Source organism: Salvelinus sp. IW2-2015, linkage group LG20 (assembly GCF_002910315.2).
Source record: "Salvelinus sp. IW2-2015 linkage group LG20, ASM291031v2, whole genome shotgun sequence".
Classification (NCBI taxonomy): domain Eukaryota; kingdom Metazoa; phylum Chordata; class Actinopteri; order Salmoniformes; family Salmonidae; genus Salvelinus; species Salvelinus sp. IW2-2015.
In genome coordinates this window covers 36,905,350-37,047,059 of record NC_036860.1, presented here as the reverse complement: position 1 = coordinate 37,047,059, position 141,710 = coordinate 36,905,350, and the positions used below count along the sequence as shown (strand labels likewise).

At 42.2% G+C, this 141,710-nt stretch overlaps 4 protein-coding genes and 1 long non-coding RNA gene across 10 annotated transcripts in view; 2 read left to right on the top strand and 3 right to left on the bottom strand.

Annotated features, from left to right (window-relative positions):
- The first annotated feature begins 4,848 nt into the window (after positions 1–4,848).
- vps26c (VPS26 endosomal protein sorting factor C) lies at positions 4,849–16,311 on the top strand. Its single transcript, XM_024013191.2, has 8 exons — positions 4,849–5,011; positions 8,599–8,742; positions 8,931–9,080; positions 10,186–10,266; positions 10,560–10,634; positions 13,620–13,770; positions 15,450–15,602; positions 15,692–16,311. The coding sequence occupies exons 1-8, from the start codon at positions 4,955–4,957 to the stop codon at positions 15,772–15,774; spliced, it is 894 nt and encodes a 297-aa protein (XP_023868959.1). The 5' UTR covers positions 4,849–4,954; the 3' UTR covers positions 15,775–16,311.
- A 5,083-nt stretch (positions 16,312–21,394) lies between these two features.
- On the bottom strand, positions 21,395–52,670 carry ttc3 (tetratricopeptide repeat domain 3). Of its 3 annotated transcripts, none has more exons than XM_024013576.2 (46): positions 52,584–52,670; positions 51,932–52,004; positions 51,751–51,793; positions 51,378–51,534; positions 51,198–51,279; positions 51,059–51,112; positions 49,814–49,946; positions 49,004–49,089; positions 46,855–46,949; positions 46,394–46,456; positions 46,231–46,285; positions 45,505–45,691; positions 41,385–41,430; positions 41,185–41,287; positions 38,994–39,030; positions 38,146–38,200; positions 36,480–36,570; positions 35,986–36,138; positions 31,606–31,686; positions 31,368–31,477; positions 31,150–31,276; positions 30,916–31,038; positions 30,720–30,821; positions 30,537–30,629; positions 30,387–30,451; positions 30,070–30,206; positions 28,767–29,087; positions 28,306–28,581; positions 28,133–28,179; positions 27,967–28,026; positions 27,209–27,285; positions 26,955–27,119; positions 26,108–26,750; positions 25,947–26,018; positions 25,703–25,852; positions 25,311–25,450; positions 25,063–25,131; positions 24,813–24,909; positions 24,586–24,689; positions 24,388–24,472; positions 24,127–24,228; positions 23,129–23,400; positions 22,918–23,044; positions 22,506–22,646; positions 22,208–22,300; positions 21,395–22,017 (listed from the first exon to the last, which is right to left on the bottom strand). In XM_024013576.2, the coding sequence occupies exons 2-46, from the start codon at positions 51,992–51,994 to the stop codon at positions 21,889–21,891; spliced, it is 5,511 nt and encodes a 1,836-aa protein (XP_023869344.1). In that variant the 5' UTR covers positions 51,995–52,004; positions 52,584–52,670; the 3' UTR covers positions 21,395–21,888. The 3 variants fall into 3 exon arrangements, with proteins under 3 accessions (XP_023869344.1, XP_023869345.1, XP_023869346.1); XM_024013577.2 differs by lacking the exon at positions 52,584–52,670 and adding an exon at positions 52,416–52,505; XM_024013578.2 differs by lacking the exon at positions 52,584–52,670 and adding an exon at positions 52,145–52,165.
- Positions 52,671–69,657: 16,987 nt separating this feature from the next.
- On the bottom strand, positions 69,658–71,140 carry LOC111980166 (uncharacterized). The gene is made up of 4 exons (XR_011481727.1): positions 71,015–71,140; positions 70,881–70,941; positions 70,599–70,672; positions 69,658–70,383 (listed from the first exon to the last, which is right to left on the bottom strand). It is a non-coding gene; the product is annotated as an uncharacterized lncRNA (long non-coding RNA).
- A 9,138-nt stretch (positions 71,141–80,278) lies between these two features.
- On the top strand, positions 80,279–120,156 carry hlcs (holocarboxylase synthetase (biotin-(proprionyl-CoA-carboxylase (ATP-hydrolysing)) ligase)). Of its 4 annotated transcripts, none has more exons than XM_024011543.2 (11): positions 80,280–80,682; positions 81,139–81,285; positions 84,839–85,001; positions 85,342–86,396; positions 86,614–86,796; positions 94,987–95,270; positions 112,369–112,436; positions 112,624–112,784; positions 117,875–117,989; positions 118,159–118,372; positions 118,595–120,156. In XM_024011543.2, the coding sequence occupies exons 1-11, from the start codon at positions 80,401–80,403 to the stop codon at positions 118,764–118,766; spliced, it is 2,844 nt and encodes a 947-aa protein (XP_023867311.1). In that variant the 5' UTR covers positions 80,280–80,400; the 3' UTR covers positions 118,767–120,156. The 4 variants fall into 4 exon arrangements, 3 of the variants coding, with proteins under 3 accessions (XP_023867311.1, XP_023867313.1, XP_023867312.1); XM_024011545.3 differs by having other exon boundaries at positions 80,280–80,820; XR_011481726.1 differs by lacking the exon at positions 117,875–117,989 and having other exon boundaries at positions 80,279–80,682.
- Positions 120,157–122,999: 2,843 nt separating this feature from the next.
- Positions 123,000–141,710, bottom strand: part of sim2 (SIM bHLH transcription factor 2) — a 23,770-nt gene continuing 5,059 nt past the window's right edge. Inside the window, 23 exon segments of the mRNA XM_070449735.1 lie at positions 123,000–123,036; positions 123,038–123,173; positions 123,176–123,352; positions 123,355–123,509; positions 123,511–123,718; positions 123,721–123,765; positions 123,768–123,828; positions 124,455–124,535; positions 124,538–124,598; positions 124,600–124,707; positions 124,709–124,876; positions 125,126–125,299; positions 125,490–125,533; positions 125,535–125,584; positions 125,587–125,637; positions 125,985–126,094; positions 126,771–126,970; positions 127,483–127,502; positions 129,392–129,430; positions 129,433–129,462; positions 130,336–130,444; positions 136,320–136,409; positions 137,186–137,268. Coding sequence (XP_070305836.1) covers positions 123,000–123,036; positions 123,038–123,173; positions 123,176–123,352; positions 123,355–123,509; positions 123,511–123,718; positions 123,721–123,765; positions 123,768–123,828; positions 124,455–124,535; positions 124,538–124,598; positions 124,600–124,707; positions 124,709–124,876; positions 125,126–125,299; positions 125,490–125,533; positions 125,535–125,584; positions 125,587–125,637; positions 125,985–126,094; positions 126,771–126,970; positions 127,483–127,502; positions 129,392–129,430; positions 129,433–129,462; positions 130,336–130,444; positions 136,320–136,409; positions 137,186–137,268 — 2,237 coding nt within the window.

The window sequence follows — 141,710 nt, the reverse complement described above, 5'->3', positions numbered from 1 at the left end:
CCTAAAATCTCACCAGAAGGAACAGGTTGATGGTTTCAGCCATGGTATTCTCATTTTCCTTATGTTGTTTACCTAACAAGCATCAGGTGACTATTTTTCAGGAATACTCAGGTACTTCAATTTATTAGTTTGTTCTTGTATGACCAGAAGACCTATTTTGTTTACAAACTTACGAAGAAGATTGAAAGCTGTATTTATTTTTTATGTATACAGTAACTAAGATACTGTTTTAAAGGGCATACAGGTCTGCTCTGACTTTACACGGTTATTGTTCCATTTAGTTATTAATACTTATTTCCAAAAAAAGATCTTAGGAACGTGTATATGTAAAACATTTTTTATTGAATTATTTTATGATCAGTTTTCATATGCACTTAAAATAGTAGGTACCCTTTTATTTAAATTATTATTTTGTATTTTATGTCTCAGAATAGTTCCTGATTACACTAAAGAGGGTTTTTAGTCTCTCTTACTACAAGAACCCTTGGTTTGGTCTTGAACATAATTTTCAGTTGAGTTGAATTTCAAAGCCGGATAACGTCTAGCTCAAAGTTGATGGAATAAGCTATTTTCACTTTAAATTGACTTAAATGGTGCAGATCTCGGTTCCTTATCGTTTACGTTCACTGCTCCTACGTCTTTGACTCATCCTACTACAGTATATAATCTTTGTTGTTTTGTCTTTGTCTTTAGTTTCTCTTAATGCTAGGGGGTTACGAAACAATGTGAAGCGCAAGGCCTTATTTTTATTTGCTAAACAATTTCGAACAGATTTTTGCTTTCTTCAAGAGTCTCACTCAATTTCGGCTGATGCCAACTTCTGGAGGTCACAGTGGGGCAACGATATTTGGCTTTCCCATGGATCTGAACGCTCCGCTGGTGTCACTACAATGAAAAATACCTTTGGTGGTAATATTCTACACTCGGAATGTGACCCCTTTGGTCACTTTGTCTTGTGATCAGTTACAATGACATTACGCTCATTACTGTAAACTTCTACGGGTACAACACCAAACATGAGAATGATGAATTGCTTGAATCTATAGAGAAACATATACTTCATTGGTTATCTAAATTTCCCAATTCGTTATTATTGATAAGAGGGGATTCGTTATTATTGATAAGAGGGGACTAACAATACTATAGATAATTCAACTGATAGATGGCCCCCAGGTAGACCAACCAATCAGAATTTGGGTTTAATACTTTTTATGGAAAAGTTTGATCTTACTGATATATGGAGAGAGAGGTTTCCGGCCGACAGATCATTCACTTAGAGTAACAAAACAGGTTCCAGACAATCCAGAATAGATTTTTGGCTTATATCCAAATGTATTGATAGTGAGTGTGTTACTACAAATATCTGTACTACTCCCCTCACAGACCATAGGGCCATTTACATTGATATCAAAATATTTACCCCTGATAGTAACCTTGGCAGAGCTTCCTATTGGAAGCTATATAGCTCATTATTAAATAATGATATAGTTAAATTTGAGGTTAAAGATCTGCTCTCACACTTTTGGGAAAGGGCTTGTGAAGAAAAATCTTATTGCAAGAACTGGGAGCGCTTTAAATTTGAGGTGTCCAAATACCTTAGAAAATATGGTAGTAATCTTGCTAAGACCAGAAGAGCTGAGGAGGAAAAGGTGATCGTTAAGATAACTTCATTTTCTCAGAGGTCCCCAGCCGGCCTCTCGGGGGAGGAGAAGATGGAACTAATTGAGTTACAAAATAAATTGGATAATATATATAGGTTAAAAGCAGAAGGAGCCTTTATTAGATCTACGAAAAAATGGATTGAGGAGGGAGAACAGAATTCATCCTATTTCTTTAGACTTGAGAAATTTCACTCTAAAAATAACACTATCCATAAATTAAACATTGATGGTGTTATTACAGATGACCAAAAATGTATCGCTAAATACTGTAGCAATTTTTACAGAAAATTGTATAGCTCTATGTACTGTCAGGAATCCACAGATATGTTTTTTAACTCACTGAATAATGTTCACTCTATCAGTGATATAGAATCTAAACAGTGTGATGAACCCATCAAAGTTGAAGAGATTATAGAGTCTATCAAACATCTAAAGAACAATAAATCACCAGGTGTTAATGGAATTACATCAGAATTTTACAAATTATTTTCTGAACAAATAGCTCCCTTCCTATTTGAAGTATTTTTAGAGAGTATTAAAAACAATGTTCTCCTTCCTACAATGAGTCAGGGGTTAATAACACTGATACCTAAGCCTAAAAAAGAACATTGATAACTGCCGTCCAATTTGTCTTCTTAATAATGACTATAAGATATTAGCCTTACTACTTGCAAAAATAATTAAAGAAGTCCTGGATGCAATCATTGATGAAACACAGTCTGGCTTCATGAGGAACAGACATATTTCTAACAATGTCAGACTAGTATTAGACATACTTGACTACTCAGACCTAATAACTGAGGATAGCTTCATATTATTTTTAGATTTTTATAAAGCATTTGACATAGTAGAGCATCAGTTTCTCTTCCACTCCCTTGAGAGACTTGGCTTTGGGGATTTTTTCTGTAAGGCTATCAAGACCCTCTATGCAAATGGTAACAGCTCTATCAAATTAAAATATGGCACCTCACCTAGATTTGAGTTAAAGAGAGGAATTAGGCAAGGTTGTCCTATCTCCCCGTACCTGTTTTTATTAATCACCCAACTTCTTGCAAATTCTTTAAAAAATAGTCCTGTACAAGGTATTTCCATAGCTGGTAAAGAAATTATTATAAGCCAGCTGGCTGAAGATACTACACTTTTTCTGAAAGACGCTAACCAAATTCCCATATCGATCAATGTGATACAATTCTTTTCCAAAGCGTCTGGTCTATACCTTAACATTAATAAATGTGAACTCATAGCTGTCAAAGATTGTGTGACACCTTCATATTATGGTATTCCAGTAAAAGAAGAACTTACATATTTAGGCATAACCATTACAAAGGATCAGAAGTCTAGAGGCTTACTAAATTTCAACCCTCTTATTTAAAATACCCAGAAGAAGCTAAATCAATGGCTACAGAGGGACTTATCATTAAAAGGTAGAGTCCTAATAACCAAGGCCGAAGGTATCTCTAGACTAACATATGGCGCTCTATCTTTATATCTTGACAGTAAAATAAGCAAGGAGATAGACCAGATGCTTTTCAACTTTCTTTGGAGAAACCGTACCCATTACATTAGGGAAACTGTTGTAATGAACACTTATGAGAATGGTGGACAGAATTTTCTGGACTTTACTACTTTAAATAATATTTTTAAGATCAATTGGATAAAACAATTCCTAAGAAGACCCACTTCTATCTGGAATTTTATTCCTCATCATGTCTTCTTTACTTTTGGTGGCCTTAACTTCATGTTGCTTTGCAATTATAATATTGACAAAATTCCAGTGAAACTTTCTGCTTTTCATCGGCAGGTTTTCTTGTCATGGTCCTTAATTTATAAACATAATTTTTCTCCACACAGATATTATATATGGAATAATCGGGATATATTGTATAAAAATACTTCTTTGTTTTTAGAATATTGGTTCCGAAATAATATCCTATTGGTGAGCCAACTGGTAAATGCAGAGGGTCTTTTACTCAGTTATAASGAATTCTTATCWCTTTACAAGGTCCCTGTAACACCTAAAGATTTTGCAATTGTTTTAGACGCCATTCCCYCAGGTGTTGCTCTGTTATTCAGGAACGTGTCAAGACCTGACCCTCAGAGCCTACCTTCTATTGACCCTGTTGACTCATCAGTAGGAAAGATTTGTTTTTCTTTTGGTCCATTCAACAACAGAGCGATACGAACCTTGTTTCAGCAGGATGTTGTATCTATACCTTATGTCATGCCTTATTGGAATGGATTTATTGATAATATCAGTTGGGAAAAAGTTTGGATGTTGCCACACACATACCTACTTGTTAACAAAATTAAGGAAGTTTCCTTTAAAATTATTCATAAATATTATCCTGCCAACCACTATATGAAGACGTTTAAGGAAAACATAAACTCAAATTGCTCCTTTTGTAATGACCACCCAGAAACAGTGTTGCATCTTTTTTGGCATTGTATACATGTAAGAAAACTGTGGCAAGACATCAGTAGATTTATAATTGAACACATTTATGAAGATTTTACACTATTGTGGAGAGATTTACTGCTTGGATTCTTTACATACGATAAAAAATAAGCTGAAACATTTTTATGTAATTAATTTCATTATTCTTTTGGCCAAATTTCATTACACAAATGTAAATTTACTAACAAAAAAACACATTTTCTTACCCTACAAAAAGAAATTGAACTGTATTTTAAGACAGTTAAATACTCTACTAACAAAAAAGCTGTTAGAATTGTAAGTGTATGTATGTCCCTTAAGGTCCTTGTGTAATTGTAATGTGATATTGTACCCCCTAGCTCGATTGTCCATTATATATAATCTATATATACTTGTGTTCCCTTATGTACTTTCTGTATTGATTTGTTGTTAATAAAAATAAATAAAAAAGATTCAGCGCGAGGGCTGATAGGGTAAAAATAACGCGATTGGACTGCTGGCTCTGACTCTTGACTCGTTGACGTACTAGTCGGAAGGAGGAAACTCGGAGGAAACTCGGACATTTCCGACATGCTAACTGGTTATAGTTATACACGTGACGCACACGTGACGTGTTCAACGAATCAGCAAGTCAGACATTTCCGAGTTTCCTAGTTCCGGACTAGCTTATGAACTCGCCAAATTCTCTTAATTTGGGGGCGGACATAGCGGGTTGGCGTATTGGTCACATGACATATCTACAATTTATCACATGACGTGTATGAGGAAATATCGCAGCTGAAGAGGAGAAAGGTGGATTGTCTTTGTTTTACTGTGGATGTGCTACACATTTTGATCGATATCCGCCAAATCGTCGAAAATGAGTGCTAGTTTGGACATCAGACTGAAAAGAGCAAATAAAGTATATCATGAGGGGGTAAGGGTCAATTTGCCTGAAATTTACATAGTAAGATGTACAGTATAACTATCGATGCTACCAAACTGTAAGAAGCGATGACATTGTGTCACGCTTGTTTGGGTATAAAGCAGTTCACGTACTCAGCAGAAGTCATTCCAAATGGTATAGCTTGAACAAGTGCATCAGTGACAGGTGATACAGTGAAGTGTCAAATAAGTACTTAACCACCCGTATTTTAACCTCTTCTACCCTCGACATGTTCTGTTACTAGCTCGTGTTGACCATTGTTTTACTCCAATTTTATCATTAACTTCACAATACAGTGGCTAGATTAACCCTGAGTTAAATTGCTGTGTTTCGTAGCTCTGGAAACTTGGCAAGTCGTGTGCATGCCAATTGTTTTGCTTACTACAGAGCAACCTTTTATGTGTTTGTGGTGAATCGATGATAATGATTATTTTGACTGATCAGCAGTTATCAATTTCTTCAATGTGTAAGGATTCTACTGCCCTCTAGTGGATGTCCTGCGTTGTCGAACATTCGTTTTTTATTTTTTATTTAACCTTTATTTAACCAGGTAGGCCAGTTGAGAACAAGTTCTCATTTACAACTGCGACCTGGCCAAGATAAAGCAAAGCTGTGTCACACAAACAATAACAGAGTTACACATGGAATAAACGAATGTACAGTCAATAACACAATAGAAAAGTCTATATAGAGTGTGTACAAATGAAGTAAGATTAGGTAGGTAAGGCAATAAATAGGCCGTAGTGGCGAAATAATTACAATTTAGCAAATAAACACTGGAGTGATAGATGTGTAGAAGATGAATGTGCAAGTAGAGATACTGGGGTGCAAAGTAGCAAAAAACAATATGGGGATGAGGTAGTTGGATGGGCTACTTACAGATGGGCTATGTACAGGTGCAATGATCTGTAAGCTGCTCTGACAGCTGGTGCTTAAAGTTAGTGAGGGAAATATGAGTCTCCAGCTTCAGTGATTTTTGCAATTCGTTCCAGTCATTGGCAGCAGAGAACTGGAAGGAAAGGCGACCAAAGGAGAAATTGGGGGGTGACCAGTGAAATATACCTGCTGGGGTGGGTGCTGCTATGGTACCAATGAGCTGAGATAAGGCGGGGCTTTACCTAGCAAAGACTTATCGATGACCTGGAGCCAGTGGGTTTGGCGACGAACATGAAGCGAGGGCCAGCCAACGACAGCATACAGGTCGCAGTGGTGGGTAGTATATGGGGCTTTGGTGACGAAACAGATGGCACTGTGATAGACTGCATCCAATTTGCTGAGTAGAGTGTTGGGGGCTATTTTGTAAATGACATTGTCAAAGTCAAGGATCGGTAGRRTAGTCAGTTTTACGAGGGTATGTTTGGCAGCATGAGTGAAGGAKGCTTTGTTGYGAAATAGGAAGCCGATTCTAGATTTAATTTTGGATTGGAGATGTTTAATATGAGTCTGGAAGGAGAGTTTAGTCTTTATATTTTTATTTATTTCACCTTTATTTAACCAGGTAGGCTAGTTGAGAACAAGTTCTCATTTACAACTGCGACCTGGCCAAGATAAAGCACAGCAGATTGACACACAACAACACAGTTACACATGGAATAAACAAACATACAGTCAATAATACAGTAGAAAAAAAGTCTATATACAGTGTGTGCAAATGAGGTAAGATAAGGGAGGTAAGGCAATAAATAGGCCATGGTGGCGAAGTCATTACAAAATAGCAATTAAACACTGGAATGGTAGATGTGCAGAAGATGACTGCAAGTAGAGATACTGGGGTGCAAAGGAGCAAGATAAATAAATACAGTATGGGGATGAGGTAGTTGGATGGGCTGTTTACCAATGGGCTATGTACAGGTGCAGTGATCTGTGAGCTGCTCTGACAGCTGGTGCTTAAAGCGAGTAAGGAACCAGTCTAACCAGACACCTAGGTATTTGTAGCTGTCCACATATTCTAAGTCAGAACCGTCCAGAGTAGTGATGCTAGGCGGACGGGCAGGTGCGGGCAGCGATCGGTTGAAGAGCATGCATTTAGTTTTACTTGCATTTAAGAGCAGTTGGAGGCCACAGAAGGAGAGTTGTATGGCATTGAAGCTCGTCTGGAGGTTAGTTAACACAGTGTCCAAAGAAGGGCCAGAAGTATACAGAATGGTGTTGTCTGCGTAGAGGTGGATCAGAGAATCACCGGCCGGAGCGACTTCATTGATGTATACAGAGAATAGAGTCGGCCCGAGAATTGAACCCTGTGGCACCCCAATAGAGACTGCCAGAGGTCCGGACAACAGGCCCTCCGATTTGACCTCCGAAAGCCTTGGCCAGGTTGATGAGTACGGTTGCACAGTATTGTCTTTTATCGATGGTGGTTATGATATCGTTTAGGACCTTGAGCGTAGCTGAGGTGCACCCATGACCAGCTCGGAAACCAGATTGCATAGCGGAGAAGGTATGGTGGGATTCGAAATGGTCGGTGATCTGTTTGTTAACTTGGCTTTCGAAGACTTTAGAAAGGCAGGGTAGAATAGATATAGGTCTGTAGCAGTTTGGGTCTAGAGTGTCTCCCCCTTTGAAGAGGGGGATGATCGTGGCAGCTTTCCAATCATTGGGAATCTCAGACGATACGAAAGAGAGGTTGAACAGGCTAGTAATAGGGGTTGCAACAATTGTGCCTGGATCATTTTAGAAAGAGAGGGTCCAGATTGTCTAGCCCAGCTGATTTGTAGAAGTCCAGATTTTGCAGCTCTTTCAGAACATCAGCTCTGGATTTGGGTGAAGGAGAAATGGGGGTGTCTTGGGCAAGTTGCTGTAGGGGGTGCAGAGCTGTTGACCGGGGTAGGGGTAGCCAGGTGCAAAGCATGGCCAGCTGTAGAAAAATGCTTATTGAAATTCTCAATAATCGTAGATTTATCGGTGGTGACAGTGGTTCCTAGCCTCGGTGCAGTGGGCAGCTGGGAGTTTGTGCTATTATTCTCCATGGACTTTAGTTTCCCAGAACTTTTTGGAGTTTGTGCTAAAGGATGCAAATTTCTGTTTGAAAAAGCTAGCCTTTGCTTTCCTAACTGCCTGTGTATATTGGTTCCTAACTTCCCTGAAAAGTTGCATATCGCAGATGATGACATACAAGTAACTGCCAAAATAAAGGAAACACTTGAGTAAAAGAGGGAAAGAACGTATATTGAAAGCAGGTGCTTCCATACAGTTGTGGTACCTAAGTTAATTACGCAATTAACATCCCATCATCGTGTGTGTGTCAGTCATCAGATCTCAACCCAATTGAACACTTATGGGAGATTCTGGAGCGGAGCCAGAGACAGCGTTTTCCACCACCATCAACAAAACACCAATTGATGGAATGTCTTGTGGAAGAATGGTATCGCATCCCTCCAATAGAGTTCCAGACACTTGTAGAATATATGCCAACTGGCACTGAAGACACTTTGCTGGTGTTTCCTTTATTTTGTCAGTTATGTGTATCTTTTCACTAAACCCTCTGGTCATAGTACAGCTTTATGAACACCCTAAACACCAAGAGTGTGATACTTTTTGCATTTCATATTTGTAATATCATTTATGGTTTATTATGTCAGGAGGTCCTTGCCGGTGTTGTGGCGATAGTTAGTAAAGAGGCGGTCCAGCACCAGGGCATCACTCTCACCATGGAGGGAATTGTCAACCTACAGCTTAGCTCTAAGAGTGTGGGAGTCTTTGAGGCCTTCTACAACTCTGTTAAGGTGAGTGTCCAACGGTATTTCCAAGCCCAAGGATCACCACACATTGAACTGCCTCTTTCACATGATTAGATTATGTTGTTGTTGTCATGGACTGTTTAGTGCCAACATGGAGCATAGATACCTGACCTAAGTCTGTATATCAATGATTCTGATGTCACAGATTGATCTCTCCCCTCTTTCTGTAACAGCCCATTCAACTTATCACGAGCAACATTGAAGTGGTAAAGCAAGGCAAGGTGCCTGGAGGCAAGACAGAGATTCCCTTTGAGTTCCCCCTGCACACAAAGGGCAACAAAGTGCTGTATGAGACCTACCATGGCGTTTTCGTCAACATTCAGGTAATGACCACAGAGCTGGGGCATGCCCTGCACTTTGCAAATGGCTGTCTTCTGTGTTTTCAGACTGACCTAGATTCTTCTCCTTGTCAGACAAGGACCAGCCAGAGAACCATACTATACCTCCCAAAGCAGATATTTCAGTGTCCAAAATTGATTGTGTATGCATTTTGTCTGCCATCTTTGGGTCAGACCTGCTTCAGCTGATGCAGTGCCCATGCTATTTCTAATGACAATTTAAAAGATCCCTTTTATTGTCATGTCATCTGGAGAAATACAAAAACAACTGTGATTGTAAACCTCTCTGACGCTAATGAGGTGTAATTATAGAGACAGAGAGAGAGGCACAGATTGACATTTCCTGTGTTCCAGTCGTTTGTTGTCTCAAGGAAACTGCAACAACAAAAAAATACAAGGAAGACTAAATGTTTGCTTAAAAAAAACATGTTTTCATCACTGCAGATGTATAGGCCTAAGCAATGAAATAATGTTATTAAAGAGATGCTGAAAGGTCATTTTCCAGCAATCTTACATTTTGCTGGAGTAAAAATAACAAGGCATTCTGTAGTTGCCGAGGCATTTTTACTCTCAAACTGGAGAGTAAAAATGTCCCCTGAATCAGTCAAGCTTCAGAAAGGATCTAGATGTGTTCTGTAGTCTGCAAAATCAATGAGGTGTAGACCAACATTTCAATAGTGTAACGCTTGAGCATTAAACCTTTGGAAAAAAATTCTCTAATAGGCTTTGTTTTTGTCCAATAAGAATGTTTACGCTTGAAAAGCTATGTCTTCTGAAACAGTACGATCTAGTAGATTAGGTATTTTTATTGCTTTCCAGAATAAGCGAGGCATTCAAAAGACAGAGGGGAGGCTCTGTACTGCATCTAATATTAGACCTAAAATTCAGATAGTACTGATGAGGAACCTCATGGGGGGGTGACTTATCAGTCTCAATTCTACCACTGGAAAAGGAATCCAGCTTTATTTTAAGGCAGGCTTTTAGCAAACATATGCCTGTTTCTCCTGACAATATCATGTGAGAAAAAGTATTTGTATCCACAAAAGCCTTGTTACTAATATTAATAATTGTATGGTGTTTATTTTCTCAGTACACCCTCCGTTGTGACATGAAGCGCTCCTTGTTGGCCAAAGACCTGAGCAAGACCTGTGAATTCATGGTGCACTGTCTGGTGAGATCAACCATCATCCTGACTCAGACCAATATCTCATCTCTTCTGAGAATCCCATACAAAAACACCACCATAACATGATCTGACGTTGCTTGATTTTAAGTTTCATGTAGCTACAGTAAGAAACAGGCCTGTAGTTTCTCATAATTTTCTTCAATATAGATGAAGTGAAGTGATGTTGTAATCTACAGTTACACAATGACATCATACATGATTACTAGGGGACTGTTCCTTCTCTGGGGCCACGCAGACCAATTACTCATGGTTAGACTGTCCCCTTTCTCTTCTCTCAGCCACAGAAAGCCAAGCTGCAACCCACCCCGGTAGACTTCACCATCACGCCAGAGACCCTGCAGAATGTCCGCGAGGTACAGCAGGCCTGTCGGGAATATGACCAAACACCTACAAAATGTTAAATTACTTTTGGTCATGTAGTGTAGATTAAATGTATGTGGACACCTACTTGTCGACCATCTCATTCCAAAATCATGGGCATTAATATGGTGTTGGTCCCCCTTTGCTGCTATAACAGCCTCCACTCTTCTGGGAAGGCTTTCCACTCGATGTTGGAACATTGCTGCGGGGACTTGCTTCCATTCAGCCACAAGAGCATTGGTGAGGCCGGCACTGATGTTGGCCGATTAGGCCTGGCTCACAATTCCAATTAATCCCAAAGGTGTTCGATGGGGTTGAGTTCAGGTATCTGTGCAGGCCAGTCAAGTTCTTCCACACCGATCTCGACAAACCATTTCGGTATGAACCTTGCTTTGTGCATGGGGGCATTGTCATGCTGAAACAGGAAAGGGCCTTCCCCAAACTGTTGCCAGAAAGTTGGAAGCACATAATCCTCTAGAATGTCATTGTTTGCTGTTGCGTTAAGATTTCCCTTCACTGGAATTAAGGGGCCTAGCCTGAACCATGAAAAACAGGCCCAAACCATTATTCCTCCTCCACCAAACTTTACAGTTTGCATTATGCATTCGGGCAGGTAGCGTTCTCGTGGCATCCGCCGAACCCAGATTCGTCTGTCGGACTGCCAGATGGGAATGCGTGATTCATCACTCCAGAGAATGGGCTTCTACTGCCAATGGAAGAGAGCTTTACATCACTCCAGCTGACACTTGGCATTGTGCATGGTGATCTTAGGCTTGTGTGCGGCTGCTCGGCCATGGAAACCCATTTCATGAAGCTGCCTACAAACAGTTATTGTGCTGACGTTGCTTCCAGAGGCAGTTTGGAACACGTTAGTGAGTGTTGCAACCAAGGACATATTATTTTTACGTGCTACACGCTTCAGTACTCAGCAGTCCTGTTCTGTGAGCTTGTGGCCTACCACTTCGTGGCTGAGCCGTTGTTGCTGCTAGACGTTTCCACTTCACAATAACAACACTTACAGTTGACCAGGGCAGCTCTAGCAGGGCAGAAATTTGACGAACTGACTTGTTGGAAAGGTGGCATCCTATGAAGGTGCCATGTTGAAAGTCACTGAGCTCTTCAGTAAGGCCATTCTACTGCCAATGTTTGTCTATGGAGATTGCATGGGCTGGTTGTGCTCGATTTTATACACCTGTCAGCAACGGGATGGCTGAAATAGCGCAATCCACTAATTTGAAGGGGTGTCCACATACTTTTGTGTATATATACAGTTGAAGTCGGACGTTTACATACACCTTAGCCAAATACATTTAAACTCAATTCCTGACCTTAAGGCCTAGTACAAATGCCCTGTCTTAGGTCAGTTGGAATCACCACTTTATTTTAAGAATGTGAAATGTCAGAATAATAGAGAAAATTATTTATTTCCGCTTTTATTTCTTTCATCACATTCCCAGTGGGTCAGAAGTGGGTCATACACTCAATTAGTATTTGGTAGCATTGCCTTTAAATTGTTAATTTGGGTCAAACATTTCGGGTAGCCTTCCACAAGCTTCCCACAATAAGTTGGGTGAATTTTGGCCCATTCCTCCTGACAGAGCTGGTGTAACTGAGTCAGGTTTGTAGGCCTTCTTGCTCGCACACAATTTTCAGTTCTGCCCACAAATTGTCTATAGGACTGAGGTCAGGGCTTTGTGATGGCCACTCCAATACATTGACTTTGTTGTCCTTAAGCCATTTTGCCACAACTTTGGAAGTATGCTTGGGGTCATTGTCCATTTGGAAGACCCATTTGCGACCAAGCTTTAACTTCTTGACTGATGTCGTGAGATGTTTCTTCAATATATCCACATAATTGTCCTGCCTCATGATGCCATCTTTTTGTGAAGGCACCAGTCCCTCCTGCAGCAAAGCACCCCCACAACATGATGCTGCCACCCCCGTGCTTCACGGTTGGGATGATGTTCTTCGGCTTGCAAGCATCCCCCTTTTTCCTCCAAACAAACAGTTCTATTTTTGTTCATCAGACCAGAGAACATTTCTCCAGAAAGTACAATCTTTGTCCCCATGTGCAGTTGCAAACCGTAGTCTGGCTTTTTTATGGCGGTTTTGGAGCTTTCAGGTTATGTCGATACAGGACTTGTTTTACTGTGGATATAGATACTTTTGTACCTGTTTCCTCCAGCATCTCACAAGGTCCTTTGCTGTTGTTCTGGGATTGATTTGCACTTTTCGCACCAAAGTACGTTCATCTCTAGGAGACAGAACACGTCTCCTTCCTGAGCGGTATGACGGCTGCGTGGTCCCATGGTGTTTATACTTGCGTACTATTGTTTGTACAGATGAACGTGGTACCTTCAGGCATTTGGAAATTGCTCCCAAGGATGAACCAGACTTGTGGTCTACAATTTTTGGCTGATTTCTTTTGATTTTCCCATGATGTCAAGGAAAGAGGCACTGAGTTTGAAGGTAGGCCTTGAAATACATCCACAGGTACACCTCCAATTGACTCAAATGATGTCAATTAGCCCATCAGAAGCTTCTCAAGCCATGACATGATTTTCCGGAATTTTCCAAGCTGTTTAAAGGCACAGTCAACTTAGTGTATGTAAACTTCTAACCCACTGGAATTGTGATACAGTGAAATAATCTGTCTGTAAACAATTGTTGGAAGAATTACGTGTCATGCACAAAGTAGATGTCCTGACCGACTTGCCAAAACTATAGTTTGTTAACAAGAAATTTGTGGAGTGGTTGGAAAAATAGTTTTAATGACTCCAACCTAAGTGTATGTAAACTTACGACTTCAACTGTATAGCATACCTTTTGGCATTCTAGATGTTGGTTTCCTGGGACTTAATCGGTCTACTCCGTCATTGATCAAAATTATTTAAGGGAAACCAGCAGACACCGTAGCAGGAATGTTCAGACCGTTAACAACATCCCATCTTTGTATTACTCACCATCGTCTCCCTCAGAGGAGTTTGCTGCCCAAGTTCCTGATCCGGGGCCACCTGGATGCCACCAACTGTGTGATCACTAAGCCCCTGACTGGAGAACTGGTGGTGGAGAGCTCTGATGTGGCCATCAAGAGCATAGAGCTGCAGCTGGTCCGCGTAGAGACCTGCGGTGAGTCTGACGCTACTTATTGTAGCCCATCTACACTGAACAAAAATATAAACGCAACATGCAGCAATTAAATATTTTACTGAGTTGCAGTTCATTATAAGGATATCATACAATTGAAATAAATTCATTAGGCCCTAATCTATGGATTTCACATGACTGGGAATACAGATATACATCTATTGGTCACATACCTTTAAAAAAATAAGTAGGGGTGTGGATCAGAAAACAAGTCAGTATCTGGTGTGACCACCATTTGCCTCATGCAGCGCGACAGCTCCTTCGCATAGAGATGATCAGGCTGTTGATTGTGACCTGTGGAATGTTGTCCCACTACTCTTCGATGGCTGTGCGAAGTCGCTGGATAATGGCGGGAACTGGAACATGCACGTCGATCCAGAGCATCCCAAACGTGCTCAATGGGTGACATGTCTGGTGAGTGTGCAGGCCATGAAAGAAAAGGGACATTTTCTGCTTCCAGGAATTGTGTACAGATCCTTGCAACATGGCCCGTGCATTATCATGCTGAAACATGAGGTGGGTGTGGATGAGTGGCACGACAATGAGCCTAAGGATCTCGTCATGGTATCTCTGTGCATTCAAATTGCCGTTGATAAAATACAATTGTGTTCGTTGTCCATAGCTTATGCCTGCCCATACCATAACCCCCCCCCCCCCCCCCCCCCCCCCGGCCCTCTGTTCACAATGTTGACATCACAAACTGCTCGCCCACACCACGCCATACACTCTGTCTGCCATTTTCCCGGTACAGCTGAAACCGGGATTCATCCGTGAAAAGCACACTTCTCCAGCGTGCCAGGGGCCAATGAAGGTGAGCATTTGCAATTTGCAGTCAGATCAAGACCATGGTAAGGGTGACAAGCACGCAGATGTGCTTCCCTGAAACGTTTTCTGACAGTTTGTGCAGAAATTATTTGGTTGTGCAAACCCACAGTTTCATCAGCTTTCCGGGTGGCTGGTTTCAGACGATCCTGCAGGTGAAGAAGCTGGATATGGAGGTCCTTGACTGGTGTGATTACACATGGTCTTTGGTTGTAAGGCCAGTTGGATGTATTGCCAAATAATCTAAAATGACGTTAGAGATGTCTCATGTTAGAGAAATTAACATTCAATGCTCTGGCAACAGCTCTGCTGGACATTCCTGCAGTCAGCATGCCAATTGCACACTCCCTCAACTTGAGATATCTGTGGCATTGTGTTATGTGAGACAACTGAACATTTTAGTGGCCTTTTATTGTCCCCAGCACAAGGTGCACCTGTGTAATGATCATGCTGTTTAATCAGCTTCTTGATATGCCACCCCTGTCAGGTGGATGGATTTTCTTTGCAAATGAGAATTGCTCACTAACAGGGTTATGTACACAATTTGAGATAAGCTTTTTGTGCGTATGGAACATTTCTGGGATTTTTTAACATTTCAGCTCATGAAACATGGAACCTACACTTTACATTTTTATATTTTTGTTCAGTATATTTAGAGGGCAGGCCCTGGTAGAATACTGTAACAATGCTTCCTTCGAGGGTATCGTTCATCTGAACTGTACGTGATTGAATGAAAGTAAGATTCCCATTACTTTGCTTTCACCAATCCAGATTAGTGTCTAAACAGGGCCCTACCCACTCCTATAGAAGTTAATGGCGTGTTTTTCCATCTGCGCCAGGTTGTGCTGAGGGCTATGCCAGAGATGCCACAGAGATCCAGAACATCCAGATAGCAGAGGGAGATGTCTGCCACAGCCTCCCCATCCCCATCTACATGGTCTTCCCCAGGCTCTTTACCTGCCCTACCCTTGAGACCATCAACTTTAAAGTCGGTGAGTTAACCTGTAATAAATACAAGTCAAATAGTGCAAGAGTTTGTGATTTACCGATGACTGACAGATGCGATTCTTTGTTCCTCTAGAGTTTGAGGTGAATGTGGTGATTGTCCTCCATGACGAACATCTGATCACTGAGAACTTTCCTCTGAAGCTGTGCCGAGCGTGAGAGCCCAGAGCTCCACTACAATGGAGGATGGTCAGAGAATAGTGCCGTTGACATGCCTGGGCAAGAACGACCTGAAGTGACCAAGGACTCAAAGTCCAGAGATAGCCAAGCCTACAAGTCCTGGCAGACAGTCATATCTGTTGGCTGGGCTTCCCTGCTCTGAATCAATGACACAGTCTATAAGTACATAATGTTATATGGATGTATGTCTACAGTTCAGGAAAAAAAGCAAAAAAAGCAGAGGAAAAAGCAGAGGATGTTCAAGATTGTGGGCTACCTTTCAATATAATAGTGCAATTGTCAAAATGGATCAAGTAACTTAATTGTGTATCAATTCATGATATCGTTGAAGCCGCATTGTTGCATTTCAGAAGTCTTTTGGAGAGACATTGCCCATCATTAGCAGTAATATGGTCAATTTCTAACTGAATGTTGGCACTGTCAAAATGTAGCCCAAAGAACATTCTAAATGGAGGCATTTCAAACTAACAAGGTATTCAAAATCAACCAAGTTATTAAATGCATTTTAACATTCCAGTTATGTTATCATTGTAAATTGTGTGTATTGGCTTAACCCCAAAGAGCTGGCTCAAGGAGTTAAGCAGCTTCAGTAAATTTGCTTCAGTAAAGATTGACACATTTTTAGACTGAATCCATATTCCCAAACCATAAGATCAGAGATGGCTGGTTAAAAGTAATGATCCGGCTTTCTGATATACTTTACCCCCCCCCCCCCGCCCCAGGACTTGGACCTAATGTCCCAACAGCAGATTAAATTCACTTTCAACGTAAGCCTTAAATAACAGATTTTAGGTAATGCTGGGCTAAGGACCTGATGCATCTGGAGGAAACTCCCATCTTGGTAAATAAAAAGTAGCTACTTACATCACACAATTCACAGAAATGTTTTTGCAGACAACACTCTTGTGGACAGACTACAAACAAATGCATCTGACCAAATTACTTTATTTTAGTCTCTGTTAACCCAGAACTAAGTGATACACATGACCAAAAGTATATTAATTTGTATTTATTATGGATCCCCATTAGCTTCTGTCAAGGCATCAGCTACTGTTCTTGGGGTCTGGCTAAATTAAGGCAGTTATACAATTTTAACGTTACAATACATTCCACAACACACAAATTGGACACCTACTCGAACATCTCATTCCAAAATCATGGGCATTGATATGGAGTTGGTCCCCCTTTGTTGCTATAACAGCCTCCACTCTTCTGGGAAGGCTTTCCACTAGATGTTTGGACTTGCTTCCATTCAGCCACAAGAGCATTCGTGATGTTGGGCGATTAGGCCTGGTTCGCAGTCAGCGTTCCAATTCATCCCAACGGTGTTTGATGGGGTTGAGGTCAGGGCTCTGTGCAGGCCAATCAAGTTCTTCCACACCGATCGACAAACCATTTCTGTATGGACCTCACTTTGTGGACAGGGGCATGGTCATGCAAGGGCCTTCCCCAAAATGTTGGCAGCACAGAATCGTCTAGAATGTCATAGTATACTGTAACATTAAGATTTCCCTTCACTGGAACTCAAGGGCCTAGCCCGAAACATGAAAAACAGCCCCAGACCATTTGTATTTATTATGGATCCCCATTAGCTTCTGCCAAAGCAGTAGCTACTCTTCCTGGGGTCCGGCAAAATTAAGGCAGTTTATATATTTTTTTTAAACATTACAATACATTCACAGATTTCACAACACACTGTGTGTCCTCAGGCCCCTACTACACCACTACCACATATCTACAGTACTAAATCCACGTGTATGTATAGTGCGTATGTTATCGTGTGTGTGTGCCAATGTTTGTGTTGCTTCATAGTCCCCGTTGTTCCATAAGGTGTTTTTTAATCTGTTTTTTAAATCTAATTTTACTGCTTGCATCAGTTACTTGATGTGGAATAGAATTCCATGTAGTCATGGCTCTATGTAGTACTGTGTGCCTCCCATAGTCTGTTCTGGACTGTGAAGAGACCTCTTGTGGCATGTCTTGTGGGGTATGCATGGGTGTCTGAGCTGTGTGCCAGTAGTTTAGACAGACAGATCGGTGCATGCAACATGTCAATACCTCTCATAAATACAAGTAGTGATGAAGTCAATCTCTCCACTTTCAGCCAGGAGAGATTGGGATGCATATTATTAATATTAGCCAGCCGTGCTGCCCTGAGCCAATTGCAATTTTCCTAAGTCCTTTTTTGTGGCACCTGACCACACGACTGAACAGTAGTCAAGGTGCGACAAAACTAGGGCCTGTAGGACCTGCCTTGTTGATAGTGTTGTTAAGAAGGCAGAGCATCGCTTTATTATAGACAGACACCTCCCCATCTTAGCTACTACTGCATCAATATGTTTTGACTATGACAGTTTACAATCTAGTGTTACTCCAAGCAGTTTAGTCATCTCAACTTGCTCAATTTCCACATTATTTATTACAAGATTGAGTTGAGGTTTCAGGCTTAGTGAGTGTTTTGTTCCAAATACAATGCTTTTAGTTTTAGAAATATTTAGGGCTAACTTATTCCTTGCCACCCACTCTGAAACTAACTGCAGCTCTTTGTTGAGTGTTGCAGTCATTTCAGTCGCTGTAGTAGCTGACGTGTATAATGTTGAGTCATCCACATACATAGACAATATGGCTGTACTCAGTCAGTGGCATGTCGTTAGTAAAAATATTTTTAAAAAGCAAGGGGCCTAAACGGGTATGTGATGTGACAAATAGGAGTTGCAAAAAGATGTGACAAATAGGAGTGGCAATATTGTCTGCTATTATCCTCAGTAATTTTCCATCCAGATTGTCAGACCCTGGTGGCTTGTCATTGTTGATAGACAACAATAATTTTTTCACCTCTTCCACACTGACTTTACAGAATTCAAAAGAACAATTCTTGTCTTTCATAATTTGATCCGATGTACTTGGATGTGTAGTGTCAGCGTTTGTTCCTGGCATGTCATCCCTAAGTTTGCTTATCTTGCCAATGAAAATCCTTAAAGTATTTTGCAATATCAGTGGGCTTTGTGATGAATGAGCCATCTGATTCTATGAATGAAGGAGCAGCCGAGTTGGCTTTTTCCCCCAAATTTCATTTAAGGTGCCCCAAAGCTTTTTACGATCATTCTTTATATAATTTATCTTTGTTTCATAGTGTAGTTTCTTTTTATTTAGTCACATGATTTCTTAATTTGCAGTACCTTTGCCAATCAGTTGGGCTAGACTTAATTGCCATACCTTTTTCCTCATCCCTCTCAACTATACAATTTTTCAATTCCTCATCAATCCAAGGGGATTTAACAGTTTTTTGTCATTTTCTTAATGGGTACGTACTTATTAGTAACTGGAATAAGTAGTTTCATAAATGTGTCAAGTACAGCGTCTGGTTGCTCCTTACACACTACAGACCAGTAAATATTCTTTACATCAACATGAATCCCTACAAAACTTCTTGTATGACCTTTTATACACTATATTAGGCCCAGCCTTTGGAACTTTGGTTTTCCTAGATATGGCTATTATATTGTGATCACTACATCCTATGGATTTGGATACTGCTTTAAAGCAAATATCTGCAGTGTTAGTAAAGATGTGATCAATACATTTTAATTCCTGTGCTGTTTGTAACTACCCTGGTAGGTTGACTGACAACCTGATACAGGTTGCAGGCACTGGTTACAGTTTGAAGTTTTTTCCTGAGTGGACAGCTTGATGATAGCCAGTCAATATTTAAATAACCCAGAAAATATACTTCTCTGTTGATATTGCATACATTATCAAGTATTTCACACATATTATCCAGATACTGACTGTTAGCACTTGGTGGTCTATAACAGCTTCCCACCAGAATGGACTTTAGGTGAGGCAGATGAACCTGTAGCCATATTTCTTCAACAGTATTTAACATTAGATCTTCTCTATGCTTTACAGGAATGTGGTTCTGAATAGACCACAACACCTCCTGCGTTGGCATTTCTGTCTTTTCGGTAGATGTTATAACCATGAATTGCTACCACTATCATCAAAGGTATTATCTAAGGGAGTTTCAGAGATTAATATGAATGTCCTGTGTTACAAGTTACTGACTTCATGGACCTCGTTTCTTAGGCTATATATATTAATATGGGCTATTTTTAGCACTTTTCTTGGTTTGATTGTTTTTATTGCTTTACTGGGAAGCTTAGAGGTAGACTTACTCATGATTTACTTGGAGCTAATAGTGCAGTGTGAGCTGCATAAAGTGATCTTCCTACTATTGCACACCGACTCAGTGGTAACAGTGTAACTCTGGTTTATAGGCTCATGATTACTGCTTGCAACAGCTGAAGGATAAACAGATGTATTCGGTGCAATTATGGGTACATAAATTAAATTACTTACATTGTTTGCCAGTGCCCCTAAAATCACGTACTTTGATGCAGCATTATGACGACTCATTGTCAAAATAGGGATTAATTTAGCTGGTCTTGGATCATTATTCCTCCTCCAAACTTTAGTTGGCATTGCATAAGGACTCCTCCTGGCATCTACAAACCCATATTCATCCGTCGGACTACCATCACTCCAGAGAACACGTTTCCACTGCTCCAGTGTCCAATTGCAGCAAGCTTTAAGCCACTCCAGCCGACACTTTGTGCATGGTGATCTTAGGCTTGTGTGCAGCTCCTCGGCCACGGAAACCTATTTCATGAAGCTCCCGACTAACAGTTCTTGTGCTGACATTGCTTCCAGAGGCAGTTTGGAACTCAGTATTGAGTGTTGCAAGTTAAGACATTACTTTTACGCGCTTCAGCGGTCTCATTCTGTGAGCTTGTGCAGCCTACCACTTCGCTTCAACAGTTGTTTCTACTAGACGTTTCCACTTCACAATAACAGCACTTAGTTGACCAGGGCAAAAATTTGCCAACCCGACTTGTTGGAAAGGTGGAATCCTATAATGGTGTCACATTGACTTGAGGCGGCAGGTAGCCTAGAGGTTAGAGCGTTGGGCCAGTAACCGAACGGTTGTTAGATCGAATCCTTAAGGTGACATGGGAAACATCTGTCGTTCTGCCCCTGTACAAGGCACTGCTCCTAGGCTGTCATTGTATATAAGTATTTGTCCTTAATTGACTTGAATAGTTAAATAAAAGGTTGCAATTTTTTTTAATAGTCACTGAGCTCTTTAGTAAGGCCATTCTACTGCCAATGTTTGTCTATGGAGATTGCATGGCGGTGTGCTCAATTTTAATCACCTGTGAGTAACAGGTGTGGCTGAAACAACCAAATCCACTAATTTGAAGGGGTGTCCACATACTTCTGTATATATAGTGTACCTAACATTCCATTAACAGAAGGAATCACATGCTTTTTATCTGGTGGGGTCTCATTGAAAACAAACTTCAAACTGAAAGCAATGAGTTTAATTTAAAACAGGGTTTTCCAACAGATGACAGCAGTTGTCAGGAAAATCCTTCAGCCTATGGCTGACTGCTTTCAACAGCATAAAACTTGAATGAACAAGTCTGATTAACTCTTAATTCAAATATGTCAATCTTAAAATTAACCATACAAAAATGTGGAAATATTTTTTAAATTGCAGGTTGTTTTCTATCCTCCAGTTCCAACTTTTCAAACAAAGTAGCTGGCAATCAAACTTTATTACACCAGGCACAAGAATCTTAAGATTTTCAGAATAAGCTCAACCCATAACCACACTTAAAGTAAACCGGGCCCAACTAAACCACTTCTTACTCAAACATGTGTCTAATGACAACAATGCTGTGATTAATGGTTATGAACATATTTAACACAAACATTGTCTACTACAAAAAAAATTGTTTAAGTAAAAAGATTAAACACTTGAGCATTATAATGGCACATACGATAGATGCAAAATAGAAAAGCTCAACATTCATTGCATGATAGAGTATAAACCAATATAATCATATTAGGGAGATCGCTCGATAACTGGTTCGTCGCACTTGACTGGTCCAATTTCTTTATCGTCACATGCACATTTGACAGAAGCCTTCAATTGAGCAGTTGACCATATACTGGGAATCAATCTGTGTTTGGAATTCAGGCATTAGGCATAAAGGGGGGTGGGGGTTAAGGGTTGGTAGCTAGGGGTGTTTAAGAGAAGGCAGCGGGCGTGTGGCCCCTGCGTATTCTGCCAGGTAGCAGAGGGAAATCCTCAGGCAGGAGAGCATGCTCTCTGCAGGTGGGACAGGTGCTCTGCTCCTTCAGCCATGACTTAATACACTAGAGGGAGAAGGGGAGAGGAAAAGATACGTGGTAGAAAATGAGACTGACCGTCAAACCTATCCGAATGCAAGAACAGGAATTCCCAGTTCCTGTGTACTACTAGCCCTAAATAACAACAGGGCCATAGATAAAAGCACTGGGCAAACTCAGTTGGAGACTACTTAAGGGTGTGATGAAGTGGCCTTACCTCTCTGTGGAAGCTATGTCTGCACTCTAGCACACACAGGTCCTCCTGGGACATGTCCTCATGGCAGATGATACAGGGATCCTCCATGTTCAACTGTACAAGACACACATACATCAGAATCAAAAAGTCCTTGTAGTACACAACAGCAAACCCTACAATTTACGCACTATTTAGGCTTCGACCCGAGTTAGACCTCATCAGCATCTGTACATCCATGTTATTGTCTGAGCAGGAGAGTCGAGCCCTGCTGTGATTACTGTGCGCGACTCAGTCAGTGTGAAGTGCAAGCTGAACTCACCGCCTTTGACTTAGAGTGTCCCTGGGCACCCACACTCTTCCAGACATGGGTGGGGGGTCCAGTGGAGTGGACAGAGGCTGGAGAGTCAGAGCGCGAAGGTGTCCCAGCAGTGTCACCTCTACCGGCACTGCTCAGCTGCTCCTGGACACACACACGTTACAGTTCATATGGAAGCCAACAGTTGTGTGCATATTTTAACCTAGGAGTGAACGTGAATAAGGACATAATACATTTTCAATTGATGCTTCCAGTCAAGATACTTTGATATCCCTTTAGTTCAAAATCTTGCTAAACATCGTGATAAAAAGCATCCCTGATAGAGGGGATACAGAACTAGAGCAAGTATGAAGACATTTGCCAACAGGTGTAGTCTGGTCCTAGTCCTTGGTGCAGGTTACTTTGGGGCGCTTACTCTGGTGGAGTCTTGGTGGTCCAGGATGAGCTGGGCCACTCTGTTGATGACCTCCTGGTAGGACAGGGAGTTCAAGCAGCCTCTGTTGGCCGTGCGCATCTCCCCAATGAACTTGGACAGCACAGGCCTGAAATGACAAATCAGTATTGAATACTAGGGCGCTCGTACACCCATAATACCCATTTGTGTGCACGCGTGTCTGTTACGTTACCTGCTATAGTGAGGGAACATGACGCTGAGGCGATCTACGATTCTATCGTACACATTGGTGGGCTGTGGGGCCGGTGGCCTGGAAGCCTGGTTCGGCTGGGGCGCCCTCGTGATAGGACGTTTAGTGGTCGCACTAGCTGGAACTCCAGCCATACCGGAGGGCAGTGCAACACTCTGATCCATGGCTGGGGCAGGAGGGGCTCTAGGAAACCCCGGGTGACTGTAGAGGGGGGCTCTCATGTGCACTGGATGGCAAAGGAGCTGCTGGAGAGCCTGGGGTGGGAACAGCATCAGAGTGGGAGCCGGTTAGTAAGACCAGTTGACAGGAGATTAATGGAAATGTTCCGAAACACCTTGACAAACTGACATGGGGCAGAGGTAAAGCCTGGGGAGATTGTAGAGCTGTGTGTACATGTATAGAAAGTTAATTCTGTCCTTAACTCAGTCTTTTTCAAGCAACATTGACTAGATTGTGGGCCACCCCACATAAGAGACATCTCTTCCCTGACAGAGCTGCTCTGCCTCTAGCTAGCTACCTGCTCTGACCCCAGGGACCCTCTGATGGGGAAGTGGAGCCCCAGGACCTGCCCGCCGTGTGAAGCCTGCGCTGTATCTCAAGCATGGCGCCACTAGGGGAAAGCTCAGGCCTGGGGGAGGGCTGATGGAGGGGACAGAGGGGAGGACGAGGTAGGGGACGCAGAGGGGTACCAGGGACAGGTCTTCCTCTGGGACAGAGTAGATCTGGGAGAAGCAGGGCACCACACACAGACCTCACTCATCTGACAAACAGCTTCAATATATAGGCTGAGAATAGCCTATGCCGTTTCAAAGCAAGTCGCTAGGCATTTATGGTCACAATAGCGCTCTTACAATTTTATGAAATAAACCCAAGACATAGGATGCTGAGCTAACATGCTGTTTGTCAGAATGGACAACAAAATAAAGACGTCAGAAAAAGTAAACCTTTCCTAAACTTAGTCTGGTTGTGCTGCATCTTACCGGTACAGGTGGGGGCCAGGGGGCGCTGGGGACTGCAACTGGGGGTAGAGTGCACAGCCTGGTCCCCCTCTTTACCTGTTCCATCTGATCCTGGTACTGTGCCTGTGGAGAACAACAAAGCTGTCACCCAAACACAAACGGACCAGCCCTCAAAAGCCTGTGCACCTTATGTCCAATTTCTTATCCAAGGTCTTCTGTAGTCACATTGGAAATGGCATCCCAATAGTTGAATCTGTGTTTGTTAGCATTGTTCTTTTGTACCTCAGTTGAGCGGATTTTCTCCTCTGCTTCTTGAGCACATGCCATCCAAGCATCTGTGGCTGACTGGAGAATTTGGGAAGGTAATCTGAGGATGAAGGAGAGAAGAGATTGAAACTGCTAAACTGGTTCTGGTGACAGCATGCAACCGAATTTACGGGTCCTCAAGTCTGCCCTGTGGTTAGTGTTACCAACAACTACCTGGGTGAGACTTCCTTGAGTTTGGCCAGGATGGCCCTGGCATCAGACAGAGACCTGTAGAGGCAGCGCAGGCCGCGGCTACGCTGGTTCTCCAATATAGACAGCTAGGGAACATGTCAGTTGGGAGAGAACGTTAGAGCTACAAATGGTAGGAGAAACTCACTACCCACGCCTAAGAATCCTGAGGAACATGCAGGTATCTCAACATACACATTCAACCCACATACCTCTGCTCCCTGAGACCTTCTAGTTGCCTTGGCACACAGGTCTCTGCACCGCTTGATCTCATCCTCCAGGCTCATCTTCTCAGCAGCTGACTGGTTACTATGGGAAAGAATCACTGCACATTTAGCACAGCAGCACAATGCTCAGAATAGTTAGTGGCATGTTAACCTAAATGCCACTCATTAGGACGCATGTGAAAACACTGCAGGTGTTGTGATGTTGCTGTGTGTTTAGAAACATGTCATAACATGCCTCAGCTCCAGGAAAGTATTCAACTGGGTCTCATACTCCTTGTTCTTCTTGTGGATGTTCTTAGAAATGCTGTGGAAGATAAAAGCATTTTTTTATTGAATCAAACTTTGTCACTCACACCTATATAGACAACCAAATGTGAATTTATCAATGACTCCAATGTCAATCATGTTGAAGGTCCCTTTGACCTTCACCCATGGTGCCCATTTGGATATACACAGGGCAGGGCTAGACAGCCTCGGCCATACCTCTCCTGTGACTCCGCCAGCTCCTTTATCTCAATCTTTAAGGCCTTCAGTGTTTCCTGATTCTCTTTCTTCTCCTGTTGGTCCTTCTTCACCTCCTCCTCCAGCTTCTGCTGGAACAGGCCCAGCTCTTTATGGATGATCTGGAACACAAAACACTATCAGTCACTGGGCAAAACATCATGGAACTCTTCCGCCCACACTAAAACCGCAGTTTCAACTCCTCTTCCAGACAGAAGTAGGGTGAAGTGGTGCCCATTGACAATGATCTTGGGTCAGTTTTGCATTACCCCACTAATGGTTAAGGTTAGGATTGGGGAAGCTGATCATAGATCTCTACCAAGGGAAACTTCACCCTGAGCCTTCCACACCAGTATGGGAGTACTCCTTTCTACCTGTATTGAATGGTTGATTTCCTCTTGCTCTCCTTCTAGGGCCGATATCTCCGTTTGGCGTCTTTGCTTCACAGCGCCATAATCCTGCTTCATTTGCTGGATCTGCTGCTCAAACTCTGCATTACTCTTCTCTTTCTTGTTCATGTCTCCCTGGAGCATGGAAACAGGAATGATATGAGAAGTCAATATGATGGAGGACAATAATGTATTAAATACAAAGGCTTATTAGGTATTCAAAACTCACATTATTCCCTTCAAAAGGCTCATAAGGCTCCGTGTTAACAGCCACTTCACTCAATGCGTCACAAGTTACTACCTATAGAAAGGAAAAAAACTAGACATTACACTTGGCCTTGTGATCAGTGATCTTAAAAACTTTCAAATGGAGTGAGGACAATCCCCCACCTGTACTTCCACTGCAGTCTTTCCAGGTGCCTTGGCACTGTGAACAGGAGCATAAACATTCTCACACAATCCCTGTTCATCCATGCCGCTAATATAAAGGTCAAAATCCTCAAGGTTATGCGGATCATGGTTATTATATGACTTGTCCTCCGCTCTCAGAGTTCCAATGGCACGTGCTATTTCGTTGGCAGGGGGGGCAGGTGGAGAGCCAAAAACAGGTAAAACATATGGGCTGGGGAGATTGGCGATCACCTGAAGATAGCCAGTGAATTCAACCGGGTTAGGCCGCATATTAATGATGGCAACAGGCTCTTCATCATAATCCCCAGGTCCAGAGTCATGAGAGTTTGGGAGGAATTCCATAGCAGAAGGGTTTAGAGAGAGTCCATTGGGGATATCCCCTATGAAGTCTAGATTGTCCATTCTGTGAGTGTTGGCATCCTGCAGTGACACAGCGTGCTTCATGAGGCCCAGGAGGTTGTCGGTCATGACGAAGCGCAGCGACTCGAGGAGGAAGTGCTCAAGGCCACCTGCCTCATGGATCTTCTGCTGGGCATCAGGAGGGAAGTTGTCTAGCTCACCCACCAGCAAGGGGTCCTGGGCCCCTAAGGGACCGTACTCTTCTAGGATCTGGGCAAAGTAGCTGGGAGGAAAGGCAGACTTACAGGTTAGGGCCAGAGGGCATATACAAGGATCAGCATGACATCTGAATACACAACCAATACTTCAGGTCATTGCTTGGACTTGTTTCAATGACTCATGAGGATGCACAAGTTATAATACACATTTTCTGCAGACTAAGACCCTGTCGTCCAATAACCAAAGGAGAAATAACGGAGGCACTTACTCGTACAAACTCTCCTTAGTTGGGTCAGGGTTGTTGTCCAATATTCTATTGTAGTGGCTACTGCGACTGCCAATGTTGTACTGTCCCTCAAACTCTGCCACCTGATTTCGAAGATGATTGGGAATGCTGAATGGGTCAGTGGAGTCAGTGGAGTCAAGGAACATTCTGCAGAGAAATTATGAGCTGGTGAGAACAAGCTGGGGGTTGTCAATGGGCAGACTTGAAGACAGTATTCTACAGAATAGGTAACTTACAAAGAGTCATGTAAAAAATCCTCGTCGTCCTCCTCTCTTGAGGTACCACCTCTCATTCCCGACAGGACAATAACTGACTAAGTAACAGAAAAAGAAAATTAGATTGGATGTCCAGAAAACACACAATAGCCTACATTTCTCTAGGTTTAAGGCTAGAGTTAAACAAAGCAATTTTCACATCACTTGCAACTGCAATTAAAATTGCATCCAACAGCCAATCAAATTGAAGCTGCTTGTTTGAGAACTCTAAACTCAACCCATGTGATCTGCTGCATTACATCATGGTTTCACAAATTAGTTGTTTATCCAACTGTTTGGTTATTCTAACAGCAAGGATATAAAAGAAACACAGCCTGTACAACCAACTGCTAACTAAGCTAGCAAGCAAAGTTCATTGTGGACAATCTGTTTAGGGAGAGGTTTGGGTTCACTTCAAAATTACATAGACTGCTAAACCATGTACAATAATTTGTATACATCTCCTGTTGTGCCAGTTTCTGTTCTGTCAACCCTGATCACAGTTTTTGCTGCACAGCACTGAAAGCGGTGTTAACTGGGTCAGAATTACAAACCTTCAAATGGTTCATGTGACAAGTTTGTTTTGATTGGCTGTTGCATGCAACTAGTTGCAAACATTTGAAACGTTACAACTAGATGCAGCCACGTTGCAGGGATGTGTTTTTCTAAGCAACTCTGTTGCAAGCAACTAAAATAGCGTGAAAGTTGCATAGTGTAACAGTCTAAGTCCTAATGCTCACCCCCTTTGGCTCCTTCTGCTTTTTTTTCCGGTTTCTGTTCTTAGTCTTAATAGGGGAATTCTGAAATTTAGGGTTTTGATTATTAGTATATTATGCCTTACGTCAAATGCAACACTAAAATCCAGTTGCCTTTAAAAATAAAAGGCATCCAATGATCAATACTTACAATTTCATTTTCAATCCCTGTCTTTTTAATCACTAAACAATGCCCATCTGAAAGAGGTGGAAACAGTTAAGTTAACACATCTGGAAACAGGAACAGCAGCAAAACTTACTGAAATGTTTGCTTCAAGTGGACCTTTCCCCTGGTAAGGAAGGTGTGCGGGTCCAAACGCTTACCCATTATTTCAAAATAATCATCCAGCACAGTGTGGCAGGTGGCGTACTGGTCTCTGTGCTCCTCCAGAGTCCAGATAAACAGCCTCATTTCCTGGGAAGGGGCCTGCTTCAGGTACTCCGTTAGAGTCAGGCCTAGGCGGCTAAAAAACTCAGGCATGGTCCCAAACTTCTCTATGAGCATGTCCTGCAGGGGGGCAAAATTGAGCAAAGGAGCGAGGTCGAGCTGCTCGAGGTGGTCTGCATAGCGGTCAATGAACAGTGCAGCTGAATTCAGACCTGGGGAGACCAGGGGAGGAAAGAGAAAATTAGCCAAGCTGGCACATAAAGCATAGTCAAGCCCAATTGTGTTGCTGCTGAGTACCTGAAGAGTAATCTAGTGGTGAGAGGGTACACAGGTATGCAGCTGGGGAGGTTAGCATTGCCCTTCAATACATACGTTGAAAATGCAAATGTGTGCTGACCTGCGCTGTTCAGTTGGTGGGCCCAGTCGTGCAACTTGGGGCTGGTGTCCAGGCAGCCGCTTAGGCCATGGATAAAGACACGGGCCCACACCCGGTTCTTCTTTTCCAGGAGGAGCTCTACAACATCCCCCAGGGTCTCCACCTGCCTCTCAGTGTACGAAGTGCCCAGCTTGTTCCCCTTCATCTGATCCAGGTCCATCCATGGCTTAAGGTTCTCCATCAGGACAGAGATGTTGTGGCGCTCAGCCCTGAATAGGTCTTTACGCTCACTGATCTGAAGCAGAACACGATCCCCGTAAGCTAGCCAGGTGGAGGATGAAGCTGGAGAAGGGTGGTCAACAGTTAGAAACTGAGGATAATGTGACTAAGAGGAACTGTGGTATGGTCAGAACAACATTTGGAAAGTAAGTGATGTGGATTGCATCATGCATTTATACTGAACAAAAATATAAAACTAAACTACTGACGAGTTAATATAAAGGACAATCAGTCAACTTAAATTCATTAGGCCCTAATCTATAGATTTCACATGACTGGGTAGTGCCGCAGCCATGGGTTGGTCTGGGAGGGCATAGGCCCACCTACTTGGGAGCAAGGCCCAGCCAATCAGAATTATTTTTTGGCATACAAAAAGGGCTTTATTACAAACAGAAATACTCCAGTTATCAGCTGTCCGGGTGGCTGGTCTCAGACGATCCCACAGGGGAAGAAGCCGGATGTGGATGTCTTGAGCTGGCGTGGTTACACGGTCTGTGGTTGTGAGGCCGGTTGGACGTGCTGCCAAATTCTCAAATGGATGTGTGAGGTGGCTTATGGTAGAGAAATTAACAGCAAATTCTCTGGCACAGCTCAGGTGGACATTCCTGCAGTCAGCATGCCAATTGCAAACTCCCTCAACTTGAGACATCTGTGGCATTGTGTTGTGTGACAAACCTCCACATTTTAGAGTGGCCTTTAATTGTCCCCAGCACAAGGTGTACCTGTGTAATGATCATGCTGTTCAATCATCTTCTTGATATGCCACACCTGTCACGTGAATAGATTATCTTGGCAAAATAAATGTTCACCAACAGGGATGTAGACATTTGTGCACAACATTTGAGAGAAATAATATTTTGGGCGTATGGAACATTTCTGGGATCTTTTACTTCAGCTCATGAAACTTTACATGTTGCGTTTATATTTTTGTTCAGTGTAGTCACATCTTTACATCCTTTAAGGGTGAGGTCATTGAAACAGGTTCCTTTAGAGAGGAAATGTTGAATGTACATCCGGTGGAATATAATACATGTAAGGTGTGTACCCTTCTGTTCTATGACAATGGTTTCCCCGTTCTCCAAAGCTATTTCATCATTCTTGGCTTGCGTAGACAGAGAAGCATCTTGCCTATGTTGCTTCCGCCTGAGTTTACGATCCTCTTTGGATTTCAACTTCTTGAGACTGGCAAGCAAAATGAAAAACATTGAAAAGATACAGAAACAATTGTGATTGTGTAATAGTACTGCCTTGGTTAAAGATGTGCATGACATACAAATTGTGTTGTCTGTTCAGTGGGCAGTCTGATAAAATTAGTTGGGTGTGGACATTGAGAAACTTGAGCACACAAATATTTCATCTCACCTTGTACATTTCTGATTTACTCTCAATGTTGCTTTACCCATAGGTTTGTCAATAGATGCTTCAAACTAAAGACAGAATAATACATTCATTAGCATGTTCCCCAAATTTGCAATGACTTAATAACGTGACAATTTTAGAGAAATTCCTTACCTCACATTTGACAAGCCCTGTTGAACCATAGATTTTAATATGACAGATTCTACCCCCACAGTCTGGAGTAAAGCACATTCCCTGCAGGAAATCCTGTGGGTAAAAACAGATATGAGTATAACCGAGGCAAGAGTAACGTAAAATAAAATTGGTGTGCACTTGATCGTTGTAAATAGATGTTACCTTTTCATTCTTATCAGAGAATGCTGTTGCTTTCAACTTCTTCCAACAGTTGATATGGTACTCCACTTTGCAGCTTTGGCAGCAAACCATCCGAATGAAACCCTAAGTGTAAAGACAGCAGTTTGAGTGCTTCGTGAACATGTTAGGTCTTTGACTTTCATGGAGACAATTTAGGTTGAACACATTTGCCTTTAACCTTAAAATCTGGATCTGTGAAGTAGATTTCTATTTTGGAATGTCCGTGGCAATTCTGATGCCGACAAATGGCATCTGGTTTAGGTGGAAATTTGCACATCTCTATGGATTCCTCTAGCAGCACCTGGTTTGGGGTTAAAATAAAACAATCTAAATGACAGCAAGCAATGACATTTCCTGCCTCATTTCAACAGTTGAGTTGACCCAAACCCAAGTGAGATCAATGAAAACATACCTTGAAATAGTCCAGCTTACTTTCCTCAACAATAACTTTAGTAGTGGGCCAGGTCAGTTTACCAGGTGTTATCTTTTTCTTAACCATTTGCATAGAATCAGAAAACTGTTCCAGAGCAAGTGGAAATCTACAGGGGTGGAGGAAAAAACATTTTAGTTTACCCAGTGACGTGCAGCTAATTTCAGCGTATCTATAAGTATTATTCCATTTGTATCTACCGGTTCTCCTTCTGATATGCCTTTCCAATGCCATAAAAAACCAGACACTGAAACTTCCTCTCTTCAAAATGTTTGATCTTTTCAAAGTCTTTTTGAGCTTCAGCAAGTTCCTAAATAGGAAAAAACCCATTAGTACAAAGCCTGATGGAGTGCAAATTTGATTTGCAGACCATATCAAAAACACTTGAAAAGCAGTATCCTCCCTTTGTAGCTAGCTATCACACAGAATGTTTCTTACCTCTGGTTGACCAATCTCTATCAGAGCTGAGGCATGCCCATAAATCAGCAAAACTTGGTCAAGAGCACAGAGTCCAAGTTCCTGGGGATAAAAAAAAAAAAGTTAATCAGCTGCTAGCTAACTTAGACCAACGACTGCTACACGACCAGAATTGTGGACACCTGCTCGAACATCTCATTACAAAATCATGGGAATTAGTATGGAGTTGGTCCCCCCTTTTCTGCTATAACAGCCTTCACTCTTCTGGGAAGGTTTTCCACTAGATGTTGGAACATTTCTGCAGGGAATTGCTTCCATTCAGCCACAAGAGCATTAGTGAGGTGAGGCACTGATGTTGGCCGATTAGGCCTGGCTCGCAATTCTAATTCATCCCAAAGGTGTTTCGATGGCGTTGAGGTCAGGGCTCTGTGCAGGCCAGTCAAGTTCTTCCACACCGATCTTGACAAACCATTTCTGTATGGACTTCACTTTGTGCACGGGGGCATTGTCATGCTGAAACAGGAAGGGGCATTCCCCAAACTGTTGCAAGCACAGAATGTCATTGTATGCTCTAGCGTTAACACTTCCCCTCATTGTAACTGATGATCCTAGACGTCCACTTTAATACCAGCACTTGCAATTGACTGGGGAAAAACATGCTAGCTAGTTAAAATGTGTTGGTTAGCCATCTAAATTGTCAAGACTTGGTTGTAGGGGAAAGAAATATAAAAATCTGCTTCGCACTTTTGAGAACGCTCACCATGACTTCACCTCCACATCTGAACAAGGTCTAGCAAGGACAAGGTCTAGCAATTTTCTCTAAAATAAAGCCCAGCAATGTATTCATTCTGCCAGCTACATTGAAAATGTGTCTTAGAACAGAAGCAAATGGACAAGACACTCTTGCTACATTTGCATCTAATATAGTTTGTAACAAATATACCCCAGTTTCCAGTTATGCTGCACCCTTCCTAATGCACACCCCATACACAGTGCATTCGGAAAGTATTCAGACGCCTTCCCCTTTGTTACATTAGCCTTATTCTAAAAAGGATTAAATAAAAATCTCAATCTACACACATTACTCCATATTGACAATGCGATAAATAAATAACTTAAATATATTACATTTAAGTATTCAGACCCTTTGCAATGAGACTCAATTGAGCGCAGGTGCATCCTGTTTACATTGATCCTCTGAGACGTTTCTACAACTTGGAAGTCCAACCGTGGTTAATTCAACATTTGGAAAGGCACACCTGTATTACATTTTTTTTTTCTTCATGGGTTTCCATGGCTGCGCAGCAAGCCTAAGATCACCATGTGCAATGCCAAGTGTCGGCTGGAGTGATGTTTAGCTCGCCGGCATTGGACACTGGAAACATGTTCCCTGGAATGAGTTACCACACTTCACCATTGGCAGTCCGACGGACTAATCTGGATTTGGCGGATGCCACGATAACGCTACCTGGCTGAATGCATAGTGACAACTGTAAAGTCGTGGAGGAATAATGGTCTAGGGCTGTTTCATGGTTCGGGCTAGTCCCCTTAATTCCAGTGAAGGGAAATAAACGCTACAGCATACGACGCTGCCAACAGTTTGAGGAAGGCCCTTTTCTGTTTCAGCATGGCAATGCCTCCATGCAAAAAGCAAGGTCCATACAGAAATGGTTTGTCTAGATTGTGTGGAAGAACTTGACTGGCTTGCACAGAGCCCTGACCTCAACCCCATCGAACACCTTTGGGATGAATTGGAACACCGACTGCGAGCCAGGCCCACTCGCCCAACATCAGTGTCCGACCTCACTAAATGCTTGTGGCTGAATGATAGCAAGTCCCAGGATCATGGAATGAGCTGTTAAACAAGCAGGTGTCCACATACACCACATGACCAAAAGTATCTTCTGAATGCTGCAATGACAACACATCACCTGGTGTGCACTCATTTCGATTGAACTTTTGCTATGTTGTGTAAGAGTTTGTACTGAACGACACGTTTCAAAAGAAAGTTAACAGACTGAGGTACAGTATGTTTTCTCCGTTCGGTGGGTGTGGCTAGAAGCAGTATTTCTGAACAATGCTGTATTTTTTATTTGAGCAAGGTGCGCCTCCTGCCACCTTTGCCCGGTCACAGGACAACCATAGCCTGGTCAACCCAGGACAGCTTAAATCAAATCCCCTCGAGGAATGCATTTTTTTTTTTTAAAGGGGGGAATCTGCAATTGCTACATCCCTTCCATTTTTTTTACTTCAAATTTATTTCTATGTACCAATTGACTAAGAATACAACTTCTAAATGCCTCATGAGCTTAGTTGTGCTGTCATACCAACAGAACCAGGGAAGGGGACAGCTCATAATAATGGCCAGTACAGAGAGCATGGAATGGAAAATACATGGAAACCATGTATTTTATACCATTCCAGTCCTGCCATTACCACAAGCCCATCCTCCACAATTAAGATGCCACCAACCTCCTGTGTAATATACCCTGAAAACATGTTTAACTAAACTCAGCAAATGAAATGTTTTCACTATCAACTGCGTTTATTTTAAGCAAACGTAATGTGTAAATATTTGTATGAGCATAACAAGATTCAGACAAACTGAACAAGTTCCAAAAGACATGTGTCTAATAGAAATGGAATAATGTGTCCCTGAACAAAGAGGGGGGGGGTCAAAATCTAAAGTCAGTATCTGGTGTGGCCACCAGCTGCATTAAGTACTGCAGTGCATCTCCTCCTCATGGACTGCACCAGATTTGCCAGTTCTTGCTGTGAGANGATTTGCCAGTTCTTGCTGTGAGATGTTACCCCATTCTTCAACCAAGGCACCTGCAAGTTCCCAGACATTTCTGGATTGAGATCCGGGCTCTTCGCTGGCCATGGCAGAACACTGACATTCCTGTATTGCAGGAAATCACACAGAACGAGCAGGATGGCTAGTGGCATTGTCATGCTGGAGGGTCATGTCAGGATGAGCCTGCAGGAAGGGTACCATATGAGGGAGGAGGATGTCTTCCCTGTAACGCACAGCGTTGAGATTGAGTTTGTTATTGCAGACAGTCCGATGATGCTGTTACACACCACCCCAGACCATGACGGACCCTCCACCTCAATCCCGCTCCAGAGTACAGGCCTCGGTGTAACGCTCATTCCATCGATGATAAACGCGCATCCGGCCATCACCCCTTGTGAGCCAAAACCGCAACTCATTAGTGAAGAGCACTTTTTGCCAGTCCTGTCGGATCCGGTCTGGGCAGTGGGTTTGTGCCCATAGGCAACAACGTTGTCAATGTCTGGTGAGGACCTGCCTTTACAACAGGCCTACAAGCCCTCAGTCCAGCCTCTCAGCCTATTGCGGACGGTCTGAGCACTGATGGAGGGATTGTGCGTTCCTGGTGCAACTCAGGCAGCTGTTGCCATCTTGTACCTGTCCCGCAGGTGTGATGTTCGGATGTACCGATCCTGTGCAGGTGTTGTTACACATGGTCTGCCGCTGCGAGGACGATCAGCTGTCTGGCCTGTCTCCCTGTAGCGTTGTCTTAGGTGTCTCAGTACAGACATTGCAATTTATTGCCCTGACCACGTCTGTAGTCCTCATGCCTCCTTGCAGCATGCCTAAGGCACATTCACACAGATGAGCAGGGACACTGGGCATCTCTTTTGGTGTTTTTCAGTCAGTAGAAAGGCCTGTTTACTGTCCTAAGTTTTCATAACTGATTTTAATTGCCTACCGTCTGTAAGCTGTTAGTGTCTCAACGACCGTTCCACAGGTGCATGTTCAATTGTTTATGGTTCATTGAACAAGCATGGGAAACAGTGTTTAACCCCTTTCAATGAAGATCTGTGAAGTTATTTGGATTTTTACGAATTCTTTTTGAAAGACAGGGTCCTGAAAAGGGGACATTTCTTTTTTTGCAAGAGTTGATATGGTCATTATTTGCACCCATAGCTGTATGAATTTGAGAGTGGTTACATTTCTCCAGCCTCATCCCTCAGATCTTTAGCTAAACAGGGGAACCTCTTATGGTTTCAACTGCTGATTGCTGCTTAAAAAAAAAAAAAGGACAGCAGTGCATTTTGAACGCACAACCCCTCCACGTTTTCAACTAAACGCTCAGACCACCAACATTTTTGATTAATTGAACGCAATACGTTTTTTCATACTGAGCACAGCCCTTAAGATAATCTCATTTTGGGAACCTATTAAAACATTCAGTGAACATAAAAAGGGCAGTTTAAAACTACCACTGACAAACATTGAATTTGATAGAAAGTTATTTCACAGGTTAGAAAACTGGATGAAGTGGAGTACAATTTGAGCTGAAGTTGCCCAACTAACACACCTCTGATAGTGTCACTGAGGGCTGATTGTGAGAGGAACACTGTTCTGTGCTGTACCTTTGGTGTGCTGGTCGCCAGGATGCTGAGGGCCTGGGAGAAGGCCTGCTCTGCGTTGCGGCATCGCTGGTCGGCCAGGGCCATGTGGGCGTCCTGCACAGCTGACATCAGTGCATCCCGCACACTAGGGTCTCTGGAGCTGCCGGATACCGCCTGAGTGGGAAGGGGTATCAGTGAGTCACTAATAACACACAAGTTTTAGAAAAACTTTCCGTGTGAGAACTACTTCAGGAGATCATGCATCATCCTAGCTGACATGCTTTTTGTGGTAAAAACGATTATGGGATGAATGTATTAACTATGTTTCAGAGCCAGGGAGGTGGTGGGTTAAACTCGCAGGAGGAAGGCACGGAGGCCACAGTACATTCTGATAATGAGATGCATGCCATTAGTAATGTAAAGTTATGGCAAGAAATACAAGGAAGGAAAAGCATCCAGCGCTGTGAAAACCTGTTTGACTTGTAACATGAGGTCATTGACACATGACGGTCTACCTTTTCCTTTGACTGCTGGTTTCTGTTCTTCCCTTTTGTTTTCTCTGAAGCGCAGGGCTCCGGTTTGCTGCTATTTTTATCAGCCATTTCACTGAAAAGAAAAACGGATCACTTTTAGGTGTTGACAATGCTAACTTCTGAGTAGCCTACTGTAGTCAATTGCACAATACAAAAACTTAACACTGGAGATATTCAGTTGAGGCAGACCAAAAACAGGAAATAACCCAAGTATGCAAGGGTGTGCACAGAGCTGTAGGCAGTTGGTGTGCCACATGATTCGACAAGCACTGTCAAGCATTAATCAAGTTAGCAAGAAAGTACATTCCACACAACTTGCAAACAAAGGTGTGCCGTATGTGCTTTTCCTATACACAATTTTAAAAAGAACAGATTCAGATTCTTGGTAGCGTTCAATAAAGCAGAAAATATCCATTGCTTCCGATAAAGCCTAAATTATTTTTCCACTGTTAGGGTGGACCAAAAATCTTAAATTTGCCATCATACTGTTCATTAGTGTTGTCATGATACCAGAATTTTAGGTTTGGTATCACAATTCCAAGACAGAAAAAAAGCATATTAGCCGTAGTCATAGAATGCACTTGAGCCAGACAGATCCTTTGAGTTCAATATCATTAAGTTTTATTTTTCAACACATGCATTAATGAATCAGATTTGACTTATTTTTTACCAAACCACATAACAGTAATCATTTGAATGGCGAATCTCAACTGATAAACTGGGGAAATTAAGTAGCCAAGGCCTATTCACAATACAGTTGAAAGCATATTAAATAGGTGTGCGCATACATTGAGTTAGAGCTTGTTTTGTCTGATTTCATGGGCCTACAGATGAAAAACAATCTGCATCCCTTCCATTTGGGACTTATATTATACTGATCAACAACATTTACATGGAAGCAATCTTTAATAAAAGTGTGCGCTCTCTTTAAGAACCATGTAATTATTCACACGGTCAGTTCGAGGTTTAAGCAAAGATAAGGTGGGGAGACATAAATCTGAAATAAGCTTTGAAAATCTGAAATAGTATGTGAACGATAATGCAAATTATCAAACAAGATACTGAATTTATGTTAGCTTCAGCTGTAAGGCAGCAAAGAAAGTTAGCCTACAAAGCTAGAAGCTACAGGTATCATCTTGCATTTTAAAGTGTTCTAGCATGTAATGGAAAATCTTTACCGGTAAGAGGCATTAGAAGACAAAAAAGAATATTACCAATTGAACGACATCTATTGCAGGATAAAAATCAATGTTAGCGTTTACATAGCTGGCCATAAATGGTGTATTTTACTTTATAGGTTGGTTATGTAGGCTTCTTCTAACGCATTGCTTTCAACTACAGAATACGATTAAGCTATATCTTTACATTAAAAACATCTCAATCAGTAGATGACATGAAACATTTGACAGATGAACCGAAAGTAACAATCTAGTACTGAAAAATGAATGTTCTAGTATCGAAGTTTAGGTGCAACACCCTACTGTTCATTCGCATCAACTTTACCACACAAGTAATGCCCGTTTGGGGTCAATATACCGCTTTAAAAATCGTTCTTCCCCACTCAACAGCAGACCTGGTCTTTTGGTCTGGCATTGAGGTAAGCCTAATGTATTACAAACCCGGAAGCCAAATCGAACATAAAACTCACACTTTCATCTCTTTAGGAACCTTGGTATTATCCACCGAATGTGTTCTTCCTGCACCTTTCACCAAGGAGAAAAGGGTTAGCTTCTGAACACTCAGACGAAAACATGATGCTCCCAGTGAAAAAACAGCAACTTGGCAAAGAAAGTAGCAGCGCGTGTTCTTAAAGAGACAGCTCAAGGAAGTCAAAACATCAAAAGGTTATGATAAGCAGCTGACTTTTGTTGAGTTAATTTAATCAAAAGCATCTCTTGTGGAACCTAAAAATCTGCATTGTATTTAACACAACTAAAAAAGCCAAACTATATTTGCTTCTATTTATACTGAACAAAAATAAACTCAACAATTTCAAACACTTTGCTGAGTTACAGTTCATATAAGGAAATCAGTCAACTGAAAGAAACTCATTAGGCACCTAATCTATGGATTTCACATGACTGGGCAGGGGAGCAGCCATGGGTAGGCTGAGCCCCACCAACTGGGGAGCCAGGCCTAGCCAATCAATGATTTCCCCCCACAAAATGGCTTTATTACAGACAGAAGTACACCCACCCCCACACTTTGTGCCCAGACACCTGTGTAATGATCATATTTAATCAGCTTCTTGATATACCACACCTTTCAGGTGTATGGATTATCCTGACAAAGGATAAAATGCTCACTGACAGGCATTAAAACAAAATGAGCACAAATTGAGAAATAATAATTTTGTGCATACAGAACATTTCTGGGATCTTTTTCAACTTATGAAACCAGCACATAACGTCGAGTTTATATTTGTTCAGTGCATATCAACCCAAACAGAGGACTTAATTTCTAGCAAAACAGAAATAGTAGCCAAAAACATCCTACCTGGTTGTGTCTGGCTTTCCACCTTGACTTCCAAGCCCTGTGTTCGGCGACATGAAAAACACCAGAAATAAACCATTAGGGATGATGAACACTGATTTTTTTGTTGTTGAAAAATGCAAGATGCAACAATTTCCGTTAGAGTTAGTTCATACATAATCTGCCAATTGAAAGAAGAAAAAATAAATAAAAAAATTAAAATCAGTAGACCCTAATATAATGGATTTCATTTGACTGGGAATACTGGTATGAAATCAGTGTCACAGATAGCTTAAAAAAGGTAAAGGCATGGATCAGGAAACCAGTCAGTATCTGGTAGCCACCATTTGCCTAATGCAGCACGACATCTTTTGCATAGAGTTGATCAGGCTGTAGATTTTGACCTGTGGAATGTTGTCCTAGTCCTCTTCAATAGCTGTGCGAAAATGCTGGATATTGGCGGGAACTGGAAAATGGCAATCCAGAGCATCCCAAACATGCTCAATGGGTGACCGTGCAATCGGAAAGTATTCAGACCTCTTTACAGTCACGTTACAGCCGTATTCTAAAATTTATTAAATTAGAATTTCTCTACACACCCCCCATAACAAGCAAAAATAGGTTTAAAAATCAAATACTGTATTTACATAATTACTCAGACCCTTTGCTATGAGACACGAAATTGAGCTCAGGCGCATCATGTTTCCATTGATCATCCTTGGAGGTGTTTCTAAAACGTGATTAGAGTCCAGCTGTGGAAAATTCAATTGATTGGACATGATTTGGAAAGGCACACAGCTGTCTATATAAGGTCCCACAGTTGACAATGCATGTCAGAGTAAAAACCAAGCCACGAGGTCGAAGGAATTTTCTGTAGAGCGCCGAGACATGATTGTAAAAACCTGATTTTGCTTTGTCATTATGGGGTATTGTGTGTATATTGAGGAAATATGTAACCTAACAAATTGTGGAAAAAGGTAAGGCATCTGAATACTTCCCAAATGCACTGCATGTCTGGTGGGTAAGCAGGCCATGAAAGAACTGAGACATTTTCCACTTCCAGGAATTGTGTCCAGAGCCGTGCGACATGGAGCTGTGCATTATCATACAGAAACAATGGGCCTCAGGATTTCGTCACTGTCTCTCTACATTCAATTTGACATCGATAAAACACAATTGTGTTCATAGCTTATGCCTGCCAATACCATAACCCCACCATGGGGCACTCTTCACAACTTTGACATTAGGATACGGCTCACCCACACGACACCATCTGCCCGGTACAGTTGAAACTGGGATTCATCTGTGAAGAGTACACTTCTCTAGTGTGCCAGTTGCCATCGAAGGTGAGAATTTGCCCACTGAAGTCTTATGACGCGCATTACTGCAGTCAGGTCAAGACCCTGGTGAGGATGACGAGCACGCAGATAAGCTTCCCTGAGACGGTTTCTAACCGTTTCTGGGTTTGCACAACCAAAGAATTTCTACAGTTTCATCAGCTGTCTGGGTGGCTGGTCTCAGGCCATGCTGCAGGTGACGCAGCCGGATGTAGAGGTCCTGGGCTGGCGTGGTTACACGTGGTCGAGGCCATTATGACGAATTTCCTAAAACGAAATTCAATTCTCATGACAGCGCTGGTGGACATTCCTGCAGTCAGCATACCAATTGTACTCTCCCTCAAAAGATTGAGACATCTGCGGCATTGTGTTGTGTGACAAAACTGCACATTTTAGAGTGGCCTTTTGTCCCGAGCACAAGGTACAGCTATGTAATGACCATGCTGTTTAATCAACTTCTTATGGATGGATTATCTTGAAACCCTCACAGGGATTTAAACGTTTGTGAACAAAATTTGAGAGAAATAAGGCGTATGGACATTTCTGGCCTCTTAATTCAACCTATGAAACCAACAGTTACACATGTTCTGTTTATATTTCTTCAGTGTATTTGGTCTGCATAACATGCCTAACAGTATTACTCACAAACTGGTCTTTAGAAACATTAATGTCCATGAGATGAAGTCAATGTTATAGCTTATCCAGCAGCTCATTGATCAGTGCACAACAAAGCAATCACCAGTTGCTGTAGTTGAAACTACTCATGGATTAAGTCCTGTTTGTACTCTACAAGGACTGTTGTGGACAAAATGTGTCATCCTGAATGCAATTCATAGATTAGGGTACTGAAAGTTGAGGCTCAGGTCTGAGTAACTGACCTTGTTCTCAGGAGTAGTGTTTTTAGCGGAAGGCTCAACCTTACTGGTGGGTTTAGCAGTCTGTTGTGACTCTGTAGTGTCTGCTCTGGTGTTACTCTCTGTCCTGTAGATAACAGTAAAACCAGGTTAACAACTTCAAAATGATCAACAAATGCATGATTGCCGTTGGTTCGTAAACACTTGTGTAATACTGTACATACCTTTTACTTGAAACTTTCTTAGCTGCAGTTTTATTTGATCTTCCAGCTAGAAATGAATAGTTTGTAAACATGAAAACAAACATCAAATCAAAGATAATACATACAGACAATGATCTAGCAAAACCAGACTACCTCCAACAAACAATAAACTTAGGACAATTTAGATTACATTTACATTTAACATTTAAGTCATTTAGCTGACGCTCTTATCCAGAGCGACTTACAAATTGGAAAGGTCATACATATTCATCCTGGTCCCCCCGTGGGGAATGAACCCACAACCCTGGCGTTGCAAGCGCCATGCTCTACCAACTGAGCCACACGGGACCAAGATTACGCGACTAAAATTTCACCGGACAATTTGGAGCATTTTGGCGCCATGTTCACAATGTAAAACCAGGATTTGTAGCTATAAATATGCACATTTTCGAACAAAACATAAATGTATAACATGTTGTTATAAGACTGTCATCTGATGAAGTTGTTCAAAGGTTAGTGATGAATTTCTCTATTTGTGGGTTTTGTGAAAGCTATCTTTGCTGTTAAAAAATGACTTTTTTTGAATATGGTGGTGAGCTAACATAAATATATGTTGTGTTTTCGCTGTAAAACATTTTAAAAATCGGATATGTTGGCTGGATTCACAAGATGTTTATCTTTCATTTGCTGTATTGGACTTGTGATTTCATGAAATTATATGATATTCCCTGTGGCGCTAGGCTAGGCTATGCTAGTCAGCGTTTCTGATGAGGAGGATCCCGGATCCGGGGGGGGGGGGGTCGGTAAAGGTTAAAAGGTACGACAGCTGGCTTGGAGATAACCAAAAGGCACCTAAAGACTCAGACCATGAGAAACAAGATTATCTGGTCTGATGAAACCAATTGAACTTAGACCTGAATGCCAAGTTGAGGAAACCTGGCACCATCCCCAATTCATCGATACGTATGCTATGATGCTGGTAAAGTTGCCTCGCGCACCTACAGTGCTGGTCATTTAAAAAAAAGCTAGCTCATGGGTGCAAACATTCTTCCACAAAAACATAGCAAAAAGACATGTTTCAGTAGCTATAGAATGCTATGTTTCAGTAGCTTTAGAAAGCTAACTAAATAGCTAGGTGTCATCTAAAATAACCCTAATTTATAATACAGTTAATTTGATTAACTTCTTATGGCTGCAGTGGCAGTATTGAATAGCTTGGATGAAAGGTGCACAGAGGTGCCCAGAGTAAACGGCCTGCTCCTCAGTCATAGTTGCTAATATTTGCATATTATTATTGGATAGAAAACACTCCGAAGTTTCTAAAACTGTTTGAATTATGTCTGTGAGTATAACAGAACTCATATGGCAGGCAAAAACCCGAGAAGTTCCACTTCCTGTTTGAATTTTTTCTGAGTGTGGCAGATTTTCAACCATTGAAATTACAGCGAGATATGGATGAGTTTTCACTTCCTACGGCTTCCACTAGATGTAAACAGTCTTTGTCTGATGAATCTAATGTTAAGGGGGGCCGAAGGAGACAGGAATTAGTCACCACTGCCACGAGCTGACCATGCTTTGACCATGCGCCTTCACGTGATAGGCAGCTCCGTTCCGTCGCTCAACTGAAGTCAATGTAATTCTCCGGTTGGAACGTTATTCAAGATGTATGTTAACAACATTCTTGAGATTGATTCAATACATCGTTTGACATGTTTCTACTGACTGTTATGGAACTTTTGGACATTTCGTTGCGTTATGGTGGACGCGCTTTGTGACTTTGGAATTGTTTACCAAACGCGCTAACCAAAGTAGCTAATTGGACATAAATAACAGACATTATCGAACAAATCAAGCATTTATTGTGGACCTGGGATTCCTGGGAATGCATTCTGATGAATATCAAAGGTAAGGAAACATTTATCATGTATTTTCTGCTTTCTGTTTAGTCCAACATGGCGGCTAATTTTACTAATGTTCTGAGCGCCGTCTCAGATTATTGCATGGTTTGCTTTTTCCGTATTTTTTTTAAAATCTGACACAGCGGTTGCATTAAGGAGAGGTATATCTATAATTCCATGTGTATAACTTGTATTATCATCTACATTTATGATGAGTATTTCTGTTGAAACGATGTGGCTATACACCATCACTGGATGTTTTTGGAACTAGTGAATGTAACGCGCCAATGTAAACTCAGATTTTTTTATATAAATATGAACTTTATCAAACATGCATGTATTGTGTAACATGAAGTCCTATGAGTGTCATCTGATGAAGAACAAAGGTTAGTGATTAATCTTCTCTATTTCTGCTTTTTCTGACTGCTATCTTTCGCTGGAAAAATGGCTGTGCTTATTGTGGTTTGATGGTGACCTAACATAATCGGTTGTAGTGCTTTCGCTGAAAAGCATATTTGAAATCGGACACTTGGTGGGATTAACAATACCTTTAAAATGGTATAAGACACATGTATGTCTGTGGAATTTTAATTATGAGATTTCTGCTTTTTGAATTTGGCACCCTGCACTTTCTGGCTGCTGTCATATCGATCCCGGTAGCGGGATTGCAGCCATATTAAGTTAATGGTGGTCGGATCCATTTATGTGATGCTAGCCACAATAGTGGACTTTGCGGTTAGCCTTCATTAAAAGTATGGCATAATTCTAGTTGTATTAATTTGCATCACTGTCAATGACATACTTTTATTTTGAAGGCAAACCGCAAATTTGACTATTGTGCCGAATCCTTATTGTGGCCAGTTTAACACATAACCCGGTTCGATCGAGCCTCACTAGCCAAATGAAGCTAGCTGGCTGCTTATAACTTTAGCTTTGGGGAACAAGGTTAAGTAGCTAGCCAGCTACTCAATTTCATGAACTGAAGTTAAATTTCAATAGAAGAACAATACTTACAAGGATTCCTAAATCATTGCTATGAATAATGAAAATGACTGCAGGTTCTACTGATCATTGTTTTCAGGCTGTTGTATTGGTGCAACCTAGGTACCAAGCTAAAGCTAGCTACCCCAGAAGTTGCGGTCGAACAAATGATGCTTTATTACCAACACAGTATTGTAAACATCGTTCATGGCCGGTGTTAGCTGACTTTTGTACAGCTTTGACTGTGCTACTGTATCTTTTTTGACACGCAAAGAACTAACGGCATTCCATAGTATGCATGTCGTGAAGCTATTACTGTGCAACTCTGGTAGGGCAACATCAGAAAAATAGTGCACTTGTTAGTGTTAACCGGTGCTCGACCAGTCGGCGAAAGCCATCAACACCCAGGACAGAACGGTTGATTGTCAAGGGCAATGATTTCTATTATCTTGCCTATAATGGATTTCACCATCGAGTTGTCTCACTGAAATTGTTACTCTTTCAAATGACTGCTTGACCCACACAGCAGAAATTGTGGGCTAGTTTAGATGCTGTGTTGCACATATAGCGCAAAATTTTACATGGCGTCGTTATGTCATGTACCTTCGTTATATAGGTATGCACGTCAGCTTTGACATCGGTTTTGCACATCGGGCATTACACTAGACATCAGCCGATACCGATGTTGGCATTTTTAGGTATTGTCCGATTCTGATATGTTAACCGATATAGCAGAGAATCCCTAGTCTGAATACATATGTTTTTTAATACATTTGCAAACATTCCTAAAAACCTGATTTTTCTTTATCATTATGGGGTATTGTGTTAAGATTGAGGGAAAACAATTTAATCCATTTTAGAATAAGGCTGTAACATAACAAAATCTGGGAAAAAGTCAAGCTGTCAATACTTTCCGAACCCACTGTAAACAAAGATGTTTCTTTTCCATATCTTCCCCCAACTTCATATGGAGGTACCCTCTGGGTAGAGTTACGATTAGCCACCCACACTTCCTGCTATTGCATATGCAAAAAAATCTATGGTGGTGCATCTCATGAAGAATGATTTGCAAATGGGACAAGCTCTTGTTGGGAGGGTTTTTAACCCCATGTAAATCGCTAGGAGTTTACAAGGCGCCAAATTAATCTTGGTAACCACAAGCCAAGTCTTACAATCATCCCCAAATTTATCCTAGTAATTATGTTTTCCTACATGATCAGTTGGTTTAAATACGATGTTCTGTGGGCAAATTTCCCCGTTACCTTTACGTTCCTCTGCCCGGTGGCACTTGCTCTCCTCCATCTCTATGTTCAACTTGGCATGTTGCTGCAGCAGGTCCTTCATGCCCTCTGGGTCAGCCTTGCACAGGGTCTGGCCCCACTCGTTGGCCTCTATCGCCTGCTTTTGTTCCCCCAGTAGGAACAGCGCCTCACAGTACCGGTAGTGACCCTGCCATACACAGACCACAGAGGAAGGGAAGATACCATCATTCACAGCATACAGACATTTTAGGAATGACAGTACTTTGGGCGTTAACATTCCAATCACACAACCTATCCTTTCTGTAGAATGTTGAGCATTTCATGCCTCACACTGAAAAAAAACATGTTGATTTCAGATCAATAGAACTGGCTTGCTGGTCAGCCAGAACAAAGAGCTGACTAAAATGTATTCATTTCACCACCATCAGTGCGTTTGATCTTGAGATATTTTTGATAAATCTTGCTTAAAGGGATAGTTCGGGATTTTGGCATCAAAGCCCTTTATCTACTTCCCCAGGGTCAGATGAACTTGTGGATATCATTTGTCTTTGCGTTTGACGTTCCCAACTAGCTTTAGCAGAATTCCTAACTAGCATTAGCACAATGACTGGAATGGTATCCACAAGTTCATCTGACCCTGGGGAACGACATAAATCCCGAAATACCCCTTTAAGCCGAGGGCAATCGCAATGGAAATTCAGATGTGGCTGTGGTAGAATTGCTTACCTTTGCCCACTCTGGTTGTATTAAAGTGGCTCGTTTTCCATCCCCAACAGCTTTTCTGTAACAACAAATGATGCCTTGATCATTAAACATGTTTAATGGGTCTGTGTAAGTGTCCTACACAAACAGGTTTGTTGATCATATGTTTATAGTTTGAAGGACTTACAAATATTTTTCACAACGGATATAACAAAGTGCTCGGTTCCCATAGATAATGTGGTTTTCAGGGCTGAAAAATAGATAGGATTATGTTATCAAACAAGAATTCCTTGACATACAAAAAAATATATTATTTATGAGTAGTTAAGTACACCATTCTGGTCCATTTTGACAGACCAAATGGGAAAGTGAGTCGTGATAGAGTTGGTCAAAGTAGCATTTACACTTCAGAGACATTTATGGTGCCATAAATGAACATGTTCAGCAGGGTGTTAGTCACTTGAATAAAACGCATGAATAAACAATGTAATCAAAAGGTACCGTGACAATAACACATTGGGAAGCGGTAATGCACAGATAATCAGAGTACATGGGAAACAGCCTGACTTGATGCAATCACAGGCGTATGTTATATTGTCCTCCAACATTCCAAAAGTACGTAAATCCAATGTTAAAACAGCCACTTACTGATATTTGATGGCTTTTGAGTAACACTTGACTGCTGCATCATATTTCTTTTTCTGAAATTGATCATTTCCTCTAGTCTTCATCTCTTCACTTCTCTGAGGAAAGGAAGCGGAAAAAAATTACAAAATCCTAATAGAAAACACATGTCAGAATTAATTAACTTTTTAGGGATGGGGGCAGCATTTTCACTTTGGATGAATAGCGTGCCCAAAGTGAACTGCCTCCTACTCTGTCCCAGATGCTAATATATGCGTAGTATTATTACTATTGGATAGAAAACACTGAAGTTTCTAAAACTGTTTGAATGATGTCTGTGAGTATAACAGAACTCATAAGGCAGGCAAAAACCCAAACAGGAAGTGAGAATTCTGAGGCTGGTCGATTTGCAACTCATCGCCTATGGATCTGTTTGCACTTCCTATGCCTTCCACTAGATGTCAACAGTCTGTAGAACGTTGAATGAAGCTTCTACTGTGATGTTGAGCCGGATGGGGGCTGTTTGAGTCATTGGTCTGGCAGAGAGCCAGGTCCTGGTCACACGCATTCCAAATGATATCGACTTGCGTTCCATTATTTCTACAGACACAAAGGAATTCTCCGGTTGGAACGTTATTGAATATTTAGTTAGAATTAAATAACTAAACTAACTAAATAACTATGTAAAACATGTATCTGTCATCAAAGTTTATGATGAGTTTGTTATTTGATGTGGTTCTCTGCAATTTCTCCGGATATTTTGGAGGCATTTTTGAACATGGCGCCAATATAAACTGAGATTTTTGGATATAAATATGCACATTATCGAACAAAACATAGATGTATTGTGTAACATGATGTCCTATGAGTGTCATCTGATGAAGATCAAAGGTTAGTGAATAATTTTATCTCCATTTCTGCTTTTTGTGACTCATCTTTGGCTGTGAAAATGGCTGTGTGTTTTTTGGACTTGGCGGTGATCTAACATAATCATGTTGTGTTTTCGCTGTAAAGCAAATATATATTTTATTTTATTTTATTTTTTTAATCGTACACGATGGGTAGATTAACAAGATGTTTATCTTTCATTTGCTGTATTGGACTTGTTAATGTGTGAAAGTTACATATTTCAAAAAAATATTTTTGAATTTCCCGCACTGCCTTTACAGCGGAATGTTGTGGAGGTGTTCCGCTAGCGGAACGTGGGTCCTAGAAAGGTTATCTAACCTATCGATCAACTTAGTTAATTTAAAAAAACATCTGCTATACATCTGAAACATTACTATCAGGGGTTGGAACCGGTTTAGGGAATAGAACAGAAAACTGGAAAATAACATTGAAGGAACAGAAAGAAAGTGATAAATAATGGTCCGGAAAATAACCGTTATTTTAGGAGCATGGGAACCGGTTAATAAAGTGATTTTATGTTCTAGGAATCTTTTTAGTCCCACAAAACTTAAGTGCCTATGCAAAGCCCACTGTTCCTCAGAAAACTTTCTCTAGTATCTACCTGTAATATGAAAACCGTTGCATGTTTAGGCTACCTGCCCCTCCCAAAGAATAGACTACTGTCTTGATGTTACAAGCTTGATTCAGAACATAGGTATTTTTAATTAGCTACAGAAGATTAGATTAACTTTGTCAATGCTAGTTAAGAATACTTTAGGCCTAGTTATCACATTGGATTTATTAACTACAAAATGTAAGATGCATTTTAAATTCTGGTGCCGCTCTGCACATACAGATTGTTAGCTAGTTAACGCAAAAGGAAATGCAAAGTTCCACCACAGAAGCCACTCCTCCTAGGTATAATTATGTGGACCTAATTCAGATAATGCATGTCGTAAGACGCCCAGTGCTTCAAGCCTCCTCAACCCTCTTTCTACCCACCTGCAAGATGTGTCAAATTTTACACCATAGGCTACACTTGTCTGTCCATCAAATGTAAACTAGTTGTTTGCCTGCTCTATCCACATTGATAATTAGATAAATAAAAAGGTATTTTACAGGTAAAACGATAAAGAGTACTTTTTGGTTCAGAACTTTGTTTTGCTGATCGGAACGAAATGATTGTAATACATTTATTTTCCACATCGTCACCATTTGTACATAAAATAAGGCCAGGGCATTGAGTCCTTCAAGGATGACAACATTATAAATTACAGGTGCTTACCTCAATAGACCATTGGCCGGGGTCCTGTGCAAGCTCTCGCATCATTTTTTTCCTGTCGACTCCCATGGCCTGTGTATAGTGGGCATCTGATGAGAGAAGGTCATGTTTGTATTGGGACCCATTCACTGCTAACCAAGTTGCCAGAGTAGGATAAACAATGTCATATTTAATTGCACCGTGGTATTCTAGCCTATAGCCCAGTAATATTCAAAGTCGGCATCACACGGGAATTGCAGGGGGTGGTGGTCACCGAATAAAATACAAATTGTATTGGGGGGGACAAAACAGTTAAGACTAGAGATTAAAGCAAACTTCGCCACATGCGCCGAATACAAGTGTAGAGTAAGGTCTACACTTGTTGTGTTCGGCGCATGTGACAAATAAAGTTTACATATGGGGGGGAGACACAAAACAGTTTCGAGATTGTATGGGACAATATGCAAATGTTTCCCGAAATAATCTTTACGGCATTTATTGGTTCTTAATTTTGATTAATTATATGTAATGAATGTAATGTAATAAAAAAAGAGCGATTCACAAATTTTAAGGTTGTGTCATTAGGTTTGGGCGGTCTCCAGAAATGCTGGCTTAAACAAAGCCCCCGCTGATAAAGTTTGGCTATCACCGCCTATCTACCATGTTTCACCTTTCAGCCTCCACAAGCTACCTACCACTAAGCCCTAAACAGTAGGTTAAGAGCTAGTGTGAGAAGGCTGTAAAAACACATCGGTATGAGGCTTACAGACAGTATATCATCAGACCACCATATTAACACCAATGGAGGACACGCTGCCTGAAAGTGGTTCTTACACTCAGTGAAGATGAGCTGCAGGGCAGCAAAGCAGTTCCCTCTGGGGCCCAGCTCCTGAACCCGCAGCTTGATGCGGGGCTCTCCTGTCCGCTCCAGCCAGCGTATCGCGTCGTCCAGGACCTCCGGCACATGCTGGCCACAGAGAGGTACCAGTCAACAAAACACCTCTAGCCTTCACCATCATAACTTATATAGCACTGATTATTGCAGAAAATTCTAAGCAAAAAAATAGAGATGGTACAGATGGGAGATTAAACATCCCCATTTTGGCTTCAGATTAAAGGGTGGGGGTTGAGGCAGTTTGTATTGGAAAGGCAGTGTAGCTTCAGCATAGGGGGGCATCGATGGTACAGCCAGAGAGAAAGTCTGACAAACAGGCCCGGATCACTTCATCAGTGTACCACATCCGCTTCTCCGACAGTCAGTTCCTCCATAGGTACTGGTCCTCAATTGCCAAACATGTAGCACCCACCTGGGTGATGCCACAGCTGCTGAAAAGCACATGAATAGCCACCACATCTTGGCTGTGGTTAAGAACAGTTCCTGAGCCTCTTCTCCCATCTCTGGACAGCATGCAGTACTTACTGTAATTCCTCCCGACAGATGAAACAAAGCCAGGGCTACATTATTTGAATCCAAACAGCCATCTAGCTTGCTAACAATGAGCCAATTTTTAATATATATATATATATATACCCTTTACCCCAATTCTGCAATGAGTCAAGACCAAAAATTTAAATGATAATTATGTACAATATTTACAGAGCTCTCTGCCTAGGCAACTCCAAGGCAACCATAAGACAATACACCAATCGGCAATGGGTGGGAAGTTCATGCGCACCGGGTTGCTAGATATACCATGTGACAAATTAGGTCGAGCTGGTCTTATAATGTAATCAATAATTAAATTTAAGAGCACCGAACAGGACGTTTCGGTGTCCTTTGCTTGGCTATGTACCAGCAGTGCGTAAATAAATTGTTAAGTTGTTAAAACAATGAATATTGGCACCCCACTCTTTGGCTACCTCACAAACAGTAAGTAGAATTTTGCCCAATTTTCTAGGCATGAAGAGAGCATTCTTGTATTCTTATGAATAATTACTGTGCTGAGTGGATAGTCAGATGGTTTCTTTTTTCTAATATGGAACTGTGTTGCTCTATTTGGTAAGATATGAGCAAGAGAAAGCAGTGATGATGCAGCATATTTGCATTTTCAGGGCACCATAGGCATGCATTACACTTACCAAGTTAAATTTATTGCTTATCCAGATCATATGCCTTGTTTGATCTTCTAATAACTGGAAGAGAAAACAAGTAACATGAGCCTTCAGGTTCAACACTGCAATTCCTGTATGGTTCCATTTATTGTAACAAGGAACTTACACATCCTTTTTCCATCGCCCTGAGGATAGCTTCCAATATTTCTATCTTGTGCAGTCTCTTCAGACTCAAGTCATTGCTGACACTAGAGAAAGTGAAAAGAAAAAAAACATGTACATTAACACTAAGGAATGACAAAAGTGAGACAGGGGAGTTAATTAATTTGCAAGTCATTTTTCTTACTTTGAGTCTAGGAAGCCCACTTGCACAGCCCAGCGTGTGGTGTTGTGATTCTCTTGACGCAGCAGAATGTGGTACCAAAAGGCATACAATTTCATTAACTGGGCCGCCTTCTTTTTCAAAATGACAGGGATTTTATTCCATCGATCATATATAACATCTGCAACATTAAACACAGTGTGATACAAGTGAAAATGTATGTTATTTTTTCCATGTAATCTTCAACCTCCACCTTGAATAGATATGTTTGTATTCTCTGATAGTGGAGGATCTGGGTCACACCTGTCCACTCCCAATACCCATTTCCAACCACAATTAGTGAGTCAGTGCTAGCTGGGTATTTGTGTAAGGAACTAGCTAGTGTTCTTCTACTTACCTGGAGGTTGCAGGGCTACAAAGGGACTGTCTTTGTCATAGATCTGAGGAAGAACATGAGGTTAATAATGACGTACTGCCACATTTATTACATTAGTCCATTTTCAAATGGATCTAGTTAACTCACCGGTCCTAACTTAATTCACTATCTAAAATTACAGTCAACCATCCTTGTTACTCACAAGTTTCGCCCCGTGTCTGATGTCGCAGTCCAAAAACTCTGGACCGGAGTCTGAATCTGACATTTTGGGAAGTCTGAAACAACAAGAACCATGATAATTTAGCCCAGTGACAATACACAATAACATAGCTAACTGCGTTGTCAACAAACTAGCAACTTAACTAAATGTTAACTAGCCATTATTACTCAACGAACGTGTACCAAGGTAACGTACCACACGTGAATATACGGCTAATGCGGCCTAACTAGTTAGCTATGTTTGGAGATGGCTAACGACGTTAGTAACGTTACTTAACTAAACCAAAATGATAGCTAACGTTAGTTCCGCGGACAAATAACTTAGCTAACTAAGTTAACGTTTGCTAACTAACGTTACAACTAAGTTGTGTTTCCTAACAATATCCATCTAATAGTCATTGTTTGGTTAGCTAACTGCAGATGGGGGAAGGGAACATCTGTCTGACTGCCAGAAGCCTCGAACTCACCTTGAAAGTTAGCTAACGTTAAGCAATCGTTGGGCTAGCTAGCAACTTGGCGTGGTTTTTAATGGCTTTGCCGTGTAAAAAACAAACATTTAGAAATCTGGACACCGCGAACATGAAATACTGTTACACACGCTACAAAAAAATGAGGGACAGCACACACGGACCTACCTTTGTTGTTCACTCGTCTTTTATGGCAACATGCTCAGTTTACCACAGAGCAGACGTTGCTGATCATACGGCTACATTTCAAAATAAAAGTCCGGTATATGTTTATTTTACTTGAACGTTACAGGACGTTTTTCTGATTTAAAATCACAATAGTTCAAAGTGACTTGAACATACATGTACTGAAAAAACTAACAATATATTATTGAAATCAATTAACAAAGATCGTTTTACTGTCTCATTTTTTAAAGCTAGTACACCAGTTAAAATCCTCTTAAGGAGCAGAAGCTTTTTTTAAATTTTTGCCTAAAATTAAATACCCAAATCTAACTGCCTGTAGCTCAGGACCTGAAGCAAGGATATGCATATTCTTGATATCATTTGAAAGGAAACACATTGACGTTTGTGCAAATGTGAAATTAATGTAGGAGAATATAACACATTAGATCTGGTAAAAGATAATACTAAGAAAAAAACATGCGTTACTTTTTTTGTACCATCATCTTTGAAATGCAAGAGAAAGGCCATAATGTATTATTCCAGCCCAGGCACAATTTAGATGTTGGCCACTAGGTGTCATCAGTGTATGTGCAAAGTTTTAGACTGATCCAATGAACCATTGGATATCTGTTCAAAATGTTGTATCAAGACTGCCCAAATGTGCCTAATTGGTTTATTATTACATTTTCAAGTTCATAATTGTGCACTCTTCTCAAACAATAGCATGGTATTATTTTACTGTAATAGCTACTGTAAATTGGACAGTGCAGTTAGATGAACAAGAATTTAAGTTTTCTGCCCATATCAGATATGTCTATGTCCTGGAATTTTTTTGTTGTTACTTACAACCTCATGCTAATCACATTACCCTACGTTAGCTCAACTGTGCTGCGGGGGACACACCAATCCCATAGAGGTAGAGTTAACAGTAGTTTAAAAAATAACAACACAATACCAACGCTGTTGTTGGAAGTATTAATAGTTTTAAACTACTGTCAACCCTTAACTAGTGTATTGTGTGATTTTAGGCATGCTCTCTCTGTGGCGATGCTGTTTAGCAAAAATATATATATTAAAAAATAAAACATCTTCTGTTTTGTATGTTATTTTGACATGAATACGTGTCACATATCAGTTTGCAAACAAAGTAAACAAATAAATAAAAGTAAAGCTGCATACAAACATGGTCTCTTTTTTGCTTTCTTGAGTAAAGCAGCTCCAAAATGCAAGTATTTCACTCTAGCTCAGTGCTTTCTGTGGTGGTGGGGCAGCCAGTGGAAAATACAGAGCCCAGGGGTTGGTAATGTTCTCTAGTTGTGCCGTGATTGGCTCAGTGTTCTATCACTCATGGGGACACCACGTCACCGCAGAATCTACGGGTAGAACTAAAGAATTCAAGCCCCTTGGGTGCTGCTATAGACTTACATTAGAAGTGCCCATCCAAGAAGGCTCAAGGTCATTGGACACAGATAAAATGACGTCAAATCACATTATATCTACCTTAGCTTTGATTGGACTGATCATGTCATATCATACTTTCAAAATCTTAGCTAGCAAGCTAGACAAGCAGTCATCATCATGCATCAAGTCGGCAATCTACTGGCAAATCCTTTTCAATCCTTGTCATATAAAGATAAATTATAGATAGAACGTATCGGTGCCACCGGCCATTGAACATAAACATTACACAACAAGTTGGAAATCGCAAATTCAACAAAGAGTGCAAAGGAGCCACTGCATCCCGGGTTTGATACCAGGCTGTGTCACAGCCGGTCGTGACGGGGAGACGCATGGTACGGCGCACAATTGGCCCAGCGTTGTCCGGGTTAGGGGACGGTTTGGCCCGCTGGGATGTCCTTGTCTCATCACGCTCTAGCAACTTCTTGTGAAGGACTGGTCGGTCGACTTCGGTCGTCAGTTTGACAGTGTTTCCTCCGACACATTGGTACAGCTGGATTCCGGGTTAAGCGAGCAGTGTGTCAAGAAGCAGTGTGGCAGCTTGGTTCTTGACCTTCGCTGAGTCCATAGAGGAATTGCAGCGATGAGACAAGATCGTAACTACCAATTGCATATCACGAAAAAGGGAGTAACGCCATGGGCCAGAAACATTTGAATACATTGGCCATGCTGTCAGTCCAGCATGACTTCTGCCGCATTCAAAAGAAACTGGAAACTCGGATCTGGGAAATCTCAGACTTCAGTGAGTTCAATACAACTGGGAACTCGGATAAAACTAGCTCCAACTGGGAAAATACGTCAAATAATTTTGAACGGTGATCCAACTCTGAATTCCAGATGGGATTTCGGGCCTCTTTCTAGAGCCCACAAGTAGGCCCGCCTCACCACCTTCCTGTTCAAGTGAGCACAGCACAACAAGGTGAGTCCAAAAATGTCTTGTATGCTGCTGCATAAATTATGTAATATGCCTGCGAGATATGTATATAATAATTTGCTTAGCCTACTGTTCTGACTTTGAGGTGCACATTTAGCCTATAGCCTGTTTTAGAGAAATGTAATCTTTGAATATTGTATGAGTTTTCATTGTCTGCTTATATGCCCCCTTTATTTATCCTGCGGTTCTGACTTGGTGTACAGGGAGAATATTGTAAGAACAACCCATGTTCTGAAGTCTGTCGCCATACATTTCAAAAGTGCTGAACAAAAAGTTGTATTGACTACATCCATCCTAGCTCGCTCATTAATGTCTTGATTGGAATTACCGATTTCCTCCTATCCGCTCGTCGTCCCCTTATGCCATAGTTTGTACATCTCAATTATCAGTAGAAACCACATTTGTTTAAGCAAGTCAGCCATATCAGCTATGTTTTTTTAAAGACAGTAAATGAGGCTGAATGAACTGTTTTGCTGCCAGACAAGGATCTGCTGATAGCCAGGTGTAGCAGTGGTAAGGTGTTGGGACTCTGCTGTTGGGAAAGGCCTTAACCGTTTGTCGTCACCGTTTATAGTGAAATTAATGTATTGTTTAGTGTTGTGTAGTGGCTTGCTGGCATGCATCAACAAAAAATGTGGGGATTTACCTGCTAAAATCGCTACTGCTCTCTCTAATTCCCCTCTATCTCTTTTTTTCTCTCTATGTCTCTCCTCCCGGAGGACCTGAGCCCGACCATGCCTGAGGGCTGCCTGGCCTGACAACTCCTGAATGTCTCTGTTACCAATCCACCCGGTTGTACGGCGGATCCAGTTCTGCTGTTCTGCCTGCAGCTGTGGACCCCTGACCTGATTCACCAGCATTCTACCTTGTTCCAGACTTGCTGTTTCGACCCCTTCTCTCTTGCACTGTTGGTGGTAGGTGCACCCGATTCAGTTGCCCTGCACGCCGGGTAGGCGACGTGTTTCCATTTTGAACCATTTCATGTCTTAAGGTACAAACTCTGCCTTCCCAGGTGGAGCAAATCAAGTGCACCATAGGCCTTCCACTCGCCAATCAGATGGCTCAGATTACCGTGTATGCAGTAACGTAGCAGGTGTAAAAGAAAACTACAGAAAAGTTGATACTATGATATTTCTAAACTTTTTAAACCAGGACTAGAGAGAGACTGTTAACGAATTCAGCATTGAGCTGCTGTTTTTATGAGTGAGTTCATGTTTGTCTTTACTCAGCACTGTCAATACAGCTGCAATGAATGAGTGGGAAAGTGTATCGATAGGCTAGCGTTGTTATTATTACCGGCTTGGGTCTTTTTTAATATTGAGGTATATTTAAATTTCTCTGGTCATATGAGTAACAACATGAATATGTGAATGAGGGAGAAATAATGAAGTGTGAATCGAGTTCCGCCATCAGCTGGAAGACAGTGTCCCTTTTTGGTCAGGGTCAGCGGAGGAAAGGGAGAGGGACGTTGAGAGGCGGACCCTCCGTCTACTGCCCTCTCCCTCTAATGAGACTGGCCATCAGATCAGCCCATTAAAAAAACAACGCAAATTATTTCAATTTATACTCATTCAGCTGAGCCTCATAAGTAAAACAACAACTATTACTGTTGTCATCATAAAGCCTACCTCAAATGTTGAAATATAATTTAAAAAATTGGTCTGAGAAGAACAACAATGCATTGGCAGGGCAATTCAAGAAAAGCCAATATGCAGTGATAATGTGTTGGGCCTATAGCCTACTACAGTAGTGTTTTTAATAGGTTAGTGTTGCATAGGCTTACGTTTTGTAAGTCATGTAAACAAACAAAAAATCTGAATGGTAGATATCGGCTTGCATTTTGATTCAGAAAGTGATCTCGACTCAAAAAAGGTTGGTGACCACTGCCCGGGGCTGGGTTTCTACTATGCTAACATTTGAAACTGTTTTAAGATGGTCATACCAAGGATCATTTAGCTATTTGATTTGGAATTTTTTGACCCCTGTAGGTATAAAGAAAATATATAAAACATTTTTGATGAAACATTGAATTTGGCCTTACTGCTATTAGCCCAGAGAGATGCATTGAATAACAGATTCATACATGTAAAAACTTAGATAAAAAATGCAAATCAAAAGGAAGTATGATTTGAAGTGTCTGTCCTATATCAGATAGATATAAGAAACCTCAGAAGTGTTTTTTATAATTTATCGTAGGAATTACCTGTATACCTTTACATGGAAATGCCCTATTCACTTCCATTCATTTTTTGGCTCGGTACCGGGTTACCTTCAGATGAGTCCAGTGACACTTCTGGAGGTTGTAGAGCAAAACAGAGAACACCATTGTGTTCGTGAGAGTCCCGCCTTTCCATAGAGGGTTCATATGAGTGTGTAACCGCTCGGACAGTACAGATATTTTCGTGAGAATACTGATTCTGACAAATACCACTGTAGCTCAGCGACCTTCCACCGCATATGCGGAAGGATTGAGATGCAGCCAATGCAACAACAAAAAAATATCCAGCTTAAACAGATTTTTTTGTGTATGCCTCTAGTGGAGCATGGGGGGGCCTCAAGCAGAGAAATTATTTTAATAAAAATATAATAAGGAGAATATTATGCCCAACTCATGAGGCCCCTTGACGATGTGAGGCCTGAGGCAATTACCTCTTCTGCCCAATGGTAATTATCCAGTGTTTGCCACCCCTCCGAGCCTGGTTCCTCTATAGGTTTCTTCTTAGGTTCCTGCCTTCTGGGGAGTTTTTCTTAGCCACTGTGCTTTTGCATCTGCGTTGCTTGCTCTTTGAGGTTGTTGGCTGGGTACCTGAAAAAGCATTGTGAAGAGCTTTATAAAAAACAGAGCCAATTTAAAATTGTTCTCTTCAAAACATGATTTAATCCTGTTCTGTTATTTTTTTATAGTTATTTAACCTTTATTTAACTAGTCAAGTCAGTTAAGAACAAATTCTTCTTTACAATGAAGGCCTACCAAAAGGCCTCCTGCGGGGACGGGGGCTTTATAAAAAATAAAAACATAGGACAAAACACACATCACGACAAGAGAGACAACACAACAGTACATAAAGAGAAACCTAAGACAACAACATAGCATGGCAGCAACACATGATAACAAAGCATGGTAGCAACACAACATGGCAGCAGCACAACATGGAAGCAGCACAAAACATGGTACAAACATTATTGGGCACAGACAACAGCACAAAGGGCAAAAAGGTAGAAACAACAATACATCACGCAAAGCATCCACAACTGTCAGTAAGAGTGTCCATGATTTAGTCTTTGAATTAAGAGATTGAGATAAAACTGCCCCGTTTGAGTGTTTGTTGCAGCTCGTTCCAGTCGCTAGCTGCAGTGAACTGAAAAGACGTGCGACCCAGGGATGTCTGCTTTGGGGACCTTTAACAGAATGTGACTGGCAGAACGGGTGGAGGATGAGGGCTGCAGTAAATATCTCAGATAGGGGGGAGTGAGGCCTAAGAGGGTTTTATAAATAAGCATCAACCAGTGGGTCTTGTGATTTGTATACAGAGATGACCCGTTTACAGAGGAGTATAGAGTGCAGTGATGTGTCCTATAAGGAGCATTGGTGGCAAATCTGATGGCCAAATGGTAAAGAACATTTAGCTGCTCGAGAGCACCGTTACCTGCCGATCTATAAATTACGTCTATGTAATCTAGCATGGGTAGGATGGTCATCTGAATCAGGGTTAGTTTGGCATCTGGGGTGAAAGAGGAGAGATTACGATAGGGGAAACCAAGTATAAATGTAACTTTAGCCTGCAGCTTTGATATGTGCTGAGAGAAGGACAGTGTACCGTCTAGCCATACTCCCAAGTACTTGTATGAGGTGACTACCTCAAGCTCTAAACCCTCAGAGGTAGTAATCACACCTGTGGGGAGAGGTGCATTCTTCTTACCAAACCACATGACCTTTGTTTTGGAGGTGTTCAGAACAAGGTTAAGGGTAGAGAAAGCTTGTTGGACACTAAGAAAGCTTTGTTGTAGAGCGTTTAACACAAAATCCAGGGAGGGGCAAGCTGAGTATAAGACTGTATGATCTGCATATAAATGGGTGAGAGAGCTTCCTACTGCCTGAGCTATGTTGTAGATGTAAATTGAGAAGAGCGTGGGGCCTAGGATCGAGCCTTGGGGTACTCCCTTGGTGACAGGCAGTGGCTGAGACAGCAGATGTTCTGACTTTATACACTGCACTCTTTGAGAGAGGTAGTTAGCAAACCAGGCCAAAGACCCCTCAGAGACACCAATACTCCTTAGCCGGCCCACAAGAATGGAATGGTCTACTGTATCAAAAGCTTTGGCCAAGTCAATAAAAATAGCAGCACAACATCGCTTAGAATCAAGGGCAATGGTGACATCATTGAGGACCTTTAAGGTTGCAGTGACGCATCCATAACCTGAGCAGAAACCAGATTGCATACCAGAGAGAATACTATAGACATCAAGAAAGCCAGTCAGTTGATTATTGACAAGTTATTCCAACACGTTTGATAAACATGAGTTGACAGCAGTTAAAAACCACTAATACTTCAGTTTCAAAACCCTGAACCATTTTGTTTCATTACCACCAGACCCCTGACGGGGAGTAGCATGGGGGACAGTGCCATCTAGTGGAATATAAATGAAACTATTATTACAGATATTATTTAATGAAGAATATTGACATTTCTATTAACTCCTTTTCAACTCATGTATATTTAACATTGCTGTTTAATACAGATTTCGATGTCCACTTATTAGAATAATAACGTTTTTGAACATGTACTGATTGCATTATTTAATTTACCCACCTTGGTAGAGTGAGTACCTCTTGACAATTATAAACAGGGTAGTTCGAGCCCTGAATGCTGATTGCCTGAAAGCGTGGTATATGAGACCGTATACCACAAATATGAAAAAAACATTACTTTTGACTGTTCTAATTAATTGGCAAGCAGCTGTGTTGTGCACAAGAACAACCCTTAGCCGTGATATATGGTCATACCACACCCCCTCGTGCATTATTGCTTAGATAACCACTAGAACTGAACAATGAGCCTCAATACCTCCCCAAATAGCATGTACGGGAAGGATAGGATCAGAAAAATAGAACGCATCTTGAAACAAACTCAATTTCAAGAAAAAGGAGGACCTTTATTTTGAAGCTTTTTGCGCGATTTCGGACCAGTTAATGTCGCTGATATCACGGAGCTGGCGTGAAAAGAGTAGCTGTGTTCTAACACTCATACTAACCGCACTATTTGTGACGTATATTGAGTATGTAGTAAGCTAATTGGTCTTAGTATGCCAAAAATTCCCGGACGTCGTACTAAATTCGACAAAATACGAAGTATACAAGCACTGGACACTATTTCCGTGCTTTTAGGGACCATAATGCAACTCTTCAGAAAACGGGCGCGGCTTCACAAAGTTTTCAGATTTTAGGAAAATGGCGGAAAATATGCAGCCGAAGTCCGACAAGAGCGGATACAAATGTATTGAGACAATGTAATACATGAATGACTTTTCAATAATAGATTTGAACTAGCCAGAGAGTATATTAACTATATGCTATCTAACTAACTACCCAACATTTGTTGACTTGATTATTCACATCATTCTTAGCTAAGTGGTATAGTCGTTGTGCGTTTTCAATGGACATTGTTCATTCTGGCTATCAACTCCGATTTCAGAACACTCTCTGAATGTGCCAGAGCACAGAATAACACCCGTTGAATATGGCCGTGTCAGTTAACGTTGGCAAACAGAAAGCTTAATTAAATTGTTGCCAGCAGCACAGTTACAGTCACCAATGCTTTGGTTAACATGAAAACAGCCTAAACAGCTCTGCTTGGGCAAGTAAAATGGTCAGAGTGAGATGTTCTCTCAGTTTTGTCTGGAAGTAGCAAGCCAACGTCAGCCAGTTAGCTTGGGTGCTTGACTGCTGTTGTGAGGTCAGAACGCTCAGATCAACCCTACTCCTCAGCCAGAGCGTCCAGTGTGCTGAAACGACAATCTGACAACTCTTGATTTAGGAACGCCCAGAGTACACACTGGCACTCCAGATTAAATTTACGAACACACCCGAAATCGTTAAATGTCTGGCTAGTCATTTCTTACGCTAGCAAGAGGTTGCATAGCAACAGCATCAACTTCCGGTAGAGAGGCGAAGCGCTAGTGCGCTCAACTGAAACGATAACCTTAATTTACAGTATATTAAAATGAACTAATATGTCGTATATACTCATTAAGTATGTAGTATACAGTATGAAAGGAATGGGTATTTGAACACAGCTTGTGTTTCTCGTTCATTGCTAATCAGTTGCTTGTTCTACTTCCCACTCGCTTGAAGTCTCATGACAAATTTACCAACACCCACTTCCGGAATATTGAAGTAATAAAGATCGGTACAAGATTTAGGACATGGTTCTAAATTTCCCTCCCTAGCCCTACGAAAAAGCATAAAGTTATCTTCAAATGAAGCATGTTGATGTTGTGGTGAATATCTCTAATTATACATTAGCCTATTATAACCAAGCAATTAATCTGTCTATGTGTCATATTTACCACTATCTCCCTCTCTTTTCTATGAATTCAGATTATGTGGTGGAAAATGTGCCCTCTCCCCTGCCAGAAAGGGCCATCTATGGCTTTGTTCTGTTCCTTGGCTCACAAGTTGGCTTCTGTAAATCACAATTGTGTGACTTTTGAGTTTAGGCTATGTTGATGACTGAAGTTGGGATTGGAATGTGACGGAAGATGGCAGAACCTGAGGTTTTGTTTGAAACTGCTAGTGAGTCTAGTGAAGCTAATAGTACAGAAAGTGAGAATGAGTGGGTTACATTGGCGAAGAAAAAGAGAAACGAGAATTAAAGCTATGTTGGAAAACAGGAAACCAGTAGACTCGTTTTTAGTCAGAGTCAGGGTTTTGGATCAATGCTACAGGAAACCAGTAGACTCATTTTTAGTCGGAGTCAGGGTTTTGGATCAATGCTACTTATCTGTTTACCGTCTCCAGGAAAATCTGGAATGAGTTGGAGGAAAGTGTGGCGTCGTTGAGAGTCACAAGACGTGGTCTTATTTAGATTTTTTGTGTGTCTGCGGAGCAGAAGAAGCATGACTCAAAAAGATATTTGAGTGAAATCTTTCCTTCATGGATTTTCATAGCAGGGCGCCTATCAAGGGGGTTATTTCTGGGGTGGCGCAAGAAGTAAAGGCAGAGGATATAACTGAAGAAATCGATAGAGTGGTTGGTGCACATCGGCTGACCTGTATGGTGGACGGAGAAAATAAATTAACTTCATCCATGCTACTGTTCTTTGATGAAGAGTCTCTCCCTTAACATATAAAGTTAGGATTCATGAGATACCCTGTAAGAGCTTTTGTGCACAAGCCCCTTCAGTGTCATACATGTAAAATATTTGATCATGTGTGAAGTGTGTGCAGAAGGGAAAAAGATTGTATGCCAGATGAAGGGAAATGCTGCAACTGTGCAGGTGAACATGCTCTTGAATTCTTGGAGTGCCCTGAGGGAGAATGAGGTGGCAAGGTTAAGGAGTGTCCAGCATGTCTTCTATCTGGAGGCGGTGAGAAGATTGGACGGAACGAGTGGTGGGGAAGAAGCAATGGTATTAGAGCCACCACGACCAGTGAAGGTTTCTCATCAACCGAGGGATAGTGGAACGCTACATGTTAAAAAGGTGGACTTTGTATTATGTATTGCAATGGTCATAAACTGTACGGCACAAGCGGAGAAGAATTTTAAGAAAATTGGAATCATTGTGAATGCCGCTGAACGTTTTTTGGGTCTCCGTGATTTCACAGCCGAGGCCATGCAAGAAATCTTGTCGGTGAATGTACCCTCATCATAGGCCCCTGAGCCTGTGCAAGGATGTATTTTGTAGTGGACTGTGATTGAAGAAGTGTGATAGGTTTCCTTAGTTGACATGTTTATTTTGTATGACGTAGTTTTCCCCATTTCCCAAAATGTTTTTTTAATTCAATACCCCGTCCAGCCGGTGGCGGTAATGCACCATTAACATTGGATGCCAACCGCCGTTAAACCCCATCGAAGAAGAAGACTGAAGTTGGGGATTTAATGCCATATTATTCTCTGTAGACTATGTGAAAAAGCCAAATGTGCTCTCAAATGGAGTGTGTTAGCCTGACTTTTCAATGTACTTTTTTGTTGTTGTAATTTTCTACTCCTTCCCCAGTTTTATATTTGGTGTGAGCCTATGTTCCAGATAAATGGCTTCATTCAGTAGGGCTTACTTACTGGCCTCATCTGATGCAGCAGTCCACCACTCTCCTTCTTGGTCAAATAGACCTTACACAGCCTGGAGGTGTGTTGGGTCATTGTCCTGTTGAAAAACAAATGATAGTCCCACTAGGCACAAACCAGATTGGATGGTGTATCACTGCAGAATGCTGTGGTATCCATGCTGAGTAAGTGTTCCTTCAATTCTAAATGAATCACTGATAGTGTCAGGAGCAAAACACCCCACATTATAACACCTCCTCCTCGATGCTTCACGGTGGGAACCACACATCATCCGTTCACCTACTCTGCGTCTCACAAAGACACAGTGGTTGGAACCAAAAATCTCAAATTTGGATTTATCAGACCAAAGGACAGATTTCCACCGGTCTAATGTCCATTGCTTGTGTTTCTTGGCCCAAGCAAGAATCTTCTTATTATTGGTGTCCTTTAGTAGTGGTTGCAGCAATTCAATCATGAAGGCCTGATTCACAAAGTCTCGTCTGAACAGTTGATCTTGAGATGTGTCTGTTACTTGAACTCTGTGAAGCATTTATTTGGCCTGCAATTTCTGAGGCTGGTAACTCTAATGAACTTATTCTCTGCAGCAGCGGTAACTCCGAGGTCTTCCTTTCCTGTGGCGGTCCTCATGAGAGCTAGTTTCATCATTGCACTTGATGGTTTTTGTGACTGCACTTTTGCGACTGCACTGTCAAGGTTCTTGACATTTTTCCGGATTGACTGACCTTCATGTCTTCAAGTAATGATGGACTGTTGTTTCTCTTTGCTTATTTGAGCTGTTCTTGCCATAATATGGACTTGGTCTTTTACCAAATAGGGCTATCTTCTGTATACCACCTGTACCTTTTCACAACACAACTGATTGGCTCAAACGCATTAAGAAGGAAAGACATTTCACAAATTAACAAGGCACACCTGTTAATTGAAATACATTCAAGGTGACTCCTCACCTTTTTGAGTTTGAGAGAATGACAAGAGTGTGCAAAGCTGTCATCAAGGCAAAGGGTGGCTACTTTGAAGAATCTCAAATATAAACTATATTTTGATTTGTTTAACACTTTTTTGGTTCACATGATTCCATATGTGTTATTTCAAAGTTTTGATGTCTTCACTATTGTTCTACAATGTAGCAAATAGTAAAAATAAAGAAAAACCCTGGAATGAGTAGGTGTGTCCAAACTTTTGACTGGTACTGTATTTGATAGACCCAAACAACCTCTAATCATTGTTTTCTCAATAAAATGCAACTAACTGGAGTTATGTAAACATTAGATTATTCAAATATGTAATACAAATCTCCAACTGATTTTTGTTTTATTTTATAGCGCTATATACAGTGCATTTGGAAAGTTTTCAGACCCCTTGACTTTTTCCACATTTTATTACATTACAGCCTTATTCTAAAATTGATTAAATAGTTTCCCCCCCCTCATCAATCTACACACAATACCCCATAATTCAAAAGCGAAAACAGGTTTTTAGACATTTTGTGCAACAACAACAACAAAAAATACAAAATGGAAATATCATATTTACATAAGTATTCAGACCCTTTGCTATTAGACTCGAAATTTAGCTCAGGTGCATCCTGTTTCTGTTGATCATCCTTGAAATGTTTCTACAACTTGATTGGAGTCCACCTGTGGTAAATTAAATTGATTGAACATGATTTGTAAAGGCACACACCTGTCTATATAAGGTGACAGTGCATGTAAAAAGCAAAAACCAAGCCATGAGGTCGAAAGAATTGTCCGTAGAGCTCCGAGACAGGATTGTGTCGAGACACAGATCTGGGGAAGGGTACCAAAAAATGTCTGCACCGTTGAAGGTCCCCAAGAACACAGTGGCTTTCCATTCTTAAATGGAAGAAGTTTGGAATCACCAAAGCTCTTCCTAGATCTGGCCGCCCTGCCAAACTGAGCAATTGGGGGACAACGCAGGAGTGGCTTCGGGACAAGTCTTTGAACGTCCTTGAGTGGCCCAGCCAGAGTCCTGACTTGAACCCGATCGAACATCTCTGGAGAGACCTGAAAATAGCTGTGCAGCGACGCTCCCCATCCAACCTGACAGAGCTTGAGAGGAGAATGGAATAAACTCCCCAAATACAGGTGTGCCCACACTTGTGGCGTCATACCCAAGAAGAATCGAGGCTGTAATCTATGCCAAAGGTGCTTCAACAAGGTTCTCTAATATCTGTTTCTCTGAATCTAGTCACCTCGACTATAACCTGTAGCCCACGTTATTGTCTTGAACAGATGTCTATGCCAGAGGTCAGAGGATGGATGACTGCCAGAAGAGGGCCATACCCATATTAAAGGATGTCTTCATCAGTGAAGTGAACATAATTTTCTATTTATCACCTCAATGACAACAGATTTTTCACATTCCGTTGGAAGAACAATTTTAATTTTTTTATTTTTTATTTCACCTTTATTTTACTAGGTAGGCCAGTTGAGAACAAGTTCTCATTTACAACTGCGACCTGGCCAAGCAAAGCAGAGCAGTGCGACAAAAACCACAACACAGAGTTACACATTAGCAAACGTACAGTCAATAACACAACAGAAAAATCTATGTACAGTACAGTGTGTACAAATGTAGAAGAGTAGGGAGGTAAGGCAATAAATAGGCCATAGAGGTGAAATAATTACAATTTATCATTAACACTGGAGTGATAGATATGGAGATGATGATGTGCAAGTAGAGATACTGGGGTGCAAAAGAGCAAGAGGATAAATAACAATATGGGGAGGAGGTAGTTGGGTATGCTATTTACAGATTGGCTGTGTACAGGTACAGTAAGCTGCTCTGACAGCTGATGCTTAAAGTTAGAGAGGGAGATATAAGACTCCAACTTCAGTGATTTTTGCAATTCGTTCCAGTCATTTGCAGCAGAGAACTGTAAGGAAAGGCGGCCAAAGGAAGTGTTGGCTTTGGGGATGACCAGTGAAATATACCTGCTGGAGCGCATGCTACGGGTGGGTGTTGCTATGGTGACCAGTGAGCTGAGCTAAGGCGGAGCTTTACCTAGCAAAGACTTATAGATGACCTGGAGCCAGTGGTGTTTGGCGACGAATATGTAGTGAGGGCCAGCCAACGAGATCATACAGGTCGCAGTGTTGGGTAGTATACGGGGCTTTGGTGACAAAACGGATGTCACTGTGATAGACTACATCCAGTTTGCTGAGTAGAGTGTTGGAGGCTATTTTGTAAATGACATCGCCGAAGTCAAGGATCGGTAGGATAGTCAGTTTTACGAGGGTATGTTTGGCAGCATGAGAGAAGGAGGCTTGGTTGCGAAATAGGAAGCCAATTCTAGATTTAATTTTGGTTTGGAGATGCTTAATGTGAGTCTGGAAGGAGAGTTTACAGTCTTACCAGACACCTAGGTATTTGTAGTTGTTCACATATTCTAAATCAGAACCGTCCAGAGTAGTGATGCTAGTCTGGCGGGCAGGTGCGAGCATACGGCACTAAGAAGTATGGCATTACCTCAGTGAAGATGCTCACTAAGAAAATTAACAAATAGCTGATGCTGTTTTATATGCACTGCAATGATAATTGCTTGACATAAGTGTGGTATGTCATATGATACTTATTTAGTATTTGTCGAGCACTATCGCTTTGAAGGGGTCCCCTTACTATTGTAAATGTCTTACAAATTATTTCCTTTTTACATTTTGTTTGGGAATATGAATGACTTCAGCCTTGATTCACAAGTTGTCTGAAAAAACATCTCAGAAGCTCCTCAAGAAGAAAGAAAGTTATCGAAAGTTATTTAATGCAATTCCTGAACATTTATCACCAACTTCACACATTTTCATTTTAAAAAGTTCACTATTCTCTCACCAACTTAGGTTTCATAATAATGTCTATTAAAACCATGTGAACTGATCTTAATGATTATATTTGTGCGTTTTGGTTTAACTTAAATAGTACTCATGTTGATATGCATTTCTCAGAGAAAAGTCAGTTGTCTTGTCTTATCTTGCTATCTTTCTCACTCCCACTATTTTCTGTCTATAGTCCATTCAACGCCTGCCAAAGGTAACTGGAAGTACAGCACAAATGTAAATTCTATATGCAAAATGTTTCAATATGCTGCTGAGCTGAGGGTAGACAACCAATTTACCTCTATTTGCTGCATATTTTGTTTTGTTTATTTAGCATTTTAACATTGTTTATTATAATTCAACACTGTTGATCAATTGTATTAATCCTGCAACATACCTGTACGTTATAATTGTCCCCCATCCACTGTGTTGAGCCAGTGGTCTTATTTGAAGGCCCAGGGCAAGCAGAGGGCAGTTTTGTCACCATAACTGGCATCTCTCCTCACCGTGGGAAGGTTTTAGATGCACCTTTTCAATCACTTGTGACAGGACAAAGATCTGACTTGTATACGAACCCTGGGAAGTGAGGTGACCTGACCACAGCAGCTCGCACATCATTTGCTCTTCAACCTCTTGTGATAATCCGTCATCACAGCCCCTCGACTAACTAATGAAAATGCAGATAGAAAATGTTGTGTAATGGAACATGTAAAATTAGTGGTGCTGTGTGGAACGAGATTAATTAGTCTTATATTTATCCAATGACTATTAGAATTTATCAGTCAAAAATATGAGACCAGCAACTTCTCGATTTTATAATGCTTAAGCCTTTGGGTGATGTAAATCATGCATTGTGCCTGTGCTTCTACAGTATGATGTGCTCTTTTCAGTTGAGGTGAGGTCAGTAGGTTTATGACCTCCTGAACTCGTCAGACTGCAAGTGAAATGGTCACAGCACTATCTTCTCATCTTCAGGATTTCGCTGAGACTCCTCAATCAGTCTGCTGCCCACCTCAGTGACCTAGCCACCCACTGGGGACTGACAACCCCCTGTCCCCATCCCCTCTCCCCTAGCCTGTCCCAGCCAGCCCACCAGACGGGTCAGCCGGCCACCTCAGCCAAGCTGCACAGATAAACCATCATAAACAAACAAGAGGTTGGGATCAGATGGCTGGCCAGTGTTTAACCTCTGGAGGACCACCAGTTCCTGCTGCCCTGTTCGTAAGCCAAGCTGGACCTGATGATGGAGAGCCCTGGCACTATACCGTTCCCTGTGTGTGTTCGTGTGTGTGTGGGGGGGGGTCAGGGATTAGGAGTAACCGATTACATGTAATCTGACTACAAAACAATTACTGTAATCAGTTACGTTACTAGCAAAAAATATTGTAATCAGCTTACTGATTACTTTTAAATTCAGAAAGGATGTTTGCAAAAAAATATGACACCTTTCTGTTTTCTCAATGAAATTCAATTCAGCATTAAAAAAAGCCGCAAGTTTAAATTTGTTCCAGCTGAGCGAGTCTGACCGCAAGTCAGAGACCACTATGATGACACACCAAATGGTTGGATGGATCCTTTTTGTCTTATTCTAATGCCTTTTGGAAAGTAATAAAAAAAAATAACTGAAAGTAATCAGATTACATTACTGAGTTTGGGTAATCAAAAAGTAATGCTACTGATTACAATTTTGGACAGGTAACTAGTAATTAACGGATTACATGTAGAAAATAACCTACCCAACCATAGAGGGAGGGGATGGTGCCGGTTGTTTGAGGGCTAAACTTGTCCCCAGGCTCAACCTCAGCCCAGGCTTTGATCACTGGACCCAGTGTCATTAGGAGTGATTAGGAAGTGACCAATTCGACTTATTTCCAATGGTTTTCCAGCTGTTTTCTGATCTCTCTGAGTTCCAGGGAAATATTCAATGGTGGACCATAATGTTTAGAAGATCCCATATAAGATCACAACTTTGGTCACCTTAAATGGATGAGGTTTGGGGTGTTTATACTCTTTTTCTGCCATTGAAATTCACAATATGATTCATGAGAGAGATGTTCTTTTATATGTACTGAAAGAGTCAGTTGATTTGCACTGACATACAGTATGCCTGACCTTCATGATCTATTTTCCTTTTACTTGTCAGGGTTCATTGGGTCTGTCTCAAAGGGTCTGTCTCTTCCCCTTGTAGCATGAGCCTGTACTGGCTTGTCCTAGTGGTTAGCGCGGCCTTCTATGACCTCAAACTCTACATTTTGATAGGTTCATGCCATCTTATTCCATTTTCCCTTGTTTTGCACGCACTGTACTGTCACTTTCAAGCATTTTAGAGTATTGGTCAGCCAATATTAAATCATTTATATTCACTGTTGTTTTTGCTTAGGAGTAGGTTACTTACTAGTTTACTCCCAAATAGGAGTAGTGTGAATAGCAAATACCTGAATGAACATGTGAATTGATCCTGAACAAAAGTATAAGTCCACAAGAAGGGTAGGAAAATTATGATTTTGAAATAAATGTTTATTACTTAACTAAAATGATATCATTGAAATACTTTTACATTTCACTTGGCATCCATACCAACATATTCACTCACTAGCTAAGCCCATAACAGTAATATTCAATTATATGCACATACATTATTTACATTTCAACCAACAAACCATCTACACAGTCACTCATATGTCCAGCAATGTATTACACACACTTTGTCATACACACATAAAAACTTATTATAAATACAAAACATAGAAAGCATAGAAAATGTTTCACTACAAACAAAAAGAAGAGACCAGCACAAGGCCAACTTGAGTTTGCATGACAAGGTCCTGAGAACATAGGACGTTGTCAAGGAAAATGGCCATATCCAGTTTAAAGGTGTGTTGACGTTGAACTGGTGTAAAAAGAATCACCTCAGTGAGGCCACATGCAGCCAGTGACCTGGCCCTTCCCGGCTTTCTGTGGCTGTCTCAGGTGAACACATTGGGTCCTACTAGACCCTCACCATGGAAGTAACATGTCTCCTGTGACCTGCTGCACTGTCCGTCTCCCTTGTCTAATCACACCTGCTTGTTTCCAAAACAGTCAAGACTAGCTACCTCTGAATTCTCTCTGAGTGGATGGGACCTGTGATCCAAACTGTGTGAATGAACCTCCAGCTCTTCCTCCATATCTTCATCATCCTCAGAGCTGGAGTCATCATTGTAGAAGTGGAGAGTGGCTTGGACAGGGAAACTGTCCAAGACCATCTTCCCCAAATGAGACACATATTCCTCAGTCCTGGACTTGGGCATGAAGAGCCTACGGATCAGATTACTGTATTAAGTATTTAAAAATACATCTGTGTTTTACTATTCAAAGAAATTAGTATACCGGTATACAAAAATGGTCTTCATGAAAGTGATAACATCAAATCATAAAATGTATTCACAACACAGGTCTTTTCCCCAAATTAGTCTAAATGTAGTAACAATTCCAACATACTATCTTCTCTCAACTGCTAACAGTCTACATACCTGACAGGGTGCTGGAATCCATGGGCACCTTTGGACATCTGTCTGGTTCTTGATGACACATTCCCTTGGACAAACTAAACAGGACAAGTAGGCATGTTCATTTTCAACTCAAATTAATAAACCTATACAATACCAAATACAGCATTTCTAAGGACCTGTGTCAGTAAAGTATTGAATAATCTTGTTTACTAGGCTACAGGTTTCTTGTGATGATAGGTTGGATGAAATTTAATTACTTCATAATCTAATAGTAGGCCTAAAGTAATTGCATTATGTCCTTACTTTTTCTAGACATCCAGTTTCTCTATGACAGGGAATCCATGGTCTCCATATCACTGGAAAACTGCAATAGTAGAACATTTATTGAACTGGTTTTTATTTCCATATTCCAAACAGGCTAAATATAACGTTCATACCTTAGGAGTGGCTCTTCAGACTCCCTGTATCTTCCCATGCATCTCATTATTTGGTCTTTCAATGTGAGCGACGGCAACTGCATATCCTGACCAAGAGGGAGTTTCTTCTGTCTTCGACTGACTCACTACCTGCAAACTCCTAGACTGAGGGATACGGTCAGGTATGCTGTTTATCAAGGCTTTCCCATCTTGACTGTTCACTTGAATAAACAAAAGTGGATTTGGGTGGGGGGAGTCTTTGAGATCTGTCTTCGGCTGTCAAATTGCAGGTCCCCTTCCTCCACTGAATTGAAGCTTTTCAAAGATGGATCATGAAAAGTTAGTTATTCAGATAAACAATATTTTTTTGTTATCTTTTTCATGTTGTTATTGAACTTTAAGGCCCTGGCTGTCCTTCCATTTATTTTATAGACCTATCCTATAGTTCTTGGTAAGTTTACTGGTAATATGCATTTGTACTGGGTACATTTAGATAAAATGGAATATAATTAGTTTAATTCTGATTTAAGGAAGAAACTGTATAAGAATTTGTATAACATTTGGTGAGTTAAGGGATATGCAAATAGCCTCTCACATTATGTTCTCCTAATAGATATAAGTTTTTCTTTCCCTGAGTGTTTCAAATTCTCTCTCTCACTTGGCCTCGGCCTCGCGCTTTGAAAGTTTGCGCTGCAGTCTGCACCAATGACTGTATATACAGTATGTCTGCACTAGTGATGGGTGGTTTGACTCATAACCCGTAGTCCCCGCGGTTATATCCGCCGGGCGCGTGGGTTTAAGGTCATGACCTATTGTGTGGATGAAGGGCGGATGGATGGCAGGTGGGTTGAATAAAGAGAATACCTTTAAAAATCCATAAAAATAGAATTATTGTGCAATTTATATCTATAGGCTACATTTTTTCCTTTCATTATTTTAGTCTCTCTGGCATTAGTGGGTAAGCCTAAACTTTAGGGCCTAACTTTATGCGTGCCAAATAGCCTACAGTCAATCACCAAACACTTTTGAGAACAGGCAGAAAAAGTACATGTACATCCACTGAGGCAAGAAGGACAATGTCTTGGTTTATTTCAATAAGAGAAAAGCTGCGATATGTTGACTTGAAAATAAAGACAAGGGACGGCCAGAAAAGTAATATTTGGGAAAGATTTGGTGAAGTGGTAAAAGAGGATGATAGCAGTGCCGCAATGTTGTGTGATATGAGGCACTATACAAAGTTGACAGTCACAAGACTGGACTTCAAATAGGCTTATGGCACATGAAGGGAACTACAGTTCAGTTCAGATGGGTTCAATAAGACTGAAATCCGGACACTGACTGTAGGTCCATAACCTCACACAGCCTTAATATTAACTCCTGCAGAATTAAGCATTTTTTGCAGTAAATTTATCCAAATGTAGGCTAAATGTTGACTCGGGAAGAGGAGTGGAAAAAGATGTCTTTCTTTCAGCATCTTGAGAGAATGGGAATGCACAGTTAGATACAGTCTGTAGAGGCGCTATCAGCATCATAAAATCAGTATTTAAACCACATAAAATAGGCTATGCATCCAAGCTGAACTGAAATCTTATCAAACAATTTTTTTTTTTTTATCAAGGCAAGTCAGTTAACAACAAATTATTTTTTACAATGGCGGCCTACCAAAAGGCCACCTGCGGAGACGGGGGCTGGGAATAAAAATACAATTATAGGACAAAACACACATCACGACAAGAGACACCACAACCCTACATAAAGAGAGAGACCTAAGACAACATAGCATGGCAGCAACACAACATGACAACATGGTACAGTAGCAACACATAGCAGCAGCACAAAACATGTTACAAACATTGGGCACAGACAGCACAAAATGTTGGGTCGTTTTCACAGCTTTTTATTTCTTTACAACAAGTCAAACTGATGTCATTTGGACATTCATTCTATTGATTTATAACATTCTGGTGAGCAAGGGTTTATTTAGTCTTCTAGGAAAACATATGGACTAGGCTAATGACAGAAGATACGCTGCATGTACTTGCACTGAACAAAAATATAAAACGCAACATGTAAAATGTTGGTTCCATGTTTCATGAGCCGAAATAAGATCAGACATTTTCCATATTCACAAAAATCTTCTCAATTTAATTTACATACCAGTTAGTGAGCATTTTGCCTTTGCCAAGACTATCCATCCGCCTGACAGGTGTGTCATATCAAGAAGCTGATTAAAAAGCATGATCATTACACAGGTGGACCTTGTGCTGGGGACAATAAAAGGACACTATAAAATGTGTAGTTTTGTCACACCACACCATGCCACAGATATCTCAAGTTGACGGAGCATGCAATTGGCATGCTGACTGAAGGAATGTCCACCAGAACTGTTGCCAGAGAATTTAAATGTTAATGTTTTTACCATAAGCCACCTCCTACATAATTTTAGAGAATTTCACAGTACGTCTGTCACAGTTTAGTGTGAACCCCTTTTCTCACCACCCAACACAGGATTTAATGTTCTCCAGCACACAACCAACACAGATGACCAGGACAGGTAAGTATGCTCATGGTAAGTTTTAATTTAAATTCATGGGTTAACATGGATCGGACCCCGTTTCCCCACCTCCCACAGCAGATTGCACGATTTCCCAGACTGTGACGTCACAATAAGGCCTCCCCTCAGGTAGGTTACCCTCCCCCTGACTCCCTCAGGTAAATATCGGCTATGCAAAAGATCAGCTGCACACGGAATTATTTTGATATGGCACTGCAAATCTCACACCACTGAAGTATTATATGGCACTGCAACAAGATAGTTATTCTAAGGGAAAGCACTGCAAACAATATGGTGAAAGGCACTACAATCTCGCTCTGGAGCTGTACACAATATGGGACCCACCCTTGGCCCTGCTCTACTCTGCCAACCCCTCTAACGGACGTTCTACTATAGGACAAAATAGGGAGGACAGACAAGACAACAGGGTGGGGATAGGTTCTCGATTTCTAGGGCCCGACGAGAAGCATATCCCCACAAAATAAACCTCTGTATGGTGATATCCAGATCCGCACAGCTCCCTGTCCTGGAATGCGCCCGGTCTGACACAGAACCCAAACCGGCTGCGCACGTGCGCCATCGTGCATAAATGTATTTTGTCCCCCCACACCAAATGCGATAATGACACGCAGGTTAAAATATCAAAACAAACTCTGAACCAATTACATTATTTTGGGGATAGGCCCGAAAAGCATTAAACCTTTATGGCAATTTAGCTAGCTAGCTTACACTTGCTAACTAATTTGTCCTATTTGGCTAGCTTGCATTTGCTAGCTAATTTGTCCTGGGATATAAACAATTAGTTGTTATTTTACCTGAAATGCACAAGGATCTCTACTCCGACAATTAATCCACACATAAAACGGCCAACCGAATCGTTTCTAGTCATCTCTCCTCCTTCCAGGCCTTTTCATCTTTAAATTATATGGTGATCGCATCTAAACGTTCATTGTATTACCACGACTACCGGCAAAACAGTTTGTCTTTCTATCACCCACGTGGGTATAACCAATGAGGAGATGGCACGTGGGTACCTGCTTCTATAAACCAATGAGGAGATGGGAGAGGCAGGACTTGCAGTCAGAAATAGGAATGACATCTATTTTAGCCCTGGTGTCGCAGACGCTCGTTGGTGCGCAAGCAGTGTGGGTGCAATAATTGAATAACATGGATTTCAAAATTTATTTTGCAACTGTAACGGCGTTCCTCCTCCTCTTCATCCGAAGAGGAGGAGCAGGGATTGAACCAAAATGCAGCGTGGTTATGTGACATAATGATTTATTAAACAAGACGAAGACGAAAYGAAATACACTTSATAAACTACAAAACAAATAAACGATGTAGACAGACCTGGACACGAACTTACATATAACGTGAAGAACGCATGAACAGGAAACAGACTACATACAAAACGAACGTACGAACGATATCGAAACAGTCCCGTGTGGCGTAACATACAGACACTGRCACAGGAGACAACCACCCACAAACAAACACTGTGAAACTACCTACCTTAATATGATTCTCAATCAGAGATGAAAACCACCTGCCTCTAATTGAGAACCATATTAGGTACCCATTCACCAACATAGAAACAGAAAACATAGACTGCCCACCCAAACTCACGTCCTGACCAACTAACACATACAAAACTAACAGAAAACAGGTCAGGAACGTGACAGCAACGCTCGCGCACGCGACGCGAGTGGTGTAGTCAGCCTGTAAGGGGAACACAGGAAGAATCATGTCCCTTACTTAGAGGAGCTAAAGCTCCTAGATGTGTGATGTACCAATGCCTCTCTCGGTCCTCTGCTCTTAGATCACCATTTTAGCTTCAGTTCGTCGTCAGCGCAGCCGCCCACTTACTCACTCGAATTCGCCAGTAAGAATTTGCATTCCGCTGACACTGGTCCATTGCGATCACAGCAATCACCCAAACAGACAAGACATGTAAACTTGCATAGGGGACCAGTCCCCACGGAGAGACATTCTCCACTAAATTCCCAGGCCTGAATACTTCTACGATATCACGGCAGTCCGCAAACAATCGTTTAAGTGAATGCCGGGACCTACTGTGCTGGAATGTACGATCAATCATGATCTGCCCAATTCTGTACTACCATGAAAAAAAAAATCAAAACCAAATAAATAACTTCTACCACACCAAAAACTACTTCTACTATGGTATATTTGCGATCGCACAATTTAAAGTGCATTCCGCCACCTACTGTGCAGGTTGGAAACAGGATTCCAAAAATGGATTAAAATACAAAAAAATAAACATTAACTACTTTTCTGTTAAAAAATAAATTTTAAAAATCCCTACACAGGCTCAAGGGGAACCTGAAAGGTCAGGTCTTCAAATGTAAAATCCTTAAGTCCCAAAAACCTTTCTGCCGCAGCCACAATAATGTCCAGTTTCTTAGATTTCTTTGAGACGTGCCGTACAGTTTAACTATAGCAATGAACTCCACAAAATCCACATTTTTAACACTACCGTATCTTCCCTAGCATCACATGTTTTCTCAATTATTTTCATCGCATCCGCATAGGAGATTCAATTCATTGCTCTAACTTGCCACCTCAATCGTCTTCACCCTTACAGCACACTCCAGGAATTGGGGATCATTATCCCACCACAACTGCAACACTGTCGTCCTTCAACACATCATTCTTCAATACTCTGTCCATCTGCACACATTTGAAACATGGCCAATCCTTTACAATTCTTACACTGCAATGGTTTGGGGACGAAAGCTCAAACGGCGTATCTTAGTTAACCAAGCTTCACATGCGTAGTTATTTGCTCTTTATCAAAAAACAGGACCGACACTTTTTCTCCTTTCACCCAGCGGGTTAGATACCGGGCACCAACCACACCAGGAATTATCTTCAGGTTTTCAACCTGAACATCCGTCGTCACCCCTGAGATGACTCCTTTGACGGGTGCTCTACTCCGATGTTCAAAACACAAAACTTCTGTTGTCCAGATTCTTTTGAGGCTGCCTGTTCTTCAGAAATCCTGGTCACTCTGAGACTCCACTTTTCCCAGCGCAAACTTCACAATTTTCGGCACCTCAAATGGGTCTCCAACATATTCATCCTTACTCAACAAATGCATCCCAACAAATGCATGCCCCACCACCACAGAAAGCACTGAGCTAGGCTGAAACACCTGCATTTTGGAGCTGCCTGTGTGTATGTGGCTTTATTAATTGAACCTTTAATTTAAGGTCTGAATACTTATGTAATTACTTATGTAATTGGCTGTTAGACAGCCTGCCAGCTTAGTGGAGTCTGCCACTAGCATAGTCAGTGTAGTCAGCTCAGCTATCCCCATTGAGACTGTGTCTGTGCCTCGACCTAGGTTGGGCAAAACTAAACATGGCGGTGTTCGCCTTAGCAATCTCACTAGGATAAAGACCTCCTCCATTCCTGCCATTATTGAAAGAGATCGTGATACCTCACATCTCAAAATAGGGCTACTTAATGTTAGATCCCTCACTTCAAAGGCAGTTATAGTCAATGAACTAATCACTGATCATAATCTTGATGTGATTGGCCTGACTGAAACATGGCTTAAGCCTGATGAATTTACTGTGTTAAACGAGGCCTCACCTCCTGGTTACACTAGTGACCATATCCCCCGTGCATCCCGCAAAGGCGGAGGTGTTGCTAACATTTACGATAACAAATTTCAATTTACCCATACTGGATCCTATTCCAACTAAACTACTGAAAGAGCGGCTTCATGTGCTTGGCCCTCCTATGTTGAACATAATAAATGGCTCTCTATCCACCGGATGTGTACCAAACTCACTAAAAGTGGCAGTAATAAAGCCTCTCTTGAAAAAGCCAAACCTTGACCCAGAAAATATAAAAAACTATCGGCCTATATCGAATCTTCCATTCCTCTCAAAAAAAATTGAAAAAGCTGTTGCGCAGCAACTCACTGCCTTCCTGAAGACAAACAATGTATACGAAATGCTTCAGTCTGGTTTTAGACCCCATCATAGCACTGAGACTGCACTTGTGAAGGTGGTAAATGACCTTTTAATGGCGTCAGACCGAGGCTCTGCATCTGTCCTCATGCTACTAGACCTTAGTGCTGCCTTTGATACCATCGATCATTATATTATATTTTACCTCTTGGGGATGTAATTCGAAAACATAATGTTAACTTTCACTGCTATGCGGATGACACACAGCTGTACATTTCAATGAAAAATGGTGAAGCCCCAAAATTGCCCTCGCTAGAAGCCTGTGTTTCAGACATAAGGAAGTGGATGGCTGAAAACTTTCTACTTTTAAACTCGGACAAAACAGAGATGCTTGTTCTAGGTCCGAAGAAACAAAGAGATCTTCTGTTAAATCTGACAATTAATCTTGATGGTTGTAAAGTCGTCTCAAATAAAACTGTGAAGGACCTCGGCGTTACTCTTGGACCCTGATCTCTCTTTTGACGAACATATCAAGACTGTTTCAAGGACAGCTTTTTTCCATCTACGTAATTGCAAAAATCAGAAATTTTCTGTCCAAAAATGATGCAGAAAAATTAATCCATGCTTTTGTACTTCTTGGTTAGACTACTGCAATGCTTTACTTTCCGGCTACCCGGATAAAGCATTAAATAAACTTCAGTTAGTGCTAAATACGGCTGCTAGAATCCTGACTAGAACCAAGAAATTTGATCATATTACTCCAGTGCTAGCTTCCCTACACTGGCTTCCTGTTAAGGCAAGGGTGATTTCAAGGTTTTCTGTTAACCTTAAAGCGTTACATGGGCTTGCTCCTACCTATCTTTCCGAGTTGGTCCTGCCGTACATACCTACACGTACGCTACGGTCACAAGCGGCCTCCTAATTGTCCTAGAATTTCTAAGCAAACAGCTGGAGGCAGGCTTTCTCCTATAGATCTCCATTTTTATGGAATGGTCTGCCTACCCGTGTGAGAGACGCAGATTTCGGTCTCAACCTTTAAGTCTTTACTGAAGACTTATCTCTTCAGTAGGTCATATGATTGAGTGTGTCTGGCCCAGGAGTGTGAAGGTGAACGGAAAGGCTTCTGGAGCACAGAACCGCCCTTGCTGTCTCTGCCTGGCCGGTTTCCCTCTCTCCACTGGGATTCTCTGCCTCTAACCCTATTACAGGGACTGGGTCACTGGCTTACTGGTGCTCTTTCATGCCGTCCCTAGGAGGGGTGCGTCACTTGAGTGGGTTGAGTTACTGATGTGATCTTCCTGTCTGGGTTGGCGCCCCCTTGGTTGTGCTGTGGTGGAGATCTTTGTGGGCTATACTCGGCCTTGTCTCAGGATTGTAAGTTGGTGGTTGAAGATATCCCTCTAGTGGTGCGGGGGCTGTGCTTTGGCAAAGTGGGTGGGGTTATATCCTTCCTGTTTGGCCCTGTCCGGGGTATCATTGGATGGGCCACAGTGTCTCCTGACCCCTCCTGTCTCAGCCTCCAGTATTTATGCTGCAGTAGTTTATGTGTCGGGGGCTAGGGTCAGTTGGTTATATCTGGAGTACTTCTCCTGTCTTATCCGGTGTCCTGTGTGAATTAAGTATGCTCTCTCTAATTCTCTCCTTCTCTCTTTCTTTCTCTCTTCGGAGGACCTGAGCCCTAGAACCATGCGTCAGGACTACCGGGCATGATGACTCCTTGCTGTCCCCAGTCACCTGGCCTTGCTGCTGTTCCAGTTTCAACTGTTCTGCCTGCGGCTATGGAACCTGACCTGTTCACCGGACGTGCTACCTGTCCAGCCTGCTGTTTTCAACTCTCTAGAGCGCAGGAGCGTAGAGATACTCTTAATGATCGGCTATGAAAAGCCAACTGACATTTACTCCTGAGGTGCTGACTTGCTACACCCTCGATAACTACTGTGATTATTATTATTTGACCATGCTGGTCATTTATGAACATTTGAACATCTTGGCCATGTTCTGTTATAATCTCACCCGGCACAGCCAGAAGAGGACTGGCCACCCCTCATAGCCTGGTCCTCTCTAGGTTTCTTCCTAGGTTTGGCCTTTCTAGGGAGTTTTTCCTAGCCACCGTGCTTCTACACTTGCCTGCTAGCTGTTTGGGGTTTTAGGCTGGGTTTCTGTACAGCACTTCGAGATATTAGCTGATGTACGAAGGGCTATATAAAATAAACTTGATTTGATTTAATATTTCAGTTGTATTTTTTTTTTATAGATTTGCAAAAATTTCTAAAATCATGTAGATTGATGAAGGCAAACAACTATTTAATACATTTTAGAATAAGGCTGTAACATAACACAATTTGGAAAAAGTCAAAGGGTCTGAATATTTTCCAAATGCACTGTATCTGTGACCAACATATGCATATCTGTATTCTCAGTCATGTAACCCATAGATTAAGGCCTAATGAATTCATTTCTATTGACTAATTTCCAACTGAACTGTAACTGTAATTGTTGCATTTATATTTTTGTTCGGTACAATTACAGACAAGTTGACTAGAAAATAGTCTACCAAAAACTCGGAAATTATAAGCAAAAACATATCTAAATCAAGCTACCAAAAAAATCGTTCCGCTGTCTCTGACTGTAGGGTTATGCTTTTATTTGAGAAAATGTATAACTAAAGAAGATGTGTTCACTTCTCAAAACCCCGGGCTGGTCTGTTTCGCAAGTGTTCTCGGAAGTCTCGCGAGGTTGTGCCTCTGGGTTTAGAAACTGTGCTACTCGTCTGCGAGCATGCGTATTGACGATTTGTAGTGGGAAGAGCCATTCTGTCAACAACAGGGCAGCCACGGTCAGGTCGAATCTGAGCTCTGTGCAGAGAGGCCATACCATATGGGCTCAAAAACGGCTTTCCAAATGTAAAGAAAATGCTAATAACGTTGTGCTACGTCTACCTTTGGGTGCGCTTTCAAAAGTGCTACACAGTGGTAATTCGGAGCACCCTGCACAGATTGTGCGGGGGGAGCAAAACCAATGCAAGTAACGTTAGCTTTACATTCTGTGCCTTGAATCCACTGGGGAAGCCTCAACTTCAGAAAGGACAACCAACCTGCCTGCAAAGTGTCAATAAGCAGCTCAGTCCACCTCTGCCTGAGGAGGACGTTTTTCTCAAGTTGGGCGACAAGGCTATTTACATAACCGAACCTCAGGTGACACGTTTGTTTGATATAGCTAGCTAGCTAGTATGTTAGCTACCATCCGAGGCCTTGACTTGTCAAAAAACATAAGCTACTCCGCTATCAATGAATGGGCAAGATCAGCTTGCCAGCTAAATGACAGGCGTGAAGGTACGCATTCTGCTGCTCGGGTCCATTCAGAGCACGAAAATGTGAAATAGGCCTCCGTTATTAGCTATCAGTTTGTGCATGCTCTGATGTAAATAGCTAATCCGTCAAAATCCAGTCAATTCTGATGTGAATTTGTCAGATTTTTGGTGCACATAAACTTACATGATATGTTAGTCATTTTACATAGTTTCGTATATGTGAGTCTTACTAATGTCTAATGATCATACTAACTTTCTAAAACATGCTTTAATATCTATCCATACCATCAGTGTCCATACTGTAGATCAGTGTATATGTTGTCTGTATTATTGTTCCTAGGCATGTGAGGACCTCAGCAAGTGGACTCTTTTGTGGGGGTCCTCTCTGAGTTGTGGCCCACGGATAGAGAACATTTCTTTCATCATAGAGGCTACATCAGGACAAAGAGTGGGCAGCCAGGCTCATCACACTAAAGAAAATAAAAAAGTATGGATCACAAGTATATTTATCGAGAAGCAAAGAAACTGTCAGTTTTTGTAGACTGTCAAGCATATACAGTGGCTTGCAAAAGTATTCACCCACTTGGCATTTTTCCTATTTAGTTGCCTTACAACCTGGAATAAAAAAAAATATTTTTTGGGGGGGGTTTCTCATTTGATTTGCACAACATGCCTACAACTTTGAAGATGCAAAATATTTTGTGAAATAAGACAAAGAAAAACAGAACTTGAGCACGCGTAGCTACCCCCCCCCCCCCCCCCAAAAAAAAAGTCAATACTTTGTACAGCCACCTTTTGCAGAAATTACAGCTGCAAGCATCTTGGGGTATGTCTCAATAAGCTTGGCACATCTAGCCACAGGGATTTTTGCCCATTCATCAAGGCAAAACTGCTCCAGCTCCTTCAAGTTGGATGGGTTCACTGGTGTACAGCAATCTTTAAGTCATACCACAGTTTCTCAATTGGATTGAGGTCTGGGCTTTGACTAGGCCATTCAAAGACATTTCAAGGTTTCCCCTTATACCACTCAAGTGTTGCTTTAGCAGTATGCTTAGGGTCATTGTCCTGCTGGAAGGTGAACCTCCGCCCCAGTCTCAAACCTCTGGAAGACTGAAACAGGTTTCCCTCAAGAATTTCTTTGTATTTAGCACCATCCATCATTCCTTCAGTTCTGACCAGTTTCCCAGTCCCTGCTGATGGAAAAACATCCCCACAGCATGATGCTGCCACCACCATGCTTCACTCTGGGGATGGTGGTGTTGGGTTTGCGCCATAGTGTCATCTGACCAGAGTACCTTCTTCCATATGTTTGGGGAGTCTCCCACATGCCTTTTGGCAAACACCGAAAGGGTTTGCTTATTGTTTTCTTTAAGGAATGGCTTTTTCTGGCCACTCTTCCATAAAGCCCAGCTCTGTGGAGTGTACGGCTTAAAGTGGTCGTTTGGACAGATACTCCAATCTCCGCTGTGGAGCTTTGCAGCTCCTTCAGGGTCGTCTTTGGTCTCTTTGTTGCCTCTGATTAATGCCATCCTTGCCTTGTCTGTGAGTTTTGTTGGGCGGCCCTCTCTTGGCAGGTTTGTTGGGGTGCCATTTTCTTTCAATTTTTTTAATAACGGATTTAATGGTGCTCCATGGGATGTTCAAAGTCTTGGATATTTTTTTATAACCCAACCCTGATCTGTACTTCCCCACAACTTTGTCCCTGACCTGTTTGGAGAGCTCCTTGGTCTTCATGGTGTTGCAGACTCTGGGGCCTTTCAGAACAGGTGTATATCTACTCAGATCATGTGACGGATCATGTGACACTTAGATTGCACACAGATGGACTTATTTAACTAATTATGTGACTTCTGAAGTTCATTTGTTGCACCAGATCTTATTTAGGGGCTTCATAGCAAAGGGTGTGAATACATATGCACACACCACTTTTCCGTTTGTTATTTTTTGAAACAATTTCACTTCACCAATTTGGACTATTTTGTTTATGTTCATTACATAAAATCAATTTAAATTACAGGTTGTAATGCAACAAAATAGGAAAAACGCCAAGGGGGATGAATACTTTTGCAAGGCACTGTATGTGACAAAACTAACACTGAACAAAAATATAAATGCAACAAGTAAAAATGTAATGGGTGGGGATAGGTCACAGATACCTTTTAAAGGTAGTGGCGTGGATCAGAAAGCCAGTCAGTATCTGGTGTGACCACCATTTGTTTCCCCTCATGCAGTGTGAAACATCTCTTTGGCATATAGTTGATCAGGCTGTAGATTGTGGCCTGTGGAATGTTGTACCACTCCTCTTCAACGTCTGTGCAAAGTTTCTGGATATTGGCCTGGAACTGGAACACACTCGTACACGTCGATCGAAAGCATCCCAGACATGCTCAATGGGTGACATGTCTGGTGAGTATGCAGGCCATGGAAGAACTAAGACATTTTCAGCTTCCAGGAATTATGTACAGATCTTTGCGACATGGGGCCGTGCATTATCATGCTGAAACATGAGGTGATGGTGGCGGATGAATGGCATGACAATAGGCCTCAGGATCTCATCATGGTATCTCTGTGCATTCAAATTGCCATCGATAAAATGGGGCACTCTGTTCACAACGTTGACATCAGCAAGCGCTCGCCCACACGACTCCATACACGCTATCTGCCATCTGCCCGGTACAGTTGAAACTGTGATTCATCCGTGAAGAGCACACTTCTATGCCAGTGGCCATCGAAGGTGAGCGTTTTCCCACTGAAGTCAGTGACAACGCCGAACTGCAGTCATGTCAAGACCCTGGTGTGGATGACCAGCACACAGATGAGTTTCCCTGAGACGGTTTCTGACCGTTTGTGCAGAAATTCTTCGGTTGTGCTTATGGAACATTTCTGGGATCTTTAATTTCATGAAACATGAGACCAACACTTTACATGTTGCATTTATGTTTTTGTTCACTGTAGCAAGTGAGGAATGTGCAGTCTAATGTTTTTCTGCTCGTTTCATAGCAAAGTTTGTAAATAATAGATGCAAATGATATACTTCTGCCAGGTAAGCCTACTTTGCAGTTAACATTTTAATTGAGAAAGTTTTGGGGAAAGTATTTCTGTCAACCCACAAGACGGTTATCACATCAACTTGGCTACACATAGAGTGATAGACAAAAGTGTGCACCACACAGACAGACGGGCAATATTGCTGGAAATTAATTGGCAGATATTGTGTTAGGTTTGGCTTTTTAAGCCAGTGGTGCTTAACCAGGTGTGGTGGGATAATGTCACTGTTGCGTTGATTAGATAGTAGCTTGTTGGTGTTGGATGCTTGTGAGATTTGTTTATGACAGTTTGCGGTGGAACACGTGAAAATTGCACATACTTTCAGAATTGTTTGGTGGGCTGTGAGCTACTGTTAGCTTGCGATCGACTGGTTGGAGACCCCTGCACTAGTTACTGTTGCCTAGGGTCGGGTTTTTGAGACTATGCTTGTATAGTTCGGGGGGGGAATGCTCTCTTTTGCTGACTGGACAGAGGATTTGAACCTTAGACAGGTCACTTTCTTTCCTTCTGAGTGTTTACTTCCGCTCCATTGTTCCTCACATCTGGGTGGGACTGCACTGGACAGTGAAACCCCACTCTGTTCGATTGGGCTGTTTTCCTTCAAAAGACTCAAGGGAAGACAGAGCCTCTGGCCTTTTGGAAGTCATGTTTTAAAAAGCAGGTCTTTAATATGGAGGGTCAACTGACACTTGAGATGCCATGTTAAGATCCTGGAGCCAAAGTGTTTTGGTTGGAGAGGAAATCCTTAATTCCCCTTCAGCCATTTAAAGGTCCCTTTAAACACACAAATTGTTATTTTACTCAGGCAGCAGGTAGATTTTGCTTAGTTACTCAAAGTGGTAAAGCAGTGCAGTATCTATGTTCTGTTGATTGTTGAACTAATCCTGATCCCAACTAATCTAGAAAACTAAGTCTGATATGATCCTCTTTTCCTTCCACCGTCCACTAACGGTTAAATCCTACTGACCTGTGTACTATGCTGTGTTGTCTAGGTGCTGAAGTGGTCAGACTACTGTCTCCCTCTGGCCTGTAGCCCAGTGCAGCCATTCAGGGCCGTGGCTCAGGCCAGCGTTGACAACTTCAGCCGCCTTGGGGTGGCGTTTATGGAAGATCGCCTTCAGCTGGACAACGGACTAGTGCCTTCAAAGATAGTCTGTGAGTGTCGTTATTGCAAAAATGTCAATGGTTTCTCATCTCGTGTGTGTATATACAGTTTTATACCTATCCTCAACTTTATTGTAAACCTAGGATATTTAAAATATAAATTTTAGTATTTTTAAGGTTATTTTTAAAAGAGACAATTTTTTTCCGAACTGCAGATAAGTTTCAGTTCTTGGCGAATGCCATCTCAGAACTTCACTTAGCTAGGCTATATCCAAAAACATGATACAAATCAGTTTTCCAAGTCTATTGTGACATTTTTTCACATTGCTTAAAACTGAGAGAGGGACACATTTTGCAATTCAAATATTGCCCTTTGTACTCATTTCCCCAGCTGTCCTGCTCCGAGAATCTGCGTTCAAAGAACTTCTGGAGAAGGGAAAGTCGGAAAAGCACATCACTTCCCTCTGCCTCAAAAAACAGACTGAGATCATCCTCTCTGAGCCTTCTCCCTGCGAGTGGGAGGTACTCTCAGTGAGAGGCGACCTCCAGCTAACACAAAATAGGAAGTGCAGCCTGCTCCAACCGCCAGAGATCCAGAGGGCTTTAGTGGAAAGACGAGGCTCCGAGCCCCTACGAGGAGCCAGCCCTGGGGTGGACAGCGGGGACAACTCACTTGGCATCAACCACCAGCACATGGAGGGCCACGGCCGCCACCTCCACCTCTCCAGCTGCCACGAGTGCCTGGAGCTGGAAAACAGCACCATCCTCTCCGTCAAGTACGCCTCGGTCGACAACATCCCTGACCTTCCCGATGACTACGCCACATGCACGGACAGCGGGGACGAGACTCTGGACGAGTTTGAGGAGGATGAGGCAGAGAGCTTTGTTGGTCAAAGCCGGCGGGTCAACGTTACCGGGAAGCCCCCCAACGTGCTGGTGTTCACGGGTGGCTGCCAGGAGAGGTTCCAGAGGATGCGTTCGCTGCTGGGCGAGTGCATCGACATGGACAGCTACACGGTGTACCCCCTGAGGCCCCAGCAAGCCCTCAGTGAACCCTGGCTGGAGAGTGCCACCCTGCTAGTGCTGGCCTCAGACGAACCCCTTACCCCCCAGCTCCAGGCCCGTTTCCTTGCATACCTGGAGCAGGGTGGCAGGGTCCTGGGGCTCTCCTCCACCCTCTGCCCCACGGGGCTGGCCCTGGTGCCCAGGAAGAGCAGGAGGAGCCAGATCTGCAGGCTAAGCTTCACCAAGGCTGATACCACAGAGCTGGATCTGAGTGTGCTTGCCAGCGGGAGTGTGTTTGTCAGGGAGCTGCAGAGTGGTGGGGACCCTGGAGAGACAGAAGTCTGGGGGGAGCTGAAGTGGGACGGAGATGGTGGAGACAAGGACATGGTCATCGTCAGGGTGACGCGTGGAGAGGACCGAGGGGAGGCTGTGCTGTGTCAGGTTTGCACTCCACTGTCTCGATCAGTCAAAGATTCATTTCACATGTAAAGCACTAGATTTGTAAATACAATGCTCAATAAATGGAAAGTATTGCTGCTGTTCATGTTAACTAACTTATTTAGCAATTAATATACCATATTCATTCATTTAGATGAATGTGCATTTTACAACCACTTAACCTTTCAGCTGACCTTTGCCCTCTCACCACTGACCTCAGGTGCACCTGGAGACGGCCCCCAACTCTGAAGATATTGTGTCGTCTCAGGGTTTTGACGAGCTGAAGATGAGCAATGCGTGTCGCTACGAGGTCCTGACGGAGATCATTATTTCCCTGGGCCTGAGCTGTGAGCAGAGTCAGGCCCCGCCCGCCAGCCCTGTCTACCTCCTCGCCACCTCTGAGGTACGTACCTGACTCCTCCCCTGCTACCTATCCGTTAACGCTAAAGCCTCTCCCAGCCAGAGCCGTGTTCAGTATGCACAAGGTTTTTGGAATGTGCAGATATTTATTCAGAAATATATTGTGTAGAACAGACATGCTTCTGACAGAGTTAAGGAGGCCTGACTGCTCTATTCATGGTATTTCTATCTGCATCGGTCAGTGTGTTGCATATAGTGTATGCACCTGACTAAACGTGACCTAGGCTTCCCCACCCTACATTTGGTCAGTAACAAATTCTATATTTCTACATTGGCCTGTGGTGTGAACATGGCTGGCTAGCCTGCCCCACAATATCCAGACAACTGGGGATGGAAACCTTCAACTCTCTTGTCTGTTATTAGAGTTCTCACATTACTCCTGTCCTCAAGTTGGATAAAAAAAAACTCCTACTGCTTTAACAATGTTAGCTCATCAGTCTCTCAACTAGATATGCCGTGAGGCTGACTGCTGATCAAAGGTCTGTTCTAGCTCTACTGTTTGTGTTCTTGTGGAGCCCTGCCCTCACTTATTTTGACTGGCCCTCTGGACACATAAACCTGCTCTAAGCCTGTTGCCTATAATGGACATGCATTTGCATGTATTAAGAATCAAAATGGTTTCCACATGTTCAGGCCCGTCTGGGGCGTGTCTGTACTAGGGCTGCCACAATAAACATTTACCCAGGCAATTATGGTCTGGTGGGGGGGGGAATTGTGTGAGGCCTGACATGGACGTAAGAGTCTCTGTCACACACACACACACACACACACACACACACACACACACACACACACACACACACACACACACCCTATTGCTCAGTGCACATTGCAGTTTCTCTATGTGATGTCAGTGGTGACAGTTCAAAAAGTGCCACCAGTCTGTGTGCACCCAGTCGCTTACTAGCAGGCTGAGGCTATTAATGCTGTTACTCCCAGTCAACGTGCTGCCTGGCAGGCTGAGGCTATTACTCCCAGTCAACTTGCTGCCTGACAGGCTGAGGCTATTACTCCCAGTCAACTTGCTGCCTGGCAGGCTGAGGCTATTACTCCCAGTCAACTTGCTGCCTGGCAGGCTGAGACTATTACTCCCAGTCAACTTGCTGCCTGGCAGGCTGAGGCTATTACTCCCAGTCAACTTGCTGCCTGGCAGGCTGAAGCTATTATTCCCAGTCAACTTGCTGCCTGGCAGGCTGAGGCTATTAATCCCAGTCAACTTGCTGCCTGGCAGGCTGAGGCTATTACTCCCAGTCAACTTGCTGCCTGGCAGGCTGAGGCTATTACTCCCAGTCAACTTGCTGCTTGGCAGGCTGAGGCTATTACTCCCAGTCAACTTGCTGCCTGGCAGGCTGAGGCTATTACTCCATTGTGTTTGAGGATGAGGCCCCTGACTTTTTCATTGACATTCGAAAAGGCCCGCCGGCAAAGTGCTGTGCTCTGCTGTGGTATGTGGGGAATTAGCTCTGGGAGTTAATCAGTGTTTGAGATGGATCACTGACTATTTACTCACCCACTTCAGAGGCATCTCAGAGGGTTATGCCAGGCTCTCGCCACTGATTGGCCTAACAGGCCTCTGAGAGCAGGAAGTGAAACGCCTCAGGACCACACACCAAGAGGCCAGGGTTCCGGTCTAGAAGCATGGTTTCGACTGCAACTACAGTCTTGCTTCGGTACTGCAGTTTAACTGACGCCTGGCCAAGAAAGACAATTTCCATAGACGGCCACATAGAGAAGTCAGATTAGAAAATTCCTAATAAGACACTTTAGTCATCACCTTTGTGCACAAAACATCCATTGAATTATTCAAATTATTGTTGCTGAGGCCGACTATTTTATTTTCTCTATCGCTCACAGCCGAAGATATTAACATTACGTTGAAAACTACGGTCGGAAGTCTTGGATGCTCTCCATTTCTATATACCTCCTTGCCACAGACAGCCAGGCTGTTTCTGGAGGCTTCAGCCTTAGCAGTTAAACCCACAAGGGCTACAGAGTCTAGAGTAGGTCTGTCAGATAGGGAGAAGTGCTGAAATGCAGCACTTGAGTTGGGAAAAGATTGTGAAAATGTCATTATTTCAGCCTGGGTCTTAAGACTGCAGCCCAGGTGTTATGTTACTCTAGTGTCTGTTGTACCCTCTTGGCAGGGGATACAAATGACAGCAGAAGTTTTCCTATGCACCTGTGGTGAAATAACTCTCCACTAGATGGCAGAAAATCTCTATTTTGCTCCTTATGAGTACTACAACTCCATCTCTCTGGTATTTCATAGTGTTTGTTGTGGTGATACGTCTTAGCAAAAAACAAATAATTCAGTCACTTTGATTAACTTTCTTGAGTATTCTTTATCAAAGTGTGCACTTACTGAAAAATAAATCAAAGAACGTAATACCCCAGTACAGTTGTACCTCAAAATAAAATTCACTTTGCCCACGATTTGTGAGCCCCAAAACCAATGCATTATCTCATAATGCCAAATAAAGACATCAATGTACCCTGGACAGGAGAGATGTCACACACCCGTTGCCCTCCGCTTGGCAAATCTTATGGGCCCACTTGAACGACTGACAAGTTAAGTTATTTATTTATCCATACACTTGGCCCTAGTTGGCCTCCCTCTGCCCGACAATGCAAAAGTGTTTCCGAAAAGGCCTAAAATGTAGTTTAATTATGATTGTTTGGACTGGGCTGTGACTTCTTCACCCCACTGCCCCAGCAACTTTGTTAAAACATACACCAGGATAATGAAAGCGAGGGCATGCAGGATCGCTTCCAGATTGTTCTTGGAAAATGGAAGGTGCTTTGAGGAATTGGAGGGGATTAGATAGTGTACCACAGAAATAGAATGAACTCTATAGAGTGTATTCTGTGCACCTTGGCTAGAGCGGATGGACTGTGTGCATCTGGCAATGCAACCTCTGGAATTTGTAGTGGAGGCCCTGGTGTTATTGTTATTACCCAGGTTCCTTTGCTCTAGCCCGTCACATGGCATGGGCTTGCTCAGAGGAACTCTGTGCTCAGACAGATTGATCAAGGGAGCGTTTATTTCCCTTTTCCCCTCTACTGCTCACTTCTTCTCTCCCTATCTCCTTACTCTCTCATCCCTCTCTGATTTCCCTGCTATTCTTTCTCTAATCTGACAAAACAATTATCAAAATCAAATTGTATTGGTCACGTATTTAGCAGATGTTATTGTGGGTGTAGCGAAATGCTTGTGTTCCTAGCTCCAAACAGTACCGTAGTATCTAACAATTCACAATAATACACACAAATCTAAAATAATCGAATTAAGAAATATTTACATATTAGCTCAAGCAATGTCGGAGTAGCATTGAATAGAATACAGTATATACATATGAGATGAGTTAAGCAGTATGTAAACATTATTAAAATATTATTAAAGTGACTAGTGTTCCATTATTGAAGTGGCCAGTGATTCCAAGTCTATGTATATAGGGCAGCAGCCTCTAAGGTGCAGGGTTACGTAACCGGGTGGAAGCCGGCTAGTGATGGCTATTTAACAGTCTGATGGCCTTGAGATAGAAGCTGTTTTTCATTGTCTTGGTCCCAGCTTTGATGCACCTGTAATGACCTCGCCTTCTGGATGATAGCGGGGTGAACAGGCCGTGGCTCGGGTGGCTGATGTCCTTGATGATCTTTTTGGCCTTCCTGTGACATCGGGTGCTGTAGGTGTTCTGGAGGGCAGGTAGTTTGCCTCCGGTGATGTGTTGGGCAGACCACACCACCTTCCCAGAGCCCAGCGGTTGCGGGCGGTGCAGTTGCCGTACCAGGTGGTGATACAGCCCGACAGGATGCTCTCAGTTGTGCATCTGTAAGAGTTTGAGTGTTTTAGGGGCCAAGACAAATTTCCATTTCAGATTGTCAGTGATGTGTAGGCCGAGGAACTTGAAGCTTTCCACCTTCTCCACTGCAGTCCTGTAGATGTGGATACAGGCGTGCTCCCTCTGCTGTTTCCTGAAGTCAACGATCAGCTCCTTTGTTTTGTTGACGTTGAGTGAGAGATTATTTTTCTGGCACCACTCTCCCAGGGCCCTCACCTCCTCCCTGTACTGGGCTATAGTCAATGAACAGCATTCTTACATAGGTATTCCTCTTGTCCAGATGGGATAGGGCAGTGTAATGGTGATTGCATCGTCTGTGGATCTATTGGGGTGGTAAGCAAATTGAAGTGGGTCTAGCGTGTCAGGTAAGGTAGAGGTGATATGATCCTTAACTAGAAGTGAGTGCTATGGGGCGATAGCCATTTAGTTCAGTTACCTTTGCTTTGTTGTGTACAGTAACAATGGTGGACATCTCGCAGCAAGTGGGGACAGCAGACTGGGATAGGGAGACATTGAATATCTCCGTAAACACTGCAGCCAGCTGGTCTGTGCATTCTCTGAAGAAGCGGCTAGGGATGATGTCTGGGCCGGCAGCCTTGCGAGGGTTAACACGCTTAAATGTCTCAACTCACGTCGGCCACGGAGAAGGAGAACCCACAGTCCTTGGTAGCGGTCCGTGTCTGTGTCACTGTGTTATCCTCAAAGCGGGAGGTGTTTAGCTTGTCCAGAAGCAAGCCGTCGGTGTCCGTGACGTGGCTGGTTTTCCCTTTATAGTCCGTGATTGTCTGTAGACCCTGCAACATGCGTCTCGTGTCTGAGCTGTTGAATTGCAACTCCACTTTGTCTCTGTACTGATGTTTTGCCTGTTTGATTGCCTTACGGAGGGAATAAGTACACTGTTTGTATTCGGCCATATTCCCAGTCACCTTGTCATGGTAAAATGCAGTGGTTCGCACTTTTAGTTTTGTGCGAATGCTGCCATCTATCAACGGTTTCTGGTTTGGGTAGGTTTTAATAGTCACAGTGGGTACAACATCTTCTATACACTTCCTGATGAACTCAGTCAGAGTATCCGTTTATTTGTCGATGTTATTCTCAGAGGCTACCCGGAACATATCCCAGTCCGCGTGATCAAAATCATCTTGAAACATGGATTCCGATTGGTCAGACCAGCATTGAATAGACCTTAGAACGGGTACTTCCTGTTTCTGCTTATAGGAAGGGAGCTGCAAAATGGAGTTGTGCGCCCACATTTTTTTTCTTTGTCTTAAATACTATTTAGATGTTTTCAGTTCGTACTAGTCAGGTTATGCTAGTTTTTAAGATACAACAGCAGACACACTGGCAGTGCTTTCAATAGAGAAACCTGCTGAGCTCCCTGCTCCTTATCCCTGTAAGCCCAGAGATGTCAGACTTGTTAAGTGGCCCAACCAGTCTCCAGTGACCGCCCTCTCCTTTGTGATTGTCACAAAGCAGATAATTGAGGCATGCAGATCAGCGACCCTAATTGATTAACCATCACTGTATTTGCTAAATATGGATTTGGGCTAATTAGGCCGTCATCCTTGTCCTCTCTCGTTGCCAAGGGGGTGCTAAACACATACATTTACGTAGCAGATGGTGCCTTGAGAGGTTAAAAAAATGACCTAATTTGAGGAGATGAAAGGAGCACCACGTATCCTCTTTACTAAACCGAGTATCTTCTGTGGGTGTGGGGTGGCAGAAATGACTATTAATCCACTCACTCAAAATTCTAGTAACTTTCCCCAAATTGGAGGATTAGCTGTACATTTTCACTTCCCCTAGTTATTATATTATGAGGAAATATAAATAAATGAAAAGTAAACTACAGAACACCACTAGAAATGTGCATGTATTTTTTTCATGTATTAGTAACATGGAAAAGAACATGGATACTTGAATAATACTTGATGTGATACTTAAACTATATTTAGCTGAAAATAAATAAGAATTAGTAAAATGTTTGAATGACCATAACATGATTAAATAGCAACATTATATACCTTAAATTGGTAGCTACCAGAGATGTGGACTTGAGTCACGTGACTTGGACTCAAATACCACCCGAGTTGCACATTTTGCGACTTGACTTTCACTTGAGCATCAATGACTCAGGATTTAACTTGGACTGGAACTATCAAGAGACTTGAGACTTGGATTACCCCCTCCTAAAAGAGCAGCACCGTCTTCCGATCCTGTTAAATTCTGTTATTACACCGTGAACATACATTTCTGGCAGTTCCGTTGCTCAAAGCTTAGAATTGCAATGGGTTATATGGAAAATGACTGTTAAATTCTGTTCTGCCTCGCGCCACTGTGCGAGGCAGAACAGGGGAAAAATAGAGCACTGTCCTATATTTTCAGCGCTTGTCGCTTAGCTAGAGTTTCCTTGAATGTTTATTCTGACCTCTCATTGTGCATGTAGTGGGCAGGGGGAAAACACTTGATTCTAATTGGAGATTTCAAAATGTCAGTCAAACTTTAGAAGTACTATTAACACTAGCTGTAAATCGTCATTTGGATGGCCTTTCTATTAGTAATGATTCAAAAACCATTTATTTAATCATCCGTTAAGTTTATTATGTAGGCTTATGTACTGTACAAGTATGCCTAGTGTAAGGTAAACAGATAATATAACCTGAATTAAAAAATTGCATTGAAATTAGTATAAAACACTTATCAGAGTTCTCACCAAAGAATGTGCCACTATGCCTGTCATTTTTTATATACACTTTAAAACGAATAAAACCAACTTGAAACTGTGTATAAATGATAATGGACCTACTGAACATTCATGCAGTTTCTTGACTGTGTCCAGCTCGCTAATAGCCTGCTCACCCAAATGAAAGCTAGACAGTCAAGGCGCATCGACAGTTCCAAAAACGATGGATAGAGGAATATATATTTTTTAATTATACAAATTACAGCAAAGAAAATATAGGCAATTTTCAGTGTAGCCTTCCGGACCTCGTTGAAGACAGGATGCTGCCCCTGGGGCAAAATGAGTTTGACACCCCTGATGTAAAGAGACAATCAGCAGTTAAAACAAAGTTCTGCCCGTTCCTGTTACGGTAGAAAGCTGAGGGAAGAGGCTGGGGAAATGTAACCAAATTCATAGACAGCTATGGAAGCAAGGACTGACCATCCCTAATAACATGGTTAAAACAATCATTTTGATATTAGTCTATATAGTGTTTGTTTACTTCTAATTTGTTTACAAACATTGGCGGAAAACAAGCTTATATTTGGGGTTCTGATGGGGTATGACAGTTTAACGAAGCTAATGAGGCATAAGTTCTATCCTTTAAGAATCAATGGGTACATATCATATACATCCAAAAATGGATGTAGCAACTGCAGATTGTCCCTTTAATGCTCTAGTCTAGATTGCAGGAAATGTCACTTACAGGTGCTCAAAAATCTCTAAGTCTCCCCCTGCCTTACCCATCAGCACCACCTTGTTAAACAATCCTGGGGAGAACCCTGACTTAACCATTGATTTGAAGACTCGAAACACAACACTTGTGACTTGACCTGAGCTCTGGGACTTAACTTGAGACTTGCCCATTATTACTTGGGACTTGACTCGAGACTCAAAGGTTAAGACTTGCGACTTGCTTAGGACTTGCTAAATTGTGACTTAGTTAGTACCGTCTCTGGTAGTTACTATAAAGAATGACCTTTTTTCTTTTTTAACCCGTGTCTGATAAAATTCATCAAAGCAACAGATTACTTTTAATTCAGACAATTCACTTTGCTGTTCTTGGCTGAGTACAAAGGATCTAGCCTGCGGCGAATGCAATGGAAGCATTCCCCGTCTGCGTAGCATCCGTATACAGCATCATATTAGATGAGGATCATGTCAAATCTCTCTGTGGAGAAGGGGCTTCTGCTGACTTCTTGAGCAACACGTTTTTAGTGTTACGCATTGATCTAAAACACGGAGGAGATGGTTTCTGGTGGGAGTCAAAGTGTCTGATCCTTTTGATGGATGAGATTTGACTGGAACAGAATGTTTCACTACTCTGGGAACCAGCGCCTTATTAAGCCATGTAATTGATTATCAACTGCCGTTGATTATCTTATTTAAGACTGGACTTCGGCTTGGCTCTTTAACTCTATACTGTAAATATATATAATTGAAAAAGATGGCATCATAGTTGTCTGTTTTATACATTTTAATGGAAGGATGGGAGACATTAGGATATGAAGAAAAATATATTTCATTGAAATGAGTGAAGTGCATGGTAATGAAATCACAGAGGATTTATTCAGTCTCTCATCACACCGGCCTTGTGTTCCTCTGTCCCCAGGAGCGCAGGGCCAGCTTCCTCAAGTGGCTGCACACCCAGTTGGACAAGGAAGGGCTGCTCAAGTGTTCCAAGGCATTCCTTAAAGTGGTCCCCAGCGCAGAGCTTCAGGCTGGGCCCCCCCTGCTGCCCAAGGGGACCCTGGCTCTGGTCACGGATGCCCCAGAGGCCCAGAGCTGTGAGCAGTTCAGCCTGCAGACCTACAGCCAGCACCTGGAGACCCGCGCGCTGGGACGCACCCTTCTCTACACTCAGGTCACCCCTACCACCATGGACCTACTAGAGGGGTAAGTTAACATTCCCTGCACCTGGCTCTGGGACAGGGAGGGAGTGGGGTAGTCTGTAAGTAAGGGCCAAATTCTTAACCTAAGAGTTAGTCCAAAGTTTCACAGAACTCTCCATTGACATCGATGCAAGACTTAAGCAGACGTTTGAGTTGGCTGCACTCATATTTCCAGTTAGCATCCGGGGTTTATCGTGTGTGGTTGGTTTCAGAGGAAGATGTTCAGTTTACAGTCATTGTTAAAGTAACATGGACACATACGATGACATACGCACTGTGATACCCTTGTCAGCGTAGCGCCACGAAGTGATTCCGGGTTTAGTAGTGGTGTCCTAAATGAAAGTGAAGTTGTCAGATACCAGTGCGGTGTGAGAGCGATAAAAAGAGAGCGAAAGCAAATTCGATTGAGAGTGAGTGGTTGGTCCACCAACCATGCTGTGGGTTGGGGGGGGCATTCCGCTGGGCTGGAACTAATTTAATGGCTGAGTGACCTTACTGCAGCAGAGGCAGGCTGTACCTAATACAGGTCTTTGTCTATATCCCCACATCTCATTGGGAACTTGCCAGTCAACAGGCGGATCCCAGGAACAGGTGGAAGCTATTAGAGCTGTCATGAAGTTTGAAAAATGGATTCTGGACCTGCGCGGAATTGATTGGAACTGACAGTGTTGTCATTAAGGTTGTAAGGTAACGAAAGAGGGAGGAAAGACAAGGACGCGTGAAAAAAACAGTTCTCCAGTTGTGAGTTTTGATTTCGCTCCCTCTGATTTTTTGGCGGTTTAATTTCCAGATGGTCCCGTTAGTCTTGATTAAGTGGGATTATTCTAGATGAAAGCCTCTTGTTGGAGTCCTTTTCTTTGTTTTAGCCTATATTCCCTCAAGCACATGTAGTTATTTTTTATTTAACCAGGCAAGTCAGTTAAGAACAAATTCTTATTTTACAAAGACAGCCTACCCCGGCCAAACCCTCCCCTAGCCCGGACGACGCTCGGCCAATCTGTACAACATGCTTTTCTCAATTTGTTTGCTGGCCTGTTCTTAGCTTTGGGGTCTGTTTTTGTGCAGATGGTAGTGGAATAGCGTACGTCCGATCCACGGCAGTTTAGGAGCTACTCAAGTATAGCTTTTCAGTTTTCTTTGGAGGGCCACCAGTACAGTGGATTTAATAAGCGTTTCCTTTATTATAAACTATTTAATTCAAGAGGGACTATTTTTGATGCATGGAGAGAGAGTAAAGGACCCACAGTAAATGCAAAACCAATAACTGTTATTCGTCCAAAAAGCTGATTTTTGTTTTTCTGTTATAAGCCAAAGTAAGACAGGAAGTGAAAATAGGTTGAATAATTCATGGTTATAATTGAACTGGCATAAAACAACAATTAGCTGCACATTCCTATGTAAATACTTTTTTATGGTGGTGTAGTGCTCAGTGTTGGCAAGGAAATGTAAATTCAAATGAGTTGCCGCGGGCAAGAAATGTTCTGACCAATGTATTACTCAAGCAAAAAATAAATAAATGATGGAGTGTATTCGAATGTTTAGTTTGACTTATTTTACTTGAACTTATTGTTCAACAAAATTATGGCATTGTTGTATGCATATCTTTTAGCATACAGTAAAATGGCTAAAACTATTTTTTGCACCTCTTCCTCAACTGAAGTTTATTTAATCATAGGCTATATCCATGTCACTTTCAATAGTGTGTATAATTTCCAGATAAACTGTACAATCCATTAGACATTTTTTGTACATTCTTAATCAATATTTTAGTTCACAAATAAATTAGTTAAAGCAGTGGGAAGGAAAATCCTGAGAATGTAATAACCTTATTGATATACTAAAGCTAATAATAATATACAAAGATATATATTTTATTTCACCTTTATTTAACCAGGTAGGCCAGTTGAGAACAAGTTCTCATTTACAACTGCGACCTGGCCAAGATGAAGTAAAGCAGTGCGACAAAAACAACAGCACAGAGTTACACATAAACAAACGTACAGTCAATAACACAAAAGAAACGAAAAATAGAAAAATCTATGTACAGTGTGTGCAAATGTAGTAAATAGGCCATATAGGTGAAAATAATTACAATTTAGCACAATACTACTGTTCAAAAGTTTGGGGTCACTTAGAAATGTCCTTGTTTTTGAAAGAAAAGCAAAAAAAAATGTCTATGAAAATAACATCAAATTGACCAGAAATACAGTGTAGACATTAATGTTGTAAATGACTATTGTAGCTGGAAACTGCTTTTTTTAAATTTATAAATAAATAAACATTTATATGGAATATCTACATAGGCGTACAGAGGCCCATTATCAGCAACCATCACTCCTGTGTTCCAATGGCACATTGTGTTAGATAATCCAAGTTTATCATTTTAAAAGGCTAATCTATCATTAGAAAACCCTTTTGCAATTATGTTAGCACAGCTGAAAACTGTTGTTCTGATTAAAGAAGCAATAAAACTTGCTTTCTTTAGACTAGTTGAGTATCTGGAGCATCAGCATTTGTGGGTTTGATTACAGGCTCAAAATGGCCAGAAACAAATAACTTTCTTCTGAAACTCGTCAGTCTATTCTTGTTCTCAGAAATTAAGGCTATTCCATGTGAGAAATTACCAAGAAACGGAAGATCTCGTACAACGCTGTGTACTGATCCCTTCACAGAACAGCGCAAACTGACTCTAACCAGAATAGAAAGAGGAGTGGGAGGCCCCGGTGCACAACTGAGCAAGAGGACAAGTACATTAGAGTGTCTAGTTTGAGAAACAGATGCCTCACAAGTCCTCAACTGGCAGCATTATTAAATAGTACCCGCAAAACACCAGTCTCAACGTCAACAGTGATGAGGCGACTCCGGGATGCTGGCCTTCTAGGCAGAGTTGCAAAGAAAAAGCCATATCTCAGATTGGCCAATAAAAATAAAATATTTAGATGGGCAAAAGAACAGACACTAGACAGAGGAAGATTGGGGGAAAAAGTGTTATGGACAGACTAATCTAAGTTTGAGGTGTTCGGATCACAAAGACGAACATTCCTGAGACGCAGAAAAAATTCAAAGATGCTGGAGGAGTGCTTGACGCCATCTGTCAACCATGGTGGAGGCAATGTGATGGTCTGGGGGTGCTTTGGTGGTGGTGAAGAGGGAGATTTGTGCAGGGTAAAAGGGATCTTGAAGAAGGAAGGCTATCACTCCATTTTGCAACGCCATGCCCATACCCTGTGGACAGTGCTTAATAGGAGCCAATTTCCTCCTACAACAGGACAATGACCCAAAGCACAGTTCCAAACTATGCAATAACTATTTAGGGAAGAAGCAGTCAGCTGGTATTCTGTCTGTAATGGAGTGGCCAGCACAGTCACCGGATCTCAACCCTATCGAGCTGTTGTGGGAGCAGCTTGACCGTATGGTACGTAAGAAGTGCCCATCAAGCCAATCCAACTTGTGGGAGGTGCTTCAGGAAGCATGGGGTGAAATCTCTTCAGATTAACTCAACAATCTGACAACTAGAACGCCAAAGATCTGCAAGGCTGCAAATGGAGGATTCTTTGACGAAAGCAAAGTTTGAAGGACACAATTATTATTTCAATTAAAACCTTGTCAAAGTCTTGACTATATTTCCTATTCATTTTGTAACTGATTTCATGTGTGTTTTCATGGAAAACAAGGACATTTCTAAGTGACCCCAAACTTTTGTGTGTGTGTATATAAACCTTTCCCCCAAATGCAACTTTAATGATAGATTAATCAGTTCTTCAACTCATAAATGAGAACGTGTTCTCAACTTGTCTACCTGGTTAAATAAAGGTTAAATAAAATGGTGGATCATTTATTTTATAAGTAATAGGCCATTGAGGGGGAGCTTATTAAAAGGAGAATTGGTTGGGGGGTAAAGTGCCTGGCTCATCGGCTGGGGGAGCTGATGAAGACGGAGGATTGGTATAGGGGGTGGGGGAATATATTGATGGCCAGGCTGGGTCTGAGCTCAGTGGGGAGGCGGTGTGTTTGTCCAGAGTATTAGTGCTTTGTTTGGCCAGTAGCAGCTAATAATAGGCTGGCCCCAAGACAGATCACAAGGTCACAACCAAGCTGGAATATCAATGCTCTCAGCCAGTCCCGCTGGGTTGTGAGCAGGTTAGACACTCACTAACCCCGCCGCTTCACACTCACTAACCCCGCCGCTTCACACTCACTAACCCCGCCGCTTCACACTCACTAACCCCGCCGCTTCACATTCACTAACCCCGCCGCTTTCACCATCACTAACCCCGCCGCTTCACACTCACTAACCCCGCCGCTTCACACTCACTAACCCCGCCGCTTCACACTCACTAACCCCGCCGCTTCACACTCCCTAACACTTCTCATACAGTCTGATAGATTACATAGAGGCTAGATACCCATCACAGTCATATTGTATATTTTTTATTCAATTGCTACTCAATTCGCTACTAAAGAACGTCTCATGACTTATCAAACCAAAAGCCTTTGAGACATTTTACAAGGACGCAGATATCTTGCACATACAGTTGAAGTCGTAAGTTTACGTACACCTTAGCCAAATACAATTAAACTCAGTTTTTCACAATTCCTGACATTTAAAAATTCCCTGTCTTAGGTCAGTCTTAGGTCAGTTAGGATCACAAATTTATTTTAAGAATGTGAAATGTCAGAATAATAGAGAATTATTTATTTAATATTTTATTTCTTTCATCACATTCCCAGTGTGTCAGAAGTTAACATACAGTCAATTAGTATTTGGTAGCATTGCCTTTAAATCGTTTAACTTAGGTCAAACGTTTCTGGTAACCTTCCACAAGCTTCCCACAATAAGTTGGGTGAATTTTGGCCCATTCCTCCTGACAGAGCTGGTGTAACTGAGTCAGGTTTGTAGGCCTCCTTGCTCGCACACGCTTTTTCAGTTCTGCCCACAAATCTTTCTATAGGATTGAGGTCAGGGTTTTGTGATGGCCACTCCAATACCTTGACTTTGTTGTCCTTAAGACATTTTGCCACAACTTTGATAGTATGCTTGGGGTCATTTGCGACCAAGCTTTAACTTCCTGACTGATGTCCTGAGATGTTGCTTCAATATATCCACATAATTTTCCTGCCTCATGATGCCATCTATTTTGTGAAGTGCACCAGTCCCTCCTGCAGCAAAGCACCCCCACAACATGATGCTGCCACCCCCGTGCTTCACGGTTGGGATGATGTTCTTCGGCTTGCAAACCTCCCCCTTTTTCCTCCAAATGTTGTACCATAGTGTTTATACTTGCGTACTATTGTTTGTACAGATGAACTTGGTACCTTCAGGCGTTTGGAAATTGCTCCCAAGGATGAACCAGACTTGTGGAGGTCTACAATGTTTTTTTTCTGAGGTCTTGGCTGATTTCTTTTGATTTTACCATGACGTCAAGCAAAGAGGCATGAGTTTGAAGGTAGGCCTTGAAATACATCCACAGGTACACCTTCAATTGACTCAAATTATGTCAATTAGCCTATCAGAAGCTTCTGAAGCCATGACATAATTTTCTGGAATTTTCCAAGCTGTTTAAAGACACAGTCAACTTAGTGTTTGTAAACTTCTGACCCACTGGAATTGCGATACAGTGAAATCATCTGTCTGTAAACAATTGTTGGAAAAATTACTTGTCATGCACAAAGTAGATGTCCTAACCGACTTGCAAAAACTATAGTTTGTTAACAAGAAATGTGTGGAGTGGTTGAAAAACTAGTTTTAATGACTCCAACCTAAGTGTATGTAAACTTCCGACTTCAACTGTATCTTTGCTCCTTGTCTCAGTCGTCATCTCTATTATTGTATATGTGTGATACTTTGGCCACAGTCAGACTGTGAAAATGGTGTCATAAAAGTGTCAGTTCATTAGTTTGCTGCAATGTTTGATAGTCCATAATCATTTATCGTGGGAGATGGTGGTGTGGGGCATCAAGACGGATCAGTAGCAACCCGTCACCCAGACAGACATCTTCCTCGCGTTCTCCATCCGACTGACATTTAAACTGGACTGTTTTGTGGAAGTGTTTATTTGTGAACAAGGTGGGATAAGACCCTATGGTGTTCCTGAATGCTACTCCACTGGGTCCACTGAGCCATAATGATGCTTTTCCTGCTCAGGTGAACCTGATCCCTGCGCCTGGAGCGCTACTCTTCTTTTTGTCCCGGTTCCTCTCATTCTCTCTCATTCTCTCTGAGTCCAGGCGGCAGGTCCGTCAAGAAAAACCCCAGGGCCCACTTTTCCTCTCCTCTAACTTCTCCTTTTTCTTTCATTAAGCAGAGAGGTTGGGCCTGGTGAGAGGAACAAGTGATGGACGTAAAATGCAAATTACTTGAAAGATGACCACCAGCGGTGTAATTTAGCAGTGAAAACCCACGCCATATTTGGTTTGATTTGCAGGGACATAAACAGGACCCTGTTAAGCTAATGGGAGCATAACACTTTCCTCCTCTGGAAGTAGGAATAAGACAAACACGGTGAACAAGGGGCTCTTCTGGTTAAAGCAGCCCCGTTGTCGGGCCAAAGCCCTGGCAATCAGTGTTTGTTTTGACTGGGAATCCAAAATCCAAACTGACACTGTATGGAATTAGGGTCCTGTTTCCTGTGCAAAATATGAACCTTGTACGGGTAGAAAACGAGAAAGGGGAGAGAGAGAGAGAGAGAGAGAGAGAGAGAGAGAAAATGGATGCCCCATAACTGCAGCAGCAGGTTTGTACATAAAAATCGAATTGGTCCAATTGACCTTGCATGCTCTACCTGCAATTATCTAAAATTGTAAGCAGATGCCTAAAGTCCTCATTTCATATTCTGGTGAACATCTGGCGCGGCTGACCAGAGTTAAAGTTTACATCTCCAGCAAGTCGGCATGCTAAGGAGCTGGAGTCTGCAGGTCGGGCTTTGAGGAGAGGAACCTGCAGGGCACAGGCCTCATAGAAGCATTCAAGTGGAGCAGGAGAGAGAGAGCGAGAGACACTCGCACAAGTGGGAGAATAGAGAAACACCCTGACACCCTCCGGCACAGATGAACAACAGGAGTTAAAATGAAGAACACATTTTGTCATCGGAAATTCAATAGGCATCATCAGGGTGGAGGAGAATAAATGCTCAAGACTTTATGTGATAAAGGTTCTACATATGTCATGAAAACGCAAGCTCCAAGGAAAGACTGACATCCTGTCCAAGACATCGTTCTTTAAACAAAGACATCACAGCTCTAAAGAAAGAAATCGAGTGGCGTCCCTCCGTATGTTCTGATGACTAGCGTTTCTGACTAAACCTCTAGGGCCATTTTAAAGGGTCCAGCAGAGTCAGGGAAAAGAGGGCGACCTGCCCTCGCCCGCCCTCAGAAATGGACGACGCCTCCCATTGATCACCTCTAAGGGTGCTATTTGAAAATGATAATTTGTGCCAACAGGATTACCTCAATTAATCACATTTACAGATTAGTTTTTCCTCTCCTATCGATCAGCACCTTTATTTCGGCTGATGATCAATGCAAACTAGCTTAGGCTAACCACGGCAAATCCAATTGTGAAAAAGAGCATCGACGGCAGAAATAATCTCTTAATTTGAGATATTTTGATCTGGGGGATTGGATGGGAGAGTGTTTTCATGATAAATGGCTTTCAGTAAAAGGTCCCCAAATTAGAGATTTAGGCCTATATCACTCTGCCTGATGAGTTATGATTTGAATTGAAGTTTTATCAGAAAATAAAATCCAGTCAAGTCAATTAATTTTGTCATTGAAAATTACTATAATGACTTGGAGCCAGTCATTCACGTCAGTGTGGGCAAAAAACGGGTTACTGTTTATTTGCCGTCACCCCAACAGCCATTCCCTGTGACAGGCAGCATGCTGTTGAGAAACATCTTCACCTAGCCTGTTTAAGAATCAACAGAGCATAGCTTCATCCCTAGGCCTAGGGCTAACCTTTGGGCTGAAAATCCTCTTTTTGTCTGCTATGTGTAATGTGTACCTCCCCACACCATTCTCTCCTATACCCCCGAAAACAAGGTAAGCGGCTGGGCCTTTACACTAATCCAGGACCCACACACACACACACACACACACACACACACACACACACACACACACACACACTATATGTCAGTCTAGGGAGGTATGAGTTACCACTCCTCCCCACTTGTCCCTCTGACCTATTGGCGCTGAGTAAGTGACCCCTCTGGCTTAGCTGCCCCCCCAAGACAAAGCCCTGCGAGCCTATCTCTGGTCCGGCCAGCCAAACAAAGGCCTGGCCGGACTTAAAAGGGCCCTGCTCTTCTTCTGGGAGAGGTGGTCCCATCTTTCATCCCCAGACGTGTTACTTTGTAATGTCTTTTTTCTGGGCTTGTTGTAATTATGAGCTGGACAATGGTCCCAGCCTGGTCAGTGAAGATGAAATGAATGCTGCTGCTGGGTGGGGTGGTTGAGTAGTAGGGGTTACTGCTGCTGGATGGGGTGGTTGAGTAGTAGGGGTTACTGCTGCTGGATGGGGTGGTTGAGTAGTAGGTTACTGCTGCCTGGCATTTGGAGGTGGTTGAGTAGTAGGGGTTACTGCTGCTGGATGGGGTGGTTGAGTAGTAGGGGTTACTGCTGCTGGATGGGGTGGTTGAGTAGTAGGGGTTACTGCTGCTGCGGTGTTGGCACTCAGTCTCTTCCTCTCTCTCGCTCTCTTGCTCTACCCATTTCTGCCTCTCTCTTAATCTTAATCTAGCTGTACCTCTCCTTTCCCTACTTGAAGGTATTGCTCATTCAGGTTTGGCAATAGTTGACCTGTAACTGTTCGGTCTTAAGACGTCAGTTCCTTGTTTTAAAAGTCACAGCATTGTTTTGATTTGAATAGGTTAAAGTGTACAGAGATGGAGGGGGAGAGTGAGAAATAAATAGAGAGAGTGAGGGAAAAGATTGTGTGTCTTTGTGGGTGCACAGTGCAGGTTGAGGATGTAGTCCCTGCACTTGTGGCCACTGCTGTTTCTAATCAGGGCCATGCTGCTGATTTTGAAGAGACCAACCTGGAGTAACACAGCTGTTTTGTGCTACTGGCCTTGGCTCAGGGGGAAGCAGGCCGTATCGTTTGGCTGCCGCAAGCAACCCAGATAGATTGGAGGGAGGTGTGCAATCCGTCTTGCTTAAAGACAAGAATTTCCTTCATATTTCGAATACAGTTTTTTTGTCTGAGTCACATGTTTTCTGGCTCAAGGGGACGTTGCAATCTTATTGCAGCAGTACACAGGGAGTTTTATATTTACGTTTTTCTAGTCCGGCATCCTAAATGTTTTATATTCCTACAGTACCAGTCAAAAGTTTGGACACACCTATGGGCTCCCAAGTGGCACAGCGGTCTAAGGCACTGCATCTCAGGGCTAGAGGCGTCACTACAGACACCCTGGTTCGATTCCAGGCTGTATCACAACCGGCCGTGATTGGGAGTCCCATAGGGCGCCACACAATTGGCCCAGCGTCGTCCGGGTTTGGCCGGTGTAGGGCGTCATTGTAAATAAGAGTTTGTTCTTAACTGACTTGCCTAGTTAAATAAAAACCTACTCATTCAAGGGTTTTTCTTTATCTTTACTATTTTCTATAGTGTATAATAATAGTGAAGATATATCAAAACGATTAAATAACACACATGGAATCATGTAGTAAGCAAAAAAGTGTTAAACAAATCAAAATGTTATATTTGAGATTCTTCAAAGTAGCCACCCTTTGCCTTTATGACAGCTTTGCACACTATTGGCGTTCTCTCAACCAGCTTCATGAGATAGTCACCAGGAATGCATTTCAATTAACAGGTGTGCCTTGTTAATTTGTGGAATTTCTTTCCTTAATGCGTTTGAGCCAATCAGTTGTTGTGACAAGGTAGGGGTGGTATACAGAAGATAGCCCTATTTGGTAAAAGACCAAGTACATATTATGGCAAGAACAGCTCAAATAAGCAAAGAGAAACGACAGTCCATCATTACTTTAAGACATGAAGGTCAGTCAATGTGGAAAATATCAGAGCAATCGGGGGAGAAGGGCCTTGGTCAGCGAGGTGACCAAGAACCCGATGGTCACTCTGACAGAGCTCCAGAGTTCCTCTGTGGAGAATGGAGAACCTTTCAGAAGGACAACCATCTCTGCAGCACTCCACCAATCAGGCCTTTTTGGCAGAGTGGCCAGACGGAAGCACATGACAGCCCGCTGGGAGTTTGCCAAAAGGCCCCTAAAGGACTCTCAGACCATGAGAAACAAGAATCTCTGGTCTGATGAAACCAAGATTGAAAACTCTTTGGCCTGAATGCCAAGCGTCACGTCTGGAGGAAACCTGGCACCATCCTTAAGGTGAAGCATGGTGGTGGCAGCATCATGCTGTGGGGATGTTTTTCAGTGTCAGGGACTGGGAGACTAGTCAGGATCCAAGGAAAGATGAACGGAGCAAAGTACAGAGAGATCCTTGATGAAAACCTACTCCAGAGCGCTCAGGACCTCAGACTGGGGCGAAGGTTCACCTTCCATCAGGACAACAACCCTAAGCACACAGCCAAGACAATGCAGGAGTGGCTTTGGGACAAGTCTCTGAATGTCCTTGTGTGGCCCAGCCAGAGCCCAGACTTGAACCCGTGTGAACATCTCTGGAGAGACCTGAAAATAGCTGTGCAGCGACGCTCCCCATCCAACCTGACAGAGCTTGAGAGGATCTGCAGAGAAGAATGGAACAAACTCCCCAAATAAAGGTGTGCCAAGCTTGTAGCATCATACCCAAGAAGACTCGAGGCTCTAATCGCTGCCAAAGGTGCTTCAACAAAGTACTGAGTAAAAGGTCTGAATACTTATGTAAATGTGATATTTCTAAAAATCTGTTTTTGCTTTGTTTAGATTGAGTGGGGGAAAACAATCAATTTAATCAATTTTGGAATAAGCCTATAACTTAACAAAATGTGTAAAAAGTGAAGGTGTCTGAATACTTTCTGAATGCACTGTACATACAGTCAGGTCCATAATTATTGGCACTCTTGATAAAGATTAGCAAAAAAGAGTGTATAAAATAAATAACAGGACATTTTAGGAGTGGATCTGCCAGGAGTGGATCTTCCAGCAAGATAGTAAACCCAAGCACTAATAAAATCCACAAAGAAATGGACTGGCCATCTCAATCACTGGACTTGAACCCCATTGAAAACCTGGCTTGCTAAAATGAAATGGAAGCCATTGGACGTCTATTACGGAATGCTAACGAAATTGGCACGAGTAATAACGAATTTCCATGGAAGCTGGTCGCTAAATATGCTAACGAGTGCAAAGAAATAAATGAATTGTAAAGACAGGCAATCCAGCTCGTAAAATTATACATAGGTAAGAGATACCGAATGTACTTTTTGGTGAGTTTGGACATTTACAAGTGAGACATGGTACAAATTAACAAAGTTTATATTCATGCTTGTCTGAAGGAAGAACAGTACTGGCTCTGGAGCATCATGTGTACACATTATTTCTGTGTGGAGTCTGGAGTCGCTAGGGCAACGGGTCTGCCTGCTCTGCTCGGATAAGAGGGAGGGAGGAGACAGCCAAGAACGGAGAGGAGAAAAAAAATGTCAAGGAAATCAAAATAGCAGTGAGGGCTGTATAGATTTCTTAAACATGGCAGACAGATAACACTATATGATGCTCCCGCCTGCTTATTAATTCAGCCACTTCGATAACGCAGAATTCCAAGTTTAACTTGCTGGTTAACGCAACCCCAGTGTTTTTCACACAAATAAACGCAAAAAAAATTACTTGCTGTGTTTTGTAAACGCAGTCTATCAACAGACAGTGCTCTGACTGGTGTGTCGCTACTTTTCTCCAGTACTTTTCGGTGTTGCCTACTTTTTGTGTAAACTATTTTTGTCTCTTAAAATTTTAAAGATTAACTTTATCCAAAGCATTAGGAAATGTAGCTGGCTACATTCTTTCTATGATAAACATTAGAAATATGATGGCCATGTGTAGTTTTTGAAAAAAAGACCTTGCTTTTTCATTGTAAGCTCAATTACTTTCGTGGCTGCCAGCCAAATAGCGTTGCACTTCTGTTGTCATCTGATAAAAATGGAGCAATTTGCTGCGGAATGTGCTGCACTCATTTTCTATAGTTGCACACCCCTGATCACTCTATTGAGGGGGGAAAAACAAAAAAACTTGACTTTCAGTATGAAAGTCATCTCCCATTGTGCTATTTACAAACAAACACGTGACTGGCTCAACTGTTTTGGCGAACTACGGTGAGCTTCATAATGTAAAATAATGTGACCGGTGAAATGAACAATGTGATCTGCTTTATTTCCTAATTTCTGCGCTAGCTGACTGCAGGTATTGTACCTATAAAGTAGCTACAAATATAAAAACGTATTGATAAACCATCCCATGTCTATTTCCAAATACCCCTGTATACCGCCCAAGCTTAGTTTCCTTGTCCATTTGTGTCACTTGCAGGTGAAAGCCCTTCCATTGTAGCCGTCTAATTGTTAATTGTGGGCCTTTTCTTTCCGTTTTTGTGGACGTTATTGAGAATTTTTCGAATGTGTTTGGGCTTTTCTGAGCCAGCGGTGACCTCTGTGGCACTCTGTGTATGTGCTTTCAAAATTAGATTGACTTTCTAGAGGAATGCATTAGCCCCCCAAGCTTTACAGCCCTGGACTGGCTGAGCTGGCCCTTATTAGAGATGGCTCTTCATTCAAACACACACACACATGCACGCACGCACACACACACACACACACACACACACAAACACCCATACCCCCCACCTCCTTCTTTATTGACAATCTCTCATTGAGCGTATAAGAGCATTACCATGTTTAGGACTGAGTTGTTTTGTGTGAGCTCATATTTGCATTGTAGAAATGTATTTCACGCTGCTTTGCATGCTAAGCTGGCCCAGGGAGAAGAGGGGGAACTTATTTTAGATGTGACAAAGCCCAAGAAAAAAATACATTTGGGGGGGTAAAACACCCTCCACCCAGAAACGGTTAATTTTGGTTCCCAGCTTTGGGACAATGCAGCTTTTCTCTCTCCTCTCTCTGTGGCTGGGCTCTGTACTGACTCTATAATAGAGACCAGAGCAGTCTGGGAGGAGGAGACAGACTTGAAGTGGCTCTCCCTTTCTTTCTCTCTGTCTCTCCCTATGGCACTCTCTCACTCTTACTCATAATATTCCACCATTCAGTAGGCCTATTTTGACTACAATTCTGTTTTTTAAAAGGTGCTTTTGAGACCTTGGACTAATAATGACGCTGGACTTTTTCCAAATTTTGTTACGTTACAGCCTTATTGTAAAATTGATTAAATATTTTTTTCCCTCAATCTACACACACTACCCCATAATGAAGCGAAACAGGTTTTTAGAATTTTTTGCAAATGTTTTAAAACCAAAAAAACTGATACCTTATTTACATAACTATTCAGACCTTTTGCTAGGAGACTCGGAATTGAGCTCAGGTGCATCCTGTTTCCATTGATCATCCTTGATGTTTCTGCAACTTGATTGGAATCCACCTAAATGGTAAATTCAATTGATTGGATATGATTTGTAAAGGCACACACCTGTCTATATAAGGTCCCACCGTTGACAGTACATTACAGAGCAAAAACCAAGCCATAAGGTTGAAGGAATTGTCAGTAGAGCTCCGAGACAGGATTGTGTCGAGGCACTGATCTGGGGAAGGGTACCAGTGGCCTTGGTCAGCGAGGTGACCAAGAATCCGATGTTCACTCTGACAGAGTTCTAGAGTTCCTCTGTGGAGATGGGAGAACCTTCCAGAAGGACAACCATCTCTGCAGTTCTCCGCCAATCAGGCCTTTATGATAGTGGCCAGACGAAAGCCACTCAGTAAAAGGCAGAGGCCAATAACATCCCTACTTTGAACCATGATGGTGGCAGCATCATGCTGTGGGGATGTTTTTCAGCGGCAGAGACGGGGAGACTAGTCAAGATTGAATGAAAGATGAACGGAGCAAAGTACAGAGAGATCCTTGACGAAAACCTGCTCCGGAGCGCTCAGGACCTTAGTGGAGCAAAGGTTCACCTTCCAACAGGACAACAAGCCTAAGCACACAGCCAAGACAACGCAGGAGTGGCTTCGGGACAAGTTTCTGAATGTTCTTGAGTGGCCCAATCGAACATCTCTGGAGAGACCTAAAAATAGCTCTGCAGCGACTCTCCCCATCCAGTCTGACAGAGCTTGAGAGGATATGCAGAGAAAAATGGGACAAACTCCCAAAATACAGGTGTGCCAAGCTTGTAGCGTCATATCCAAGAAGACTCAAGGCTGTAATCGCTGCCAAAAGTACTTCAACAAAGTACTGAGTAAAGTGTCGGAATACATATGTAAATGTGATGTTTCAGTTTTTTATTTTTAATAAATTAGCAAACATTTCTTAACCTGTTTATGCTATGTCATTATGGATTATTGTGTGTAGATTGATGAGGGGGGAAAACTATTCAATCCATTTTAGAATAAGGCAGTAACGTAAAAAAAAAAATTGAAAAAGTCAAGGGGTCTGAATACTCTCCGACTGCACTGTTTGAATCAGTGGCCCACGATTTGGGGTGGAAATGGCCTATTCTGAAGGTTGACTTCCTTATGGATATTGCGGAAGTGCTTTGAGTATTCATCCAGATGTTTTCATGAAGTGCTTCAAACTTTCTACTCTTCGACAGTAGTCAGTCGAGTATGCGTAGGCTATTTCCTATTTACACGGCATCTTTTCACATTATCAGTAGTACATCTCTTCATTCACCCACTTCCCACTGCATCTCAGCCATTATCTTCCTCCTCGGCTGTAAACAACGGAAAAACACACTCACACACACACCTCTTACACACAAATTGAAGAAAACATGCACACCCACACGCGACCCACACCTCCAGCTGTATCAGACACTTAATGGTGGACAGCGGTACCCTGGCAACCTGGTGAGTAGGTCAGCGAAAGTCTTCCTAGCCTAGTTAAGGCACTGATGTTCTTATTAAAAGCAAATTTCTGTGGCTGAAGGACTCCAGAGAGCCAGCTGGGCCCCCTGTTCGCTTCACCTCGCGCCTTGATTGGCGAGGGGGCGGCCGTCGTCACGGAGCGGCGCGCAGGGTTCTCCCTGGTCCTGCCAAACAGCGTCAGCGCTCAATTAGGGCACCTGCGCGGTGCTCCGAGCCTGGCCACCTCCTAACTGGCCTCAGACGCGGAGAGGTCATGCTCCTGCTAACATGGTTCACAGACATGACTCACACAGCTCACACTGCGGCACACAAATACTGTCTGTGTGAGGGAAGATTTGGAAGAGCAGTGCGAGATTTACTATGACATGGCAGTATACAGGATTTCATGCCTTTTTTAAACTAAACCATGCATGAAAGCTATTTTCTTAACACAGGTTCATAGCCAAGCATTACTCAACATCATCATAATTGATTAACAAATTGCATGTTGCTACTTTTATTTTTATTCAGTCAAAATTGTATTAATCTTAGTTTGGCGAAGAAAGTACAGCAGAATACTTAATATTCAAGTTATTTTAAAAAAAATCCCTGTGTCTAGAACTTTTTAAATGCTTCAGTTTTTTGACCGCACAGGTTTTTGTTGAGCAAGGGATGGCAGGTTTTTGTTGAGCAAGGGATGGCAGGTTTTTGTTGAGCAAGGGATGGCAGGTTTTTGTTGAGCAAGGGATGGCAGGTTTTTTTGCCGTCGTGCCATTATACCACGTCCAATTTAATTACTATCAGTTTGAGACAACAAATTCCTACATCTGCAAATCAGCGTTTTGTTTTAGTTTTTTTACATTTTCTCACGTTTCTCTTTTTTTGCTTCCACCACACTCAGCCATGCATAGCTCTGACATATTTGCGTAGATCAAGGAATTTGCTGCAAACAATAGTAATTCCACCTCAAAAAGCACAAGAAAACGGATTTCGACACCCACCATCTGATTGTTCTGAAATCGTTTCTGTTGTCAGAAACATAAGATTAGCATTCATGAAAAATTAGTTTGTTGAAATATACACTAAACCAAAATACAAACCCATCATGCAAAAATGTACAGTTTATATAAGGAAATCAGTCAATTGAAATACACTGCTCAAAAAAATAAAGGGAACACTTAAACAACACAATGTAACTCCAAGTCAATCACACTTCTATGAAATCAAACTGTCCACTTAGGACAGTTCTATGAAATCAAACTGTCCACTTAGGAAGCAACACTTCATTTTAATTGATTAATTGCTGACCAAATGATTAGATAAGAACATGTAGGTAGCCTAGCGGTTAAGAGCTTTGGGCCCGTAACCAAAAGGTTGCTGGTTCAAATCCCTGAGCCAACTAAGTTAAGTCTGTTGATGTGCCCTTGAGCAAGTCACTTAACCGTAATTGCTCCTGTAAGTCACTCTAGATAAGAGCGTCTGCTAAATGACTAAAATGTAAAAAGATTGTGTTTAAAAAGCATTAGCTCCTGGGCCTGTGTGTATTTGTGGTGTGTGTTTGGGGTTAAAGGAGAGGTGCAGAGTTAACACCACCTACCTGAGTAGTTTATCTTTAACTGAGTGTGATTAATGCAGGGTGGCCATCCAAAGCGACACTAGTAGCTCTGGGCCTTCTAGAAAGGAAATATTAACTACCAGGCATCTGCAGCCAAGCTACTTGAGAGAGAGGAGAAAATATTTGAAAATGATTGATCAACAGAGTCCTTTTTTTACTCTCAGTGCAAAGGCAGTTGCTTGTGTTTTTGTGTTTGACTAATCACACATGAAATGGGCCTATGTTTTTGGTGAGTTGTTGAAGTAGACACGTCACACGCAGTGTAGCAGGGCTAAGGGCCCAGCACTGACGGGGTGTGTGTGTGAGAAAGTGATAGGACCTTCCTCCTCAGCTAGCTAATACTTTGAGAAATGATTTCTGTAACATCAATGATTGAATGCAGAACTAAACTAGTGACTCAACTACTATTTTTCTCAAAGGGTGTCATTTACAGAGTGTTGTCAGTGTATGAATAATACTCTTATCACTAATCAGTTATGTGAAGGCAACACTTTCATATTCTGACACCTTCCTTCCCTCCTGTCCTCCAGGTTGATGCTCCAGCTGCCTGAGGAAATGGGGTTAACTGCTGTAGCGGCTCGACAGACCCAGGGTAGAGGTCAGTTTCCACCACAGCGCTCTCTCGCTCGCTTTTTTTCTTGCTCTCTCTCCCTCACTTAGCTATTACTTTTCAATTCACCTACATTGGTACATTTTTGTACCTCGTTCCAATGAACAACCTAAAGGTGGATTGTTACATCATGTCGCCTCTTACTGTGTTTTTTGTTGCATTTTCCGTATGTCAGGCCGTGGGGGGAATGCGTGGCTGAGTCCTCTGGGGTGTGCCATGTTTAGTGTGCATGTGCAAGTGGCTGTGAGCTCCAGACTGGGCCAGAGGATCCCCTTCCTGCAGCACCTGGCTGCCCTGGCTGTGGTGGAGGCCGTACGCACCCTTCCCGGTTACCAGGTACAATCACTACATACTACTGCTGCATGGTTACCACCAAGCTACACTATATATACAAAGGTATGTGGACACCCCTTCAATTAGTGGATTTTGCTATTTCAGCCACACCCGTTGCTGACAGGTGTATAAAATCGAGCACACCGCCATGCAATCACCATAGACAAACATTGGCTGTTGAATGGCCTTACTGAAGAGCTCAGTGACTTTCAAAGTGGCACCGTCATAGGATGCCGTGAAGTGGTAGGCCACAAAAGCTCACAGAATCGGATAGCCGAGTGCTGAAGCGCGTAGCGCATAAAAATCGGGTTGCAACACTCACTACCAAGTTCCAAACTGCCTCTGGAAGCAACGTTAGCACAATAACTGTTTGTCGGGAGCTTCATGAAATGGGTTTCCATGGCCGAGCAGCCGCACACAAGCCTAAGATCACCATGCAATGCAAAGTGTCGGCTTGAGTGGTGTTAGCTCGCCGCCATTGGAATCTGGAGCAGTGGAAACGCGTTCTGTGGAGTGATGTCTCACGCTTCACAATCTGGCAGTCAGATGGACGAATCTGGGTTTAGTGGATGCCAGGAGAACGCTACCTGCCTGAATGCATAGTGCCAACTATAAAGTTTGGTGGAGGAGGAGTAATGTTCTGGGGCTGTTTTTTATGGTTCGGGCTAGTCCCCTTAATTCCAGTGAAGGGAAATCTTAACGCTACAGCATACAATGACATTCTAGATGTGCCAACAGTTTGGGGGAAGGCCCTGTTCCTGTTTCAGGATGACAATGCCCCTGTGCACAAAGCAAGGTCCATACATAAATGGTTTGTCGAGATCGGTGTGGAAGAACTTGACTGGCCTGCACAGTGCCCTGACCTCAACCCCATCAAAAACCTTTGGGGGGAATTGGCACACCGACTGCAAGCCAGACCTGATCGCCCAACATCAGTGCCCAACCTCACTAATGCTCTTGTGGCTGAATGGAGGCAAGTCCCCGCAGCCATGTTCCAACATCTAGTGGAAAGCCTTCCCAGAAGAGTGGAGGCTGTTATATCAGCAAAGGGGGGACCAACTCCATATTAATGCCCATGATTTTGGAATGAGATGTTCAACGAGCAGGTGTCCACTTACTTTTGGTCATGTGGTGTATCTCCAAGCTACAGCCATAGACCTGCCCTATTCCAATCTATGTCACTAAGGTTAAGCCTGTCATCACTAGAATACTTTACTTACTGCACTGATACATTTACCATTGGGAGCACTCCTTATGCCGAATAAAGGGCTCCAGGTTTCACACAGCTGTTTATGGCCAGTCAGGTGTCCCTCCTTGTTCTGTTCAACGCAATGCACTTCCCTCTCCAAATGGATGGTATGTCTAACTCACTGATCAAAGGGTTCTGTGCTAGAACTCTCCTTTCTCCCCCTCTCTCATTAAGCATCTATTTTACATGCTGTAAGGGCCCTATTTTGCTTCCAGGAGTGTTTGTGTGTGTGTGAGAAAATATATGCGCTGCAGTGTGGGGGTCTGTGATGAGAAACACACTGGTGTCACACTGCCCAGTTGTTTATGGGCTCTGGCCAGTCAGCCAAAGTGTAGAACAAGCCAATGCATGGCACAGGAAATAGTACTGTACGTGAAGAAATAACAGCCAACACTTTGCCTAAATATTTCTCTCTTAATCAAAACTAGAGGCCAGGTTTACATGTAGCTGGATATGCCATTGTTGGAGGTAATGTAGGTCTGTCAAAGCCATTGTAGATGTGTGCCATGAGTTATGGGTAAATATAAACAGACATGGTGGCCGTTTTAAGGGATGTGCTGCAGATGGGGAGAACCTAACCTTCAAAGCAGGCCAGACTCAGAAGAGCTGTTCAGGTTGACAGACATACAGTATGGTATTTTGAACCCGTGTAGATGCTACATTTGCACGGTTATGTCATTTCTTGTACCGATTGGTTTTACAGACAGGGCATGTAAAACTAATTATTTTGATCTCTGTCTTAGCTTGTTCTAGAACTAACTATTTCCATGTATAGCATGTCATGTCTTACATGTATTACTACATATTTGATTATTTAAGTAATAATGCCCGAGAATCTGGTGTTTGGAGGATATATTGGCACGGTCCTCCAAACACCGGCTTCAAGGGCATTATCACTTTTATACAACAGGTTACCAACATATTCAAATAATGATTGACATATATCAATAAAAATGTTATTTTGATTAATTTATTCATACTATTTCATCCTTCCACAAGATATAGTCCCGACACAAATCTAGGGTTGCTACCCAAGCTGGCTGGTCGTTTGTTCTATCGGTTCGGTTGCCAGAGACACGACCCAGTTGTTCAGTCTTTTTGTTCTGTATCTATGGACGCGACACAGTCCTTCGTTCTGAATGGTCCATTACCATACTGGCTGGCAATGTTCTTATCCCTTGCTAGCTAGCCAACTACATCTAACTTACAGTCATGTCAAACAGTGCTGCCAGAATAACAGCAAAGTAGCTGGATTTGCGTTTGTTTGAACTGTTTTCTAATTACATTTATTTGGATACGTCCATAACAATGGACGTATCCATAACAATGGACGTTGCCTGGCATAGAAAATGTGCTATCTCATCAGGACACTGTTGTTCAGAGGAGCTAGCCAACAACACAACTAACACAATCACTTCAAACTGAATCTTGAAAGACCGCAAACTAGCTGCACTTCGTTTCGTTTTTACCTGTTTTCTATTGATAGTTCTTTGTATATAGTGAGGGAAAAAGTATTTGATCCCCTGCTGATTTTGTACGTTTGCCCACTGACAAAGGAATGATCAGTCTAATTTTAATGGTAGGTTTATTTGAACAGTGAGAGACAGAATAACAACAACAAAAATCCATGTCAAAAATGTTATAAATTGATTTCCATTTTAATGAGGGAAATAAGTATTTGACCGCTCTGCAAAACATGACTTAGTACTTGGTGGCAAAACCCTTGTTGGCAATCACAGAGGTCAGACGTTTCTTGTAGTTGGCCACCAGGTTTGCACACATCTCAGGAGGGATTTTGTTCTACTCCTCTTTGCAGATCTTCTCCAAGTCATTAAGGTTTCGAGGCTGACGTTTGGCAACTCGAACCTTCAGCTCCCTCCACAGATTTTCTATGGGATTAAGGTCTGGAGACTGGCTAGGCCACTCCAGGACCTTAATGTGCTTCTTCTTGAGCCACTCCTTTGTTGCCTTGGCTGTGTGTTTTGGGTCATTGTCATGCTGGAATACCCATCCACGACCCATTTTCAATGCCCTGGTTGAGGGAAGGAGGTTCTCACCCAAGATTTGATGGTACATGGCCCCGTCCATTGTCCCTTTGATGCGGTGAAGGTGTCCTGTCCCCTTAGCAGAAAAACACCCCCAAAGCATAATGTTTCCACCTCCATGTTTGACGGTGGGGATGGTGTTCTTGGGGTCATAGGCAGCATTCCTTCTCTTCCAAACACGGCGAGTTAAGTTGATGCCAAAGAGCTCCATTTTGGTCTCATCTGACTACAACACTTTCACCCAGTTGTCCTCTGAATCATTCAGATGTTCATTGGCAAACTTCAGACGGGCATGTATATGTGCTTTCTTGAGCAGGGGGACCTTGCGGGCGCTGCAGGATTTCAGTCCTTCACGGCGTAGTGTGTTACCAATTGTTTTCTTGGTGACTATGGTCCCAGCTGCCTTGAGATCATTGACAAGATCCTCCCGTGTAGTTCTGGCTGATTCCTCACCGTTCTCATGATCATTGCAACTCCACGAGGTGAGATCTTGCATGGAGCCCCAGGCCGAGGAAGATTGACAGTTATTTTGTGTTTTTTCCATTTGTGAATAATCGCACCAACTGTTGTCACCTTCTCACCAAGCTGCTTGGCGATGGTCTTGTAGCCCATTCCAGCCTTGTGTAGGTCTACAATCTTGTCCCTGACATCCTTGGGGAGCTCTTTGGTCTTGGCCATGGTGGAGAGTTTGGAATCTGATTGATTGCTTCTGAGGACAGGTGTCTTTTATACAGGTAACAAGCTGAGATTAGGAGCACTCCCTTTTAAGAGTGTGCTCCTAATCTCAGTTTGTCACCTGTATAAAAGACACCTGGGAGCCAGAAATCTTTCTGATTGAGAGGGGGTCAAATACTTATTTCCCTCATTAAAATGCAAATCAATTTCTAAAATTTTTGACATGCGTTTTTCTGGATTTTTTTGTTATTCTGTCTCTCACTGTTCAAAGAAACCTACCATTAAAATTATAGACTGATCATTTCTTTGTCAGTGGGCAAACGTACAAAGTCAGCAGGGGATCAAATACTTTTTTCCCTCACTGTATATCCATAAACATTATGCTGATTTTGACTGGCTGAGAAAAGCTGCTTGCCTGTCTGCCACATCCCATCTCCTGACATGTTCATTACTATGGGACAGCTGGAGATCGAATTTGAATATTGAAACAATGTTGAAAATGTTGGAGAGACAGACAGCAAGGTTTATATACAAATCTCCATTGTTGAAAACTACATGTTAGTGCAAAAGAAATGTGAGAATGTCTCGATGCTTTTAATAGTGGAAATTAAGTTTATAAATTGCCTGACTGGGCTGATGAGACAGTGGATTGCGCAGTCCGATGGAACAGAGTAAATAGCCATTTTAACGTCATAGATTTAGCTGGTGGTAACTTGTGGAATAGACACTGGCTGGAATGCGGTTTTAACTAATCATCATTCAGGATTAGACCCACCCATTGTATAAAAGTGGATACGGTATAGTGTACTATATCTCTGTATTTAATAGTACTTTCATGTATTGATGTGTTACACCAACAAAAAAAGATATATATATTTTACCTCTATTTAACTAGGCAAGTCAGTTAAGAACAAATTCTTATTTTCAATGACGGCCTAGGAACATTGGGTTAACTGCCTTGTTCAGGGGCAGAACAACATATTTTTTTTACGTTGTCAGCTCAGGGATTCGATCTTACAACCTTTCGGTCACTAGTCCAACGCTCTAACCACTAGGCTACCTGCCGCCCCAGTGTATGTGTGGTATAGAAGTGTATCTCAACGTCAGTTTTGGTCTTGTTGTAGGACATCGACCTAAGGGTGAAGTGGCCTAATGACATTTACTACGGTAACCTGATGAAGCTAGGAGGAGTGTTGGTGACATCAACAGTCATGGGACCAACCTTCCATCTCCTCATTGGTCAGAATCCTCTTCTACTTATGTTTATCCAAGTGCAGTATAATAGAGCTTCTGTTGAAGACTTAACCTGTTAACTTGTAGAAAAAAACAGTGCTTGAATAAAATACCATTTGTTATTCTTGGTGAAGTGTCTTCTCAATTAATGTCTTTAAACAATCTGCTTCTCCAGGCTGTGGCTTTAACGTCAGCAACAGCAATCCCACCATTGCCATCAACGACCTGGTGATGCAGCACAACCGAGAGCATGGCACAAGCCTGGAGGCCCTTAGCTCAGCCCAGCTCATCGGCCGCACCCTCACCTGCCTGGAGCAGCTCATCTCTGACTTCCAAGAACGGGGGTCAGAGGCCGTCCTACCCCTCTACTACAAGAGATGGATGCACAAGTAAGATAACTTGGATGGATATTATTTTATACTCTGTAGGCTACCTGTAAAATCTACTCCCGTTGCTACTGCTGATCATAATATTAATTGCCATTCAAGAGGAACTTCTTTCCCACACAGACACATTCATTAACACCTCTCACTCTTCAGACATAACATCTAAACATGGGAATTGTGTTTATTGACACAATTGACCTTGCTGTGCCCTCCGTCTTGTCTCAGTGGGACCCAGGTGCGTCTGTGGAGTGAGGATGGCCCCCAGGCTGTCGTGGTGGGCCTCGACGACAACGGCTTCCTGCAGGTGCGCTCCGAGGAGCAGGGCGTGGTCTCCGTGCAGCCTGACGGCAACTCCTTTGACATGCTAAGGAACCTGGTGGTCACCAAGCAACGCTAGGACCCTGTAAGGATCCCTATAGAGTAGCCCCACCTGGTTGCCTGAAGGGCATTTTAGCCAGGGGCATCATGAAAGAAGATTAGCCAGCTCCTACGTAGCTTGAGTTGGAGATACTCTTAACTATTTGTGAGATCTCACACAACTAATCTGCTAGGGAAAAATACTACTTAATTTTTTTCTTGTTTTTTACTTGAGAAAATAAAGAATTGACCTATCAATTACTTATCTGCAAGTATAAATACAAATGTTTGCTTATTTTACTTGATAGATTGGCTGCAACTTATTGGGAACTAAAGCATCTGAAAATGTTTGTTAGGATACCATCCCATGGTATTTAGGTAGCTGTTTTTAAAAGTTGGCCTGTTTAGTGTAGTGCGCTGGTAGTGGAATTACTTGACTAGTTCATGTATTACATCAGGGTTTCCTAACAGCATACATTTTTGTTGTAGCCCCAGACAAGCACATCTTTATTACATGATCAAATTATAGTTGGCAGCTACAGGATTTCTAAAATACAGTAGTTTATGAAGAATACAAAATTAGTTATTCACCGAACTCACTTATATTCAATTGTACAATAGCATGGTTTAAGTGTAATTTTGTGCAAAGGTTGTGAAGTCAAATTGTCAACACTGATTATTTCCTTTTGTAATGTAGTATTCCATGTAATATCTAGTTACAACACTCAAAGGCTCTTGAGAAAGTGCTAGAGGTCGAAACAGTCTTCTTTTCCAGAGGTGTTGACGCGAGTGCTATTAACATGTTAAAACACGTCTTTAGCTTATCGCTTGGAAATGTACCAAATCTGCTTTGCGTAAAGACGTTGTGATGCTATATTGACATGGGAGGTCACACTTAGATGCAAATGTATTCACTGAGTGCAAACACAATGTGATAGACTGCCGAAGGCTGGCACCTAATCCCAATTGCTGGACTGTTTAGTATTGGTTGCTACTGAGCTACGGGATAACCCAAGCCTGTTGCCCTGAGTCATGTATTAACTTATGTTATCTTAGAACTCCATCAATTTAAGAACTATAAGTTCATATCACTTACTTTAAGCCTTGCATTAGATGTTTTGGAGGTTAGAGTGAGATGTTTTTGTTACTCTTTAGGACAGGCATGCTGGATTGCATTCCTTACTTTAAGTTTCAGAGACTATAACTGATACTCAATGTCTAACATAAGATACATATTTGTAAGATAAAGAGGGGATCTGTATATTTTGATAACACACACAATTGATGTAAAACATCAGCACTCTATAACTATGTAATAAAGGAATACTGGTTGCAGTTGTATGATGAAAAAACTGTTTGTTAGCCATATATAAATATGAATTATCTTGTCATTCCAATAAGAGCTATTATTAAAAACCTATACTGAAATATATGGCCTTGGATATATAATTTTTCTGACTTGCAAAAGTTTGTAGACCATGATACCTTTGCATGGGTATTAGGCATAAGGTGTAGACACATGAACGAATCCCCTAGAGCGGAATTGGATTTCAAGTCTGCCTCAAAATAATGTTGTTTGCAACAACCCAGTCTCCCATCTAAAGACATGTCATTGGACAACAAGAAGGGGCCTCTTAAACAAAGGGAGGTAGGTTTCCTGTTGCTTGCTTTGCTCTGCTCTCCTTTCTCCATGCCCCTTGAACTGTACTAAAGAGAAAGACACTGTTGATTGAGTCCAGCTTTGCCCAGCAGTAGTGTAGAAGTGGGAGAGGGAGGGGGGAAGTAAATTCCCTCCCTCTTCCGGCGGGGAGTGATGAGGTGTGGGTGAGCCCCTTGGTGCAGTGACCAGGAGGGAGTGAGGATTGGGGGGGGGCTAGATGAGGAGAAAATATGCATGCTAGCTCCACAAACTGGATGCAGCCCTCAGCTCATTACAAGCTCATTTCCCCTTCTCAGATTTTAATAAATGTACCAATATGGTTTCATCAAAGTTTAGCAGTGTGCTAACAGAATGTATTCAATGGCAACATTGAGGTATTTACAGTGCCTGGTTTTATGAGTACTGTTACTTTTTGAGGAAACAACATCTGAACGCTGTTGAAAACAACTGGCTTCCAATGTAGCGATTTTGATCAATGAAGATTTAGGTCTTAGCTGCACCGTTCTGATGTAGCTGATGTGTGCGTGTGTACACTCTGGACATCAGCTACAAAGACTCCAGAGTTTCTCAAGCCTAAAGTTCATTAAGCAAATAGCTTACCTCTGGATCCATAAATGGCGCCTCCTCAATATCCCATTTAACAATTTCAGTGGCAGGTCTCAAGGGTCCAAAGGGATCTATCCTCTTTAATATTGGCTGCATAATACCACATCTCAATCCAGCCTCCCCAGAGAGACAGCAGAGCCCTTTGGCTCACCTTCAAATATCAGCTTTTCTTCAAGAAAATCTAGACATGTTGTTTTAAAGGGTAGTTAGATGGGAATCCTTGGCTTCTATGTTTACGCTAACTCTATTCTATAAGTTATAGAAAACAGAATGAAGTGAAGGATGTAAGATTGAGAAAATAATGGTTGAGAGCTGATATGTTTGCTGAACTTTGTTTGACAAGCATTCTGACATGTGTACTGGTTAGATAGGGAATGGTTGACTGACTTCATATCCCATCGTGATGAAACCTAAAAGACTAGCAGGGAAAACAAGTTATGGAGTGGACATACAGTATTTACATAAACTTTGAAGAGGCTTTGAAAACTAGTGAAAGGTGCATTATTGTATTTGAATGTTTTTATGCTCTATTTGAAACATGCAAAACCCAGTGGTTACCTGTATGTTTATTTGGTGTTACATTGTACATTCTGACCTCTGAAATTCATAAAAGCACAAATTACACTGGCTCTTTTAGTTGCTTTAAGAAATAAATGGGACCATTGTTGATATACTGTACATAACACTGATATGAGAATAATACCGTTTTTTATGGAAGTGCCTAATACTTTCAGAGTTCTGCTGGTTTGAGTTCAGGTGTAACATGGAGTGTCTCCAGTGGTCCTTGCTGTCATCGGACTGTGTAGATGTGGACCCCTGGATGTGTGACGGGCTTGTCCCAAATAACTCCCTGACTGTCTATATGTGTCCTAAGGGAATGTGGAGGGTGTATGGATACAGAAGACCACAGTGGATGGACAGTTACTTGCAGTCATTGGGAGAACACTCCCACATACATCATCATGTAGGGACTTTACAGGTTGATGGGATACAGGCAGGAGGACGTAAGGTGTATTTCAAGATGACCTCATAGAAAGAAGCAAGAAGGTTATATGTAACATTTATATTAAAGTGCCTCATATTCGGACATTTGACGTGATTGATATCACAGCAATGTCCACAGACCTCTTCATAACCAGATGATATTCACGATGCATTCTGAGGAATAAAGAAGAGCTGAGAAAACGGACAATGACTGTCTGGCATGACATTCATTTGAATTGTTTATTCAGAATGAAAGCAAACTACCTTGTTTATTTCATTTCATTTCCCCAATGCAGTAGATTTTTTTTCATATACTTGTTAGACCCTGGTTTCCTTCATAAATAAGCAAGCTCTTTTGTGTTGCACAATAATAAATAAACACATTACGTTTCCAATCTCTGCCATGGGTAAAATAAACCAAATTAATTCCAACTTCAAAAGAGGATGAAGGACATTTTCCCTCATTACTGTTTGCAAGACAGTGTCCACGTTCAATACTTTTGCAACTGTAATTTTTTCGGTTGGCATAACTTATCCATGCATTGGAAACAGTTTGCACTTGAACTAGCTTGCAAATTGGGTTGAACTCATGCTACATTCTATAGTCTCTTCTTGTTCAGGGTCTGTAGGATTGGTACCTCTATGAGTTACAACATTAGAGGGGTCTATTCTTCACAGGCAATTTGTACTCAAATTATGTACTGTATGGCTCAAAGGTGATTGAGGTCTTATCAAAAGAAATGGCTTTGAACTAGATTGTGACAATGCATTACATATGCTATTGATAAACTGTATGCCAAAAATATAATATATTCAAGAAACCTGAAATTCCTGGCTGCTCCTTACAGGAGTCTGATGTTGGTTTATCTGTGTAGAAAGCATCGGAAAACAGCAATGGGGGTCCCCAGAAAATGACTCGACTTATGTCTGACACAGTAACATAGTCACTGATACAGCTTTTGGTCATGGTCTGTTTCTGACACAAAAGGCTGAAGTCTAAGGGTGTCTGTCCCTTCTTGACCTTCAACCCCAGGCTGTGTCACTCTCGTTGGTGATGATGGGACGTGCCGATGTAATGAGGGATCTCCCTGTGGGTCTCAGGGGAGGAGCCAGAGGCGGGGCTTTGGCTCTTGTAGCCATAAGAACCCATTTCATCACCACGGTAACCGTAGCTGTCCGACAAATGGCCGAGGGCGCGTAGGGCGGGGCCTGGAAGGAGCTGTGTTTGGCCAAGACGTGGTGGAGGTTCAAAGACATGTACGGAGCCTGGGCCGGCAGGCCTGCCCACCCCACCCCCATCCACCAACCACCAACTTCAACTCCCACCCCCATCCCAACCCCAACTTCAACTCCAACCCCCATCCACATCCTCCTCTCCCCGCTTCAGGCTCCAGCAGCTTGGGGGTCCTCCGCTCCCAATTGCTGTCCGTGTGCTCCAAGGGGCCAGTGGCACTGTGGCTGTAGGGGGACTCCATCATACACAGCCTCCTGCGCTGCTCTAGCACCACCTGCATGGGGAAGGGCTGGCCCAGCGTGGAGGGACCCGGACTGCTTATAGCTCGCCTTCTCCAGCACAGAGCTACTCAGCAGAGGACAGGACAAAGGCTTCTCCCCTACTATGCAACCACCTCCCTCTGAGCCCTTGTGGAGGTGGTCTCGATTGAACGGCAGCTTGCTGTCTTGTTTTGTGGCCTGTGACTGGGAGGGCAGGCGGTCCTCTGTGGTCTTCCTCTGGCCAAGCGGTGATGCTCGTAGGGCTCTTCCTTGTACCTGCTGATAGGCGCAGGGTCGCGCAGCTGGAGAGGACGCCATGGAGGGGTTGCTGGGGGTACCCCCTGCTCGCTGAGGGCCTGTGAAGAAATGAAATGCTCCATGAGATTCAGACTAAAATGCTATAGAGGCTAAGCCAGAACACTCTAGAAGTTTGGTAAGTCGCTGGTTTAAGACTTGCTGCCACACCAATCTGTCCCTTATACATTTTTAAATGATGGGGCACTACTACCACATAGCAATTCAATTGGTACAGCACTTTCAGTAATGGTGCAACAAATATAGCCTCTTACAAGGCACGCCTCAAAATATGTTAATGAGCCAGAAAAAATACCATGCATCCACTAGTAGTCAAAGGTTTTTGGCACTCAAAAAATACGGTAAGTACTATTATTCTGTGAGACTGAATTACAGATATATTTAAATATAGCAATTCTTTCCGCCCACAAATGTTCCCAGAATGCACCATCATTTACAGTGTATGCTGCAGTAAAATGTTTCTCAGCATTTGATTGTTGATAATACCCCAAATTACTGTATCAATTACAGTTTTCAGTTACAGTGTACCATTTCTGGTTAAATGTAGCAATGCTAGTGTAAATTGATTATATCAGTTAGTGGTGCATTTAAAAGCTTGTGGAAAGAGCTCTGCGTTCCTCAGCACTGATTGGGAGCCCGCCTTTCCCCATGCTTTTGAACCAGAGCCATACCGGAATACGCTGCTGCAGTGGCAGTGGTGATGGCACACGATGCAACAGAGGGCCTCAGGGCATGACCGGGATGGGTTTTGTGGCGTTGGCACAGCTCCAGCGCCCCTCGCCCCCTCGATCCTGCAGGGAGCTGAGCAGCGCCGGGCGCCAGGCTGGGGGAAGCCGGGGAGGGCGAGGTGGTAGAGAAACCCTGGGTGGGTCGCAACCTCCTCTGGGAGTCCGTGTGGGGTAGGGTCCATATGGGTTGGGGAGGAGAGGCCATACGGGGCGCTGATGCTACACAGGACCTCTCCAGCTTCTGGGCCTCCAGAGGGGCCAGAGCTCTGCCCCTGGCAGGTGGTCAGGGTGTAGGGGGGCTCTCCTTCCAGGCTCTCCTTGGGGGAGCAGTCCAGCTTGTCGTGATGGTAGGTGGATGTTGGGCTGGAGGTGGAGGCAATAGACAGCAGGTTATGGTGGTGTTGTTCTTTTCTATCAAAGACAGGCAATGAAGACAGTGCTGAGTACAGCTCATTTTGTGAGCTATGACAAAGAATCAACAAGTCACTTTGTTCTATTTTCCTTTTCAAGAGGAATAGTGTCTCCTCTTTTTCCAAGCTGGCAAAAGCTATTCATCATAACATCGGCTACTGTATGTGCATATGAACAGTATTAGTAACTTGGTGTGGGAGCAGTAGTACCTGAGGGTAGGGGGCTGTTTTGAGTTTGCTCTTGATCTTGACTGCTTTGGCTTTAAGTTGTTTGCGGGGGTCCTGAGAGGAGGCCGGGCCACTCTTAAAGGCCAAGCTGGATTTGGCCGCTCGACTCTGCTCCTGAGACAGCTGCATATCTTTATACTCTATGTCCCTGTGACGAGACATATACATACAGCACAGAACAGCTTTGATTAGCATAACACACACACACACACACACACCGGGTGCACCACCTTACAAACCCAAACTTTCTTCCCCAAGACTATTAAATTTACGTTTTTTTAGAAATGATTCACCTGTCACAGCACCACTCAGGTCGAAAGGTGAAAGTGTTGACTCACGTGAGAACATAGTTGACGCTGACGATGCAGTGGGGTCTGGAGGACGCGGCTGTTGTGGACGATGGTGGCGTAGCTCTGCACCCACACCCAGCCCCGTGCTTGGACAACATACGGTAGTACTTAGTGGTGACCTGCCCTTTCACCAACACTGCAGAAGAGGGAGGGGTGAGAGAGAAAGATGGGGTGAGAGATCAAATCCCAGACTGCACTGTGTCTGAATAAAAGACTGAGGGAGAGAAAGAGAAGTGCACATATAGCTATAGAATGCAGACAGAATGCTTGGGAGAGAGTGACTGCAAAAGGCTCAGTTCCATTGACATACTCATGAATACCTTGAGTCATGAATACTGTATCCTTTTAATTTTCCTCTTAAACCTGCATGCATATTCTGTGAGAAACTCCACAGTTGCCACTTACAGAAACACTAGCCCTCTCAAGGAGAGTGTGGGTTGTTTAGTTAGAAGTGTCACAATGTGTTCACAGAGGGTGACTGACTCACAGGGTGGTGAGCGAAGCGTAGATGGAATGCGTCACAGCCGTGCACATGGTGGTACAGTGTCTTCTCGATCAGGTCCTGGGGTTCGTGTCCCGTCAACTCAGCCACCCTTGAATCCAAGAGTTCAGGAGTCAAAAGTAAAACATTTTAAATCATGATGTTCACATCCTTTGTTGTGTTTGTTTTTTATTTTAATTATATTTTTCTGTCTCATTTTACATCATTGTATGTTTTTTTCCTCCCTCCCTCCCTCCCCCTCCTCCCTCCCTCCCTCCCCTCCCTCCCTCCCTCCTCCTCCCTCCCTCCTCCCTCCCTCATATTAATACAACAGTAGCTAAAACGTGGAAAGTCTGTCCATAATAAAGCTCTGCTCTACCTTCTTAACAGCGCTATCAACAATGCAGGTCTATCAAGGCCCTAGTTTTGTCGCACCTGAACTACTGTTCAGTCGTGTGGTCAGGTGCCACAAAGAGGGACTTAGGAAAATTGCAATTGGCTCAGAACAGGGCAGCACGGCTGGCCCTTGGATGTACACAGAGAGCTAATATTAATAATATGCATATCAATCTCTCCTGGCTGAAAGTGGAGGAGAGATTGACTTCATCACTACTTGTATTTATGAGAGGTATTGACATGCTGAATGCACTGAGCTGTCTGTTTGAACTAATGGCGCACAGCTCGGACACCCATGCATACCCCACAAGACATGCCATAAGAGACTGTATAAACTGCCTTAATTTTGCAGGACCCCAGGAAGAGTAGCTGCTGCCCCCTCACTCCCATACCTGGAGTCCAGGAAAATGAGCTTGAGGTCCAGGCTGGCCCTGAACATGAACATGTTACTATGGAGCTTGATCTCTGTGATACCACTGGGAGGCAGGGAGTGGCCCACCGCCACCAGACCCACGATCTGATAACACGAGTCAAACAGCGCCATGTCCATCACGTACTGACGGATCTTCAAATACCCACTGCAGTGGATCACCTGCGGAGCAGAGAGATGAGAGGGGCTTTACACAGCAATACAGAGATAGATACAGATATAGATATAGCTATACAGAGAGGCTTTACACCTTGCCTTATGTGTCCAGAATGTGATTTTGTGTCCACATTTAGGTGGATCCGAGAGATAGATACGGTAGATTGAGATACAACATTGTTGGTAATGCAGCAAACTTGCTCTCACTAACTCCGCGAAAGCAAGAACAGGCTCAAACTCAGCCTGCACCCCACTAAGTGCCCCTCTCCACCCCTCCCCCTCCTCCACTGCTCCCCTCCAGCCCTCCCTCCCTGGAACAGCCACGTGCCTAGATGCTAATGGGGCTATTTATCTTCCTCACTTCCTGTTAACCTATGCTTGTCCGGCCATTCAGTAGCGGCCGCCCAGTGCACACAGATGATTTATTCTACTACTTAACATAAACGGCTTGTTTATTGGCAATGTACAGTTGAAGTCGGAAGATTACATACACTTAGGTTGGAGTCATTAAAACTCACTTTTCAACCACCACATATTTCTTATCAACAAACTATAGTTTTGGCAAGTTGGTTAGGACATCTACTTAGTGCATGACACAAGTAATTTTTCCAACAATTGTTTACAGACAGATTATTTCACATTGTATCACAATTCCAGTGGGTCAGAAGTTGACTGTGCCTTTAAACAGCTTGGAAAATTCCAGAAAATGATGTCATGGCTTTAGAAGCTTCTGATAGGCCAATTGACATCATTTGAGTCAATTGGAGGTGTACCTGTCGATGTATTTCAAGGCCTACCTTCAAACTCAGTGCCTCTTCGCTTGACATCATGGGGAAATCAAAAGAAATCAGCCAATCAGCCAGTCTGGTTCATCCTTGGGAGCAATTTCCAAACGCCTGAAGGTACCACATACTTTGGTGCGAAAAGTGAAAATCAATCCCAGAACAACAGCGAAGGACCTTGTGAAGATGCTGGAGGAAACAGGTACAAAAGTATCTATATCCACAGTAAAACGAGTCCTATCTCGACATAACCTGAAAGGCCGCACAGCAAGGAAGAAGACACTGCTTCAAAACCGCCATAAAAAGCCAGACAAAGGTTTGCAACATGGGGACAAAGATCGTACTTTTGGAGAAATGTTCTCTGGTCTGATGAAACAAAAATAGAACTGTTTGGCCATAATGACCATCGTTATGTTTGGAGGAAAAAGGGGGAGGCTTGCAAGCCGAAGAACACCATCCCAACAGTGAAGCACGGGGGTGGCAGCATTATGTTGTGGGGGTGCTTTGCTGCAGGAGGGACTGGTGCACTTCACAAAATAGATGGCATCATGAGGGAGGGAAATTATGTGATATTTTGAAGCAACATCTCAAGATATCAGTCAGGAGTTAAAGTTGGTCACAAATGGGTCTTCCAAATGGACAATGACCTCAAGCATACTTCCAAAGTTATGGCAAAATGGTTAAGGACAAAAAAGTCAAGGTATTGGAGTGGCCATCACAAAGCCCTGACCTCAATCCCATAGAACATTGTGGGTAGAACTGAAAAAGCATGTGCGAGCAAGGAGGCCTAGAAACCTGATTCAGTTACACCAGCTCTGTCAGGAGGAATGGGCCAAAATTCATCCAACTTATTGTGGGAAGCTTGTGGAAGGCTACCAAAACGTTTGACCCAAGTTAAACAATTTAAAGGCAATGTACCAAATACTATTAAGTGTATGTAAACTTCTGACCACTGGGAATGTGATGAAGAAATAAAAGCTGAATAAATCATTCTCTCTACTATTATTCTGACATTTCACATCCTTAAAATAAAGCGGTGATCCTAACTGACCTAAGACAGGGCATTTTTACTAGGATTAAATGTCAGGAATTGTGAAACTGAGTTTAAATGTATTTGGCTAAGGTGTATGTAAACTTCCGACTTCAACTGTAAGTTTACAACAGATACCAATTGCAATCTGCTAGGTGATGTATATTATAGGGGACGAGGGGAAGACAGGGAAGAAATAGGGGTGGAAGAATATTGCTGTTGCATCCAGAGAGGAGGATGGTGGAGGAACGACTGTGGACTGGGTTTTTAGAAGGGTATGTTTTGTTGGAGATTTGAGTGAGCCAAGTGGAAATGCTGCAGCTGCTGAGACTCTGACAAACAATATGCAGTTTCAAATAACCTGTTAACACTGTATAACACTATAATAACATTATAGCCTCAATTGAACAAAAAAAATGTTATATCTCAAAATAGAAGAAAGAATAGATATTTGTTTGAACTGACACATTTCAATTGTAGGTGTTTAATTTGAATTAGCTACTTCTCTTCTTGTATTGTTTACTACTTCCAGAGACGCAGATTATCATGGAAATACAGTAACTAAGAAATGTGATTTCAAATATTTAATTTCATTATAGTAGCTTATATCCTCACACGTCAGTCCTGCATTACGCTTGGCCAATACACACTTCACCTCAGGAAAAAAGAGCGCTCAATTTCGTACTCTGTAACACACACGCACACACAGAGAGAGAGAGGAGACATAGACAAATAAAAACATTTCACCACCACAGTCACACACACAACCCCTGGTTAAATGTCCTTGAGTTGTTCTTGTCTATTAATGTTCTGTATTATGTCATGTTTCATGTTTTATGTGAACCCAGGAAGAGTAGCTGCTGCTTTCGCAACAGCTAATGGGGATCTCATAAAATACCAAATACCAATACCAAATGTGGATGTGGTTAGCCCAAGTGTGTGTGTGTGTGTGGTGTGTGTGTGTGTGTGTGTGTGTGTGTGTGTGTGGTGTGTGTGTGTTGTGTGGTGTGGTGGTGTGTGTGTGTGCGTGCGTGCGTGCGTGCGTGCGTGCGTGCGTGCGTGCCTGCGTGCGTGTGTGTGTGGGGGGGGTCTTATTAAACTCACCCAAAGATGGTACTCCACAGAATGTCGAGTGCTGTTATCACATAAGACTTAAGATGCTGTTCCTAGACTAAGATAATGAAAACCTGCCTGCTGCTCTGAGAGAGAGAGAGGCTGCCTGAGTATTGTCTTGTATTATGCATCATGGTGCTACACATTGTACTTTGTACACAAGTACTACGTTGTTATAGTTGCCTTCCTTCTTACGGTAGAGGTAGACCTCATTGAAGTAGCAACACTGTTGCTTCTAAACGTACAGAGAGTTGAGTACATTTTGCACGAGGGAAAATCGTGATCAACTGACTTGGTTCGGAGAGAAAGAGATAGAAGTAGAAAGGGAAAGGGAAGGGAAAGAAAGACAGAGACAGAGATAGAATAAGAAAGACAGAAAGAGAGGAAGAAAAAAGGAGAAAGAGAAAATAGAAAAGGAGAGTGAATGAATCTAGCATGTTAGGCACCTTGCAGGAAGTGATGGTGGAGGGGCTGATGGGCGCTGAGAACGGCCGTCATCTCATCATGGTCTGATTGGTGGATGTACTCAAATATACTGTTGCCCGTCAGCTCCACCTGACGGAAACAAATCAATCAAATCAAATGTTATTTGTCACATGAGCCGAATACAACAGGTGAAATGCTTACTTACAAGCCCTTAACCAACAATGCTTAAGAAGTTTTAAGAAAAATAAGTGTAAAGTAAAAATTAGATGAATAAAAAATAGAAAATAAAATAACAAATAATTAAACGGCAGCAGTAAAATAACAATAGCGAGGCTATATACAGGGGGTACCGGTACAGAGTCAATGTGTGGGGGCACCGGTTAATCACATCACATCAAGTTTCATCAGCCTGAAATTTGAGAAAATATCACTTCTTCAGTGACATGTCATCCCTAACAAATCAAATCAAATGTTATTAGTCACATGCGCCGAATACAACACCTTACAGTGAAATGCTTACTTACGAGCCCCTAACCAACAATGCAGTTTAAAAAAAATATGGATAAGAATAAGAAAAAAAAAGTATAAACAACGCAAATAAACAAAGAAAAAAACACAATCGGTTTGGGGTACGTAAAACGTCTGCCTTCTTCTCTGGCGCCATCTTAAAACAGCAGTGAAGAAGACAGAGTCTTTCTGAATGGTGTTTTGAGGTCTTTTGATCATTTAGCAGGATGATACTCTGTCATTACAAGGGATTACATTATCAAAGAGAAATGCCTATTGAAGGGGGACACTGACTTTGTGTGTGTGTGTGTGTGTGTGTGTGTGTGTGTGTGTGTGTGTGTGTGTGTGTGTGTGTGTGTGTGTTGTGTGTGTGTGTGTGTGTGTGTGTGTGTGTGTGTGTGTGTGTGTGTGTGTGTGTGTGTGTGTGTGTGTGTGTGTGTGTGTGCGTGCGCGTGCGCACATGTGAGTGTGAGTGCCTGTGCCTTGCAGGGTACATGCATATGTGTGTGTGTTGGAAGTGAGGAAGGGGACAAAAATTGATCTCTGCATCACTTTCAGCTCCGCCTCAAAGGCGGATGATGTCAGGAAACACTCGGGTTAATTTATGAAAGAACCAATCATTTGCATGAGAACACAGAACACCGTCTAGGCTCCTCTCTGATCTATTTTACCTCTCAAATTTGGGGACTGGGTCACTCAGCGAGCGGATCACTGCTCCCCACTTCAACAACAAATTGGTTTCTTTATAGTGTGGAGTTAGGCTCGAGTAATCCATGCTTGTAGTGAGAGAGCATTGGGACTGATCATAGAGGACTGCTCTGCTTTTTGGTGTCACAGAAATGGTGTTCAGGAGCAACAAGTGAAATATGTGTGTAACAGTGGAGGCTCCTCAGAGGAGGAAGGGGAGAACCATCCTCCTCAGTGAATTTCATAAAATGTTTTATTGTAAAAAAAATTAAAAGCTATCCTTTTTAGATAAAACTATACTCAATTTAATCACATCACAAATAATTTATTAAAACACTATTTTGCAAAGAAGGTCTACAGTAGCCTCAACAGCATTCTTTAGGGTGGAACCATGGTGTAGCCGGAGGATAGCTAGCTTCCGTCATCCTCTGGGTACATTGACTTCAATACAAAACCTAGGAGGTGCTTGTTTCTCACCCCCTTCCATAGACACAGTAATTATGATAACTTCCGGAGGACGTCCTCCAGCCTATCAGAGCTCTTGCAGCATGAATTGACATGATGTCCACCCAATCAAAGGATCAGAGAATTAATCTTGTACTGAAAGCATAAGCTACAGCTAGCTAGCACTGAAGTGTATAAAATGTGGTGAGTAGTTGACTCAAAGAGAGAGAAAGACAATAGTTGAACAGTTTTGAACAAATTAATATCTTCCAAAATGAAGGAGAAGCAAGAGAGAAATAGAGATTTCGTACTTTTTTTTTCAGTTTCAGTTTCACTTACTTAGCTAGCAAATACAGCTAGCTAGTTTAGCCTACTGAAACACCCTGCTCAAACAGAGGGATGCTATGTTAGCTAGCTGGCTTTGACTTTCCCAACATGACACTGGAACTCTTCCAAGTCAAGGTAAGCTTTTGGTATTACTAATTTATTGATCTAGAAGAAAAAGAAACACACAACTATTTAGGCGAGGTGCTGGCTAGCGGAGTAGAAAACTTAAAAATAAAGGAGAGCCGCACACTTACTGCTTACTGACTGTACACTGTAACATTACTGCATGATTGTAGTGGGTTTACTAACACGTTAGTGCTATTAGCTATGCTGACTATGACTTTACTTTAGCTAATATGGTGACAACGATGTAGGCTGTGTGTAGCGGTTTGGCTTGGAATGTTTTTGCCTGGTCACACACAGCTGATGTGTTGTGCATTGAAGTTCACAAGTGAAGGGAAGAGGTGAGAGAAGGAGAGCGCATAGATGCGAGAAGGAATACAACGTGGCTGCTATGAAAGTGAATTGTGTTTACGAGTGATCAGGGGTGTATTCATTCCGCTGATTCTGTTGAAAAACATTTCTTAAACGGAAACAAACGGAACAAAACAGGGCTAAACATACCTGAATTTGTCCAATATAAACTCTCGTTTGCAACTGCAGACAAGATTGTGAAAAACAGTATTGAATGTCACTGTCTGTCCATGTCTCACTGTCTGTCACCTCAAATTTGTCTCTCGACCTGTGTGCACCGACGCTGTAAACTGTCATTCATAGGCTAGGTTGTAGCAACCCTATGATGGGTATATGGAAAATGTGAGTATCATGTAGTAGCCTAAACCTATCGCTGTTACATTGAACTGGGTGAATGGAATGTGAATGAGAGTCATACAATATGATGTAATAGAAATAAGGCCATGCTCGTGGAAAAAAAAATCGTCCCTCATCTTAAACAGCACTGACCGCCACTGGTGTGTAAAAGCACCAATGTAAGTTAAGATATGTGGGTTACTGATACTTAACAGGCATCTAGATTTTACAATGGAAGATGGGTTAACCTCAGTGTTTAAACAGAGGCGTTCTCAACATACTGTTTTGTCTTTCACAGTTCATTTTAAAACGACACTAACCTTAGCTCACTAAACACACACACACACACACACACAACACACCACACACCACACACACACACCACACACACACACACACACACACACAACACACCACACACAACACCACACACACACACACCACACAACACCACACACACACACACACACACCACACCACACAACACACACACACACCACACACACACACACACACACACACACACCTGACACTGATTGCACTGGCCCTGCAACTCACTGGACTCTACCCACACACTCACACATACTACACTGACACTCACACACACACACACACACACACACACACACACACACACACACACACACACACACACACACACACACACACACACACACACACACACACACACACACACACACACACACACAACACCACACAACACACACACACACACACACACACACACACACACACACACACACACACACACAAGATATCAACAACAGTGGATGGTCCATTTGAATAAGCTTGACAGCGTACACAGGTGTGCACAAGCATAATTTACATCAGGCCTGCGTGCAAGAGCGCCACATTCAGAGTGGGTGGTTGGGCTGTTTTTATTGGATTGAGTTATTGCTGTTGCTCAGCCCCCCTGTTCTCTCGAATGCTTTCTGAGCACAGCCGTCAATGTGTCTGTCCAAGTTTGCTTAGGGGAGGTACATTCAAGACATCAGCATTTCTGTTTGCTATCTACAGCTCAGTACACAATCTCTTTACATGAGTGCAGTGTTAGGATGACAGCGGTTCCATACTTTAGGTTCTGGTCACTTTCATAAGCAGAACACCCCTATACTGTAGGTAGCTCAACTAAAATCAATGTGGGCACCTCCATTTTAAAAAACTGATTCATAAAATAGTTGCTTAGGTCAGGACCACTACTTCTAGGGCACCCCCAAAAGTCTACGTTCTACCCTTTTGGAAAGTGAACCAGATAGAATGACGGTATGCTCGAAGTGGAGGCCAAGACTATAACACATCAGAGACAGTACTTTAAGGATAAACCTCTGTTTTGAGGGAGGCTGCCGCTGACTCCATTTCGCTATTCTCAGTCACCGCGTGTGAATAATGAGATGATTCAGTGGGAGTCCACGTGTGGAGAGTGGGTTAGATAGACAGAGCATCTCTCTCTGGGGGAACACCAATACTGATGAAGTGGGCATGTCAAGCAGCGAAGAATGCTGATCACGCTGTCCTAATGGAATATATATAAGCCAAACCAGCAACGATACACTGCTTCTCAGTCAAACTGCCTGGACCTCAGTTAAGGCAGGGAAAACAGAATAAAATACACTATATACAGTATACAAAAGTATGTGGACACCCCTTCAAATTAGCGGATTTGGCTATTTCAGCCACACCCGTTGCTGACAGGTGTATAAAATTGAGCACACCGCCATGCAATCTCCATAGACAAACATTGAATGGCCTTACTGAAAAGCTCAGTGACTTTCAACGTGTCACCGTCATAGGATGCCACCTTTCCAACAAGCAGTTTGTCAGCTGTTATTGTGAACTGGAAACGTCTAGGAGCAACAGTGGCTCGGCCACGAAGTGGTAGGTCACAGAAGCTCACAGAATGGGACCACTGAGTGCTGAAGCGCGTAAAAATCGTCCTCAAAACTTGAGACATCTGTGGCTTTGTGTTGTGTGACAAATTGCATATTTTAGAGTGGCCTTTTATTGTCCTCAGCACAAGGTGCACCTGTGTAATGATCATGCTGTTTAATCAGATTCTTGATAGGCCACACCTGTCAGGTGGATGGATTATCTTGGCAAAGGAGAAAGGTCACTAACAGGGATTTAAACACATTTGTGCAGAAAATTTTTGAGAAATAAGCTTTTTGTGCGTATGGAACATTTCTGGGATCTTTTATATCACTTCATGAAACATGGGACCAACACTTTACATGTTGCGTTTATATTTTTGTTCAGTATAATTGTGTAGATACTCCGCCAAGAAAAACCCTTGTAGGATGGCCAAGATCAGGGTGATCAGAAAAATCAGAAAAATAACATTGTGTCAGCTAGGCTGGATGCTGTGTGAGAATTAAGGCAAACTGACAGGCTCACGGTTGAACTCGTCATCTTTCTTATAATCCAGAGAACATAAAACAATATAGAGGTAAGATAGATATTGATTTTGAGATATGACATGTAGTGTTTTCATATTTTAGTATACGCTTTTCACATTAATGCAAAATTCCTGTTATTTCGTGAAAATGTATCAGAAAAACAAGCGTATCTCTGTGAGATATCAACGGAGCACTGAGCGTACCGCAAGCTTTTTATTTTCAGCTCCTACCACCTTCATTTCGCTTTCTGCAGAAGACCACCACAACATGTAAAATCCTCAAAAGTCACTGCGAGAAGTGGCACCACTCTATCAACAGAGCTTGGTGCTTATTATCAGATGTATTAGGTTACGGAATCCGACTTTTTGGATTGGTAATGATATTTTAGAGAAAGACCCCACTGATAGATTCAGAACATAAAGAATCATATTTGTCTTGGTAAAATGTRAAGTGAAATTTCATCACCAAAGCCCGTTTTCACCCTCTCTGGGCAGAGTGGGTGGACTGCCTACAAATTGTAAAAAGAACAGCGCCCAAACACAAAGGAAAATAACTCAATAACACCTAGAATAGACTGACAGATCATATTCTGTGTCCACCCCATACCTTCTCAATTATCTGTGCTAGGTGAACTTAGGCAAACTTTGCGTAGCATTCTGCAGTCTGTTTTACTGACTGTCAAATCAATGGTTGAACAGGCATATCAGGAGGCAGATGCCCCTTAGTTGACCTTGGTTGTGTTGAGGGAGGCAGACACAAAGCTCGTGGCATACGCAATGGCCCAGGACCAAAATGGAGGCAGAGTGATGTCTTACCTGGGATAGGCCGAGGTGGACTGATGCAGTCTCAGAGATGTACATGATTTTKCCGTCTGAAGCGACAACGAATACGAAGCCGTCCAGAGTCTGGGGAACAAAACGTGTTAGACCCGAAAATATACCATCCATTTTGGATAGTAACATGCATAGAAGGTCAGTTAGAATTGTAGATATTAGACATTGCTTAAGAGTGCCTTTTATGCCTACTCTTTTGTAGTCTTTCAAAAACCACACTCTGTTCTATCACATCTGGCTCTAATCATGGCATGAAATCCACTACAAATTCTTGGCAAAGCCAACAAATTCCATAGCAAAAACATTGAAACATCAATGGCATTTCCTCTTCAGAACACTACAATTGTCCTAAATACATACAGTACCATATAGTGGTCTTTTACCAAATAGGGCTGTCTTCTGTATGCCACCCTTACCTTGTCACAACACAACTGATTGGCTCAAMCGCAGGAAAGGCCAAGAGTGTGCAAAGCTGTCATCAAGGCAAAGGGTGGCTACTTTTCTCAAATATAAAATAGATTTTGATTTGTTTAACACTTTTGTGGTTACCACATGATTMCATATGTGTTATTTCATAGTTTTGATGTTTTCACTATTATTCTACAATGTAGAAAATAATAAAAAATAAAGAAAAATCCTTGAATGAGTAGGTGTGTCCAAACTTTTGACTGCATTTACATTTACATTTAAGTCATTTAGCAGACGCTCTTATCCAGAGCGACTTACAAATTGGTGCATTCACCTTATGATATCCAGGTACTGTACGTTGTATATATAGTACTGCAATATTGTGTTACATATTTGTGTTGTGTATAATGGGTCATATATCTGTGTTGAAAATATCCCACCTGCAGTAGATGGGAGCCCAGTTCTTTTGCCATGTTGTCCAGAGGGCTGATTCTGGTAGGCTGGCCCCAGGCCTCCCCCAGCCCTGTAGAGGAAACACACAATAGGTGTTGAATACATTCCGGAGCTGCTTCCAGGAGAAGAGGACACTATGAAGTGGACCCAATATATAGCCTCACATTATTTTTTGACTTGTCTGGTCAGATACTGCAATCTCAGTGGTACGGGTTAATGACAATGTCTTCTACACCAAATGAAAAGATGGACACCAGCCAGCATTAAAGGGGGCATCAATCACGACAACTGTCCCTTGAGATGCTGCTCATAATGGTTTGAGAAATATTGAACCTTGTAATGTATAAAATACAGTTAATTCTCCTTGGTAATACTAAAGGATTTCAAGCTGCTCTATCCTGTCTCATTATGTTGTGTGTATTTGTTTTAAATCACATAGGTTGGAAAGTAGTGTATGTATTTGCAGCTGATGCAAAGTGAGTGCACAGAATCCTACAAGCACACATGTCCACCAGTCCTGTATAAGGTTGGACTAACGGGAGATGTCACATATGAGAGTAGATTTCAGAAACACACCCTTATGCAGTACTTTTGCTGTATTTAAAGATTTTATTTTAGTTCGTGCTTGACTCAGATCCCATTATTTGCTCATGCCCACATCCATAATCCCCTATGTCACTAAGAACAAGGTATATTTTTCCTACAGTCACTCTTACTTGCTGTGATATTATTTGTCTATTATGCTGGACACTGGGACATGCAAACAACCTACTGGGCACAAACAGGTTGAATCAACATTGTTTCAATGTAATTTGTAATTTGGAAAATACATTGGATTTCAAAAAAGTCATCAACTGTTGTTTGAGGGTGACATTTCAACCACAAGATTGTCATCATGGTAACCAAATTTCAACATAGACAAATCTTGTATAAAACATGTTGAATTTGTACCTTTAAACAACGTCAGATCTTCAACGTAGCTTTGATATTTGTTACTGACTATTATTGTGCTTTCGTTAGAATGATTGATAAGAGAGCTCCACTTAAAAAAACTAAATAGATTYACTAAATAGTCTTTCCAAAGAGTAGGTTTAACAGAGCAAAGGAAGTGTGACCATACCTTATCACTCAATTATGCTATTTAGCCCTATATAGCATTTATAACGTCATCAACAGCTTTTGTTTAAATTCAACCCAGAATTGAACTTAAAATAAACAATACAATAGGCCTAGGGTTTCAAGCTCTGGTTGATATCAAATCTAGCGATATTTGGTGATGTTGAATTGTGTTCGGTTGTCAGCGCAACCAAATATCAACATTTGAAGGTATATCTTCTGCTTCAATAGTTCCATCACTAATAATGAATATGTTGGATTCACGTCTCCATTTCAGCTGAAAATCTAATTTAAAGAATAGGACTAAATCAAATCAAACTTTATTTAAAGTGAATTTAAAGTTTTATTTGATTCAGTCTTATTCGTAAAACTTATATGTTTGGTTGAGATGGAGACGTGAATCCAACATATCAATTATTAATTTGAAGACAAACTAGAATTAAAGCCAGACTAAATCAGTAGCATAGATAGAACTATCCAAGCAGAAGATACATCTCCTTCAAATGGTGATATTTGGTTGCATTGACAACTAAACACAATTCAATATCATTTTTGAAATACAATAAATAGCMTATTAACTTGTTGACAAGATAAGAAATGATATGTTGGATTCACGTCTCCAACTCAACCAAAAACAAAAGTTGAAGAATGAGATTAATCCATTGGTTCAGATGGAACTATCCAAGGAGTAGATACATCTCCTTTAAATGCTGATATTTGGTTGCTCTGTCAACCAAACACAATTCGATATATAACTTTTTTAAWACAGTAAATAGCCTAAAGTTAAACCTTAAAGGGATACTTCAGTATTTTGGCAATGAAGCCCTTTATTTACTTCCCCAGAGTTAGATGAACTCATGGATACCATTTTTATGTCTGCATACTGTATGAAGGGCGTTATAGGTAGTTTCGCTAGCCAATGCTAACATGTTTTAGCACAGTGACTGGAAGTCAATGGTATCTACTAGCATGATAGCATTTACCATATACTTCCAGTCACTGCGCTAACGCCAGTTAGCAATTGAGCTAACGCTAGTTAGCAACTTCCTTCAAACTGCACACTGGGACATAAAAATTGTATCCACAAGTTTATCTTACTCTGGGGAAGAGTAAGATAAACCCAAATCCTGAAGTATCCCTTTAAAATGAGTAACAGCCAGACTGTTACTCATGGCCACATTCTGAGGTTACTGTAACTATACATTTATTCTTATCATATACAGTGCATTTGCAAAGTATTCAGACCCCTTGACTTTTTCCACATTTTGGAACGTTACAGCCTTATTCTAAAATGGATTAAACGAATGTTTTCCCTCATCAATCTACTCACAATACCCCATAATGACAAAGCTAAAACAGTTTTTTAGAAAAAATATGAAATATCACATTTACATAAGTATTAAGACCCATTACTCAGTCRTTTGTTGAAGCGCCTTTGGCAGCAATTACAGCCCAGAGTCTTCTTGGGTATTATGCTACACGCTTGGCACACCTGTATTTGGGGAGTTTCTCCCATTCTTCTCTGCAGATCCTCCCAAGCTCTGTCAGGTTGGATGGGGAGAGTCTGGCTGGGCCACTCAAGGACATTCAGAGACTTGTCCCGAAGCCATTCCTGCGCGTTCTTGACTGTGTGCTTAGTGTTGTTGTCCTGATGGAAGGTGAACCTTTGCCCCAGTCTTAGGTCTTGAGCGCTCTGGAGCAGGTTTTCATTGAGGATCTCTCTATACTTTGCTCTGTTCATCTTTCCCTTGATCCTGACTAGTCTCTCAGTCCCTGCCGCTGAAAAACATCCCCACAGCATGATGCTGCCACCACCATGCTTCACCSTAGGGATGGTGCCAGGTTTCCTCCAGACGTGACGCTTGGCATTCAGGCCAAAGTGTTCAACCCTGGTTTCATCAGACCAGAGAATCTTGTTTCTCATGATCTGAGAGTCCTTTGGGTGCCTTTTGGAAAACTCCAAGTGGGCTGTCATGTGCCTTTTACTGAGGAGTGGCTTCTGTCTGGCCACTCTACCATCAAGGCCTGATTGGAAGGTGGAAGGATGTGGAAGGATAATTGGAAGGCCCTCCAACCCCCCAAAAAAATAAAAATACATGTTTTTTTGGGGTGAGGGACTGATTTTTTTGCGGGGAAACAGCTAACTTCCTGCATTTCAACAAATTTTACAGTTTTATAAAGTGCAGTTTTATAATGCTATTTTACAAATTTTGTCATGAGTCTGAGAGAAAATGTTGCAATTTTAAAGCTAATTTCCTGCAATTCTACACATTTTGCCATGGGGCAGGAAGACAAGTGTGCTGTTTTATAGCTCATCTCAAGCTATTCTTCACATTTTGCCATGAGGATGAGAGAAAATKTTGCAGTTTTAAAGTAACTGTCCAGTGAAAATATAACTTTAAAAAGTTCATATATTGTTAACTTATACCCAAATAACGTTGTTGACTCATCCTATACTAGTTTTTGTGACCAAAGCATGAATTGAAGAAAAAACACTTCAAAAACCCCACTTCAAACTTATATCTCAAACAGACCGTTTCAAAAATGCTTGCTATTTCCTCCTAGAGGTAATGAGCTGGCATTAATATTTTGAATGACCGGTATAAACCCACACCATTCCAACACAGAGAAGCTGCTTTTTAACACACTTAATTGCCATTTTTTGGAAGGAAAACTATTTCACTCATATTGTAATTTATTAAAGGTCATATTTCATACAAATCTGGAAACACTGGACAGTTACTTTAAAGATCGACTTTCGGCAAAAACTCCAAAAGTTACGGCTTTAAACTGTAACCAAAAACAAATCCTGTGAAATGACATCAACACATACTGGAGGTTACTGGCTAGCTACAAGTGGCTAGCTTAGCTAATGAACTAGCTATGTACATCGTTACCAGAATGACACATCAATTAATTGGAATTTGGTTGTGCTTTTAGATGGTTGAAACATAATGATAACACATTGGAAATTTAACTAACTTTTGGCTTTCTTTTTGAGTGGGTGAATATAGGTTTTAATCTCATTGATCAACATCTCAACCAAATATTTGAAATGACATGGTGTGCCCAGTGGGAACCTTTGTGTGTTTATACTCAATAAGTCTGTTTGCAAATTATGACTTGACAAAATCACCAGAAAAAAAGAAAAGAAAAATAAGCATATGAAACATGTTTTAAAGAAAGTGTTACATTCACAGAAATATCACAACTGTCATCTGAAAATATAAAACCTAAATTTGAAATGTATTATGATGTGTGATGAAGTTGAATATTAGCATGCCAGGTTGTCCATCATATTAATTTGTAGAAGGGTGGAATTTGTCAAATGCTGTGAACTCAATGGCCAGTGTCACTTATTTCATATACAGTGTATTCAGAAAGTATTCAAACCCC

Bases quoted from the DNA above. Each gene is read 5' to 3' on its own strand.
- vps26c (XM_024013191.2), top strand. From the start codon at position 4,955: ATGAGTGCTAGTTTGGACATCAGACTGAAAAGAGCAAATAAAGTATAT. The intron at 5,012-8,598 runs GTAAGGGTCAAT...TTATTATGTCAG, and splicing joins ATAAAGTATATCATGAGGGG to GAGGTCCTTGCCGGTGTTGT. The intron at 13,771-15,449 runs GTGAGTCTGACG...CATCTGCGCCAG, and splicing joins GGTCCGCGTAGAGACCTGCG to GTTGTGCTGAGGGCTATGCC.
- ttc3 (XM_024013576.2), bottom strand. From the start codon at position 51,994: ATGTCAGATTCAGACTCCGGTCCAGAGTTTTTGGACTGCGACATCAGA. The intron at 24,910-25,062 runs GCATGTTATGAC...TCTTTCCCATAG, and splicing joins AATACTTTCCTGGAGCTGAG to TAACCAGTCAGCTGCTGAGA. The intron at 24,473-24,585 runs GTAGTTGTTGGT...CTTCATCCTCAG, and splicing joins CTCAAGGAAGTCTCACCCAG to ATTACCTTCCCAAATTCTCC.
- hlcs (XM_024011543.2), top strand. From the start codon at position 80,401: ATGCTAATAACGTTGTGCTACGTCTACCTTTGGGTGCGCTTTCAAAAG. The intron at 95,271-112,368 runs GTAAGTTAACAT...CCTGTCCTCCAG, and splicing joins ACCATGGACCTACTAGAGGG to GTTGATGCTCCAGCTGCCTG. The intron at 118,373-118,594 runs GTAAGATAACTT...GTCTTGTCTCAG, and splicing joins TACAAGAGATGGATGCACAA to TGGGACCCAGGTGCGTCTGT.